Below are 144,179 nucleotides of genomic sequence, written 5' to 3'. Positions count from 1 at the left end.
ATAAGGCATTGATGCTCCAGGTGAGAAGATCAACTAATCAGCGTGTCACTATGAATTCCCCTTGACTTAGGCTCCTGCAGGTCTGGAGATCACCTGGGTGGTCTTTAATGAAGAATGTCTAGGCTTGGTCCATTAGGCCAAGTGTCACCTGAGGATCCCTGATTCTTACCCACATATGCCCAAACCCCATTTTATGAGAGTCAAGAAAACAACAACATATATAATATAAATGGTAAAGTGACTTAGATTTAGCTGTACTATGTAGGTTCTGTGCTGAACATTTCACCTATCATATTTCATCTAAACCCCACCATAACTCTGTGAAGTAGAAATTAGCACCATGTCACCTGGCTGAACTGGGTATGTCTGAGCTAGGTCTTTCAGACGTATCTCTGAAACTGAGGTTTTCCCACTTTTATCCACAGCCCCTCGAACTGGGGAACGGCACCTCTGGCTCCTTAAAGCCTCAGATCACCCACAAGTTCCAGCCCCTGGGATTGATGCCTGAGGCCCTGCTGCCATATCTCCCTGTTGCCAATGTCCTCTTTGGCCTTCTTCCAATCACCTGCCATGGCCTGCCCCACCCCAGCTCGGGCTGACTCTCAGATTCTACAGGGACTTGGCTTATAAAAGTGAGAGTCCATCTGTCTTTTCCCCTTAGGCTTATCTTTTCGTCTTGGCATTTTCTCCAAAGCCTATGACCTTAGCCATGCACCTATACTGAGGTCAGTGGCCTCTGCCTGTTCCCACTGGTACGCCTGATTTCTGGCTTATCCCGTGGTAGATTACAAAAGAGGTGTTTTATGAAAGAGATGACTTTTTTAGACTCCAGGCACATGATTGGGTATTTAAGCAGTGGTTATACATGTTTTCATGCTTATAAGTGCTGTAGCAAATGCTTCTTCTCCAAAAAATGTAAATTGTGGAGCCCTGTCTTTTGAGAGGGTTAGAGGCTTCTGTATGAAAAATATAAATGTGGTGTTATAAGTGTTTTAAAAAATAACTTTTGTGTTTTTCTAATTACAAACATAATATTTTAGTTTTTTATAGAAAATTTTAAAATACCAATAAATATAATGAAACAAAATCACCCAAAGTCCAATGACCCAAAGATGGATAATCACTGTGAACAGTTTGGTGTATTTGGTAAATTTTCTTTAAGCTTTTCACACATATAAACCCACATATATACAAAATCAGGATTATACCTAATACAGTTTCATATTTCATTTAATATTATCCTGCTAGCATTTACACGTGTCATTAAAATGATTTTTCCTAGATTTATTGAGGGATATAACAAATAAAATTATAATATATTTAAAATGTAGGACTTCCCTGGTGGTGCAGTGGTTAAGAATCTGCCTGCCAATGCAGGGGACATGAATTTGAGCCCTGGTCCGGGAAGATCCCACATGCCGTGGAGCAACTAAGCCCATGCGTCACAACAACTGAGCCTGCACTCTAGAGCCCGAGAGCCACAACTACTGAGCCCGTGTGCCACAACTACTGAAGCCGATGCACCTAGAGCCTGTGCTCTGCAACAAAAGAAGCCACCACAGTCAGAAGCCTGAGTACCACAATGAAGAGTAGCCCCCACTCGCCATAACTAGAGAAAGCCCGCATGCAGCAATGAAGGCCCAATGCAGCCAAAAAAATAATAAATTAATTAAAAAAATAAAATGTGCGATGTGGGCTTCCCTGGTGGGCAGTGGTTGAGAGTCTGCCTGCCGATGCAGGGGACATGGGTTTGTGCCTCGGTCCGGGAAGACCCCACGTGCCACGGAGCGGCTGGGCCCGTGAGCCATGGCCGCTGAGCCAGCGCATCTGGAGCCTGTGCTCCGCAATGGGAGAGGCCACAACAGTGAGAGGCCCGCGTACTGCAGAAAAAAAAAAAAAAAGTGCAATGTGATGATTTCATATAGATATGCATTGTGAAATTATTACTACAATCAAGTTCGTTTACACATCCATCACTTCACAGTTACCTTTTTGTATGTGTGTGAGAATGCTTAAGATCTACTGTCTTAGCAAATTTCAAGAGTACAAATATTATTAATTATAGTCACTGTGCTGTGCATTAGATCTTCAGAATGTATCCATCTTACAACTGAAATTTGTACCCCGCTCCTTCTTTTTTGGCCACACGACACGGCTTGAGGAATCTTAGTTCCTGGACCAGGGATTGAACCCATGCCCCCTGCAGTGGAAGCACAGAGTACTAACCACTGCATTGCCAGGGAATTCCCTCAAATTTGTACCCTTTGACCAACATCTCCCTGTTGTCCCAATTCCCCCAACTCCTGGCAACTAGCATTCTACCCTGTTTCTATGAGTTCAACCCTTTTTTTTAAGGTTCCATATATAAATGATACCGTACAGTATTTGTCTTTCTCTATCTGGCTTATTTCACTAAGCCTAATATCCTCCAGTTTCATCCATGTTGTTGCAAATAGCAGGATTTCCTTCTTTTCTACGTCTATATAATACTTTATTATAGGTAGATAGATAGATAGATAGAAAACACATCCTCTTTATCCACCCATCTGTTGATGGACATTTGTTTTCATATCTTGGCTATTGGAAATAATGCTGTAATGAACATGGGAGTACAGATATCTCTTCAAGACAGTGATTTCATTTCCTTTGGATAAACACAGAAGTGGAATTGCTAGATCATACGGTAGTTTTATTTTTAATTTTTTGAGGAACTTCCACACTGGTTTCAATAGGGGCTGTACCAGTTTACATTCCTACCAACAGTGTACAAGGGTTCCCTTTTCTCTACATCCCCACCAGCATCTATCTCTTGTCTTTTCGATAATAGACTTCCTAACCGGTGTGAGCAGATATCTCTTTGCAGTTTTGATTTGCATTTCCCTATTTAGTGATATTGAGCATCTTTTCAGGTGCCCACTGGTCATCTGTATATCTTCTCGGGAAAAATGTCTGTTCAGGTTCTCTGCCCAATTTTCAGTCTAATCGCTTATTTTTTAAATTTTGAGTTGTATGAGTTCTTTGAATGTTTTGGATATTAACCCCGTGTATCATTTGCAAATATTATTTTCCCATTCAGTAGGCTGCCTTTGCATTTTGTTGATGGTGTCCTTTGCTGTGCAAAAGCTTTTTAGTTTGATGTAGTCCCACTTGTTTATTTTTGCTTTTGTTGCCCTTGCCTGAGGAGACAGATCTAAAAGGATATTGCTAAGAGTGACGTCAAAGAGTTTACTGCCTGTGTTTTCTTCTAGGAGTTTTATGGTTTCAGGTCTTAAGTTTAAGTCTTTAATCCATTTTGTGTTGATTTTCATGTACAGTGTAAGATGAGGATCCAATTTCATTCCTTTGCATGTGGATATCCAGTTTTTCCAACACCACTTATTGAAGAGACAGCCCTTTTCCCATTGTATCTTCTTGGCACCTTTGTTGAAAATTAGTTATTTGTATCATTAAAATTCTTTGAAAGTATGTTCACTAGCTATTTAATATTCTACCTTATAAATGTACTATGAATTATTTAACTAATCATATTCAGAGACCTAGACTGATTCCACTGATCAATGAGCTGCAATGAACATACTCTGCATTAATTTTTATGTGCAATTCTATGTCCTTGGAATGGAATCCTAGATATAGAATCATTGGATGGGACAAATGGTAAGATTATCTAAAGCAGTGGTTAATCGGTTTTTAGTCTCAGGACATCTTTGTTCCCTGAACTATTGTTGAAGACCTAAAGAGATTTTGTTTATATTGGTTGTATCAATATTTACTATATTAGAAATTAGAAATGAGAAATTTAAAAAATATTTATTACTTCATTTAAAAATAACAATAAGAAACCCATTCTTTTCGGACAAATGGGTGAATCAGTGAGAGGTACAACTCAAGCATTCAACTTTCCTGCAGGGGACTAAAGAAATTCTCATTTCTAGTGACCCTGTTCACAAAGATGGAAGATGGAGGTGCAGAGGTGTGAGGACGAAGCAGCCTTCCTGGAGGCAGAGGTGGGAAAGTTGGGGAGTCTGAGGGAGAGTCAGCCTGTCTCCCCATGGGACACATGGAAAATTTTCAAGACTCCAGCCCACTGGGTGAAACTTCAAAGGCTTAAGCCACAATCTTCCCTCTCAAACTTGTAAAATGCCTTATAAAATCCCTCCTTTATAGAGTTTTAAATACCTGCTTTATAGGGTTCTTTTTACAAACATGAAGCCACTTATTCTCAAAACCCAACGATGAGACAGACTCCACAGAAAGGAATTCTCCGCCTTTTCACGAGGAAACTGAAGCCCTGGGAGGTTGTGACTCGTCTCAGGCCCCTGGGGCATTTTGCGGGGACGACTAGAGTCACCACTCGCCCAGCGGTAGTGCCCATCTGTCCGTCCGGATTGCTTGCCCAGCGGTAGTGCCCAATGATTCCGCAGAGTGAAATTGTTGGTTCATCTGCCGCTTCAAAAACTGATTAAAAGGTACAAAAAGTCCAAGTTATTCCCTAGGCTACCAGGCAGGTGCCAAGTTTTGTTCTGGGGTGGTCGGACCCCTCTCACCTTTTTATTTTCCACTGAGAGATTGAGTGTACAAACAGACAACGCCAAACCATATATGACAGTAGAACTCTGACTCCCAGTCCTGCCGCAACCAGCTGGGGAAGTCAGACCACTGGGCTTCCAACTCAGGAGCCCCTTTCCAGCCAGGATCAACCTGAGAAAGCCAAACATGCCCCCCCAAACCACAGAGGACGCCCCGATTCTTGGTAGCCCGCCTCCACCTTCCCCATGCCAACGACCGCCGACCCGGGCACACCCCAAGCCTTCCCTTTTTTTCATTATGAAGCTTCCTCACTCCCCTCTCGGGGCTGAGTCTCTGCCCGATGCAAGTGACGGTGGCTGCCGCCCTCACCGCAGCGAGCTCCGAATAAACAGGCTCTGTGCTCATTTGACTCCTCCGCGTTTGTTTCCACACCACCGCATGAATAATGAAGGATGTTACAAAGCCCCGTTATGAAAAAAGCATCAGTTATTAAACATTTGTAAAGTGCTTGAAAATCATTTTAGTGTGCCTTGGAAACCCCTTGTGAAGTCCTGCTATCCCCATTTTAGAGCTAAGAAAATTGAGAAGGAACCAGGAGATTAAGCCATTTGCCCGATCTGCCCGGAGCTGGGATGAGAACAGAAACCCCCGTGTTGTCTGAGGTCTGTTGTTTATCCACGGAGCTCCGGCCTTCACTTTGGAATCATTACCATTTTAAAGCATTTTACTCTGGGTTGAGTGAATATTAAGAAGTAGATCACATTTCAGCCTGGCAGGCGCTATTGTTTTTAGTTTGTTTTTCTAAGTTTTAGTAGACGCCATATGGGCTCCATCAACTTTACTATGTAGCACAATTTTGAAGATCGTTTCTTTTCCAAAATATTTTTCACCGTCATTTAGCATTTTAAAGTTCAGCACACACACATCAACCCTTGATACTTGTTTTTCTCAAAACTGTGGCCTTTTTCTCTCCCCCGGCAAGGGGGGGAGAGGGGGAGGTCATAAATCCAGCCAGGGGTATGTTGTGTTACTGCGGCTGGGTGGGGTGACGTGGTGGGGACAGGGTAACCTGCCCACGCTGGACAAAGTCCTCCTAAGGCAAGGGCTTTCCTTTTTTTTTAAAGAGAGCAGATTTTGGTCTCCACCCTGCTTCAAGTCTGAAGATTGCTGGTGATGCTGACTGAAGGGGATGAGAAGAAAGCCAAGATGCACAGAACCTGACTTGAGTTACAAGAAGCCCCGTCTGGAAGGCAGAGGCAGGAGGGACTGGATGACTCTCTGCAGCTCCTTGCTGGCTGCAAAAATGCAGCTGCCCCTGTTGTTCTCCATCCCAGGGCATTCAAAAAGCAGGCTGTGTGGCAGCAGCGTTTGGCCTGTGTGCCACTGAACCTGGTCCGCCCAGTGAGGAACACCCTAGTGATTTGTTAGGGACACTGGCTGAGGGTGCACCTACGCACCCTCACTCCCTCTCCCTCACTTCTAACCTTATATGCTGCCTCCAAATTCTATTTCTTTTACGTTATCCTTTCAGATTTCTTCAGTTTGGGTTTTTTTTTTTCCAGGATATTATGTACAAACATGCATAAAGGGACTTCCCTGGTGGTCCAGTGGTTAAGACTCCATGCTTCCACTGCAGGGGGCAGGGGTTCGATCTCTGGTCGGGGAACTGAGATCCCACATGCTGCGAGGTGCGGCCAAAAATAATAAATAAACAAACAAACAAACAAACATGCATAAAAGGTCTGCACATGTGTGTGATCAGGTATGTGTTGTGATGTCTGGTAAGGGTTTTCTTTTTCCTCTGAGGATGGGAGTGAGCTTTCAGTGATGTGAGAACAGGCCAAGTCTCTGAGGAGACAGGCAGCTTATCAGAGGCTGCCCATTCTGTGTTTCTCCCCATGTCTCACTGGAGCCAAGTCTCCGAAGGCAGAGGGGAGGCTGGAGGGGAACGCAGGTCTCAGGGCCTGAGGGGCTGAGGGTGGTGTTGGAAAGAGAGGGGAGAGGAAGAACCGGAGGGATGACACGCAGCACGTGCTGCACCCACATGAGGGCCCACCACTCCTAGCTTTTGTAATTCTTGCCTGGCTCGTTCGGGCTTCCTTTCATCCCATGAAACAAAGGCCCCAAACCTTAGAGTTTAGAAGTCTAGAAAATGTTCCAACTAACATGTTTACTGATAACGTATTCAATGCAGGGCCAGCAGGAGTTGTCACAGACACAAAGCAAGGATGGAGAGGCAGAGCTCGAGGCTGGGCCAGAATTTCCGTGCTCTGAGCTGTATCTTTCATATCCTTCCTGCACTGTAATTAGGACTAGTTGAGAAAAAAATTAGGCATGAGTGCCAGCCACATGTGGCAAACAATAAATGATGCTAGGGCTTCCCTGGTGGCGCAGTGGTTGAGAGTCCGCCTGCCGATGCAGGGGACACAGGTTCGTGCCCCGGTCCGGGAAGATCCCACATGCCGCGGAGCGGCTGGGCCCGTGAGCCATGGCCGCTGAGCCTGCGCGTCCGGAGCCTGCGCTCCGCAACGGAAGAGGCCACAACAGTGAGAGGCCCGCGTACCGCAAAAAAAAAAATAATAATAATAAAATAAATGATGCTAGCAGATAAAAAGAAGTATAAGATGGAGTGAGGATCTTCCAGGCACTTTCAATATTTCTGGGAAGACAAATTGTCCATATGAAAAAGTGGACACAAATATAATGTTACAGAGTAATGCTGTTGGCCCTTGATAAAGACAGTATTTGCATATAGTCATCGAAACAGAATTTAGCCTTTAATCAGTCCTATGTGTCCTCATTTTCAAATATTTAAATGTAAATGTATGTCTCTCATGGAGAACAGATGAAAAACAAATGTTTACTAAAGATATTATAAATTACGTAATATACAATGAGATTGAAACTCAAAATTAAACACCTCCCACACCATGTCTGGGTGTGTATGTTATTAGATGCGTTATTTCCATAGAGACACAGCCCTGCTCACAGTAGGATGGCTTGGTGGAAAGAATATTGAATCAGAAGGTTTCAGTTTTGACTCTTTTGCTAACCAACATCATAATCTGGGGACAGATAACTTAGATTCTGGGCCTTATTTTGGCAATAAAAGTGCTCTAAAAGTTGCCTTAACATTAACCAAAAATGCAGTCACTATGGAAAACAGTATGGAGGTTGCTTAAAAAGCTAAAAATAGAGCTGCCATATGATCCAACAATCCCACCCCTGGGCATGTATCTGTAGAAAACTCTAATTCAAAAATATACATACACCCTTACGTTCAGAGCAGCATTAATCACAATAGCCACGACATGGAAGCATCCTAAATGTCCATCAACAGATGAATGGATAAAGAAGATGTGGTACATGTACATATACTACTCAGCCATAAAAAAGAATGAAATGGTGCCATTTGCAGCAACATGGATGGACCTGGACATTACCATACTAAGTGAAGTAAGTCAGAGAGAGAAAGACAAATACCGTATGATAGCGCTTATATGTGAAATCTAAAATAGGACACAAATGAACTTATCTATGAGACAGAAAGACTCATAGACACAGAACAGACTCGTGGTTTCCACAACATTGTAAATCAACTATACTTGAATAAAATAATTTTTAAAAATTAACCGAAAATGTAAGAGCACCAACAAAAACCCGTTCTGTCAGCCCCTCTTCCCATAGGCTAAGTAAACGGTACTACTTTAACTCTAAGAAGAGAAACAAAAAAAATCAAATTGCTTATCTACTGATTCCTCAGCACATGGTCTTCATTAAAATAAGAGTATACACTTCATCATTGTGCACCTGGATTATATTCCATTTTCCTAAAAAAATGTATATAAGTGGGGTCTTGCCTGGATTTTCTCTTCATGATATAGAAGCTGTTACACATCCAGCTGATCACATTACTGCCTGTTGCTGAAAGGCATGAACTTCAACAAACAGGTTTTAAAATTCACTCATGATCATTTATCGAGTGTACTATGGCCAGGCACACACTGAGTATGGGAGAATCAGAGGAGCATTGCTCTCAAACACAGCGGTGTAATATATAAACTGACACAGGCAAAGAGACCATGGAAATGTCCTGCTGATGGTATAAATCAAGAGCCGTGCCAGAAGTCCAGGAGGAAGAATACCTCTCCTGGGAGACCCTGGGAAGACTGCAGTGGAGGTGATGTTTGAGCTGAGTCTTGAAAGATGAGTGGAAGTTTGCCAGGTGAAGGAGGGCAATTTACAAGCAGATGGAATAGGATGGCTCATGAAAGCGCCTGGCACGTTTGAGAAAGAGTGCAAAGGAGTGTTTAGCTGCAGCCCAGGTTTTGTGGGAGGGAAGGAAGCTGGGAGGACAGTTAGGTCAGGGCTACAACACGGGAACCTTGTTAGCCTACACTCGGGGTGATCACCCCTGCAGGTAATGGGGGGCACAGAGGTGTACTGCATGAGGTATTGTGTGTGTTGTGTTTTTAAGGGGAGTGGAGGTCATACGGAACTTGGGAGTAGAGTAAGCAGAAACGGGTTAGGGAGACCAAAAGGGAGGTGGCGGTGGGAAGGGTTAACTTTGAGAAGCAGGGACTTCCCTGGTTGGTCCAGTGGTAAAGAATCCGCCTTCCAATACAGGGGATGCGGGTTTGATCCCTGGTCAGGGAACTAAGATCCCACGTGCCACAGGCTAACTAAGCCTGCATGCCACAACCACTGAGCTCATGAGCCTCAACTAGAGAGCCCGCGTGCCGCAAACTACAGAGCCTACAGGCCCTGGAGCCCACGCATCACAACTAGAGAGAGAAAACTCGCACGCCACAACTAGAGAGAAGCCCATGCACCACAATGAAGAGCCCACATGCCTCAACAAAGAGCCTGTGCGCCACAAGACCCGACGTAGCCAAAAAATAATAATAATAAATAAAACTTTGAGAAGCATTATTGAAAGAGAATAGATAACACGTGGTGAACCCTGGCTGTGGAGGTGGAAGGAAAGGGTAAAGCAGAGTATGACTTTGAAGTTGCTCAGTACAGGGGAGACTGGGTGGCTGGTGACACTATTAATCCAGGTGCAAGAACATGATGGGCTCTCTACTCGGGTGCGCCCCAACTAAAGGATGACCATTCACTTTGGCACAGGTGGCCAGTGACCGAACAAGAAGGCTGGATGACAGCGGCTGAGGAGCCTGCCCCAGAATGAGACCTCTCATCTCTTCATTTCCATGCCTCTGGCTCATGGTATCCATCGTTCGGTTCAATACCATTTGAAAGCTGTTATCTAGAAGATACCTGATCTACTGAAAACCTCTTTTTTGGGTTACTTCTTTTTTTTTTTTTTTGCGGTACGCGGGCCTCTCACCGCTGTGGCCTCTCCCGCCGCGGAGCACAGGCTCCAGACGCGCAGGCTCAGCGGCCGTGGCTCACGGGCCCAGCCACTCCGCGGCATGTGGGATCTTCCCGGACCGGGGCACGAACCCGCGTCCCCTGCGTCGGCAGGTGGACTCTCAACCACTGCGCCACCAGGGAAGCCCTGGGTTACTTCTTATCTGTTCTAAGAGTGTAAGTGTGGGAAGTCTGGAGCCAGATCATTCAGGCAAGTGACCTCCAGCAAGTCAGTTAAACCTTTCTGTGCCTCAGTTTTCTCATCTGCGAAATAAGGATAAAAATTCTTCATGAGGTTGTTACAGGAATGAAATGAGTTAGTCTACGTAAAAGGGTGCCTGGCACACAGTGTAAGTACCTTGTGAGTGTTTGCTAGCATTATTAATAAGTAATGGAATACTTGAGTAAAAGTGGTACAAATTATTAGAGATTTATTATCAAAGAACAAGCTTGGAAGTGGGCAGTTCCAGGTTGGTACGAGGACCAGACCCTTCCCATATCCCGCTCTGCCATCTTCGGTGTGTTAGTGATTTCTCCCCTCATGGTGGCAGAAAGGCTTCAGTAGTCCCAAATATCAAGTCCTCACGTGACCGGCATTTCAAGCAGGAAATAAGTCTTTCTTCCTTGTGTAGCCCTCACTTATCAAGGAGGAGACTCTTTGCTAGAAGCCCCAGTTGGTTTCCTTTCAGCTAGAACCGGGTCACAGGCCCATCCCTCACTGCAAGAGGAGCTGGGAAAGAATCTCGCACTTCCAATCTAGAAACACATGAAGCAAAAGTGGAGCTGGGCTGGCTGTTGCATGGAGAATCCGCAGTGTCCATCACAGTCTGGGAGCCAAAGATTTCAAGACTGCCTCACTCAGGCCAGGGATAATTGAGAAACAAGGACATCGCACTATTCTTCCAGCGTGAGTGAGCCACAGACGTCATCCTTCAGGGTCATTAGCTTCTTTAGGGATAGCTTTTAACTCAGGTGAGTAACTTGTTGGTGAAATACAGAGAGAGGATACTTTTGAGCCCAGGCACCTTCCTAGTCTTCTCACCTGTTCTAGGCTGTCACCTTCCCTTCCCACAAACCAAAGGAGGAAGTTCATAATTCAGTTCACCTTGTCTAGAAGGTTGGCTAGGCCAGTCACGCTTAAAGATACTTAAAAGGAGGTGGATGCAGGCTTCACCCCCTTTTACTGCCCCATGCAGCATCTCACCCATGGTGATGGGGTAATATGCAGAGAGCTGTGTGAGAAGAGCTACTCTTTCCCCTTGAGAAGGACGCCGCAAATCAGCAGTTCCCCTACAATTTACATCCCCACAGTCATGGCCAGAGTTTGGGCCCATAGCATCTCTCATCTGGGCTCCCAGTCAAATTTGTCCGTCGCAAGAAAGACTGCAGACGGCAAGGTGGATGGAGAGCTCCAGAAGAACACCTTTATAAACATCCACAGAAAGCCCTATTTCCAATATCCAATTCTGTTAACAAAGGGAGGAGAAATTTTAAAATTCCAAGGTACTTAGTTACTAATCTGATTCTGGCCTACATGTGGATATTCAATAAATACTTGTTAAATTAAACTGAGTCAAGGTTTTATTTATTCAACCTACTTAAAGCTTATGTAAACCCCTTGGAGATTTGTGTCAAGCTGTTAAGTTGGAAAACATATGAAAAGTAGTATTTTCAATAGACCAGCTTTCCTCTTAATGAGCTTTATGAGCTTAGGGTAAACCAGGGGGGAGGGGGAGTGGTTCCAGGCGAGGGGACGGGAAGGAGGAGGAAAGGAGCAAAGCCTGTTTCTGTCTCCTCTACATTTGCCTTCGTTGCTCTACTTATTAACCAGTTACTGCCCTCTAGCGTTCCCTGTATAAATTCTCACCTGAATCCCATTTTTGTCTTTAAAAACCCTGATGACACCAGGGACCAAACCTCTTGATTTGCAAATAAGCAAACTGAAGTCCAGAGAGATGAGATGTCGAACTGACCCAGGCGGTCTCCTGGATTCCCAGTTACCCCACTGTAACTTGTAAAGCAAACCGCCGTTACTCAAAACATTTCTCGGACACTGTAATAACTAATCAATAAAAATTACAGTATGCTACTCACTTAATAATACAGGCAGACCTCGGAGATATTGCGGGTTCGGTTCCAGACCACTGCAGTAAAGTGAATACGACAAGAAAGCGAGTCTCACGAATATTTTTGTTTCCCAGTACATATAAAAGTCATGTTTACACTGTACTGTAGTATTAAGTGCAATAGCATTGCCTAAACAAAGTATATACCTTCATTTTAAAATATTGCTAAAAAAGGCTAACCATCATCTGCGCCTTCAGCAATTCCTAGTGGTAACATCAAAGACCATTGATTACAGATCCCCGGAACAATCAGAATAATGAAAAAGTTTGAAATACCGCAAGAATTACCAAAATGTGACACAGAGACATGAAGTGAGAAAATGCTGTAGAAAAATGGCGCCGATAGACCTGCTTGAGGCAGGGCTGCCACAAACCTTCAGTCTGTGAAAAATGCAGTATCTGTGAAGCATGATAAAGTGAAGCACAATAAAATGAGGTGCGCCTGTAACTTTAAGTGCTATCTATTATTTCCAATGTTATTCCAAACAAAGCCAAAATTGACTATTGGTCAAGTTTAGATAAGGACTTATAAATAATACTGTTACATTCTAAATTTACTTAAGTTTGGAAAATGCCTATATTACTTTTTTTTTTTTGAAAAAATAGTTAACTAGAGCAGACCCAAAGTAGATGTGGCCATTTATCAGAACTTATCATCATCTCCATGCAGGCTAATACTCTGCTAGAATTCTCCCAAAGGAACCTCTTTTGCTCATTGATGGGATAAGGGGGGTTTGTCATTTTAACTTAGAACACATATTTTCATCATTTAATCATTTTGCTGGTGGGAATAAATTTAAAGTCATCCAGCTGGACGTGTCACTTGCAAAGAACATTAACTGAGTACCAAGAGATTTATTCAGATAGTTAATTGGAAGGAAATACATCTGGAATAAGTTTTATTGGAATTCATATAAAAAGGAAAGTAAATCCATTAGAATTAATACCATAAACAGTCGACTTTATCTGGAACCAGAAATATTAATGAATTGGAGCCTAGGAGTCCTAACCCTTTTTCCTTGTAAAAAGCCAGTCGTTTTCCAATTGATGTGGCAATTATTCTTTATTGCTTTAGGTAGAGCTTTGTTTTCAGCTAATATTTTAGAGACAGATCCTTCAAATCACCCAGTTTGTTTCTTTCCCCCGCTTCTTTTCGCAGAACAAGCAAAAAGAGAGCGGTAGGAGGCATCTCTGCCTGTCTTCAAAATACTTGAAAAATCCTGCGAAGGTGAGCAAATCAGCAGAACCTCGCTGTATAGGGGCTATGCGTAACTACATGAATAAAGAGACATCTAGGGACCTCCCTGGCATCCCAGTGGTTAAGGCTCCCCACTTCCACTGTAGGGGGCACGGGTTCGATCCCTGGTCCTGGTCGGGGAACTAAGATCCCACATCCCACAGCCAAAAAAAAAAAAAAAGATGTCCTCCTTAGATGTCAACATAGATGCCATTGATCAAATAATCAAGCCTCGAGTAACGTTTCCTGTGGAGGGATTCTAAGAGCGTTCTGCCCAAGAGACCCAGGCCTATGGCGAGGAACAGGACCCCAAAGAGCACGGTCCCGACCAGGAGCCACTGTTCAAATGCGAGGCCCGGCTGCCTTTCTGGAGCACCGCTCAGGGAGGGCCCACCAGAGCTGGCCTTCCCATCTTCCTGGGAAGCTGTTGTATTTGTAGTGGGAGAATTCACATTTGACAAAGGAAATGTAGCAGGGTCCCGGGCAGCCTCTGTGTTCCAAGTCAAGCTGGAAACGTCTCTAAAGGGCACCGTGTCTGGTGGGCCTTTCGAGTGTGTCGATGCCCTAAAGATGGAAGTCGGAACCTCAGTTGTGGTCGTGTTAGTGACTGCGGCTACAGGTGGGGCAGAGGTGGCCCCCGGAGGCTGAGGAGTCACAGAAGGTATCCCTGCAGCGTTGGCGGCAGGGAGAGATGCAGGCTTTGGAGTGGCCAGGACGGCGGGCAGAGCGGCAACTGCCACTGTACTGGGGAACACTGTCACATATTCAGGCAGCAGATGAGCTACTGTTTGTTCTGAGGAAGATGGTGACTTCTGAGACTGGTCATTTTCTTTATGAACAGTCCACTGTGGACTCGCCAGGTCAATCTTGAGTAGTTTCTCCGAGTGATCTGAGGATCCAAACTTCTGAGAAGATGAATCTCTCCATAAGACCGTGGGCTCTGAATCACCTGTGGGAGGAGGGGGCGTGGGAGTGATGGTGTGTGAAGACCTGCTGCGGAACAGAGACTCTTCCTGGGCTACCTCCCGGCTTGGCACATCAGTTCCCGCCAAAGATGGAAAATCTGAAGACGGAAAGAAAATTTAAAAAAGACTTCCATATTTCCACGCGAAGGGAGGTTAACAAGTACAAACGTTATCAGCTTGTTCAATAAGACCTCAAACTGTTGATTCTTGACATTTCATGGTGCAAAATGGAAAAATACGAATTGCTAAATCAGATCCTGATGACCCTGCCTCTCCCCCAGATGCTGTGGTTTATTTCTAGAGTGTTGGCCCAGAGGAGAAGAGAAATGTGCGGAGGAGCATCGGGCAAACGAAGGAAGAGGTGGGAGGGGACCAGCAGAGATGCTAAGAGGAGCTCAGCATGGGCAGCAAGAGGTTTAGGAAGATGGGGACCCTTCAGGGGCCAAGGCCAGGGAAGGCAGCTGGGCTGGGATGATGTGGCAGGAAGAGGACTGGCAGAGAAAATGCTGGTGTGAGGCACAAGCTGTGTGAGCTGGGACTGCAGTGACAACTGGGAAGCAAGCAATCCCTAGGGGAGATATCACGGTGGGGCGGGGGGGGGGGTAGCCCACAGGACAATGAGGAGAGGAGACAAAATCCCAGTGACTTGCCTTCCACAAGGAGGAGGAGGAGGAAGCTGGAGGGTCCCTGAAGCCAAGGCGGCAGCACAAAGCTGATGACGTTTTTCAATGAAAAAAATGGGTTTCAGGGACTTCCCTGGTGGTCCAGCAGTTAAGACTGCGTGCTCCCAATGCAGGGGGCCCAGGGAACTAGATCCTGCATGCTGCAACTAAGAGCCTGTATTTTTATATTTTTAATAGTTATTTATTTATTTGGTTGCATCAGGCCTTCGTTGTGGCACGCGGGATCTTCCTTGCGGCATGTGGAATCTTTCGTTGTGGCACACAGGCTTCTTTCTAGCTGCAGCGCATGGGCTCGAGAGCGCATGGGCTCAGGAGCTGTGGCACGCGGGCTCGGTAGTTGTGGCACGTGGGCTCTAGAGCCCTGCAGCACGTGGGATCTTAGTTCCCTGACCGAGGATCGAACCCGCATCCCCTGCATTGGAAGGTGGATTCTTTTTTTATTTATTTATTTTTTTGCGGTACGCGGGCCTCTCACTGTCGTGGCCTCTCCCGTTGCGGAGCACAGGCTCCAGACGCGCAGGCTCAGCGGCCATGGCTCACGGGCCCAGCTGCTCCGCGGCATGTGGGATCCTCCCGGACCGGGGCATTAACTTGTGTCCCCTGCATCGGCAGGCGGACTCTCAACCACTGCGCCACCAGGGAAGCCCATGGAAGGTGGATTCTTAACCACTGGACCACCAGGGAAGTCCCAATAAATAAATATTAAACAAAAAAACAAAAAAAAACCAGCTTTCAGCTGGTTGAAGATTAAAATTTTAGAGCCAACATCTTAGGTTCTGAGGACCATGGACCAGTATTTGAAATCATTATGGCCACGTGGCTAGCATAAAGAGCAGAAAATCACAGTCCCAACTCCTGCTGAGGAGGAACCAGCCTCAGATCCTCCTCCTGTGTGAGAAAGTTTAGAGTTTTGCTCTTTGTCACACATGCCGTTTATCACAGCTCGAACTGAAAAGGCTGGTTAAAGCAATCCGGGACAGAGAAAGACCCCTTGAATTGCTATCACTCTGCTACTTGGCTAATCATTTCACTTAAATTAGAACGGCAGAAACACAAGGAAGGAAGCAACGGTGATTCTCTCCTCTTCTCTTTTCTGTCTTCTATTTCAACTCCCCTCAATACCAGTTTCTAAACTAGACCTCACTCTCCGCTCTGCTAATAAAGAGATCCAGAGGCAACTTCAGATTTGTGACATCTTTGACTCCTCTCTAAGCTTCACAGTACTCAGAGGTCCTTTAGAACTGTCACTTAGTAATCCGTCTAGGACAGGGGTCAGCAAATGATGGCCACTTATCTTCATATGGCTTGCGAGCTAAGAATGGTTTCTACATTCTTAAATGATTGAAAAAAATCAAGAAGGATAATATTTTGTAACACGTGAAAATTATATGAAATTCACATTTCAGCGTCCATAAATAAAGTTTAATTGGCATACAAGCATGCCCATTTGTTTACATACTGTCTGTGGCTGCTTCTACTACAAGGACAGAAGTGAGGAGGTCCGACAGATTGCATATGGCCCACTAAGTCTAACAGACTTGCCTGAAAAGCCTAAAATACTTATTATTTGGCCCTCGACAGAAAAAGTGTGTGGATACCTGCTCTAGGACACTCTAAAATAGAATTTGGATGCCTGAAATTCCTCCAACAATGCTGAAGAAAAGAGTTTCTGCTGCAGGTGATATCACATTCATAGGCATAGTGTCACCACGAGATAAACAGCACCTGTATTTTTAGGTCGTGCCAGATATTTTTAAAAAGAGCAGGACTCATCATACTTCACTTCAAAGTTTAAAAAGAAGGCTAAATAAATGCTCTGTGATATGTGTGAACTCAAAACTTAAAATAAGGCCATTGACAAGAATGACCAAAACAGCTGTTTTCTTTCTCAAGAATACAAGGTCATAAATAAAGCAAAGCTAGGGCTATTCCCATTTCTTGATAAGATTCATCTGTTGGCAAAGATCCTAGAACCACACAGGGATTCTCCACACCTGCTCCATTCACCTCATCCACTGATGTTTGCCTTTGGGGTGTGGTGTTTTCTCTCAGTCAGGTAGCCATGAGCTACAGAAGGAGCTGGGAAATGTGTCCTCAACTGCTCTTTTGACTTTCATTGTCAAGTGACTTCACTAGATAAAAAAAGGTAGGGACTGACTATTAACTTGGCAACCAGCTGAGCAAATCGACTTTCAATTTATTCTATTTCTGAATTCCCCTATTCTAGTCCTTGGAGGAATGACAGACCACCAAGCTCCAAAAACAAACAAACATTAAATAATGCCAAGCTGCAATGGTTTTACAGAATGAAGAGAGCACACTGTTATCTTTCAAACTTTCAGTCTGTAAATATTCGTCAGTTACAGGAAATAGAGTTCATCTGAAAACAAACCACCAATCTTATATCTACTGAATTTCACTCTGACCAGGAGGCAGATATTTATTTTTATGGGGCAATCTCAATCCATCAACACGGGCAGATTCATAAATAGAATTACAAACACAATTTGTAAACATCTGTAGATACAGACAGCCTGCTGCACACCAAGTCCGGGGTTGGTGCCACTTTGCCCCTAGATAGCCACCGGCTCTGGGCTGATGGTGCCACCTGGTGGCTGACACAGGAATTGTTCGATTCTAATTCCACTTCATTCACTACCTTCACACTTGCCCTTAAAAGGTTTAGGCTCAAGCCAAGTTCACTTTTCTCCCACTTCCACTGGAGAAAATGGAATCTTTACCACATACTCCCTCTTTATACATGCATTATAAAATCAGTAACATGACAGAAGTATTATGAAAGTTATAAAACAAATTCAACGATAATTTCTATCATGTCCCAGCAACTATTAACATTTATGCATACCTTAAAATTAAATTTTTTTCATGTAATTTAAAAACTGGGTGTTTTTCACCTGAAATTTAGGTGACATTTTATTTCTACATCTCAAACTTATTTTTTAACATCTGCATTGTATTCCCTCAGGGGGATCCATTATACTTTATACCCAACCATTCCCTAGCATTTGGACATTTAAGCTGTAGAAACTTTTAAACTAATTTCCTTTAAACTAATTCAAAAAGTGCTGTTTTCACTTTTTAAGCTAATTACGTGATAAACAGTTTCACAACAACAGCTTTTTCTTTGGTATAGATTTTTATGGAAGTCGAATGACTAGATTCAATTACCTATAATTTCTTTAATATTCTGCTTTAATTGTGAAATAGCTGATAGACATAGGGAATACACACTGACAGTGGAAGAAAGGACACAATGAAGAAGAGGCAGTGAGAAGGGATCAGAAAGGCAGATGTGATGGTCCAACTTCCACCTGATGGGAGCTCTTGAAGGAGAAAAATAAACATTCCAATTAGTGTCTTGAGCCCTGACCTCACTGGAAACTCAGGCTGCTGGATACCATCCCTGGGTGTCCAACAGGCTCTGCCACGTTCCAGGTGATGAAATAAAAAGAGGACAGGCTTCCCTGGTGGCGCAGTGGTTGAGAGTCCGCCTGCCGATGCAGGGGACAGGGGTTCGTGCCCCGGTCCGGGAAGATCCCACATGCCGCGGAGCGGCTGGGCCCGTGAGCCACGGCCGCTGAGTCTGCGCGTCTGGAGCCTGTGCTCCGCAATGGGAGAGGCCACAACAGTGAGAGGCCCGCGTACCGCAAAAAAAAAAAAAAAAAAAAAAGAGGACAAGCAAGAAGCCATATCCGCACAACACTGTAGGTCCCGGTGTTTTTAGCCAAGATTATATATAGACGTAAAGGAGGCGAACAGTCAGGGGCAACTGCCCTGGCCAGTGTGAAGCCCAGAAGGGGCAGGGAGACAAGATACTTTCCACCCAAGGTAAGATCCTGGCTGCTCTGAGGGACCTAATTTGTTCTGTGCCATAGTCTTTCTAAAAAAATTATTCTTTTTAACAACTGTGGTAAAATATACTACATACAATGTACAACTTTAACCCGTTTTTAAGAGTATAGTTCCGTGGCATTGAGTTTGTGCAACCCTCACCATCAACCACCTCCAGAATTTTTCATCAGGCAAAAGTGAAACTTTGTACCTTATCTGCCAATCTGTTTAGACTTGAGCTTCTACCACTATGTAGGAAGAATTTACACAAGCAATCTGTGCTTTACGCTGTTTAAGGGAATGTTTGACACATCAGGTTTTCCTGCTTCATGAACGAAACTCAGACACAGCCTCACTCAGGGGACAAAGCAGAGTCAGTGTCCGGATGCCCTGGGCAGCATCCTTCCCCAGAGAACCCTGACTGCACTCTCCCTCCCAACCGCAATTCCACTTCCCCGGCTCAGTAGACGGCACCGCCACCCATCCAGACGCTCGAGCCCAGGACTAGGACTCCGTTTCACTCTTCGCTCTTCCTCATTCCCCACATCCACACCACCAGCAAGCCCTGTCAATGCTATCGCTGAAATGGCTCGTGTGTTTACTTCCCTCCATCTCTTCCACCGTCTCCCTGGTCCCCAAGGCCATGGCCTTTCACTCGGATCTCGTCCCAGCCTCCTACCCAGTTTTCCCACATGCCCTCTTGCTGCTGCGCCATTGTCCATTCCCAATAGAGCGGTCACAGTGAGCTTTGAGATATCACCTTTAAAACAGCTCGTTATACATGCCTGCTGAAAACCTTCCAATGGCTTTCCATCATGCACCGAAAATAAAAACTCCCTACACTACAGAGCTTGACGTGATGGCCCCACCTTCCTTCCTTCTTGCATATCACTCCTTCCATGGTTCACTATGAGTCAGCTGCTGAGACTGGAGCGTTTGAACAAACACTCCCAAACCATTCTGCCTTAGGATATTAGAATAGGCTGTTTCCTCTGCCTGGAAGGTCTTTCTACAATCTTCTCACATCCGGCTCCTCCGTTTTCAGATCTCAGCTTAGGGGTTACATCTTCACAGACGCTTCCCCTGATCGCCTAATCCAGCCGGTCTACTCAGTGACTATCTTTTTTTTTTTTTTTGGCTCTGCTGTATGGCATGCAGGATCTTAGCTCCCCGAACAGGGATCGAATCTGCATGCCCTGCAATGGAAGCGAGGAGTCTTAACCACTGGACCGCTAGGGAAGTCCCTCTGTGATTATCTATTATGTTGTCTTAGCTCAATTATCTGCATAGCTCTTATGACTATTTTTTAAATGGGAATTTTATGTTTTAATTTTCTCTGCTTTGAAAATATATTCTTATATAAAGGCCATGTTTCATTTTATTATGATCACTGTTATTTTTTTATTTAAATTTTTTTATTGAAGTATAGTTGATTTACAATGCTGTGTTAATTTCTGCTGTACGGCAAAGTGATTCAGTTTATATACATACTTTCTTTTGTTAAGGGTAACCAACCACCTTTTTTTAAAAATAAATTTAATTAATTAATTAATTAATTTTTGGCTATGTTGGGTCTTTGTTGCTGCCCGCGGGCTTTCTCTAATTGCGGCGAGGGGGGGCTACTCTTCACTGTGGTGCGCAGGCTTCTCATTGGGGTGGCTTCTTGCTGCGGAGCACGGGCTCTAGGTGCACAGGCTTCAGTAGCTGTGGCACGTGGGCTCCAGTAGTTGTGGCTCACGGGATCTAGAGCGCAGACTCAGTAGTTGTGGCACACGGGCTTAGTTGCTCCGCGGCATGTGGGATCTTCCCGGACCAGGGCTCGTATCTGTGTCCCCTGCATTGGCAGGCAGATTCTTAACCACTGTGCCACCAGGAAGCCCTTTCATAGGATACTGAATATAGTTCCCTGTGCTATACACTAGGACCTTGTTGTTTATCCATTCTATATATAAAAGCTTACATCTGCTAACCCCAGCTTCCCACATTCCATTCCTCCTCAACCCCCTACCCCTGGGCAACCACAAGTCTGTTCTCTATGTCTGTTCTCTATGTCCATGGTGACTATTTTTCTTGATTATTTATTTATTAAGGTTATTGTCTCTCTCTCCTAAAATATTAGTTCCATAAATGAGAACCTTGTTTTTCATGTTTAGTGTCGTATCTTTCTATCCTTAAGGCGTAAAAAGTGCTTGGCACATGGAAGATGCTAAATAAAATTTGTTTCTTATTGAATAAATGCAGGGAATATTATTAATACCTAAGGGTGTAAGGACAAAAACTTTATAAAACTGAAATAAAAGTAAACTTCATACTTGAAAGCATTTCATCCTGAAAAATTAACAAGCCAAAATCTCACCAAGGCATATCCAAATAATTATATTATTTTTACTTGTTTATTTTCTGTATTCTGAGCAAATATGTCATTTCCAAATGTGGAGACTCTGTTTCCAATGCCTTGCACAGAATTTGGCATGTAGCTTTTTCTCAAAAACTTCTTTTTTTTTGCGGTACGCGGGCCTCTCACCATTGTGGCCTCTCCCGTTGCGGAGCACAGGCTCCAGATGCGCAGGCTCAGCGGCCATGGCTCACGGGCCCAGCCGCTCTGCAGCATGTGGGATCTTCCCGGACCGGGGCACGAACCCCTGTCCCCTGCATCGGGAGGCGGACTCCCAACCACTGCACCACCAGGGAAGCCCCTCAAAAACTTCTTAAATGAGCTTCCTTCCAGGTCTGGATAATAAAATCCAGTGAGTTTGATTTCAGAGAATGTGATTACAAAATAATTGGAACCTAATGTACCAGAATTTTATATACTGTATTTACATCGTCTTAACCCTTTCAAAATAGTCACCCCTGGAGACCTGTAGACTTATTCCAGTGTTGCTAACACGGTTCTAAAGACGTGTTTCAAAATGTTTACATGAAAGATCTGTGTGTCTTTTACCTTAAGAAGGTAAAAACAAAAACAAAACAAAATACTATCATTCATAGGTATTAAATACTTTAACTGGAAAAAGAAAGATGTTTGGTTGAATCAACTGAATTTTAAATCATGAGATTTTTTCTGATGTGCCTCTATATTTGTGATCCCTTTTGGCAGTTCTTCTTAAACGCTTGCAGAAAACCTTTCTACATGAATCATATCCTTAAATCATTCCAATCACAGAAGACAAAGAACAATGTTTTTATTACCTCTGATTATCCTGTAACTCATAAGTCCCTTTGCTGGTTTCAGGGGACAGGCTTCCTCACTGGGACAGAAGAACAGGTAGCAGTTGGGTAGTTTAGCTGTTTTTCGAGTGTCGAAGATCATCAAGTTACATGCTTTGTCCCCTGCAATGAAAGGTTTCATAAGCATTATTCTGAAATAGGATCTTCCAGAGAATACGGCGAGCAGGAAAACATTTATTCTAGTGGCCAACACAAAAACCTTTGTTCATTGCCTGCTGGCCGCTGAGTCATTTCCTTTTCCTTAGTTTAGGCACTGAAAGCAATTTTTAAAGACCCTGGGTTTAAAAATCAGAATGAAGGTAATTTTGGCAAAACGTTTTTAATAGTACATGTCATTCTTTAGAGAGAAGCCTTCCGTTTGCTAAAATATTTATCAAAACATACACAGAAATACTGAGTCTACAACTCACTACTGAGTCCGACCTCAGGAAATGGATCTAACCCTAATGACTGTAGGTACGTCTTGCATCCTGAAGGCATCTTAGATGCCTACGAAGCCATCAGTCTGGTTTTCTTGGTGTGGGGCGAGGGGAGGCTGGTGGGCAGGGAGGGTCAGTAAATTCAGCCTTGTACATATCATGCCTCCTTCCACAATGGAGCTGCACAGCATACGGAATGCAAAGTCTATTTTTTACTTTTATCAGTACCATTCTTCTTTGGGTTCTTCAAATTTCTGCTCTTATCATTTTTGTTTGTCTCCCAATCAGGCAGCGGTCAGGGATCACCCTTGACTCTCCCAGTGGGAAATAAGACTGAGTTCGTTTCTGCAGGGGTTTTATCCTATCATGTCTCCATTAGCCAGGTAACAAGAAAGGTACTCTGGTTACTTTGGCTTTTCCTTTCCCCACGATGTGATAATTCTACAAACCATTTTGGGGGGCACTTAGGTAAAGGGGAGGGTCCATAGGGTCCAAGTTGTACACAAAATTTTGTGTCCTTTGTATTTGTGGGTATTTTTCTAGAGTCTGTGGCTATAGGCAAATTATCGAAGTGCTTTTTTGGAAGCCTAAACAGTCAAAACCAACACCCAGTAAAAGAGGGAAGAGCCTGAGATCCATTAACTGAGACCCACAAGTATCTCTGCTTACAGTAAAGCAGTAACAGTACTTTTGCTTGTAGAATAAAGCCGCAAACCCTCATTTCTTACTAAACACCTATCACGGAACTGAAGAGAAATGCAAGGTTTCCTATGTTGCCAGGATACGCCCACATGGCATTCAGTCCTATTTGCAGGTGATGTTTCTATTCCACATATATGTTGATATCAACATTTAAAGAAAAACTAGAAATTTAAATGAGATCTCTATGACTTCCATAAATTACTTCTCTATGAAGAGTGTCCAAAAGCACACAGCTCAATTTGAGAAGATCATTGAAGTATTTGTTTCCTCATGACAGCAAATACCTGGTGTCATTTCTACCCAAATTCTCTAGTTCTCTGATTCTCTAACACCAACGGGGTGTCTTACAATTCAATTCGATTCTAATACTAACTGCCTGGAGTGAGTGTCAGACCCCACCGGTCTAGGGCTCAGTCCCATCAGACTGTCCCCACCCAGAGGCCAGTCACAGTATCAGGTCCCCAGGTCACTCACACATACGGCAAACTTGGCTATCACCCCCCCACCCCAGGTTCCATAACTTGCTAGAACGACTCGCAGAACTCAGGAAAATGCAATACTTACCGTTATAGTTTATTACAAAGGATACAAATGAACAGCCCGATGAAGAGGTACACAGGGCGAGGTCTGGAAGGGTCCCAAGTGCAAGAGCCTCCGTCCCTGTGGAGTTGGGGTGCCTCCTGGCACGTGGATGTGTTTACCAACTTGGAAGCTCCCTGAACCCATTGTTTAGGGGCTTTCATGGCAGTTTTATTACGTAGACATAATTGATTAAGTCATTGGCCGCTGGCAACGGAATTCAATCTCCACCCCCTTTCCCCCTACCTGGAGGTGGGTGGAGGAGACTGAAAGTTCCAAGCTTCTAAGCAAAGCTTGGTCTTTCTGGCAACTAGCAGCCATCCTGGCGCGATTGAGGGTCCCACCAAGAGTCACCTCGTGAGCATAAGCTCAGGTATGATTGAATGGGGCTCATTATGAATAACAGAAGAAGCTCCTATGCTCAGAAAATTCCCAGGGTTTTAGGACCTCTGTGCCAGGGAATGTGTAATTATCTTATTACGCCACAATCGTCATAGAATGAAATGGAAATAAAGATCTAAGAGAAAACATGTGATTTAGTCAGCTGATAAATCAAGTAAGGATCACGAGTCCAGTGTTCACTAGTTCTTCTAGGGTCCTTGATGACAAGGTCTTTTCCATCTTATTCACTGTTTTATCTCCAGCACGTACCAAGGCATTAGGTGCTCAATAAACTTATGTGGGTTTTTTTTTGTTTGTTTATTAGATATATACTTCTGTTTTCAGGTCATAGGTTTGGAGCCTGAAATATGCAAGGACATGGTTCAAACCTGCGGGGCTCAGTTTCCTTCTGTGTCATGGAATGGGTCATTCTAAACCCCTTCCCATGCCTCTTAGATTCCTAGAAGCTGCAATTAGTGGCCAGTGGCTTCCTGACCCACCTGTGCCACCAGCTCCAGGGAAGGGAGATAAAACAGAAATTTTGTGCTTCTACTTAAAACTCAAATGCTGATTCTCCTATGGGATGACTTTAGAATTTTATTTTTTGTCTCAACTCCCTTTCTGTTTAAACGTTCTTTCTAATATCACACTGTATTCCAATATTCCATGATGATGGAAGCCAAGCATTTAAATAGGACTTCTGTTTTCAATATCCCAGATGCCTGTTAGAACACAACACCAGTGGTTTTCAACCCTTTTTGTACCCACATATCTGAGTGATATATATACACTCATCAGTAACTTTGGCTCAGCTTAGGGGAGGGGAGAGCACACCATGGAACATTCCCTAGTGATGTTGCCACCCACTTTTCTACCCCATTGAGAATCACCAGTACAAACCATTCAGCCTCATCAACCAGCTACTTACATCACAAAACACATGGAATAAGAGTTGCCAGGGCATTACTACTTACCTGATATGTTTTTTGTTGAGCAGCAAGAATTAACGCAGTCTTCTTGAGTTAATGTGTGTATGGGCTCATTGCCTCTGATTCCCTTGGAAAGGGATGACTGGATGTCAATGACCATATCTTCTAGACTCTTGGTGGGGCAGTTCTGACTGGTGGACAGCCTTAGCGTCAGGAAACAAATTATTACACGAGTGTGAGTCAAGCTCCATCCCTCCCGGAAGAACATTTTAAATTTCAGGTTAGTCTTGGTCTCCAAAGGTCAGATAACTCTCCCTCTGGCCTGAGTTTGCTTCAAGAAGATTGGACAGATGACGGAATTTCTCTCTAGCACAAAAATAGACAATCATCAATGAGTTTTGTTTCTTTGAACAAACCTAGAGAAGATACATTTCATTTCCTTCAAGTCAATATACACAACTCACAATTCATAGAAGGACAGGAATAAACAAGTATTTTTTATCTGTTTCACTTTGACTAGATTTGAGACAACCTTTCATTAAAAACTTGGCAGAAAGCTAGGAAGCACACACACATACACTCTCCCATCAATGCTTAAAATCTGACAAGTATCTATGAAAGAAGAGGTCGTCTGCTTTTCAGTTTTAGAATCTTTCCTCTTCTTGGCTCTCCTAAGCAGGAGGGGAAAGGACACAAAATCTGTGGTCATTGGTCATTGATGAAGCAGTGATCATCGCTTTGGACGTATTTTCTTTCTCAGTAATAACAATTAGCATTTTTAAATGACCTACTGAGTGGTAGGCAATGCGCTAAGAAAATTACATACATTGTCCTTCTAGGAATTAGCCCATCAACAGGGGGAATATTCTGGCTCAGTTGAAGGAAACTGTAGGGGCAAGTGTTCTTTCTGACATCCCTAAAAACACAAAAGTCATAATACATATAATGCCAACTCCATTGGTGAGCTGGTTCTTCCAGAAAAAAAAATGTGAAACTGGCAAGGCTATACCAGAAAATATCCTCATTTCCAGAATACAAATTGTTCACTAAATGATAGCCTAGCTCAGAATTACCGCTTCTTTAATTTTTTTTTTTGGTTATGAACCCTTTGGTACTCTGGTGATGCTTAGGCTCTCTTCTGACATGTTTTAAAATATATAAAAGACATGTTGTTAAATGTATAAAATGAAATATATAGGATTACAAAGGAAGATAGTTATATTGAAATATAATTACTGAAAAGTTTTTTAAATGTGCCTGTAAGACTCTGATGAAAGATATCAAAGAAGATCTAAATAAATGGAGAGATACTCCGTGTTCCTCAATAGGACTACTCAATATTGCTAAGATGTCAGTTCTTCCCAACTTGATCTACAGATTCAATGCAATTCCGATCAAAATCTCAGCAAGTTATTTTATAGACCTCAACAAACCAATTTTTTTTTGCGGTACGCGGGCCTCTCACTGCTGTGGCCTCTCCCGCCGCGGAGCACAGGCTCTGGACGTGCAGGCGCAGCAGCCATGGCTCACGGGCGCAGCTGCCCCGCGGCACGTGGGATCCTCCCGGACCGGGGCACGGACCCGCGTCCCCTGCATCGGCAGGCGGACTCTCAACTACTGCACCACCAGGGAAGCCCTCAACAAACCAATTTTAAAGTTTACATGGAAATGCAAGAAGGCCCAGAATAGTCAACACAATACTGAAGAAGAACAAAGGTGGAGGACTGACACTACCTGACTTCAATACTTACCAGAAATCACTGCTAATCAAGACAATGTAGTACTGACAAAAGAACAAACAAATAGATCAATGGAACAGAATAAGGAGCCCAGAAATAGACCCACACAAATACAGCCAACTTATCTTTGACAAAGGAGCAATGGCAATTCAATGGAGAAAGGATATTCTTCTCAAAAATGGTGCTGGACAACTGGACGACCACATGCAAAAAAAATCTAGACACTGACCTTACATCTTTCACAAAAATTAAGTCATAATGGATCATAGACCTAAATGTAAAATGCACAACTATAAAACTCCTATGTAACATAGAATAAAGTCTCTGTGACCTTAGGTGAGTTTCTAGATAACAACACCAAAAGCACAATCCATGAAAGAAAAAATTGATAGGTTGGATTCCATTAAAATTAAAAACTTCTGCTCTGTGCAAGACACTGTTAAGAGAATGAAAAACCAAGCCACAGACTGGGAGAAGGCATTTGCAAAACACATATTTGGTAAATAACTGGTAGCTAAAATATACAAAGAACTCTTAAAACTTACCAAAAAGAAAGCAAACAATCCAATTTAAAGTGAGCAAAAGACCTGAACAGACACCTCACCAAAGAAGCATATGAAAAGGTGCTCAATATCATTGTCATTAGGAAATTGCAAATTAAAACAACAATGAGATGCCACTACACACCTATCAGAATGGCTAAAATCCAAAAAACTGACAATACTAAATCCTGACAAAAACCTGCATACAAATATTTATAGCACTTTATTCATAACTGCCAAATACTGGAAGCAACTAAGATGTCCCTCAATAGGTGAAGGGATAAACAAACTGATATATCCACACAATAGAATATTTTTCAGCAGTAAAAAGAAATGAGCTATCAAGCCACAGAAAGAGTAACCTTAATTGCATATCGCTAAGTGAAAGAAGCCGGTGTGAAAGGTATGATTCCAACTCTAGGACATTCTGGAAAAGGCAAAATCACATCGACAGTAAAACGTCTGTGGTTGTCTGGAGGAAAGGGAAGGGCTGAATAGGTGGAGCACAGGGGATTTTTAGGACAGTGAAGCTATTCTATATGATGCTGTAATGATGTATATGCCATTACATTTGTCAAAACCTATAGAGCTGTAGACATAAGAGTGCATCCTAATATAAATAGGTAGACTTTGGTCAGTAAAAAAAAAAAATCAAAACAGTTTTTTAGAAAAACAGTATATGGTAATACAGCACAAGTCTATACCTTCCTTGCTAACTGTTAGGTCCAACTTTCTAAAACAGTAAAATGAAAATAACATTTATGGTTCTCTATGCTAAGCACTTTACATATATTATGTCATTTAATCCTTACAAGAATCCTATAAGCTAGATCCCATTACCTCCATTTTCAGTTAAAATAAGAACAACCATGTGATAAATAACAGATGGTAGGTCTAATCATTGCCATAATTTTGAAGTAGTGTTGAATGTAATGATTTTGATATATATACAGTAAGTAACATGACATGGAAATATCTATGATTTCTACCGGTGGCAAATCAGAGCTACCCTACCACTAATACTACTGCGGCTTTTGCGTACATGCCTCTTAAAGGAAATACTACACTACATTTAAAGGTTAGTAAAATAAACTTTTCCACTCAAGTTCACAGACTTTCTGAATACTGTCCATGGACTCCCCAGGTTAAGAATCCTGGCACAAGTTACTTTTTATGCTGCCACACTTTACAAGTCACTGGAGAAAACAAATCAGGAACAAAAAAAGAAAAACCAGGCCAACACTTCACTTTGAATGGATTCTAAGAATCTCTCCTCAACCTGCTGCAAAGAAACCTGAACTGTGCCAGGGGATGTAGGGGAGGAGCTGTGCTTTCAGTACCAGCATCTTTATTGCTCCTGGATCACAAGCAATACTAAAGAGCTTATCTCATTAATGATACCAAACAATTATTAGGTAAATTAGTTCTTCTAATACATTATTATTTAGGCCTTAAAGCTCCAAAGATGAATAGATTTTTAAAACGTGGCAAATACATAAAATGGAATATTATTCAGCTACAAAAAGGAATGAAATTCTCATACATGCTACAATCTTGAAATCATTATGCTAAGTGAAATAAACTGGATACAAGAGAACAAATATCGTATGATTGCACTTATATCAAGTATCTAGAATAGGCAAATTCACAGAGATAAAAAGTAGAATTGAAGTTACTAGAGGTTGGTGGAGGAGGGAATGGGGAGTTACTGTTTAATGGGTACAGAGTTTTCCTATCTGGGATGCCAAAAATGTCCTGAAAATGGACAGTAGTGATGGTTACCCAATAATGTGAACGCACTTAATGACACTAAATTGTACACTTAAAATGATCAAAATAATACATTTTGTTACAGTATGTCTATTTTACCACAATAAAGAGATCAAAACAAGCTTACAATTAAAAAAAAAGGTTCAAAGTGAAGTTGAATCCTGTTGAAATAGAGTGGGAAAAGGATACAGGTGGGAAGGAGACGATGCACCTGTGCTTTCATGCCTGCTGACTAGAGTTACCGGATCGTACCGGCAATCAATCAAATATTGGAAATCATTTTTCTCACAGCATAATCTAACTTAATTGATCGAGGTGTTTATAACTGTGTATAAACACACACTCTACAGAGTATTAGACAATTAGCGGGTTCGATAAATACAGGATACAAATCATACAAAAAAATGGGAAATCTGCCCTTTGAGGAGAGGTACGTGGCTCACTAAACCATTCTTCTAACCCTGCTGCTGGCTTCCCTAAAGACCCTCTGCGGGATATGGGGGCCACCAGCATCCGGCTCAGCCAGTTCTCCGAGCTCCCGGAGGGGCGGAGGACGCTCGCCCCGGGAAAGGGCGGCGGGCGTCGCTGCCCCCGCAGGTGGCGATACTGCCCGCGGGGGCTGGAGGGGAGGATGGAGAGCCTTTACCTGGAGACCGGAGGACCGGGCCCTGCTGCCCTCCCGGTGCAGGGCAGCCCAGCGCGCTCGGGGAAGCAGCGGCGGATCCGCGAGGGGCTCGGTGAGGACGCCCAGCAGGCTCCGCAGCTCCCGCCCAGCCCTGGGTTTGCGATTCACGAGTTCCTGCTTCCGTTGCGGCGGCCGAAAGTTTGCCAGAGGTGGAAGGGCACGTTCCCGCCCTGCAACGCGGAGCTGCTTCCCAGCAACCTGGAGCAGGCCCCCTGGGCACCGGGGAGAGCCGGGAGCCCCTCCCCGGGTCCCCAGGCTCCCCACTCACCCACCCCCTCTCCCCAGGCTCCCCACTCACCCACCCCCGGCCCGCATAGCCGCTGTGCGCGCTGCCAGGGCGGGGGCGCCACCCTCGTGGGTGCCTGAGGGTCTGCAGCTGCGCCTTCTCGCTTCCTGGAGACCAGAGAACAGGCAAATACCCACGATGAAAGTCAAACAGTACACAAATGTACACTGTACAGGCATACCTCCGTTTGCACTTAGCAGAGACTGCTTTTTTTTGTTTTTTTTCCCCAACAAATTTAAGGTTTGTGGCAATCCTTCATGGAGCAAGTCTATTGGTACTGATTTCGGAGAGGCAGCAGTGAGTGGTGGCATGAAGCGAGATCTTAATTCCCTGCCCAGGAATTGAACCTGGGCAGCCTGGATGAAAACCAGGAATCCCAGCCACCACACCCCCTGGCTCTTGCCCCAGTGAAAAATGCATTTCTCATGGAGACAAAAACTGTAAAAACAGGTACAAAGCTTATTATTGGGGACACAGCACAACAAGTGGGAGAGCAGACAGAAACATTTGTTTAGTTGAGGTGGAAACAAGGCAGAGATGCACACCCGGAGAGAAAGGATGGAGGCGCCCTCCCTAGTGCGGAGGAGCACGAGAAAGGGGCTGTTAGGTCATTTATACAGGAGCACGAGAAAGAGGCTGTCAGGTCATTTATACAGGGCAGTTCTTCCGGGTCTTTGTTTACCTTTGGCCAATTATCTGGTTTCTTTTTCCGCCTGCCCTGCTCTAAGACCCTCCCCAACACGCATGCGCAACTTTTTCCAAGCTAGATTACAGCCCAGAGGCCTGTGGGACGGCCTTAGCATCACATATTATGGGGTGGCGCCCCCTCCTTTTTGACCCCCAAGGAGCCTTTCTGTGCATGTGCAATGTTTCCCTTGCCCCAAGGATGGGAGATGTATGACCTCTTGATCTTTTAACAGGGTTTAGTCCCACTCTGTCACTGCCATAAAAATGTCCAATGTCCGGTTATTTACTCTATTTCTGTTGCTGGTTTTTACATCGAGGTGCAGATCTCAAAATATAGACAGGAGTCCGGTTCATAAATATGTAGTCCGGGAGCCCATTTCTCTCTTGCTTCAGGAAATGTAAACAGGGGGTTGGTAATGAATGTCCAGCCTGGAGCCCATCTCCTTCTCACCCCAGGAAGTGTGAAGAGGATGCCAGTTATAAATGTCTAGCCTAGAGCCCATCTATCTCCTACCTCGGTGCCATGTCTCCAACAGCATTTGCTCATTTTTTCATTATTATTATATTTATTATGATGGTGATTTGTGATCAATGATCTTTGATGTTACTACTATGACTTGCTAAAGGTTAGGATGATAGCTAGCATTTTTTAGCAATATTTTAACATTAAGGTATGTACTTTGTTTTTTAGACATAACGCTATTGCACACTTAATAGACTACAGAACAGTGTAAGCATAACTTTTATATGCACTGGAAAACCAAAAAATTTGTGTGACTTTATTGCAATATTTGCTTTATCTGGAACTGAACCCTGCTATCTCCCAGATATGCCTGTACAATGAAAACCCTGCCTCTCACCCCTGTGTCCCAATCTAGTTCTCCTCCCCAGAGGCAACCACTGATCACAGTTTCTTCACATTCAAGAGTTTATAGTGCCTGGGCTTCCCTGGTGGTGCAGTGGTTAAGAATCCACCTGCCAATGCAGGGGACACGGGTTCGAGCCCTGGTCTGGGAAGATCCCACATGCCTCGGAGCAACTAAGCCCGTGAGCCACAACTACTGAGCCTGTGCTCTAGAGCCCGCAAGCCACAACTACTGAAGCCTGCTCGCCTAGAACCTGTGCTCCACAACAAGAGACGCCACCGCAACGAGCAGCCAGCGCACAGCAACAAAGAGTAGCCCCCGCTTGCCGCAACTAGAGAAAGCCCGCGTGCAGCAACAAAGTCCCAACACAGCCAAAAATAAATAAATAAAATTAAAAAAAAAAGTTTACAGTGTCTTCTATCAGGGGCATAGTTAAGAGAATCCTATTTCAATCGTCCAAGGCATGGCGGGTCCTTAAATAGGTTGGCAATTCTTGAATTAAATGTGCAAGTTAAGACTCCAGGAAGGCATTGGGATTCTGCATGATTTATTTTTAATAGGTATGGGTAATAATGATGAAAACAATGGTGTCTATTATTAAAATTTTATCCCTGATATTTAGCATAGTACCTGGTATGTAATAGGTATATAGTAAATATTTAACAAAAATATATTTGTTGATGGCATGGGTTTTACAAGTGTGTTTCTAAATTAGTGCTTGCTCCCCCCAGCCTCATATACAGGTGAACAAGTGCAACGTTACTAAGCCACTGACACAGCTTGCCAAGTGTTCTAACCTTTCACCGTATCTCTACCTTGGCCGGTGAGAAAGAGCTTTCAAAACTAAGGCACCATGCAGCTGTAGATTATTATTCTAGGCCTGAGAACCAACACCTGTGGTTTTAGCCAGTAGCTACTGGAGGCATATGTTGCCAGAGATGCCTGTGAACAATGGTCCATTGTGTGAAACTAACTCTACTAGTTGTGTCCAGAGGATGACCTGCTCTTGAAGTACAATAATGTTGCGAATATTTGTTTTGAAGAGTGACCAAAGTAAACTCCAGTGTGAATTCCCATTGGAGTAATTTTCCTGATGCAACCAGAGACTGAGGTGCTCAGTACATTTTATCTGTAGATGATATACACGAAGGTCCAGGGTATAGAGAGGTCACAATCTTTGAATCTCCTTTCATAGGTGGTCCATGCTAGGAGCTAAGTAGACCTCTCCCCACTTAGGAACTTCAGATTCAAGGTTTTGGTTTTTTAGGTCGGTTTTTTTTTTTTTTGGTGTTTTTTTGTTTGTTTGTTTTTTACATTTCACTGAAAACTTTTTATTGGACTTTTGGATTGAAACGGGAATTTATTTGCCAGGAAGGATGATCCCATCATACTTCTGCTGAAACCAGCACATGGCCTCCCCTTTGCTGATTAGGTGTTTGGCCCCAATGTAGCCTGTTCTGAGCTTCTTGTCTGTGATGCTGAAACCTGACCTACCCAGCACCACGTAGAAGTTTAGGCCGTAGATGCCAATGCTTGGGTCATATTTGATCCCCAGATCGATGTGTTCTCGGATCCCAAAACCAAAATTTCCATACCTGAGAAGTTACTTTTTCTTAATTCACACTGTCGCACCTTTAGACCTTCCTCCAGGATTTCTTCTGCATTTGGCCTCACAAACTTTGCAGCGGACGGCAATCTTTTTTCATTTCTCCTGACGCCAAAGGATCTGACAGTGTATCTAGCTTTGGAGAACACAGGGGTCTGGCCTGTGAGCTGCTCCAGCACCTTGGCTGCCTCGTCAGTCTGTCTCCACTCTCCCCCCGACACAGATGTTGAGGCAGAGCTTGCAGATGCGAAGTCCCCGCATGGGCTTCTCCTTTTCACCTTGATCCTGAACCATCATGGGAAACGGGAAGAGAGCCAGATTCAAGGTTTTGATACAATGAACCTGGTTATGGTTGAAGTAATATATTTTTCAGTTATGACAGTGAACAGAGGACACTGATGAAAATAATGATTAAAGGAAAATTTTCGGGCTTCCCCGGTGGCGCAGTGGTTGAGAGTCCGCCTGCCGATGCAGGGGACACGGGTTTGTGCCCCGGTCCGGGAAGATCCCACAGGCCGCGGAGCGGCTGGGCCCGTGAGCCATGGCCGCTGAGCCTGCGTGTCCGGAGCCTGTGCTCCACAACGGGAGAGGCCACAACAGTGAGAGGCCTGCGTACCGCAAAAACAAAAACAAAGAAAAAATTTCTATTTATATGAACTAGGAGTTTAAATCAGAAATTATATCCATTGTCCCCTTGTTGCCGAAGAGATTCTAAATCCTCTTCTAATACTTAGAAGTACCATTTATGTGGAGGCAGATTTTTTAAAGTATTTTATTCAGAAAGTATGCATTAAGCCTCTGCATGGGAAATTAAAGACTGATCAGACACGAATCCGTTATTGAACACAAGTTCACGTGCCCTACGCACAGTGAAGCCAAACAAACTAAAATGTCAAGAGTTTGGAGTTTGGAGCAGAGAAAGGTTTATTGCAAGGCCATGCTAGGAGAACGGGCGGCTAGTGCCCCCAAAACTCCGGAACTCCCCGAAGCGTTTCAGCAAAGCCTTTTTAAAGGCCAGGTGATGGAGCGTCCCAGCGTGTGGGATCAGCTCATGCATAATTCTCTGATTGGTCGATGGTGAGGTAACAGGGCAGTTAACATTATCAATCCTTAGGTGCCAGAAGGTCTGGGGGCTACTTGCTCATTATCATCAAATAGTTAATTTCTTCCATGTGGTGGTGGTTTTTAGCCTCTGAAAAACTCATGAAATATGCATGAGATACTGAGACCAGCTGGGACCAGGGAACCTTTGCTGCAGTGCTTGCACCTGGACAAACCTCTCCTCAAGCAACAAAATACAAAGAAACTATATGGGACTAAAAATAACTGCGTACATGAGTTGGGGCAAATTATGGACAAAAAGATACAAAAGACCAAAAAACTCAAAAGCCAGTTCTGAAGAGCCGGGACCCAAAAGCAGAGTGTTGGGAGAAAAGCAGGGTACTGAGCCTGCCCCCTGCACTCAACACTACCTAAGGGGTGGGCAAAACACCTAAGCCACCCGTCCGACCCCATATAAGGAAACAGCTTGTTCTCGCTCCCTCCTGCTGCAGCAGGGGCCCCAGTAAAGCCTTGCCTGAATTTCTTGTCGGGCCTCTAGTCAATTTCTACTGATTGGGGAAGGCCAAGAACCCTGGTCGGTATCAATACTATACCTGGGTACTCCAGAGAAGAGCTACAGCAGAGGATATGGTGGAGGGTCCGTCCTGGGAAGGCCCCATAGGGTCCTGCTTGGTTATAAATCTATCTTCAAGATGCTTATTGTTCAGTGGGAAAGACACACAGGTAAATCAATGATTATGTAAAGACTACATGTTATAATAGAAGATGCTAACTAAGGAAGCTCACAAAGGGGACCTCTAATCTGCACTTCTGGGAGGAGGTGCATAAGTTCAAATTTTTTTAAGACTTTATTTTTTTAGAGCACCTTTAGGTTCACAGCAAAATTGAGAAGGAGGTACAGAGATTTCCCATATGTCCCTGCCCCCACTCACGCACAGCTTCCTCATCATCAACATCCCACATAAGAGAGGTATATTTGTTACAACTGATGAACCTATATTGACCCATCAAAATCACTCAAAGTCCGTAGTTGACCTTACACTCATTCTTAGTGTTGTGCATTCCATGGGCTTGGACAAATGCGTAATGATATTATCCACCATTATAGTATCATCCAGAGTATTTTCACTGCCCTCCAAATCCTCTGTGTTCAGCCTAATCATCCCTCTCCCTTACCCCAAACCCTGGCAAACATGGGTCTTTTTACTATCTCCATAGTTTTGTCTTTTCCAGAATGTCATGTACGTGGAATCATACAGTATGCAGTCTTTTCAGATGGGCTTTTTTCACTTTGTAATATGCATTTGAGGTTCCTCTGTGTCTTTTCATTTTCCATTGTCTGGTCCAGAGTTTGTTTATACATCCACCGAAGGATACTTTTGTGGCTTCCAAGTTTTGGCAGTTATGAATAAAGCTGCTATAAACACCTGTGTGCAGGGTTTTGTGGGGACATAAGTTTCCAACCATAAGATACATCTTGAAGGATGAAGTTCAGTTAACTAGATGGAGAGAGAAAAGCTGAATATTCCAGACAGAGAAAACGGGACTTTTCAGGGAATTTCATCCTGACTGGCATGAACTTTGCCTGTATAAAAAGGGATAGGGACTTCCCTGGCAGTCAGTGGTTAAGAATCAGCGCTTCCACTGCAGGGTTGCGGGTTTAATCCTTGGTCTGGGAACTAAGATCCCAAATGCCATGCGGTGCAGCCAAAAAAAAAAAAAAGGGGGGGGGGGAGGTAGAGAGAGGCTGGGGTCAGAGCAAGAATGTTCTCATATGCTAAATTTTAAACTTTATCTTGAAGCCATGGGGAATTATTGAAGGTTTTTAGCAGGGCAGTGAAAGGTTCAGAGACCTGATTAATATTCTAGAAAATTCTCCGTGCCAGCCACATGAAGGATGCATTGAAGGAGGTGAGGCCAGAGGCTTCTGTTCTCCAAGGAATGAGAGAAGTGAGGAGGCCCTGAACTGTGCACGGAGACAAGAGAGAAATTAAGGAGAGAGGCTCTCCAGACGTGGTGGTGGGTTGGATATGGTGGTGAGGCTAACCACGTTTCTGGCTTGGGAGACCAGGTGGATGGGGTGCCCGGTAAAATAAAGACACAGGAGGAGGAGCTAGTCTGGAGTAGACAGAGGCATAATGAGTTTTAGAAAACTTGAATCCTGGTTTTACCACTTATTAGCTGTGTGATCAGGAGTAAACCCCCTAACCTCTATGTAAAATTAGGAAAGTGTTATCGACTTTGTAGGCAGGTCATACAGGGACAGTATATATGAAAGTGCTTTATAAACATGAAAAGGCTATTTAATTCTTACTTACTGTGTATATAAGCCACATAGGTTGCTATTCATGTGGAAGTGATTTTAGGGGTGTTACAGGCATCAGTCTCAAATGTATCCTACCTCTAAAGCCCCTCCAGCGGTGCCCTGAAAGGCTGGGGAAGCTGGGTCCTCACCCCACTCCTTCTTTCTAGCAAGGGGAACTCTTTCTTTTTAATTAACTTTTATTGGCATATAGTTGATTTACAATGTTGTGTTAGTTTCTGCTGTACAGCAAAGTGAATCAGTTATACATATTCATATATCCACTCTTTTTTAGCTTCTTTTCCCCTATAGGCCATTAAAGAGTATTGAGTAGAGTTCCCTGGGCTATACAGTAGGTCCTTATTAGCTATCCCTGGGCTATACAGTAGGTCCTTATTAGCTATCTATTTTATATATAATAGTGTGTATATGTCAATCCCAATCTCCCAATCTATCCCTTCCCCCCCTTTCCCCTTGGTAACCATAAGTTTGTTTTCTACATCTGTGACTCTATTTCTGTTTTGTAAATCAGTTCATTTGTATCATTGCAAGGGGAATTCTTTCTTGCTGGCAAGTTCCCTCTTTGTGCTGAGTAGTGCTGGCTGGTGGGCGTGGGACAGTGTGGACAAAATGAAGCTACCTTCCTTCTCCAGCAGAATCCTTGTGTTATAAACGCCCATTTAGGGACTTCCCGGGCAGTCCAGTGGTCAAGGCTCCGAGCTTCCACTGCAGGGGACACAGGTTTGATCCCTGGTTGGGGAACTAAGATCCTGCAACCTGCGGCCAGAAAAAAAAAATGTCCATTTAATTTTCTTGCCACCAGACTGTAAGCTTCCTAAGGATAGGGAGACGGAGTCTTGCTGGATCTTCCTTCCCTAGTGTCTAGCAAGTGCCTGGCAAATTATAGGCTTCCAATAAATTCTGAGTCAATGAATGAAGGCATTTTATCTTCCAATATCCTTTTTCTGAGTAACAGCTTTATTGAGATATAGTTCACGTACTATACAATTCGCCTGAAGTGTGCAATTCAGTGATTTTTAATATATTCACAGAGTTGTGCAACGATGATCACAATACATTTTAGCTTTCTTTTCTTTTCTTTTCTTTTTTTTCCTTTGGCTGCACCACGGGTCATGTGGGATCTTATTTCCCTGACCAGGGATCGAACCCGTGCCTCCTGCAGTGGAAGAACGGAGTCCTAACTACTGGACCACCAGGGAATTCCCACCACAATAAATTTTAGAACATTTTCAACACTCCCAGAAAGAAATCCCCACACCCATTAACAGTCACTCCCCATATCGCCTCCGCACCCGCCCTCCTTTTCAGCCTTAGACAACCACTTACTTATTTTTGTCTCTATAGTGCCCCTTGTGGACATTTCATGTAAATGGAATCTACAATCCGTGGTCTTTTGTGATGGGCTTGTTTCACATAACATAATGTTTTCAAGGTTTATCCATGTTGCAGCATGTATTTGTACTTCATTCCCCTTTTTTTCCCCTGCCAAATAATACCCTACGATACAGATATACCACGTTTTATTTATCCATTCATTGAAAACAAATGGCAACATAGGAAGCCCCAGCCTCTGTCCCCCCACAAAGATGAACAGTTAGACAGCTATCTACAAACAAAAACAGGTCTGGGAGAGCTCTGGAGTCCACTTAAGAAACTACAGCAACCCAGCAGAACAGAAACTTGAGAATAACTACACAAGGAAAGAAGGAAGGTAGCTTCATTTTGCCCACATCATCCCATCCCCCTAGCCAGCACTGCTCAGCACCAAGAGGGAATTTGCCAGCAAGAAAAATTCCCCTTGCTAGAAAGAAGGATCAGGGTGAGGACCCAGCTTCCCCATCCTTTTAGGGCACCGCACGATGGTCCACGTTTGGTTTCACCCCACCCAGACCTGCAAAGCTAAGACGTATAGAGATGACTAGGAACAAGGAAGAAAAGCAGGAACTTCTAACAGCAGTTATGCAGCAGAAGAGATCATGGTTCCAGTGACCTGCTCTGCAAACAAACCCAGCAGCTTTCACCACTGAAGAAACCAATGACCAGCACAGCTACCTCAGACCCCGCCCCCCATAGATTTCACCCTACAGGTATTCACACCCACTGATGGCAGCCGCCTGTGTCCCTCTCTGCTCCCTCCCCTGCCCCTATCCTCCCCTGGAGTCTGGAACAACACTGGCAGCCAGCCCAGGCCTCTGTGGTTGCATGAATGCAAGATGCCAGTCTGGACCCTCTGGTTGAACTCCGCCATCATGTGCACCATCTGGGCTAGCCCTTCCAGCTGCAACCTTGCATGCTAACCACCTGATGCCCGTCACTGGCCTCCACCGCAGTGCACGTGCCTGGGGCAAACTGTGCAGCCACAGAAGGGCGTGCCAACAGCCAGGGCCCCCGCAGCTGCCTGTGGGCCCAGATCAGGCCCTTCTGTCACTGGCCTGTACCACTGCGCTCACCTGCAGCCAGTCCCTCCAGATGTGCACCTGCATGCCCCTGGCCAGACCCCTGTCACTGGCCTCCACTGCCATGCACCCACGGTGAGACCTGGCAGCTAAAGGAGTGCTAGCCAACAGCCAGGACCCCTGCAGGTGCCAATGAGCATTTGGTTGGCACTGACCCTTTCTGCCTGCCCAGTCCCCCACTGCTATGTGTGTGTTGGCAACCAGCTCCTGCTTCTCTATAGGCACCTGCAGCTGCACCCCTGCAGCTGAGTGTGTGCACCACTACTGCAACAGCAACCACTGCTACCTGTCTGGTCTCTAGCCACTGGATCTGGAGGGGCTGCTGAGGACCCCAACAGCCCTTAGAGCCACTATAAACACACTGAAGTGCTTGCCAAGGGCCACAGTTGTTGATACTGTGGATTCCAATGGCCTGAGTTAAAAGATATCATGTAACCCTGAACCCTGTGCCACCACATACCCCTGCACTTGGCGTCCTGCACCACTAGACTTGGAGTCACAGCATGTTCCAGCACGTCCCCACCTGCAAGTGAAAATCTTCCTTTACCAAAGTCAGCTCATAAAGCCTGGAGGAGGTGACTGCTTCTTCAAATGAGCAGACACTTATGCAAGGTTACAGAGATCATGAAGAATCAGGGAACCATGAGGACACCAAAGGAATATAGTAAGCCTCCAGTAACTGGCCCCAAAGAAATGGAGATCCAAGAACTGCCCGATAAAGAATTCAAAATAATTGTTCTAAAGATGTTCAGAGAGCTAGAAAAGAACACAAACAATCTAGCGCTATCAGCAAAACAATACAAGAACAAAATGAGTTCGATGAAGAGACAGTACACATAAAAAAAGAACCAAACAGTAATTTTGAAGCAGAATATGACTGAACTGAAGAATTCAACAGGGAGCTTCAATGGCAGGTTTGACCAAGCAGAAGGAATCAGTGATCTAGAAGGCCACTAGATCAATTGAAATTACCCAAACAGAGGAGCAAAAAAAAAAGAATGAAGAGGACTTCCCTGGTAGTGCAATGGTTAAGAATCCTCCTGCCAATGCAGGGGACACGGGTTCGAGCCCTGGTCCAGGAAGATCCCACATGCCAGGGAGCAACGAAGCCTGTGAGCCACAACTACTGAGCCTGCGCTCTAGAGCCTGAGAGCCACAACTACTGAAGCCCGCGTGCCTAGAGCCCGTGCTCCACAATGAGAGAAGTTACTGCAATGAGAAGCCCGCGCACCACAATGAAGAGTAGCCCCCACTCGCTGCAACTGGAGAAAGCCTGTGCCCAGCAACAAAGACCCAATACAGCCAAAAATAAATAAATTAATTAATTAAAAAAAAAAAAGAAAAGAAAAGGAATGAAGAAAACCTATGGGACTTATAGGATACCACAAGGGAGACGATGTACGTATCACTGGAGTCTCAGAAGGAGAAGAGAAAGAGATAGGGTAAAAAGCTTATTTAAAGAAATTATAGCTGAGAACTTTCCAAACCTGGGGAGAGACTTGGACATACAACTTCATGAAGCTAATAGCTCACCCCAAAATCTCAATCCAAAACGTTCTTTTCCAAGACAAATTATAAAATTGTCTAAAATCAGAAACAAAGAGTGAATTTTAAAAGCATCAAGAGAAACAAAATCTCTCATACATAGAGTTGTCAGCAGATTTCTCAGCAGAGACCTTGCTGGCCAGTAGAGAATGGGGTGATATATTTATCTATTCATCAGTTGATGGACGGAATAATCCTTTTAGAATGAAACGTTTATCCTAAGGGAAGCATAAAAATCACCATCACATCAGTACAGATTAGGGTATGGAACACAAGATAAATATACTTTGGTGTGGAAGAGAGGGAACAAGAGTCAGAATATGACTTACTCTCCCCACTTTTACTTCTTCTCTCACCCATCCCCAAAGAGGGAATGTCTTGAGAGAGAGCCCCAAGAGGGAGTGGGCACATTGCTTAGTAAGGCCTTCCCAGGCCCATCAGCCTGGTGGTTTATGTAAACTTCAAGACTATAGTCTTTTAGGAGACTCTTTTGGTCTCTCAGGCAGTTTTTAGTTCTATCTTCACATTCCCACAAAATACTGAATTTACATTCATTTGCACTTTTCTCAAGGTACAGTGGGCCCTCCACACCCAAGTGTTCCTACCCTTTGAAATCGGAGAGGCCAACTGTAAGGGATTTGAGGATCCATGGATTTTGGTATCTGCTGGAGGTCCTGGAACCAATCCCCCGTGGATACCCAGGGACTGCAGATACCCAGGGACGACTGTATTGTAATGGTGAGCAGAGGAAAGAGCATGAGATTTGTAACCAGAGAGTCCTAAATCCTACTTTCACCACTTACCTAACCATGAGGAAGTTACCTGTTTATGGGCGTCAGGGTTGTTGTGAAAATCAAATGAGTGAAGACAGGAGAAATGTGTGTGATATGGTAGAGTAGAAGGGACTTGAAAATCATTTCATCAATTTGACACTCTCAGGGCATTTGCTGGAAATTTCGTGAAACAAACAATATAAAATGAGTTGCAAAGTTCTGAGAACCCCAGAGCCACTCAACTCCTTGGTGGGAATGCATTGTTAGGTGTAAGTCCTTGACCTGCCAAAGCTGGAAGTTTCTGTATTGCGTTAACTGTAGTACTTTTCTTGCCTTTGCTCGTTTCAGAATGCCTCGCGGATAATTGTCAAGGTGGCCAGAAAGTGACTAGACTTGGGGCATCCACTTTCCTTTGAAGATGCACAAACGCCCTAACACATGAATCAGCATTTTCTACTCATTTTTCTCTCATTTCCAGCTCCTTCTTTCACCATCTAGTATTTTTTGTACGGTCTTCCACTGCCAAACTTCCAGCTTTGGGAACTGAAACAGGAGCTTGGCATCCAGGCAGTTGTGGATTCCAATCCTAAATCTATCTGGCACCTCTCTTTCCCCATCTGTAAAACAGGGTTAAATTTTTTGCAATATATTACAAATATCGTATCATTATGTTGTACACCTGAAACTCATACAATATTATGTCAATTTAAAAAACCCAAAAATAAATACCAAAAAAACCACACACAAAAACAAAACAAACTCCCCAAAAGCCTATTAATAAAGTTTTAACGATGGGGATAAAGTGCCTAGTGTGTGGACGACACTTAAAGGTGACGCGCAACATTACAACAGGAAACGGGTAACCCTTTGGGGCGGTTCTGGCGTTGAGGTGATCGGGCCCTTTAAGGCTGCGCCCCGGGAGTCGCCGGCGCGAGTTTCCCCGCCCTCCCTCGGGCCCGGGGCGGTGGCCGGGTGGGGATGGGGGGGGTGGGCCTTCTAACCCGGAACTGACGGCTGCGCGCTGCCGGCGCTGCCAATCCGCGTCCGAGAAGGAACGAGCGTGAGGCGCCCGAGCGAGCGAGTGAGTGAAAGCGGTGCCGCCCGCCGGCTGCAGGCGCGGCGGGTGCCCGGCGTTTCCCCGCCTCCCTGGCTTGGGTTTCCCTAAATAAGGCAGGCGTGCAGTGTATAGCTCCGCCGCACCTCTTTGCACGTCCTTCCCCGAATAGGGCCTCCCCGTCCCCCGCTGCCCGCGCCCCCGCCTGGGCTGGGCGCGCCATCCCCACAGCGCAGCCTGTGTAGCCTCCGCATCCCGGTCCCCGGCCCCTTCCCTGTCGCACCGCCGCCCGAGCGGTCGCCGCCCGTTCCGCCGTTCCTCCGCTGCCACCGCTGCCAGCACCATGGGCAGTGAGCAGAGCTCCGAGGCCGAGAGCCGACCCAACGATCTGAACTCCTCAGGTCGGTGCCCTGATCTCCACCCTTCTCCAGCCAGCCCTGTTTGCTTGCGGGGCGGGCTGCCTTCCAGCCTGCTGGGGACTGGGACCGGCGGACAGTGAACGCACAGAAAGCCCTCACCATGCTTTTTTCTTAAAAAAGAAAAAGAAAAAAAAAATTACCATCTGCCCTAGCCTTGATTGCCCTGATGGAAGCCGGTACCTGTGATTGCAAGCTAAGCCAGCGTGGGCGCCCGAGCCCATTATTTTCAGAACAGCTGTTCCTCTCAGCTGCAGCCTACTCTTTGAAGGAGGACCTAATTAATATTGGGCTTTAGTATTCATGACTGATAGAGAGATTTGGGTCGCGCAATGGATGGGTCATAGGAACTGAAAGAACAGATTCTTTTTCAGAAGGGATGTGTGGCAGGTGAACAATCGCTGTGAACCGTTGGTGAGACAGAGTCCAGAAACTGCATCTTCCCATCGGAAGGTGTCTCGGCTCCCTTTCTAATATAGAAGTTGGCTAGGAAGGCAGGATCTGGTGTTTTTCCCTATTCTTCCCCCGCCCACGTTGTTTAGATTTCTCTCCGAGTTTGATATAGGAATGGGAGGATTATTGTTCCTGTAGTATAATGAGCACTGGGAACAGCTGATGCTTAATTGAGGCTCATTTGCTCCTTTTTGTTGTTGTTACCCACCAACCTCTAGGACCACTGGGACTGTCCCAGATAAGCTCTGGAGTTGCTAATCCAAATTGGCTTATATCTGGGGCCTAAAAAGAGCCCTGGTCATGGACTGCTCTGATCTTGGTAGGATATGTAGTTCAGAAATGTAGAAGCTAGCAGATCTATGGGTATTGCACACTGAAATGTAACCTTCAAAGCTAGTTCAGTCTACCATTCTGGGGGCTAGATTGAGATAGCTTTTAACGGTGAGCAGCATCTCCTGCTACGTTCATTCTTATTTATTTGAAAGATCCAGAATGTAGTATCAGTTGTAACAAATATAGTAATAATTGTTACCCCTTACCTTCTTGCCTCTGTGTCAGGCCAGAAGCGTATTTTGTGAGAAGCGTGTCATCTTTTTTTTTTGTTTGTTTGTTTTTGCGGTACGCGGGCCTCTCACCGCTGCGGCCTCTCCCGCCGCGGAGCACAGGCTCTGGACGCGCAGGCCCAGCGGCCACGGCCCATGGGCCCAGCCGCTCCGCGGCACGCGGGATCCTCCCGGACCGGGGCACGAACCCGCGTCCCCCGCATCGGCAGGTGGACTCCCAACCACTGCGCCACCAGGGAAGCCCTCGTGTCATCTTTTTAATAGGCTTGCTCACCTACCAACCAACAGCATGGGCTCTAACCAGTACTAGAGCATACTAACCAATACTACCGGATAGCATAGGTTAGAATTTACCTGGTTCCCTGTGCTAAGTGCTTCACATGTGTTCATGTTTAATCCTCACAGTAGCCCCATTTTACAAACAAGTAGTAGAGACTAGCTAGAATCTAGTAAACTCTGTTTTCCTCTGGTATCTGGGGAAGGAGGAATCACTGAATTTGTACTAGGAAAGATTTCGGGCTTGGGATTTGTAAAACATTAGGTAAATTACCAAAAGAGGCGAAGAGAGACTTCTTGAAGAGCAATGAAAGTAGCTGAGATTCTAAAAGAGTGAATGCCAAGCCTTAAGAGACATTAGCCTCCAGGAGGCAGGGCAGTTCTATGGCATACCTGGATCAACCTTTGAGACATGATTATGATGAGCCTGCAAATACTACCTTCTAGAGTGTAAAACAATAAAGAGTCCCTCTTGCCCCAACCGGAAGATGTTTGGGAGCAGAGGATGTCTTGGTCTGGGGAGTCCTTGATAGTTTGAATCACTTCCCTCTAAATGGATTACATTCTCCTGGGTACCTGAAGTTGACCTGCCTCTTTAGCGGTCCTTCAAGTTTCTTTATTTTGCCTCAGCCTACAGTGGACCTGCGGTTCTTTCTGCCCTGTGACTTTAAGGGTGAGGGGGCTCGTGCCATCATCTTGTGTTAAGAGCCAGGATTATTTTTCCTGTGACTAGGATCTATTTATCATGCTGGGCTTGCTGTGATAGGGTGGCTACACAGCTTTGCAACCCCAGCATCACTGGGATGGGTCATGTACACCAACAATCCATTTACCTCCAATTCCCTTCTTAACTCTGTTTCTAGCACTGGTGACTTTGGGCAAGCCACAGCTAAATTTTGTTTGCTTATTTCCTCATTGGGAAATAGGGACAAACGTCAGGAGGATCAAAGAAGTAAAAATTAAAAACAATCTGGTTATTATTTTGTGTTTTGAATAATAAACTTTTAATTACAAAAGCAGCCTCATAGATGGTATATGGTCCTATAAAGTTTGAAGGTTTTTTTTTTTAATACCGTGGGAAATAGAAGTCCTCTGTAATTCATCTCCCCTACCCAGCCCCCACTGCAGGATAACTGCGGTTAGCATCTTTTGTGTAAAAATTATCCTTTTTAATGACTACAGTGAAAACAGCTTTGGTGAGATGGAGGTCGCTAAATAAGATGCAATTCCTGAGCGGTGTAACTTTATTTTCAGTGGCCCCTTCTCCAGCTAAGCATAGAGCCAAGATGGATGATATTGTGGTTGTAGCTCAGGGCTCCCAGGCCTCACGGAATGTCAGCAATGATCCCGATGTCATCAAGTTGCAAGAGATTCCAACCTTCCAGCCACTTTTGAAAGGTAAGGGCTTGCATTTCTTAAAAAAAATTTATTGAAGTATAGTTGATTTACAATATTGTGTTAGTTTCAGGTGTACAGCAAAGTGATTTGGTTTTATATATATATATGTGTGTACACACACACACACACACACACATACATTCTTTTTCAGATTCTTTTCCATTAGAGGTTATTACAAGACACTGACTATAGTAGCATCTATACTGCCTATACTGACATCTATAGGCAGATCTTCCAGACAGAAAATCATTAAGGCAACAGAGATCCTAAATGACACAATAGAACCGTTGGACTTAATTGATACATACAGGACACTACATCCAAAAAAACAGAATATACATTCTTTTCAAGTGCACACAGAACATTCTCTAGGATAGACCACATACTATGAACCAAGCAAGCCTCAATACATTTAAGAGGATAGAAATTATTTCCAGGGACTGCATTTTATCTTATCTGGACTTGCTGGAAAGGTGTGCATAGCCCCACCATTCTCCCCTGATATCTCTGTGCCTTATGCATCTCCTTTAGGTCTTTGCTTTAGTGGCGTTTTCTTGGTGAAGCCTTCCTTGACTGCTGTATTTAGAATTGCAGCCCTTTTCCCTGCCTGTTTTTCTCTGGAGTACATAATCACCCTTGACTTACTGCATAGTTTACTCATTTGTTCACTGTCTGTATTTCCCTGCTAGAATGTAAAGCTCCATGATGGTAGGAACTTCCCATGTTTTGTTCACTGTTGAATCCTCAGCACTTGGAATAGAGCCTGGTGTAAAGTAGGGACTGAGTAAATGAATGAATGAATGATGATGAAGTTGGCTTACCTGTCATATTTCCCCAAAAAGATTTTCATTCTTATTTGTGATCTGGACTATGGGTTGACTAGTTTACCTCCATAGAGAAAATCTCCATGATTACTGATACACTTATAATTAATCCTGGCAACTGTTTTGTTTGACAGGGAGTTCGTTTTGAAAGGAGAGAATGTGTACAAACCGTCATCCCTCTTAATATATGATTAGCATATATTGAGGTAGTTACCTTTTAATATGAATTTTATTATTCATTTGATAATTTTATTTTATATTTTTATTAACTTGTTATTAATACATGCATTACTTTATTTTATTATTTTCATATCTTTATTAAGTAGTGGCAATGATTTTTTATTAACTGAATGGGGTTTCTGCTGTAAGAATCACTGTGTCCCCCTCTCACCACAAAAGATTAGGAAATGTAAATGATTTAGTTGACCTACCCTGGTTTACTTAACCTGGTACAGTATAATATGAAACATCTTACATTTATAGAGCTATTTGTATTAAAAGGTTCCCTCCCCTACACACACATATACATTATCCCTTTAGTTCTTACATCATTAAATATGTTTGAATGATTTGTGCCAGATTAGACAGCTGGCAGCTAGAGGTTGAACTTGAACCTTTATCACTGATGTCAAATCCTGTACTAGTTAAACCATTCCACACTGTACTTAAAAAACAAAAATAAAACCAAATGGTGCTTTATAGATGATCCATATACTTCTCATTCTTCCCGGTACTTCATCTGCTTTACAGATGAGGAAATACAAGCTTTCAATCTTCCCCCAGAGGCCTCAGTGTTAGACACTGGTAAACTCTTCTGATTCTTATGCAAAACAACACATTACATCCCGTTACCCATCTTCTCATTAGTTTCTGTTATTTTGAGGAATCATGTGATTCTCCAAAGAAGCCAACATTAATGAAATTTCCATTTTCATATATCCTTGTGCAATCAGATTTAAAACACACACCTTTATCTTTAGAAACTTAGAGGCTGACACTTGTATCCTGTCCTCCATCCCTTCTGGAGTTGCATGTATTGCTCACAGTCACGGTGTTCATGCCTCCACTTCCTGTTAACTATGTCCTCTTTCCTCCCAAAGTCATCTAGTCCTGGGTGAGGCCTGTGAGATCTAGTTTTGTCCCCACTTCTGGGAAATGCTGAAAACAAAAACTAAAAACTAAAAAAACAACCCCAGAACTTTGGGATGTATTTAATAATTTTCTGGAATTAGTGTTTCTTCTTTAAGCATTTGAAATAATTCATATTTTATGATAAGTTGACTAGTAGGGGAAACATCTGGGAGAAGGTTTGGGGTTAAGGGAAGCTAACCTCAGATTTAAAATCGTCACTGGGAACCCCAAGAGTGAATTATTAGTGTGGTGCAGTTAATGCGACACAGCTGGACTTGCTTGCATTACTACCTGGATTTTATTTATTTTTGATTGAAGCATATTTGATTTACAATATTGTGTAGTTTCAGGTGTATAGCATAGTGATTCAGTATTTTGCAGATTATATTCCATTGTAGGTTATTCTGAGATAATGGGTTTAATTCCCTATGCTTTGCAGTATATTCTTGTTGCTTATCTGTTTTATTGATATATTTGCAGTTTGTATCTGTTACTCCCATACCTCTGATTTGTTCCTACCCCTTTTCTCTCCCCTTTGGTAACCTCAGATTTGTTTTCTATATCTGTGACACTGTTTCTCTTTTTCATATACCTTCATTTGTATTATTTTTTAGATTCTGCATATACATGATATCATATAGTATTTGTCTTTTTCTCTGTCTGACTTATATCACTAAGCATAATATTCTCCAGGTCCATCCACATTGCTGCAGATGGCAGTATTTCATTCTTTTCTAAGGGTGACTCATATTCCATTGTATATATATTACCACATCTTTTTTTTTTTTTTTTTTTTTTGCGGTATGCGGGCCTCTCACTGTTGTGGCCTCTCCCGTTGTGGAGCACAGGCTCCGGACGCGCAGGCTCACCGGCCATGGCTCACGGGCCCAGCCGCCCTGCGGCATGTGGGATCTTCCCGGACCGGGGCACAAACCCGTGTCCCCTGCATCGGCAGGTGGACTCTCAACCACTGCGCCACCAGGGAAGCCCTATATTACCACATCTTAATCCAGTAATCTGTTGATGGGCACTTGGGTTGCATCCATATCTTGGCTATTGTAAATAGTGCTATTATGAACATTGGGGTGCACGTATCTTTTCAAATTAGTGTTTTTGTTTTTTCTGGATGTATGCACAGGAGTGGAATTGCTGGATCATATGGTAGTACTATTTTTAGTTTTTTAAGGAACCTCCATACTGTTTTTCACAGTGGCTGCACCAATTTATACTCCCACCAACAGTTTACAAGGGTTCTACTACCTGGATTTTAATTGTGACTTGGCTCCCAACTGGCTGTGTTGCCCTGACTTTGTTTTTCACCTCTCTGAACCTTGGTTGTTGAGTATGTTGAGAATAGGTGCAGGAGAGAGGAAAGCTCGCGAGAAGCAGCGTCTAGTTAAGAGGAGTCCTAGGATTTGGCTAAAGAGGGTAGAGAAATCACCTGAGGAGAGTGATGTGAAAATAGTAATGGTAACAAAGGGCAGTGGCCAGACTGCAGGGCACAAAATAAGCCCGTGAGCATTTAAGTTGATGCTCGCGTTTTACTTGTGAAGAAGAAACATCTTGGACAGTGATTAGACAAGGTAGGCAAAGGGGACAACTGGGTGGAAGTGATAAATATAATCATGATAGTAATAGTAGCTAATCCTCACCTCCCGTGCTCTGCATACCTATTATTCTTTCCATTTTCTACATTAAAACATTGAGGCTCAGAGAGCTTCAGTTCATTGCCTAGAGTCACATGGCTATAAGTGATAACCCATCTCCAGATGACATCAGGACATCGAGTTTTAACTATTTTGTGTGTAGAATAAGACTCAGTTTAAGACTCATAGATACAGAGAACAAACTTGTGGTTGCCAGAGGAGAGGGGAGTTGCAGATGAGGGAAATAGGTGAGGGAGATTAAGAGGTATAAACTTCCAGTTTTAAAATAGATAAATCATAGGGATGTAAGGTACAGCACCAGGAGTATAATCGGTAATATTGTAATAACTTTCTATGGTGACAGCTGGTAACTAGATTTATCATGGTGATCTTTTCGTGATGTATAAAAATATCGAATCACTATGTTGTACACCTGAAACGAATATAGTATGGTAAGTCAATTATACTTTGATTTTAAAAAGAAAGACTCAGTTTCCAATTCTAGCGAAGCCCATGGTAAAAATCATGAGGCTGTAATGGGAAATAGGGTGACGGGCGTGAGCTGGCTTGGATTTTCAGGTGCCGCGTTTGTTACAGAGCCTCCTGCTTTGACATTGTTCTGCCCGGTAATTTAAAGCCCTGCATCTGCTTGCTGGCCTGGGCAGGGATCACTCACCTCTGTTGCCTTTATACTCTAATCTCTTTCCCCCTTTACTGCTTTCAGGATGAGGCTGTTTCTCAAAGAAGTAAAAGGGCCACACAGTGAGGGCTACCCCCCAGGTTTGATTTCAGAAAGCTTTTATTCCAGTTAATGACAGTGTATTCTTTCAAAACAATACAAGTACTACACAGAGTTCATGATTGTTCCATAATGTCATATGATGTAATGCTAATGCTGGGGGGTGATCTGCAGAGGCAGTGGCTGGGCGAGTTTGGGGCTATTCCTATGACTGAGGTAACGTATGCATTTTTAATAAGCAAGCAGATTCTTTCTCTGGTCTTAACCCTTTTGGGTGACTATCCCAGGGTATAGTTTATGCTCCATACGAATGCCAAATAACATTACATTAGTTAAGTTCCTCTTTTATTTTAAGCCAAAAGAATTTCTTTTTTCCTAGCAGTCTCTGAAGTACCAACTTACTTGGAAATGTAACACACTTAAGGGAAAATGAGAAATTAAAAAATTAGAAGGTAGCAATAAATGGCCATGACAGAGCACAAAAGCAAAATGTAGATTTGATGCAAATTAGGTTCCCAGAGGTTAAACAAACCCTATAGATTTTTTACTTAAAATTCAACCATTCATATTTTTTAATTAATCCCACTCTCATGTCATTCTATAGAAATGAAATACTCACAAGTGAAATGCAATATTGATGTTTTATATATAAAAGTTATAAAATAATTATTCTTTTCACTCCTGGCAATGAATATATGTGCACGCATGAGAGGACATCGTGGTGCGTACATATATGACTTTCTTTGCAACTGACTGATCATTTTTGTTACTGACCCTGGGTACAACAAGACATAAGATTATAAGACTTCCCTGGTGGCACAGTGGTTAAGAATCCGCCTGCCAATGCAGGTGACACAGGTTCGAGCCCTGGTCCGGGAAGATCCCACATGGCAAGGAGCAACTAAGCCCATGCGCCACAACTACTGAGCCTGCGCTCTAGAGCCCGTGAGCCACAACTACTGAGCCTGCGAGCCACAACTACTGAAGCCCGCTCCGCAACAAGAGAAGCCACCATGATGAGAAGCCCACGCACTGCAATGAAGAGTAACCCTGGCTCGCTGCAACTAGAAAAAGCCCGCATGCAGCAACGAAGACCCAACGCAGCCAAAAATAAATTATTTAAATAATTTTTAAAAAAAAGATTGTATTGCTGCCTAAGGAGGGGACTGTCTTTGTTACCAACAAGGGAGATCAGACATACACAGTGTAAAAGCCTCAGTGATACTCAGCAGCTCTGTTGGGAGTTCTGTGCTTGGTTGTTAAGAATGTGCTGCATATGTCCAAGTATATTGTTTTATTGTAGTTTGCTGTTGACAGTTCTGACAGTTCCCAGAGGTAACGTTTGTGCAGATGCCAGTGGGATGGGTGCAGAGACAAGAAAGCCAGTCCCCATGCACTGCCCTCAGAGAGCAGGAGCCCCTCCTCTCTGCTGGGTCACAGCCACTGCTGCCCTGGCTGCTGCTTCTGCAGATCTGTATCCAGGTCCTGACTGGGTTTTACAGAGTCCCAAGAGTCCTGGACTGCCCCACACGTGCTAGTTATTGCCACGTATATTTTCTTTGCTTATAGACCCACTCCATTGTTCCATAGGACTTCACTTAGAGACACAGGTCCTAAGATAAAATTATTAAGAATTTCAGAAGGCAGCACAAGGGCATTGAACCAAATGTGGAGGACCCCTTTTGAGAACGGGACCCTGTGGGACTGCACAGTTGCACGGCTGTGAAGCAGTTGTAATCCCACAGGTAGTTCAGGTTTAGGTGCTGTTCGATCCAGAGGTTTATCATGGCAGGGTCTCATTTTACTTTTCTGTAATTTTCTCTGTCTTTTCACTGTGTCATCCTTCATGTATTGGTTCCATCCTTTGACTAGTTTTCTATATGGAAGCAAAATGGCTACAGGAGTTCCAGGTCTTTTATCCATATAATGCACACTCTGTAGCAAAAGAGATTCTCATTAGTCAGGCGTGGGTCACATGGTCATATGCCTAGGTGACAGGCTACCTGATTGGCTTAGTCTAGCTCACATACGTCACCACTAAAGTACAGTAAAGTTTTCTGGAACCATATGGCTCCTAGCGTGGAAACTGAGGACTGTTAGGCAGGAATTGCTGCTGTGGGAGAAATCACAAGTGTTCACTACAGACTGTTTCTTGAATTAATGACTGACTGACAGATTGGAGTACTTCATCCTGGCGAAGGATGTGTAAATATGCCTCTTGTTTCCAAAGTCTTAACTAAAATTGTAACTAATACTGTATAAACTGATATCTAGATAATTATAATGTGGCAATTGTTAAAAGAATTGTGATAAGAGAAAATCCTATTGCCTATTTAGAGATATTGAAAAAGAAGCACTTAGTGCCAAAAACGTTACCAGTGTTTTTCCAGCACTGCTGGAGGAAGATGCCTCAAGGCTTCCAGTGACCAATACTGATTATATTCTAGGTATATGTGTCTCTGAAGATATAAAGGATAAAACACTAACGTCATGGGACTACCTTTCAAGCAATAGCAAAATTTCTTCTTCTTCTGTAATTAACGGGCAGCTTCTATTATATACAGTAATTTGGTTGTTTTTTTTTAAAATATATATATTTATTTATTTATTTTTGGTTGCATTGGGTCTTCGTTGCTGTGCGCGGGCTTTCTCTAGTTGCAGTGAGTGGGGGCTACTCTTTGTTGCAGTGCGCGGGCTTCTCTTGTTGGGATCATGGGCACTAGGTGTGCGGGTTCAGTAGTTGTGGCATGCGGGCTCAGTAGTTGTGGCTCACAGGCTCTAGAGCACAGGCTCAGTATTTGTGGCGCACGAGCTTAGTTGCTCCGCAGCATGTGGGATCTTCCCGGACCAGGGCTCGAACCCGTGTCCCCTGCATTGGCAGGCGGATTCTCAACCACTGCGCCACCAGGGAAGCCCAGTAATTTGGTTTTTGTGATGAACCTACACACCAGGAGGAAATGTATACAAATGTATAGTAGCTACTAATAAATTATCAATGTAGCTTAAAAAAGAAACATGATGCATGTGAAGGAGATTTTGACAATTAAAAAGAGCCTGGGACTTTCCTTGGTGGAGTAAAATCTCACAAAACGGCAGTGAAGGCTCTCAAATCACATGGAACATTGAGAAGTAGCACTGGAGGTTGAAGCTGGGAAAGAATGAATCGATGGAAAAGGTGGATGTGAGGAACATGAAGGAGCTGGATTTCAAATGACCAGTGAATTCACATCTTTCTCACCAACCCACCTATCAGCCAGACAAATAATATAAGCGAAGAAGGTCCTGGCATTTATCAGACATCTGCCTGTGCCAGCTGTCAGGCCTTACCTCCGCATTGGAAAGTGGAGTGGCAAAGGAGGGGATGAGGGGGTGGGTCTTAATCAGAGCCACAGTCTTCTCTGAACCGCTGAGCGGTGACCTCCAGACCCACGGTTGATCCTCAGGGTGTATTTTCCCCCAGATACCATCTTTGAAAAGTTGATAATTCATTCCCGATTACCTTGTAGGTTTATTTGTGTGTGTAATAGCGCTTCAGTTAACCTTTCAAACGTGGCCGTTCACCGGCAAAGTGTGAGTCTTACTTAGAAGAGGGGGACGCACTAGGAGAATGGTCACTCGAAACCAATGGAGAATGTTTGCAAGAGCAGCCTCACTTTGTCCTGCACTCCAGCAAATCTCTGTGCCTGCATCCATTCTTGTTTCTTTCCATGCAGTCTCAGAGGAGGTGTGTCTGTGTCTTTTATTAAAGAATCATATATCTTCTAAAGAAATTAAGGGAAGAAAAAACTATATGTTGAATGTTTACTCCCATGTTTATCATTTCTGGAATTCTTAATCTCTTCCTGTGGATTCACGGTTCCATTTGATGTCATTTATTCTTAGTCTGAAGAACTTCTTGTAGCATTTCTCATAGTGCAGGTCAGCTGGAAACAAATGCTTTGTTTTTATTTATATAAAAATGTCAGTTTTGCCCAGTTTTGTTACAAAGTTTTTTCTTTTTTTGGTAACTACTATATTTTTGAGGAGATATTGTGAGACTTTATGTAATCTTGTTTTTCAGCACACTTTCTTTCACCAGTTATAATATCCATTGATATTTCTTGCTTGAATTAATTATACAGTGATGGTTACCAAACAGTGATTTTTCTAAGTTTATCATTCCTTCTACATTTATTAGTTTGCATTTTACTGTAAGGAAGACCTTTCTCTTATCCCCAGTTTTTATTCATTTATTTGTTTTAAGTCAGTGTGGAACAGTGAGTTCCTATTTTATTCAATGAGTTGTGATCTGTTAAAGTCATTATATTTGGCCCTCCGTATCAGTGGGTTCTGTATCCACAGATTCACCCAAAGGCGGATTGAAAATAGGAAAAAAAGTCCAGAAAGTTCCAAAAAACAAAACGCGAATTTGCTGAGCGCAACTATTTACATATCATTTACATCAATTTACATAGTATTTGCATTGTATTAGATATTATAAGTAATCTAGAGATGATTTAAAGTATACGGGAGGACGTGCGTAGGTTATATGTGAATACATTTTATATAAAGGACTTGAGCATCCAGGGACTTTGGTATCCACGGGGGTCCTGGAATCATTCCCCTCATGGACACCAAGGAGTGACTGTTTATTTTTAATTGCAAAATGCTCCATATTTGGCTAGTTGCAATACCATCAGTTTAGCTTCCTGTGTCCTTTTGACGTATTCTCATTATTCTTTGAACACATTTTTATTTTATGGCACAATATAACGTTCCAGACTTAACCTTGTTCTTCCCTGGCCTAAGCCCTAGAATCAAGCATTTCTCCAGGAGCCCCGGTTCTTTTAGTGGAGGGTGGTGTTTAGAAACCACTCCCAGACCCTCTTGGTGTGTTTAGCAAGGAATATATATATATGTGTATATTTATATATACAAACTCACACATTTATACCTGTATTTATTTTTATATTTAACCTATGTATATTGAAAAGGATGAGTTCACACTAATGTGTACCATATGTTCTTTGATCTGTAGGGTTATAGTTATTATCAAATACTTTGGCCATTATTTCTTCCAGTATTTTTCTGCCCCTCCCTTCCCAGTGTCTATGTTTGACCACGTGGTGTTTTCTCACAGGTCATTGATGCACCTTTTGGATTTTTTTTCCTTTCTGTCTTTTTCCTTTCTGACTGACTTTGGGTAATTTTTAATGCTATGTTTCCAGGTTGAGTGGTCTTTTTTTTTTCTGTCATGTCTGTGCTGCCATTAATCCCATCCAATGCATTTTTTTTAAACTTTTTATTTTATATTGGAGTATAGTTGATTAACAATGTGATAGTCTCAGGTGTACAGCAAAGTGATTCAGTTATACATATATGTGTATCTATTTTTCAAATTCTTTTCCCATTTAGGTTGTTACATAATATTGAGCAGAGTTCCCTGTGTTATACGGTAGGTCCTTGCTGGTTATCCATTTAAAATATAGCAGTGTACATGCCAATCCAAAACTCTCTAGCCATCTCTTCCCCCAACCCTTGTATTTTTAATTTCAAACAACTGTGTTTTTTACCTTTAGATATCCATTCCCCTCTTTTTTTTAAAAAAAAGTCATTTCTTTGCTTTATCATGCTTATGTTCTCCTCTACTTTTTGAACATATAGAGTATATTTATAATAACTCTTTTAACTCTTGTCTGCTAGTCCATCATTTCTGGATCTGTTTTTTTTTTTTTATTGAATGAGCTTTCTCAAGTCACATTTTCCTGCTTTTTTCATGCCTGGAAGTTTTTTTTTTGGGGGGGAGGAGGTAGGAGTTTATTAATTAATTAATTTATTTTTGCTATGTTGGGTCTTCGTTTCTGAGAGAGGGGTTTCTCTAGTTGTGGCAAGTGGGGGCCACTCTTCATCACGGTGCGTGGGCCTCTCACTATCGCGGCCTCTCTTGTTGCGGAGCACAGGCTCCAGACGCGCAGGCTCAGTAGTTGTGGCTCACGAGCCTAGTTGCTCCATGGCATGTGGGATCCTCCCAGACCAGGGCTCGAACCCGTGTCCCCTGCATTAGCAGGCAGATTCTCAACCACTGCGCCACCAGGGAAGCCCTGATGCCTGGAAGATTTTTACTGTATGCCAAAGATTGTATATTTTATGTTTTTGGGTGCTGGATTTTGTTTGATTCCTTTAAAGGAGATTGGACTTGGTTCTGGCAGAAGGTTAAGTTACTTGTAATCAGTTCTAGGCTTGCTTTTGAGTTTGGTTAGGGCTCATCCAGAGCAGCCTTACGTCTGGTTTAATTAAACCTCCCTACTAAGGCAATACCCTTCTGAGCATGCTACCCATTGCCCCATATATTATGAGGTTTTTCCACTCTGGCTGGTGGGAGCATGAACTGCCCTTAGCCTTAAGTGAGTTTCAGAAATTGTTTGGCTTACTGCTTTCCTGGTTCTTTCTCCAGACTTGTGGAATTTCGGCTCATAAATTCACAAGTTACTGTGCAAGGGTTCAAGAGTGCCCTGTGTGATTTCCACAGTGTGCTTGTGGAACGCCCTTCCCTCCCATCCTCTGTTGTGCAAGTTCTAGACACCTTAGTCTCTGCAAACTCCACTCTCTCTTCAACTCCGAGGCCACTGTGCCTCCCTGGTCTGCATCCTGAGACCTGCCTTTCAGCAGTAAGCTGGGGAAATGGTAGAACTCACTTGTTTTCCTTCTTGTGGGGCTCAAAGTCCTGCACTGCCTGTTACACAATATCTGAAAAGAGTGTTTCATATATTTTGTCTGGTTTTCTAGCTGTTTATGACTGTCAGGCATAACAGCAGATAATATTTCATGGGCAGAAGTGGAAATTCTCCCCCAAAGATGCTTTTTAATCCATATTCTTCTCTCAGTTACCACTTCTTCATTTTACTTTTGTGCCTCATGCCAACAGCTTTTGATAACTACATTGGGCATTCATTTCTGCAAAATATTGGTAAACTCCTGCCCAGGTCCTGGTGGTGCTCCAGATAGCAGAGATACAAAAGAATATAAGACACCGTTTCTGCCCTTTGGGAGCTTATAGTTTTGTGAGTGATTTAGACAGGTAAATAACTCGTAGTAATATAGTATGTGTAATACTGGCCACATGCCCAAAAGACTAGGTAGGCATGGAGGAGAGAACCATTAATTTGACCTGGGGATTTGAGATAGGCTTCACAGTGGAAGAAATATTTGAGCTGGGTTTTCAGGGATGAATGGAAGGTAGCCACATTGAGAAGACAGGATCGGGGGAGTGTTCATAGTTTAAAATTTTCCATATAAATAAAAAGATAAAAGTTGCCAAGAGAATTCTTGACCAGAATTACATCTGGGATGTACTGCTTTAATATTCTGTTCTTAGTCAATGTATGCAGGTTACCCAAATGTATGCAGGTTAAATTCTGATTTTAGTTTCAAGCCATATTAAATATCAACTTACTAGAATAATTAATTATCAGATAGTTTATGTACTGATTATTCATTCTTTTCTGTTTCTCTAAACTTTCAATTTGTGTTATATTATGACTTTAAATAAAATATACATGGTTTTCTTTAGCTAGAACCCAAGGATATATCTTTCTAAACAATATCATTTCCTGCGTGAGCTAGCCTTTTACCCCTGGAATATAACAGTAAAGGATGTACAGTGTATATTTCCTTTTAAGGTTCTGGTTTGTCAGCAGTTTCTGCTAAGTGATAGCCTAGAAACAGCCTAAGGCTGAATAGTATAAAATTTTGTTAGTCGTTTTCAATTTTTCTACATTTCCAAAATTCGCATATAAAAATTCTTCTATTTTAAAACACACTAGTGACCCACCACCAGTCCCTGCCATCAGGCACAAGCCTCTTAGATAGCCTCATCCACCAGAGGGCAGACAGCAGAAGGAAGAAGGACAGTCCTGCAGCCTGTAGAACAAAAACCACACTCACAGAAAGATAGACAAGATGAAAAGGCAGAGGGCTATGTACCAACTAAATGAAGTGGAGATAGGCAACCTTCCAGAAAAATAATTCAGAATAGTAAAGATGATCCAGGACCTTGGGAAAAGAAGGGAGGCAAAGATCGAGAAGATGCAAGAAATGTTTAACAAAGACCTAGAAGAATTAAAGAACAAACAGAGATGAACAATACAATAACCGAAATGAAAACTACACTAGAAGGAATCAATAGCAGAATAACTGAGGCAGAAGAACGGATAAGTGACGTGGAAGACAGAATGGTGGAATTCACTGCTGTGGAACAGAATAAAGAAAAAGAATGAAAAGAAATGAAGACAGCCTGAGAGACCTCTAGGACAACATTAAACGCAACAACATTCACGTTATAGGGGTCCCAGAAGGAGAGGAGAGAGAGAAAGGACCTGAGAAAATATTTGAAGAGATTATAGTCAAAAACTTCCCTAACATGGGAAAGGAAATAGCCACCCAAGTCCAGGAAGCACAGAGAGTCCCATACAGGATAAACCCAAGGAGAAACACACTGAGACACATAGTAATCAAACTGGCAAAAATTAAAGACAAAGAAAAATTATTGAAAGCAGCAAGGGAAAAATGACAAATAACATACAAGGGAATCTTCCATAAGGTTGACAGCTGATTTCTCAGCAGAAACTCTACAAGCCAGGAGGGAGTGGCATGATATACTTAAAGTGATGAAAGGGAAGGACCTACAACCAAGATTACTCTACCCAGCAAGGATCTCATTCAGATTTGATGGAGAAATCAAAAGCTTTACAGACAAGTAAAAGCTAAGAGAATTCAGCACCACCAAACCAGCTCTACAACAAATGCTAAAGGAACTTCTCTAAGTGGGAAACAAAAGGGAAGAAAAGGACCTACAAAAACAAACCCAAAACAATTAAGAAAATGGTCATAGGAACATACATATCGATAATTACCTTAAATGTGAGTGGATTAAATGCTCCAACCAAAACACACAGGCTTGCTGAATGGATACAAAAACAAGACCCATATATATGCTGTCTACAAGAGACCCACTTCAGACCTAGGGACACATACAGACTGAAAGTGAGGGGATGAAAAAGATATTCCATGCAAATGGAAATCAAAAGAAAGGTGGAATAGCAATACTCATATCAGATAAAATAGACTTTAAAATAAAGAATGTTACAAGAGACAAGGAAGGACACTACATAATGATCAAGGGATCAATCCAAAAGAAGATATAATAATTATAAATATGTATACACCCAACATAGGAGCACCTCAATACATAAGGCAACTGCTAACAGCTCTAAAAGAGGAAATCGACACTAACACAATAATAGTGGGGGACTTTAACACCTCACTTACACCAATGGACAGATCATCCAAAATGAAAATAAATAAGGAAACAGAAGCTTTAAATGACACAATAGACCAGATAGATTTAATTGATATTTATAGGACACTCCATGCAAAAACAGCAGATTACAGTTTCTTCTCAAGTGCACATGGAACATTCTCCAGGATAGATCACATCTTGGGTCACAAATCAAGCCTCAGTAAATTTAAGAAAATTGAAATCATATCAAGCATCTTTTCTGACCACAACGCTATGAGATTAGAAATGAATTACAGGGGAAAAAAACTTAAAAAACACAAACACATGAAGGCTAAACAATACACTACTTAATAGCCAAGAGATCACTGAAGAAATCAAAAAACACCTGGAGACAAATGACAACAAAAACACAACAATCCAAAACCAATGGGATGCAGCAAAAGCAGTTCTAAGAGGGAAGTTTATAGCTATACAAGCCTACCTCAAGAAACAAGAAAAATCTCAAACAATCTAACCTTACACCTAAAGGAACTAGAGAAAGAAAAACAAACAAAACCCAAAGTTAGCAGAAGGAAAGAAATCACAAAGATCAGAGCAGAAATAAATGAAATAGAAAGAAAGAAAACAGTAGCAAAGATCAATAAAAGTAAAATCTGCTTCTTTGAGAAGATAAACAAAATTGATAAACCATTAGCCAGACTCATCAAGAAAAGGAGGGAGAGGACTCAAATCAATAAAATTAGAAATGAAAAAGGAGAAGTTGCAACAGACACCGCAGAAATTCAAAGCATCCTAAGAGACTACTACAAGCAATTCTATGCCAATAAAATGGACAACCTGGAAGAAATGGACAAATTCTTAGAAAGGTATAACCTTCCAAGGCTGAACCAGGAAGAAATAGAAAATATGAACAGACCAATCACAAGGAATGATATTGAAACTGATTAAAAATCTTCCAACAAACAAAAGTCCAGGACCAGATGGCTTCACAGGTGAATTCTATCAAACATTTAGAGAGCCAACAACCATCCTTCTCAAACTCTTCCAAAAAATTGTGGAGGAAGGAACACTCCCAAACTCATTCTATGAGGCCACCATTACCCTGATACCAAAACCAGGCAGATACTACAAAAAAAGAAAATTACAGACCAATATCACTGATGAATATAGATGCAAAAATCCTCAACAAAATACTAGCAAACAGAATCCAACAACACAGTAAAAGGATCATGCACCATGATCAAGTGGGATTTATCCCAGGGATGCAAGGATTCTTCAATATACATAAATCAATCAGTGTGATACACCATATTAAATTGAAGAATAAAAACCATATGATCATCTCAATAGATGCAGAAAAAGCTTTTGACAAAATTCAACACCTATTTATGTTAAAAACTCTCCAGAAAGTGGGCATAGAGGGAACCTACCTCAACATAATAAAGGCCATGTACAACAAACCCACAGCAAACATCGTTCTCAATGGTGAAAAACTGAAAGCATTTCCTCTAAGATCAGGAACAAGACAAGGATGTCCACTCTCACCACTATTATTCAACATAGTTTTGGAAGTCCTAGCCACGGCAATCAGAGAAGAAAAAGAAATAAAAGGAATACAAATTGGAAAAGAAGAAGTAAAACTGTCACTGTTTGCAGATGACATGATACTCTACATAAAGAATCTTAAAGATACCACCAGAAAACTACTAGAGCTAATCAATGAATTTGGTAAAGTTGCAGGATACAAAATTAATGCACAGAAATGATGAAAAATCTGAAAGAGAAATTAAGGAAACACTCCCATTTACCACTGCAACAAAAAGAATAAAATACCTAGGAATAAACCTACCTAGGGAGACAAAAGGCCTATCTGCAGAAAACTATGACACTGATGAAAGAAATTAATGATGATACCAGCAGATGGAGAGCTATACCATGTTCTTGGATTGGAAGAATCAATATTGTGAAAATGACTATACTACCCAAAGCAATCTACAGATTCAATGCAATCCCTATCAAATTACCAATGGCATTTTTTGCAGAACTAGAAAAAAAAAACTCTTAAAGTTTGTATGGAGACACAAAAGACCCCAAATAGCCAAAGCAGTCTTGAGGGGAAAAAATGGAGCTGGAGGAATCAGACTCCCTGACTTCAGACTATACTACAAAGCTACGGTAATCAAGACAATATGGTACTGGCACAAAAACAGAAACATAGATCAATGAAACAAGATGGAAAGCCCAGAGGTAAACCCACGCACCTATGGTCAACTAATCTATGACAAAGGAGGCAAGGATATACAATGGAGAAAAGACATTCTCTTCAGTAAGTGGTGCTGGGAAAACTGGACCAGCTACATGTGAAAGAATGAAATTAGAACACTCCCTAACACCGTACACAAAAATAAACTCAAAATGGATTAGAGACCTAAAAATGTAAGATCAGACACTATAAAACTCTTAGAGGAAAACATAGGAAGAACAGTCTTTGACATAAATCACAGCAGGATCCTTTTTGATCCACCTCCCAGAGTAATGAAAATAAAAACAAAAATAAGAAAATGGGACGTAATGAAACGTCACAGCTTTTGCACAGCAAAGGAAACCATAAACAAGACGAAAAGACAACCCTCAGACTGGGAGAAAATATTTGCAAATGAATCAAAGGACAAAGGATCAATCTCCAAAATACATAAACAGCTCATGCAGCTCAATATTAAGAAAACAAACAATCCAATCCAGAAATGGGCAGAAGACCTAAACAGACATTTCTCCAAAGAAGACATACAGATGGCCAAGAAGCACATGAAAAGCTGCTCAACATCACTAATTATTAGAGAAATGCAAATCAAAACTACAACGAGGTATCACCTTACACCAGTTAGAATGGGCATCATCAGAAAATCTTCAAACAACAAATGCTGGAGAGGGTGTGGAGAAAAGGGAACCCTGTTGCACTGTTGGTGGGAATGTAAATTGATGCATCCACTTTGAAGAACAATATGGAGGTTCCTTAAAAAATCAAAAATAGAATTACCATATGATCCAGCAATCCCATTACTGGGCATGTACCCAGAGAAAACCATAATTCAAAAAGACACATACACCCCAATGTTCATTGCAGCACTATTTACAATAGCCAGGTCATGGAAGCAACCTAAATGCCCATTGACAGATGAATGGATAAAGAAGATGTGGTGCATATATATAATGGAATATTACTCAGCCATAAAAAGGAACGAAATTGGGTCATTTGTTGAGACGTGGATGGATCTAGAGGCTGTCATGCAGAGTGAAGTAAGTCAGAAAGAGAAAAACAAATATCTTATATTAACACATGTATGTGGAACCTAGAAAAATGGTACAGATGAATCAGTTTGCAGGGCAGAAATTGAGACACAGATGTAGAGAACAAACGTATGGACACCAAGGGGGGAAAACCGTGGTGGGGTGGGGATGGTGGTGTGCTTAACTGGGCGATTGGGATTGACATGTATACACTGATGTGTATAAAATTGATGACTAATAAGGACCTGCTGTATAAAAAAATAAATAAAATTCAAAAAAAAATATAAAAAACCAAAAAAACACACTAACATTTGAGACTGAAATGTTTATTTAGGAAAGCCAGTGTTATGAAGGTATTCTCACAACTTAAAAAATTCCCTTTCCCCCAGCCCCCGAAACTGAACTGATTATTAGACATTAATTTGATGCTAATTTAATCGTTTTTGGAACTGGTACCACATAATATTCCTCACTGTGAGCACAAGTGGAAGCCACATGCGTTTTTTTAGAACTGTGATATTTCATATATTTATTCATTCATTTAACCAAATTCATTAAGCTCGTGCTCTTCATCTGATATTGTTAGGCTGGAGACACAAAAGCAAAACACATTACTCCTTCCCATGAAGAGAGCTCACAGTCTAGTGAGGGAAACTATATTGTTAACAGATAAATTGTGACCCAATATGGTAAGTGCTGTAAATAAAGTGTAACCCATCAGAGAACAGCTTATTCTGTCTGAAAGAGGCAGGAAAGGTTGACTAGAATTAGAACAACTTAGAAGAATTTATATTTGTGGTCTTGATAGTAATTATTTCCAAAACCTTATTATGCATAATAAAGCCCCAAACTCAGAGAGTCTGATTCAATAGGTTCATTTGTAAGGTGTCATCTGTATGTGGAACTAGCATTCCAGGTGATTCTGAAATGGGTTCACGGACCACACTTTGGAAAATATCGAGCCAGAAGTTTATGAACTTGAATCTTACCTGAAATTACAGAACTGTTAGATCATTCAACTAAACGATTCTAGAAAATTTTTTAAAAGAGATGTGGTTATCAAAAGTGTATCTTGGAATATGTTATTAGGTTTCTACTATTTTTGGATAAACTCAGTTATTAAAACTATGATTCACAGTTAATGCCTATACATTAAATTTTAGACTCATTGGGAATTCATTATTTGTAGAAGAATGTTAAAAGTCACAGGTTTTTGATAATGTTTAAGTGTGTTTCCCACCAAAATCCAGTTTCACAAAAAGCCAATGAAATGCAAAGTGATATTTTAAAGAATAAGTTTCGATAGATAATTATTTGCATTATATGAGCAGATGAAAATCATTAACAAAAGTTTACTGACCTATGGAAGTGTCAGTAAACAAATATATGGAAACAAAAATACAGTTTCGATTTGCCAGATTTTTGGATCAGACATACTGCCATTGGGGGTTACTTGGTTCTTCATTCAGTCTTTTTAATTGAGGGCTTTTGTCTCACTTATAATTAAAATATTAGTACGTTTTATTTCAGTAAATCTTATATCAAGAATCATGTTTACCAGCTACAAGAGAAGGAAAAAATGACAAACCCCAGTGAGAGGGGTTAACAGTTATATAGGCCAAAGAGACAGTAAAACATCTTCTAATGCTAGTAAATACCATAGTTCTCTCTCATATTTTGCCACTTGTTTTCATAAGATGGCCTCCCTTTAACGTAGTTTAATTTATAGCAGTGCGGTTTTTAACCCTCTTGCCACTAGATGTCACTAGACTAAAACAGTTGGTAAGCTGGTTGAAACTTGCTACAACTTGTGGCAATATTTGCAAAAGCCTTTGGTTAATTAAGTTTACTCTGTACCATCTGGATTTCTCGTAAAACCAGGTCACAGCTTGCTTCAAGCACAAGCTGGCTGGAAAATATACATGTTCTGTGACACATTAGCAATCTATAATTAGTTATTTTAGTGTTTATCAGGACAGAAAAAGAAAAAATTTACTACCACAGGAAACTTGCAGTGACCTTAATTTTTTGAAGAGAAACTCTGTTTTCAGTGTATCACTGTGCTCAAATGTTTATCACATAAAAGATTTCTGAAGAATTGGGATTGTGTCTTAATTATCTCTAATTTCCCAGGGGCTACCACAAAGCTTGGCACTTGTAGGTATTCAGAAAATGTTATTAAGCATTAGGGTAGTATAGGAGATGTCAGAGGGAAAAAAGTCCACAAGTTCTCCTCTCAAAAAAGTCTCATTTGGGAGACAATCTACAAAAACATATGCCCACAGCTCAGGGTAGTGTGTATGTACCAAATGAGGACTGCAGTTGTTAAATTCTGTGGGATTCCAGAGGGTCAGTAGCTCTTGGGAGCTAGGGGCAGTGATTAAAGGTGTCTTCAAGAAAGGGTATTTAGAGATGAAAAGGGAGGGCAGGTACAAATGAAGAAAGCAATGGCCAAGGTTCAAGGGTAGGAAAATGTGGGCAGTAAAGATTCAGAAGGATTAACAACTCAAGGGCTCTGAATTTAAGGCTTAGTATTGGACTTAGTATTTTTTAGGGGGGACATTAAAGGATATTGGAGTGGGGGAATAATAATCTGTTTGGTAATGCTTTGTAATTTACAAAATACTAGCACTCGAAGAAAGGTGAGTTGGAGATGATTACTCTTTGATTTTAAAATGCTTCTGTTCTAAAGTCTATTAAAAACATTTCTATTTTAAAAGAGATGATCTAGATAGAGGGCTCAGCATTGTGCCTGGTACTTAGTAAACCCTCCATCAATGACCCTTGTTAATAGTAATATTATTAAATCAGAAAAAATGTCAGAGTCATTCTACAAAGTAATTGCCTACTGTTCTTCGTAAGAGTCAAAGTCATGAAGGACAAGGAGTGACTGAAGAATTGTCATAGATCGGAGGAGACTAAGGAGACCTGTAATGTGGAGTCCTGAAAGGGATCCTAGAACAGAAAAGAACAATAGCAAAAAAAAAAAAAAGGGAATTTGAGTAAGGTGTGTAGTTTAGTTGATTGCATTGTACCAATGTTAATTTCCTGGTTTTGATCCTTGTACTATGGTTGTATACTCTGTTAATTAGGGGAAGCTGGTGAAGAGCATATAGGAATCCTATACTTCGTGCAGTTTTTCTTAAAGTTATTTTAAAACTTAAAAGTTTAAAAATATAGTAATGGCTTAGAAAAGGTTGCAATTCGGTATTTGAACTGGATGTTCTACTGAGGTCAGATGTTAGAAGAAAAGTTTTACAATCTCCTACCTTGTGGAATCTTTAGGATGGACAACTACTAGGATGGCTTAAGGCAAGAGTGCGTTCCCTTGAAGACAAGGGAGTAGAACTTCTGAAGACCCTCAGTCCATTTTAACACCTCTAGACATATTGTAGCTAATACATAAAATTTTCCAGTGTCTTGGCCTTTAAGGCCACTTGAATTTTGGCTCTTCACACTGTCATTTAATACCCTCAGCCCCCTTTTCAGGATGTTCACAGTAATCTAATGAGGCTTCCCAGGGCTTTGCCATCAACCCATACACTGTATTTTAATAAGAAAGGATTTCTTACAGCATTCTACCTATGGGCCTTTCTATATATTTCATCATCTTTACTCAGATTACCTGTGGGCCAGAACAACAGTGGAGGAACATCTCGTGTTTGTAGAGGTGTTGGGTGTAATTAAGTTCTAAAATCAGTGCAAGAATTTTATATGTACTTATAACCTTGGAAAAAATTTTAAATTATCAATAAAGCATACTTTAAAATATTTATGCTCCTGTACTTTAAATGTTTAGGATGAAAGGAAAGTCTGCATGCACATATCTGGACATCAGACCTTTATGACTGATCATAAATAAGGGATTAGTTTGTAGGTTTTTTTCTTTTTCTTTTTTTTTCCCTGTTGTGATTTCTTTGGTATGAGGGCATACTGGATTCATGAAATCAATTGGGAAGTATTTTCTCCTTTCTTTTCTGTAAGAGTTTGTGAAGGATTGGTATTGTTTTATCTTTAAATATTTGGTATAATTCACAGTGAAGCCACTGGGCCTGAGATCTTCTTTCCTTGGTATAGGTCTATCCAGATTTCTATTTCTTCTTGAGTAAGTTTTAGTAATTCTTGTCTTTCTAGGAATTTATTTCACTTATCTAATTTATTGGCATAAAGTTTTTCTTAATCCCTTTTAATCCTCTAAATTTCTATACGGTCAATAGTGATGTTCCTCTTCCCTTCCTGATTTTGATCATTTGAGCCTTTTTTCCTTTTTCCTTGGTCATTCTGGCTACAGATTTGTCAGTTATGTTGATCTCTTCAGTGAACTAATTCTTGTGTTATTGATTTTCTCTATTGTTTTCCTGTTTTTAATTGCTTTCTGCTCTAATCTTTATTATTTTCTTCTGCTTGGTTTGGATTTCATTTGCACTTTCTAGTTTGTTGAGGTACAAGTTTAGTTTATTGATTTGCCATCTTTCTTTTTTTCTGAAATAGGCATTTAAAAGCCATAAAGTTTCCTCTGAGCACTGCTTTAGTCATCACTAAACACAACAAAACCTAGAATTTCTCTTGTTATTGTCTAGGAGTTTTATAGTTTTGTGTTTTACATTTAGGTCTTTGATCCATTTTGAGTTAATTTTTGTGAAAGGTGTAAACCATGTGTGCACTTCTAAAGAGTGTGTCCTCTGCAGTCATTGGCTGAAGTTATGTCAAGTTGGTTGATTGTGTTCAAGTCTTCTATAAACTTATTGATTTTCTGTTTAGTTTTAACCATTATTGAGAGTAAGGTACTAAATTAAACATGTTATTGTTGGATTGTCTGTTGCTCCTTTGAATTCTGTCAGTTTCTCCTTCATTTGTTTTGAGGCTACACTGTTAGGTGTGAATACATTTATAATTATATCTTACTGATGTAGTCACTCTATCATTATGAAATGTCCTTTTTCTCTAATAATACTTTTTGTCTTAAAGCCTATTTTTTTTTGGTTGCATTGGGTCTTTGTTGCTGCACGCGGGCTTTCTCTAGTTGCGGCGAGTGGGGGCTACTCTTCGTTGCGGTGTGCTGGCTTCTCATTGCAGTGGCTTCTCTCATTGTGGAGCATGGGCTCTAGGTGCTCAGGCTTCAATAGTTGTGGTGTCCGGGCTCAGTAGTTGTGACTTGTGGGCTCTAGAGCTCAGGCTCAGTAGTTGTGGCGCATGGGCTTAGTTGCTCCACGGGATGTGGAATCTTCCCAGACCAGGGCTTGAACCCATGTCCCCTGCATTAGCAGGTGTAATCTTAACCACTGTGCCACCAGGGAAGCCCTTAAAACCTATTTTATCAAGTATTAATATAGCCACATTCTCTTATAGTATACTCTCTCTGTAGTATATATCTTTTTTCATCCTCTTACTTTCAACTCATTTGTGTCTTTGAATCTAAGGTGTGTCTCTTATAGAAACCATGTAGTTGGATCTTGCTGTTTTATCTAGTCTGACACTCTTTGCCTTTTGGACTTTCATTTGCCTTTTTGCCATTTCTTTTCCGTACATTCTATTCTTGTCTATTTTGTCCCTTTGTTTCCTCCTTGACTGTCTTCTTTTCTATTAAATAAGTATTTTTAGTGTACTAGTATTTTAACTCTTCTGTTGATGTTTTTTAAACTGTATATTTTTTGGAGTTGTTTTCTTAGTGGTTGCTCTAGGGATTACAATATGTATCTTAGTTAATCAGACTCTACTTCAGATTAATACTAAGTTAATTCTGTTAAAATATATAAGCTTTGTTCCAGTATAGCTCCATTCTTTATTTCTCCTTTCTGCTATTATATATAATATCTATGATATAACATATTAAAACCATAAATATATCTTTATGTATATTATGAACCCCAAAATGCACTGTCATATTTATTACTTTTAAAATGTTTACATCTTTCAAGGAAGTTAGGAGAATAAATGAGTAAAAACATATTTATAGAATCTTTTATATTAAGCCACACATTTACTATTTTTGGTGTTCCTCATTTCTTGTGGCTTCAAGTCACCAACTGTTGTCATTTTTTTTCACCCTAAAGAGAGTTCCTTGGGTATTTCTTGTAATATAGGTCTACTAGCAATGAATTTTCTGTTTTTGTTTATCTGAGAATGTCTTTATTTTCATTTTTGAAAGATAAATTTGCTGGTTGACAAAAATTCTACCTCATTAAATTTGGGGGTTTTGTTTTTTTTTTGTATAATAGCTCCAAATTCATCTGTATTTGCCCCTCATCCACATTTGCTCTTCAGGTAGCACAGAGGATTCACTGTTGCATAATTTAGCATGGGTAGGTATGGCTCATTTTTAATGGTTCTTGGCCATTTTAATCCAAGAAGTGATCCAAGTAAGTCAATCACAGTAGCATCTTTTGCAAGCCTTGAATTTATATTTCTTATAATTAAAAAAAAAAAAATTGACAGAAATTTTTTTCCCCAGTACTCTGTGTGTGTCATTCAACTCTCTTCTAGCCTCCATTGTTTCAGATAAGTCACTTTTCTCTTGCTCTTTGACTCTGGCTTACAACAGTTTGTTATGTAACTATGTGTTGATCTCTTTGTATTTGTCCTATGTTGAGTTTATTAAGCTTCTTGAATGTGTGGATTAATATTTTTACCAAATTTGGTAACCTCCTCTCTCCTCTCCTTCTGGGATTTCCATTGTGTATGTGTTTGTATGCTTGATGTTGTTGCACATATCTCTGAAGCTCTGTTCATCTTTCTTCAATCTTCTTTTTCTGTTACTAAGATTGGATAATTTCTATTTTCAGGTTCACTGATTCTTTCTCCTGCCATCTCAAAACAGTTGTTGAACTGCTCTAGGGAATTTTTTATTTCAGCTATCATACTTTTCAACTGCAGGATTTCTGTCTCCTTACGGGCAATCTCTGTTTGCATATTCGTTGTTGCCATACTAATTTCCTTTAGTTTTGTGAACTTATGTATAGTAACTTCTTTGAAATATTTGTCTGCTGTATCCAGTATCTGGGATACTCAGAGACAGTTTGTTTTTTTTTTTTGTGGTACGTGGGCCTCTCACCGTTGTGGCCTCTCCCGTTGCGGAGCACAGGCTCCGGACGCACAGGCTCAGCGGCCATGGCTCACGGGCCCAGCCGCTCCGCGGCATGTGGGATCTTCCCGGACCGGGGCACGAACCCACGTCCCCTGCATCAGCAGGCGGACTCTCAACCACTTCACCACCAGGGAAGCCCAGAGACAGTTTTTATTGGCTGCTTCTTTTCTTGAGTATGAGTCACGCTTCCCTGTTTCTTCTGTCTTGTAATTTTTTGTGAGAACTGGACATTTTTGATAAAATATTACAGTAGCTCTGGATTCTGATCTCAAGATTTTTGGAGTATTTGACAATTAAATATTGTATATGTTTAAAGTGTACAATTTGATTTGATATACATATTCATTGTGAAATAACTCACCACATTCAACCTAATTAGCATGTCCTATTGTTACTTTTTGTTTGTTCGTTGTTTCTTTGCTTAGTAACATGCTTGCTAAACCTGTAAAATCTCTCTTCCCTGTGATTTGTGGTCGTTGATGTCTCTGCTCCTTTTTAAACTTGTTTTATTTTTAAGTCTGCTTTCCCAGGGGTTGTCCTTATGTTTCCCTGGCTTATTAGTCAGCCAGTGATTGAACGGGGATTATATTCAACCACCCTGATCCAGTAAGGTTTTTGTCATCTCTCAGTGGATCTGCGTGTGGGTAAGTAGCACATTCAAAGTTCAAGCCATTTTCCAGTCTCTCCCATCTTTTGAATTCCACTGGGTCCTTTCACCTCTCCTCTTGGCATGCGCACAGCCTCACTTTCATCCAGGAGTGTGTGACTGGCTGGACCCTCTCGGGTCTTCACTGTAAATGCACGCAGCCTCAGCCAGGAATAAACTTTCCCCAGCCATGACCACAGCCTTGCGCTAGTAGAGCTTTTAGCCCTTCCCACCTGCCATCTCTGAGATAGTCATTCCACCGACACTGTCGCTGGGCATGGATGTTACCCACTGCTCAAAATCATGTGAACCTCTTTCTACTGCAACAGAAAAGTTGCTTATTCTCACAGCCTGCCCCATTCTGGCACAACATCTGCTTCAACTGAGGCAGGAGAGGTAGGAGAAGCCCCAGGTTAGAATGCCGCAGATTACCACTGTTCTTATCCAAGTTCATCTATCTTTTAGGCGTAAGTGCTTTTTAGATTACTGTATGCCTTTGGTTGATTTCTCAAGCTTCAAAATGCTTGTGTTTTTAAAATGTGTCCATCTTTATAGTTGCTTTTTATGGAGAGGGTTTGTTGATCACCTCATTTAGCTATAGTAAGAAGTCATACCTGGCTCATTCATTTGCTGTTAATCTAACTCTGTGTTTATATTTAAAGTGGATTTCTTGTAACCAGAATACAGTTGAATCTTGCTTTTTTATTCATGTTGAAAAATCTCTGTCTTTCAAACAGTATCTTTAGCCTTCTTACATTCGATGTAATTTCAGCACTGTTGGATTCAACTCTTCCACCTTTTTGCCATTTTCTGTTTATTCCATTTGTTCTTCAGTCTTTTCTCCCTCTTTTTTCTGTCTGCTTTAGCATTAATCAAATCTTCTTATGATCCAATTTTTATCTCCCCTGTCGGCATATCATTTAAATGTTAAAAACTTTTTGTGTGGTTGCCCTAGGGTTTATAATGCACGTCTTTAATTAATCACCACTTCACATATAGTATAGAGTTTTTATCGCAGGAAGGTATTTATACTTCAGTTTCCTCTTCATATTTTGTGCTATTGTTGTTATATATTTTTCTTTTACATATGCTATAAACCCACAATACATTGCTATTTTTGTTTTAGATCAGGGTGGCAAACTTTTTCTGTAAAGGGCCTGATAGTAAGTATTTTAGGCGTTGTAGGCCATCTGGTCTTTGTCTCAACTACTCAACTCTGTCATGAAAGCAGCCATAGACAATACATAAAAGAATGGGTGTTACTGTGTTCCAATATAACTTTACTTACAAAAACAGGAAGTGGGTGCGATTTAGCCCTTGTGCCATACTTTATTGACCCCCTGCTTTAGACAATCATTATTGAGAGCTATTAAAATTAAGAAAAAAGGTATTTCATATTTACCTTCATTTTAGCCATTTCTGGAGATCTTCATTTCTTCATATTGATCCAAGTTTCTGTTTGATGTCATGTTCCTTTTGCCTGAAGAACTTCCTTTAGCATTTCTTGTAGTATGGATCTGTTGGAAATGTATTCTTTCAGTTTTTGTTTGGTCTGAAAAAGTCTTTACGCTTAATTTTTAAAAGATAATTCTTATCATTCCTCTGTATGTAATGTATTTCTTTTCTCTGGCTGCCTTCACGATTTTCTCTTTTTCTCTTTTTCTTACAAATTAAGATGTAATTTAAATTCAGTAAAATTTACCCATCTTAATATACAGTTCTGTGAGTGTTGATATATCTGTACAGTTGTGCAACCACCCTAACAATCAAGAGATAAAAATCTTTATCATTGTCCCAAACTCCTCCTGTGTCACTTTGCAGTCAGTTTCATTCTTCACCACAACCTCTGACTGCCGTTGATCTGTTACTGTAGTTTCGCCTTTTCCAGAATATTGTTTAAATGGAATCACATGGTATGTGGCCTTTTGAGTCTGGCTTCTTTCACTTAATAATAATGCTTCTGAGATTCACCCATCTGGTTATATCAGTAGTTTGTTCCTTTTTGTTGTTGATCAGTATTCCATTTTATGAATCTACCATAGTTTGCCTATAAAGCCACTAAAATAGCAGTTTCACAGCTGTCACAATGTATGGCAGGAGTGTTTTCCAAGAGATTTAATAAACCAATTTATAGTAAAACCAGCAGTGTCTGAACATGTTAGTTTCATAGTATCCTCTTTAACACGGGGCATTATTTACATAATTTTTTTTTTTTTTTTTGCGGTACGCGGGCCGCTCACTGTTGTGGCCTCTCCCGTCGCGGAGCACAGGCTCCGGACGCTCAGGCTCAGCGGCTATGGCTCACGGGCCCAGCTGCTCCGCGGCATGTGGGATCCTCCCAGACCAGGGCACTAACCCCTGTCCCCTGCATCGGCAGGCGGACTCTCAACCGCTGCACCACCAGGGAAGCCCCTATTTACATAATTTTTTATCCAAAATGGAAATGTCTTTTAATCTGATCATAAAAGTTATGTGTGCTCATTTAAAAATTGTGGAACAGGCTCTTCTGTAGACAAAACAATTTCAGTTCCTTGTATAAAATGATTTTGCCCCTCTCAGCCCTCTGAACTGAAACCCAAACATACTCTGTTTTGGCCCTTTTAAAGTGTGACCCCTAGCACTGATCAGAGTATTCCACGTGTGAGCTGGATCTTCTGCCCTGCTCTTCATGCTGTATTTCTTTTAAGACAGCCCAAGTTTGAAGTTGCGTTTTTGGCAGCCACATGCATTTGAGTCATATTGAATCATCTAAAACCTAAAGTCCTTTTCACATGTGCTGATGTTAAGCCACACCTCCCTCATTCTGTATTTCTCCAGAGAGTTTTTTGGACCTTCAGTGCAAGACTTTACAGTCATCTATAGTTCGGTGTCCTGTGGCCTGTGTCTCTAACTTCTTGAGGCTCTTTTTGGGCCCCCATGATTAACATACTTTGTCCTCATTCCAGTCATTGAAAAATGCTTGATAGGACCCAGATCAGAGAGCCAGAGAAGAGCTCAGGCCATGTTACAGTCAACAGACACAGAGCTCTTGCCATCTGTTTAGGATATTTTTTTTAATTTTCTAATTTCTGTTTAGTGTTCTTTGGGATAAGGAGATTGCCATCTTATATGTAATTAGTGAGAGGTAATGTTCAATATTGTTAACATTTATTGAGATTTATTTTGGTATCTTTTTATTAGCACCATGTTTTATTATATATGTCATTGATGGAGTATTTATTATGATATCCTATGTATAACCCTGTGTATATTATTATTATTACAGTACTTATTTAAAATGTTGAGGTGTTTTTCCTGAGACTTTAAAACACATTGTGGACCACACTTTCCAAACATATAGTGGGAGTCACCAGAGAGGTAAAAATCATACCACTGATGGGAGAAAAAAATCCTATTTTAAGACCTGCCCCAAACCTAAATAGGCTAGTAGTGTCATGGCTGATGCTAATTTAGTTTGCATGAAATCAACAAAGAGGAACTGCTAGCCAGGGATAGTTAATATTCAAAAGCAAAAGAAATATATCTGTAACTAAAGAAGTTAAAATAAATTTCATCATGACATCCACTGTTTTCTTTGGATGTGGTTATTGAGCAGTAGTAGATAAGCATATTAATAAAACCACTGTAACAGGCAGTGTTCCATAGTAATGCAATAAGGAAAAATAGGACAAGGCATGAGTAATTATGGAGAGGAAACCAGACTCATAGAGGGCGCATGTAAGAAAAGGTAAGAGTCATTTGGAAGTCTGGTCGGAGGACCAGAGGAAGGCTAACATTAACATTGTGGCCAGATGGGCTTTATCTTTCTGCTGTTCTTTCCATTTCCTGCCAATATACTAGAAGAGTTGGGAACACAATATCAAGGCAGCCCCACACATTGAAAGTGTGAGATGGAAATGAAAAAAATGTTCCCAGATATGAGCATAAAATAACTCCCTTTGGTTAGACAATTAAGCCATTCTTTTAGCAAGTTGAAGCCAGCCCTCCTCTGACTTGCAGTAAATCCTGGCAAGAAGCTGCAGTTCTGGGGCCTCTTTATTTTGGCCTTGTTTTATCCCTACTTTTGCTTTGGAGACATTCATTGACTCTTAACGGCTTCCAGCATGGGGACAGGACACAGGCTGCTGAGACGAATGTTACGGGTTCAAAGAGAAAGTATGCAGAAAGATACTAACTACCCCTGGCCAGGTTTTTTCCTAGGCCCATATGAATACACTTTAAATGAACATTTTTAATTCTTTCTAATTAATGAGGCACACTTCTGCCAGAATCTTTCTTAAGGCTAACTCAAGTTGTGTGATTCCTGCTTCGAGTGTTGGGTTGCCCCATACTGGCTGTCAGATTCAGGGCTGAGCTCCTGAGCTTCACGTGAAGATCTCAAGAAGTCATTATATCCCGTCAATGACTGCTTGCATGTGTCTTGAGCTCTAGGCCAAATTGGACTGCTTCCTTTGCTTTACCACCTCCAGGCCTTTGCTCATGCTGTTCTATCTGAAGGCTGTCTTCTCCATCGTGGCCTGCTCAAATCTGACCATCCTTTGAGATTCTTTTTAAATTAATTATTTATTTTTGGCTGCGTGGGGTCTTCATTGCTGCACGCAGGCTTTCTCTAGTGGCTATGAGCAGGGGCTACTCTTCGTTGTGGTGCGCAGGCTTCTCATTGCGTTGGCTTCTCTCGTTGCTGAGCGTGGGCTCTAGGTGCATGGGCTTCGGTAGTTGTGGCACATGGGCTTTGTAGTCGTGGCTCGCGGGCTCTAGAGCACAGGCTCAGTAGTTGTGGTGCACGGGCTTAGTTGCTCCACGGCATGTGGGATCTTCCCGGACCAGGGCTTGAACCCGTGTCCCCTGCATCGGCAGGCGGACTCTCAACCACTGCGCCACCAGGGAAGCCCAATGCCCTAATTTTTAAAGCTTGTGTCCTAAATGTAGAAAGAAGCAAATGTGACCAAAGACGTATACAAGAGTGATATAGGAACTAGGATGAATAGGGTGAGGATATACAAAAGTTAGGATGAACAGAGGCTTCTGAGGTGAGGGACATGAAGGATAAACAGAAATACAGAAAATTATGTTCAGAGCAAAAGCAGCTATAAGTAGATATAGGCAGCTTCTTGTGCCAGCTGAGGTCATATTAATGTATGACACAGCAGAGCTATTTATCTTTTGCTTCCATATTTTCTGTTGAGAAGAAAGATAATAAACTGAAAATGATAAAACAAAGGAGTAGCTAAAACCCCGGATGGAAGGAAGACATTGTAGGTACCATTAGCTGATCACAATGCATTGTTTTCTGGTGCTTGTCTCGTCACCCCTGCTCTATCCCTCCACTGCCTCCACACCCCTCCAGTCCAGGGAACTGAAAGAACTTGTAGATGAAATTACTGAACCCGCCGTCTTTAGTGAATTGTGGAGAACAGAAGAGGTGCCAGAAGCTTAGACGCAGAAAAAAGTATTTTCATTAAAATGGGAAGACATGAGGGAAGATGGGGCCATTGAAAGAGGGAAGATAATTCCAAAATGTGCATCACTGTAACATTCCATCCATTGGTGCCAACTCTGTACCTGCAGATCTTGCTGCCTTTTAAAACATAGACTATTGTGCCTTCATCAGCCTTGTCTTTTGCAAACTAAATATTTTAAAGGTAAGCACAAAAGAAGGTCACAAGTAAGATGCCGCAGAGTTATGACCTTGACTTCTTATTCAACATTGTATCAGTTACTTCGCTCCAACCAAAGGATCCTGGATACACTTTATAACTCATTAAAGATTTGTTGATTGACTTTAAATAAAGAGGTAGAGGCATATTAATCAAATTTGCAGATGATAAAATGTTAGGAGGAGTATCTAACATGATGCATGACAGATCCAGGGTTCAAAATGATCTCAACAGACTTGAAAGATGGGCTGAAACCACAGTAACATTTAAAAGCAATAAATGTCAAGTCCTGCATTTAGATTAAAAACAGTCAGTTACATAAGGACAGGGTGTGGGAAAACTGGCTCAGCAGCAGTTCACTGGGGGTTTTTAGTGACAGCAGGATCGGAACTGGAAGCAATAGTCTCAGGCACTGGTCCCTCTGTACCTGCAAGAGTGTTCCGGGTGTCATGTTGAAGAAGGTATTTATAAACTAGGGTGTATCCTGAATAAATGACCAGAAGGTCGTTGTTTGGAAACCATGTCATGTAAAGAAGTCTTGAAGCAGATAAGAGTTTTTAGGCTGGAGAAGAGATGACTTAGGGGAACACATCTCTCCTAGTATTTTTTTTAATTAAATTTAATTTTTTTAATGACTTAAAAATCTTTTCTTGAAGTATAGTTGCTGTACTCTCTCTTCTAATATTAAATGGCTGCTGAATGGATATAGCATTAGATCTACTTTTGTGACGTCCCAGTGATAAGAACTGGGGTCAATGGGGAGAAGTTATTGGGAGGTAGAGTTTGTTTTGATATAAAGAACTTTCTATAGTAATCACTTTAATGGTAATATGTATTGAGCAGTTGCGATATGTCAGGCAGTGAGCTAAGCACTTTTCATGCAGCCTCTCACATTTAATCCTCACAGCAACCTTGTCATATGGGTACGTTTTAGTCCCATTTTATAGGTAAGGAAACTGTTGTTCAGAGAAATAGATTTGTTGAATGTCGTGCAGCTAGGAAGTAGCGAAACAGCTGTTCATAACCTAGATTTGGCTGGTCTCAAAAGCCTGTGCTCATAACCACAAAGCTGTCTTGCAAAGTAATGAACTGTTCCATTTCTAGATATGTTTAAGCAGAACTGAAAGGACCCTCTTTCATAACTTAGAATCAGTTCTTGCAATTCACAAGAGTGTGCAGGGGCAGTGTGGCATGATGGGAAAAGAACGCAGACTTTGGAGTTAGTTCAGGAATGGAAAATGTCACACATGGGCCATATGATCTTGGGCAAGTCACAACTCTGCAGCATCTTACTTGTGACCTTCTTTTGGGCAAGTTAACCTCTCTGAGCCCCGTTTAATATCTCCCTTAGGGTAGGGGGCTAGTAGGCGGATTAATTTATTTGAGCAGCATGGCTTATGTGTAATATGTGTTTGGTACATAGTGGGGATTCAAAAAATAATTGCTTTAATCATGCAAAACGTTTTTCTTACTTTAACAATTATGATCATTGGACTTAGACCACCATCATTTTAACCTTGTATGTTCCTCTCTGTATTTTTTACCATTAGGACTGCTTTATCTCTGAAACAATACATGCTAAATACCCCAATTAGAACAGAAGCTTTGGTTGCTAGACTTGATTTTGTTTACAGTTTTGTGCAGGTCAGGCATGTATGTTTACTTTTTATAGTTTTTCTGTTGTCACCCTTGCTGATCACAAATAGCAGCTACCTCCTAATTGCTCCTGTCGGCTTGGAGACGAGAATAAAAATCAATAGGCCCTTAGGGGCCGTCTGAAGGGCTTCCTGTTAATAAAATACATAGGCGTTAGTGTATGGAATTTATAATAACTATTTGGGTGACCTGTAAGCCATTTTATTTGTTTTTCCTTGTTTCTTGGCTTTTTAGGGAGTTGAAATTATTAAATAAGTGAGATGCAATTGGATGTGACATGATTTTTGTTCCTGGGTAGTTTTACAACCTAGTAGACAAAACAAAACATCATGATTGACTTAAAGCCTAGACTCTTAGAAGCACAGCGCTCATATACTATCATATTATGTTATAATACCTACCATTTGTTGAGTGCCTGTTTACCATGTACCCAGCTGTACTAGTTGCTATCCGTGAGGAGTCTTTTTTTTTTCATCTGCAAAACAGTCTTATGAAGGAGGTATTAACGTCATCCTCATTTTGTAGGTAAGAAGGCTGAGCTATGAGAAAGAGAAATTAGACGACGTGTTCAGTTTCCACAGAGGTTTGAACTCGGGTGTGTCATCTTCCAAAGACCCAGTTCTCCTGATCACCCTGAGCGAGGTGGACCATAGTCATAGGAAACAGCCATGCAGAGTGGTTGTTAATTGAGCTGCACCTGAAAGAACAGGCAGGATTTTGGTGGGATGTGTTGGCTTGGGCTGGGAGGGGTGGAGGGAGGAATTCCTGCGTGGGAGGATAGTATGAGCACAGTGGGCCTGCATCTGTTGCTCTTAGGGAGCTGGGGTGGAGACCATGAGAGAACCGCTTGACCAAAGAGAAAGGTGCATGCATCTTGAGGAGCAGTAAGAAGTAAGGTCAGAAAGTTAAACAGTGGCCAGATCATGGGTGCCCTTGAAAGCCAGGGGAGGAAGGTATTTCGAGGTGATGCTCTAAGAAGCAACTGGAGTTTTATGTTTGTTTGTTTGTTTTAAAGAGTTTTTTGATGTGGACCAATTTTAAAGTCTCTATTGAATTTGTTACAATATCAATTCTGTTTTACATTTTGGTTTTTTGGCCGCGAGCCATGTGGGATCTTAGTTCCCTGACCAGGGAGCAAACCTGCACACCCTGCATTGGAAGGCGAAGTCTTAACCACTGGACCTCCACGGAAATCCCAGAGTTTTATGTTTGTTACAATAGGGAGCAGGGTGTTGACAGGTTGAGAGCTGTGTTTTTTGGAAGGTTGGTATGACAGTAGCCAGAAATGAACACACCAGTTAGGAGACTGTTGTATTTTTTTAGTTTTGATGAGCTGATGAAAGTCTGGACTGGGGTGGTGGGGACAGTGGAAGGAAGAACAAATTTGAGAGACATTTTCAAGGAAGCAATGACAGGACTTGACAGACTAGGTGTAGGAAATAAAGGGAAAACAGCTATAGGGTCGCTTGCTTGGGAGAGCAGAATGACGGCAGAATTGGGGAGGGAAATTAGATTTTTAAATTGGCCCTGCAAAACCACAGCTAGTAGGAGTCATTTCGGTGCTGCACGCAGAATGTTCCCTGGCTGAGAACCATTATAACACCCCCTCTGATCCCGGAGGAGAACACTTAAGAAGGTGGTGCTGGGATGGAGTGGGGTGAGGAGTGCAGGAGGGAATGAGAGGGCAGGTGTCTTTCAAAGTTTGCTCTGTTTTCCTGACTTGATTTGCTGTGGGTCCATTGACTGCAGTATTACAGTCATGGCAGATGCCTCCGTGCTGATGTGTGTAAACACAGATGGGATGTTTTATCAAGAGCGAGCTAAAAATCTGGGGTGGGAGTTGGGGGACTTATGACTCTTTGTGTTATTATTTTACTCTTCGTGCCAGGGACCAGTTCACCCTTCTGGGCCTGTATCTTCAAACAGAGTGAATGCTAATGTGAATTTACAGTACTCAGGTTGGAAATTGCTACCCTTATTTAGAAGCCATTAACCTTTATGTTGATAAAATAATGTTCTTCACCGAGCATTGAAATCTGTGCTGAACAGCTGCAGCTTTTCCGGAGCACTAACTTAAAAAGCACTCGTCATACTTTTTGAAAATGAAAAGCATGTGGGTGGGATGAAGTCACCTGAGCAATTTTCTATAATTACAACTTTCAAGGCCTTTTCCTTTGTTTTTTTTTTTTTTTTCAGGCTGACTTCACACGCGCACACACACAGCACAAACCTATGATTTTCTTTTTCTTTATAGACTTTTTGCACTTGTTTTTGTTAAATAGTTGCAGTTCTCCGGGAAGGTAAATGCTTTCCTGTTCCTCTCCTGTTTTATTTTCAACCTGGTATCTCTGAGGGCTTTGGAACCACCCCACACAGAGCTAGCTGTCTACCTAGACTTCTGAGCTATGAGCGACTCCTCTGAAAGTATGTGCGAGTGCTTTGGAACTAATGCCTTGATATCCTGGACAATGAACCAGGAAAATGAGAGCATCACCACACGTGTTGTGTGTGGCTTAGGCTCCTCAGCGCCATCCTAGTCAGCAAGTACTGGAATGCGACAGAATTGGCACTTGTGCCGGGACCCATCCGCATTGGGAACTCACTTCTCCATTCTGATAATGAAGTGAGGTTAGCTGCTAATATTCCCTGAAGGAAGGAGAAGGAGGGAATCATATTGTTTCCAGTTGTGCGTTTTAATTAACCGAGGGATGGAATGGAAAGGGTTTTAAAGAAGACTTCATGAGGGAGGATTAGTACCTGACATAGCTCAGTAGTTCCGTCATAGTTGGACACATATTATGAATACCAGCACCAATTTTTCCAGCAAACTAACTGAAAATAATTCTGAATTGTAGCTTATTTTATGTGTAGAATAAAATTGTTGGCTTTTCAAAATTCTGCATTAAGTAGTGCTTTGCCAGAGCGATGTTGAGCAGGAAGTAGTGTAATACAGCTGTCTTACTAGTTTAAAGATCTCCCATTTTTCTTCTTCTTTTCTTCCCCTAAGTAACAAAAATTCTTTACCTAGAATAGACTTCTGGGGCTTACATTTTCTTTAATATTGATAGTTCTTTCTTGTTACTGAAAGCAGAGGTATCGTTTTCAGGGAGATTAAAATGATCAGGTTACCTTATGTTATCTTTTGCCTTCTTAGTAACAGAGGCGATACTTTGTCTTCCTGAAACCATTTGAAAAGATCTCTGTATACAGGTATAGTGCCTCAGGTCATAGAAACGAGGTGTTAGGTCATTTGTTTCAGAAGCTACCTAATGCATCAAAAACAAGTGACAGGGAAAACAAAATGCAGTTAGTAATCTTGTTGCTTCAAAACGAGCAAACGTTTTGTGAGAGCGAGTTCTTGCTGGACATCACTAAATAAGAATGAGTTGATGTCACACTTGGCAAGAAGCAACTCCGAAAATTTTTTTTTTTTCCATACAAATAGTACAACATGGTGGGGAGGGAGGGGGGATTTCGGGCAAAGGGTAAAGGATTACAGGGAAAAAGTAAGCTGGAAAAGGAATAGGAGAATGAGTTGCTTGTTACAAAAGCATTACTATGATATAAAAGCCATGTTTGTTTTGTCAGGAGGTATCTGAGTTGGAACTCGAACTGATGAAGGAGAGAGATGTTTCCCGGGCTCCTCCCACGCTCCCTCCGAGCCTTGTGTGCTCGGATCCCTGTGGAGGGTTGTGTAACTGCCTTGACTCATTTTCAGGGAAGAATGGCCCCTGTAGCTGTTTTGGCTCGATAGAGGGCTGCAGCAAGTATGAGTCAAGAAGTCCCTAAAACCCAGTAATAGCAAACTCAAAACAAAATCATTTTCGTTAGGATTTCCAAGCACCAGTGGGTAATACTGCAGACTGTGTGGGGTATGTGACACCACCTGCCTCCCTCTTCCCAAAATTCTATGCAGCCTTGGGAATGGGGGGCAACCTGATGGCCAACTTCACATATTCCTAAAAGCCCCTATCAGGTACTGCTAACCAACCTTTGTGCTGCCTTGAATTCACGTGACACATCTTAAAGAAAGCACCAGACCCTGACTGGACCTTGCCTTTCCAGCAAGGTTGAAGAGAGTCTTTCTGGAGGTATCTTTGCCTGTAGACAAAATCTCCAGGTTATAAGGTGTGATGTTTATGGTCTTCATCTCCTGAGAGCATGCTGTGAAAAGATTGCTTCACCAAAGATGGTTATTTTTAATAGAAGCAGATAAACCTTTGCGATATTGAAGTATATCTCCTTTTATCAGACCCAGATCAAAAGAGGCAGGGGCCAGGTGCCTTGGATGCCCTGTGATTGTATCACACGGTGAGAGCTTATGAGTTCCAAAGGTGTGGACCTGAAATTTGGAAGGACCAGTAGCAATGCTTTTGGCCAAGGTATTTGGAGCGTGCCTACAGGTTTTGCCAGTTGAGTCTTAATAGTGCTATTAGAGCACTCGACTAACCCTGGAACCAAATGTAGTCCTTGTTCTGAGGTCCCGTGACTTAAATATTGAAACTGAGTTTGAGCAAACTGTAATTTTTCTTTGGAGACTTTATGTCCCCTCAAGGCCAAAAGTTTTAACAGGTGGATGCCATCTTCTTGTGAAGAGATTCGAGAAGGGGAGCAGAGAAGCGAATAATCTACCTATTGTAACAAAGTTGAGCCTGCAAAAAACTTTATATCGTCCAAATCAGCTTTCAAGATTTGTGAAAAGTAAGAGGGACTTTCTTTGAAACCCTGGGGCATAACCAGGTGTATTGCCTTTCTTCCCAAGTGAAAGCAAAAAGGTATTGGCTAGCCTTATCAACTGGAATACTAAAGAATGCACTGTGTAAATCGATTACAGTGAAAAGTTTGCTTTCAGTGGGAATGAATGTCAGTAGTGTGTTCAGGATAAGAGCAACAAGGTGTCAGGGGATAACCATGTTATTTATTGCTCGTAAGTTCTGGACAAACCTCCATCCTTGGCCACTGGGTTTTCTCACAGGTAAAGTAGGAGTGTTACAGGGACTAGAACTATTGTGGCCCTGGGCCTTGTCATCCTCTGTTATGGGCTTGACACATTGAAGAGCTTCTTTATTTATAGGATATTGATTAATACTTGGGCAAGGTTTTGAGGGATCTCTTTGAGACTTGATAGGAGGTGAACTGTGAATTCTGCCAATATCAGTTGAAGATTTTGCCCACAAGGAGGATAGTAGCTGATCCAGTAGGGACAGTCGATCTGTGTCCCCAGATTCAGCTATAGTGCCATGAGAAACGGAGCAAATAAAAGATGTCAAAGGGTCACTTAATTCACTTGGTTGACTGTTTTGACTGCTACTGTCAAATTCTAGAATTATTTCCCCCTTTTGGGTGAGAGTAATTTCAGCACGCTACTTTTCTAAGAAGTCTCAGCCTAATAAATGAATAGGTAGGGGTAGAGGAACTAAGGAGAACAGGGTATGTATCTCTTAAAGGGAATAGGTTCAGAGATAGGAACCTGTTGAGGTTTATTAGAGACCCCTACTACTTGAACTGTTTTAGTACTCCAAGGCAGGGGCTGCTTTACAGCAGTGGGGTTGAGCACCAAGGGAGTAGCTCTGGTGTCATTAAGGACAGAGAGAGATTCATTCCCAGTCTAGAGAGTGGTTTCTCTGAGTCGATTAAGAGGGAAGATTAGATAGAGCCCATGTAGTTCCTTAGAACCCCATCACTGGGAATTAGGAGAACATTGGAAAGACTGGCTAGAGGGATGGGAGCCTGGAACACTTAAGTTTGCAACAATCTTTTTTCCAGTATCCTGGCTCTTTGCAATAATAGCAGAAACGCGGGCGGGTGTGTGTGGGGGTGGGGAAGGGGTTGGCTTGGTTCAAGGGCCCTCATTTGCCTGAGTTGAAAATTAAGATTTTCTTTTTCTTTCACACGTCGAGGCTTGTGGGATCTTAGTTCCCTGACCAGGGATTGAACACAGGCCCTTGGCAGCGAGAGCTCAGAGTCCTAACCACTGGACCGCCAGGGAATTCCCCCAAATTAAGAATTTTAGTGATATTTCTTTTAGGTGGTTCATGTAGCACGCGAGCAAGCTGGTTGGCCAGATTAACGAATCTAGAGTGGACATAGTTTTCTATTCCACCCTGGTGCTTTTAAGTAAACGAGAAAGATCCCAGTTCAGCTCATTAATAAACATAGAGTTAAAGGCTACCTGAGTGGATTCAACATCAGAAGGAAGATTGGAATTTTCTTTGAAAACAGTCTGAAGTCGATTATAATAGTCATGAACAGGTTCATCAGATTTTTGTGTGCAAGCCTGAATTTTGTTCCAGTCAGTAGGCTTAGGAAAAGGTGCTGTTATTGCTTGGTGGAGGTTTTCAGCATTTTGTCAAGTTAGGGGTTTGTTTTTCTTAATTCTGTTCAGAATGTTCCCATCAGGCAAGTTTCATCCAATGTTTGACCCTCATCAACAAGCATGTGGACTAACTAATATAAATCTGAGAAACCAGGTTGGGGAATTTGAATAACTATGTTAAATTCTTCGGCAAACCTGTGGGGTCCTTGGTTACTTTAGGAAACTCTTTTAACTATGACTCGCAATTTGGCCTTACTCCAGGAAACATAAGAAATTTGGGGTTTATTTGGATCCTCAGAAGAGTTACCTTTAAAGGGGCAGGTTCTGATAGGTTCAGAGGGGAAGGGACTGGGGAGAGGTTCAGGGAAAGGGGGAAGTATAGTGAGAGCATTAGAATGGGAAACTGAGGGTATAGAGGAGGTGGCAGTGGTGTGGAAGGGGGTGGATGATGGCACTGGAGGTGGGAGTCAAAATGGGGCAGGGGAAAGAGACCTCAGAAGCCTTCTTTCCTTTTTTAGTTGTTTGTTTGCCTCAGTTAATTTGTAAATTGTATTTTGCAAAGAGGCAATTTTAGACTCTTGATAGCATTTGGAAGCCTCAAAATACCAGTCAAAATAGGCATCTCATTCAGTTTTAACAATTTTAGAGCCACGGCTGTCCAATTCTGTTTTAAGAAAAGTAATTTTGGGGAGTACGAAAGTTCCCTATAATGGTCATTGTTGTTCTCAATTACTTTTGGGTTAACTTGTTCCATTTGGTTAGAAATGGGCATGAGGAGGGACCTCAGTTTTTAAACATAAAACTGGCTGGGGTCCCAGAAGAGGAGGCACCCTCAAAGCATTTTGATGACTGGGATCCCATTTCTTAGAGGTTTTTCTATGGAGCAAAAAGAAAAATTCCTAAACACCTGTTTCAATAGGAACAGTCTGGTTCCCAGAGGAATTGGATCAAAGGCCAGTGCAATTCTAATAGGAACCACCTGGTTCCAAAAGGAATCAGACCAAAATCCAGCACAGTTCCAACAGGAACAGCCCAGTTCCAAAAGGAATTGAGACAAAAGCCAAGCAAGTAGTCTCAGAAAGGACAAAGCCTTTAAACAGATCCCTAATAAAGCCCAGAGAACTCAAAATGCAGAGAGCAGAGCTCAAAATCCAGGAGAGACTTGCCCTGAAACTCCAGGGTTGGTAAGAAAGCAGTGGGCCCATTTGGCTCAGTGGTTACCAACACTTGTTTGCTCACCAGCCTCAGAGAGTTGTTGGGGTGGGGAGGGTTCGTCTCTGGATCCCACTTCTGACACCAAGTAACGTTGACCTTAAAAATAAAAGTTGGACTTCCCTGGTGGCGCAGTGGTTAAGAATCTGCTTGCCAATGCATGCGACATGGGTTCGAGCCCTGGTCCGGGAAGATCCCACGTGCCATGGAGCAACTAAGCCCATGCGCCACAACTACTGAGCCTGCACTCTAGAGCCTGTGAGCCACAACTACTGAAGCCTGCGCACCTAGAGCCCATGCTCCATAACAAGAGAAGCCACCGCAGTGAGAAGCCTGCACACAGCAATGAAGACTCAACACAGCCAAAAATAAATAAATAAATAAATAAATTTATTTATTAAAAGATAAAAGTCAGTTATTTTACCAGCAAAAATGGGTTTATTCAGGAATACTAGAGAATTGCAATTCAGGATAAGCAAGCCACTGCAAAAACCATAAGCAAGTCCAATAAATAAAGGTGTGGAATGTTATTTTATAGAGAAAAAGGAGGAAGTTGGGAGGGGTTGTTTTGAAGGAAAGGCCCTTGGAGAAAAGTGAAAGTACAGGGTGATGATGATTTCTCACTGGCTGCCTTGCTGGGGTAGTCAATTTCTTGTAGGAGATGCAATGTACACCTTTTCCTGTTGGGTCCTGTAATAGATGATTCTTTTCTGTTGGTGATTCTTCTGTTGGGATCAGATGATTATTTTCTGTTGGTGATTTTTCTGTTGGGATCTGAAATTGACAATTCTTCCTGTAATTGACATCAAGTGGTACTGAATAACTCCCTCTTCTGGCCTCCCAACTCCATTTTAGTGAGGCTTCCGTTTATTAGTTTTCACACCCAAAAGAGTTTAAGAGTTATTGCTGTGGATAGAGAACCTCGCCCTCACTCAATAGGGATTGCCAGCTGCTACCTAAAATTTCTTTTTTCGTTTGAAATATCTTAGCATGTAGCAAAAATAGCAAACACCTGAGTCTTCATTTACCAATTTTGTCCAACTTTAGTATTTTGCCATATTTGCTTCCGATCTTTTTTTTTTTGCCCTCAGGAGAAAAATATTTCAAATAAAGTTAAGTCCCCCCCCAACCCCACCAACCTTCCCTAATATTCCTTCTCCCTTCATCTCTGAATGGAATCATTGATCTGACTAGTGTTCATCATGCCCATGCATTTTTTTTACGGCTTTACCTTTTTTCTTTTTTAATATTTATTTATTTATTTGGCTGCGCAGGGTCTTAGTTGTGATACGCGGGATCTTTGTCAATGAGTGCGGCATCTTTTAGTTTCTGCATATGGGAACTTTAGTTGTGGCACGTGGGATCTAGTTCCCTGACCAGGGATTGAACCTGGGCCCCCTACATTGGGAGCGTGGAGCCTTAGCCACTGGACCAGCAGGGAAGTCCCTCATGGCTTTACTTTTTCCTACATGTTTATGTGTCTCTAAACAATATCTAATATATTCTTTTATGTGTTTTGTCTTTATATGAATTGCATTCTACTAGATGTTTACTTCATATACTTTTATAACTTGCTTTTCTTTTTTTTGGTTTATATTTTTGAGATTTATCCATGTTGATATATGCCTCATTTTTTCACTGCTGTGCAGTATTCCATTGTATGAATATTTCACAGTTTGTTTATCCATTGTCCTGTTAATGTTGGAGTTGTTTCATATTTTTTCACTATTAAACAGTTTTGCAGAGGGCACCTTGTACATGTCTCCTTGTGCACATGTGTGAGAGTTTTCTGGATGGTATGTAGCTAGGAGTAAATTGCTGTCTAGTAGGGCACATGTATTTTCAGCTTTACTACATATAGTCAAATGACTCTTCAAAGTGATTGTGCTGATTTATATCCTTACTAGCTATGTATGAGAGTTCCTGTTCCACATCCTCAATCACACTAGATATTGTCCCAGCTGTTCCTTGTTTACTGATTAGTTTAAAGACAACACTGTGCTTAGCAACCACCTCAAACATAGGGTCAGATGCATACTTATTTTTTTATATCAGGCTTCCTCCTTTTAAAGGAATTATTTTCACTTTCAGAGTTATAGAACCAAGATAACTATTAGATAGGGTTTTTTGGCTCATATTTATTTTTAGAAATTAATGTTTCTTTTTTATGATCACAAAGTGAATATGTGATTATTTTGGATAATTTGGAAGAGTTACAAAAAAGAAAATTAAAAATTCCACCACCTATACATAACCACTGTTAACATTTTACTATGTATTTACTTCTAGTGTAAACATATATATGATATACATTTACTCTCCAATTAGAATCATGCTAAATTTGTCATTTTATATCACAATCTCACTTAAGATTATATTGTGGCATTTCCTGTCATTGACTATTATTTTATTTATTTATTTATTTATTATTATTTTTTTGCGGTACGCGGGCCTCTCACTGTTGTGCCCTCTCCCGTTGCGGAGCACAGGCTCCGGACGCGCAGGCTCAGCGGCCATGGCTCACGGGCCTAGCTGCTGAACCATGGCTCAGCGGCCATGGTTGACGGGCCCGCGGCATGTGGGATCTTCCCGGACCGGAGCACGAATCCGTGTCCCCTGCATCAGCAGGTGGACTCTCAACCACTGCGCCACCAGGGAAGCCTTTGACTATTATTTTAAAACTCAAATGTAATAGCTGCGTAACATTTCTTCGTATAAACGTTATAATTTAATCATTCTCCCCTTAGAGGACAGCTTTGATATTATTTTAGTACTGCAATAAACAGTCTTCGTATATAAATCTTCTTATGAGTTTCAGTTTGTTTCTTTGGGATAGATTTCTAGAAAAGATCAGTAAATATGTGTGGAATTAGTTTGAAGAGATTGTAAGGAAGGCATCCAGGGAGAAGAAAAAAGCAGTCAAGAGAGGAAAATAGAACATGGTTCGGGGGTCATGAGATCCATTAATTTAGCTTCTTTCATATTTGAGTGGAGTGGCAAATCTGTCCTTTAATTGAATTTGGACACCCTTCTCTTATTAGGGATGATATTAGAGGTGAACTTCACTCTACCATGGACACCAGAGAGTTGCTTGTATATTGTAGTGTTCAAGGATTATAGAATTTTAGGGCTTCCCTGGTGGCGCAGTGGTTGAGAGTCCGCCTGTCGATGCAGGGGACACGGGTTCGTGCCCCAGTCTGGGAAGATCCCACATGCCGTGGAGCGGCTGGGCCCGTGAGCCATGGCCGCTGAGCCTGCGCGTCCGGAGCCTGTGCTCCGCAACGGGAGAGGTCACAACAGTGAGAGGCCCGCGTACTGCAAAAAAAAAAAAAAAAAAGGATTATAGAACTTTAGAATTGGAAGGGACTTTTAAAATTTTATCATCCAATCTTCTACTTCGTGCAGAGTCCCCGAATTGAGTGTATTTTGTAGACTACCTCACTGAAGTAGACTTACAGGCTTGACTTGCTAAATATCTAATCCCAAACAGGTTATTGTGATAAAAGGCAGTCTGCTCCTTTATTGGACAGCTTTGATTAGTTGAGTGTGGTTCTGTCCCTTAAGCCCAAATTTGATTTTTTATAACTTTCACTTACCATTTCATTTTTTTAAATTGAAAAACTCCCTAAAAATAATGCTGGAAATACTTTACGTTTATGTATTTGTCTGTTAGCTTTTACTCTAATTAACATGAAAACAAACGTATGTTTAACCTGCTTTTTGTCTTTGTTTCCTTCCAAGGTATAATTTAGTTTTATCTTGCTTTGTAGTGAAAATTATATATGTGAACATAGGTAGTCTAGAAAAACCTTCCACATATTTTTATACTTGATAGAAAACTTCCAAAGTGCCTATAGGTACTACTCATTTTATCATTATTTCTTTCTGTGTGTCTCTTTTTTTTTTTTTCCCCCAAAGGTGTTATACATATTACCTCCTTTAAATCCTGAATAACCTCTTAGGGTAGGCGTTTCCCTCATCTGGCAGGCGAGGACGCTGAGGCTCAGAGAAGTTTAAAGACTTCTCCTGTCGCACAGCTATTAAAGGTAGAGCCAGGTTTAAACGCAGGTCTAATTGTAAAACCTATATATTTAACCAGTTTGCAAGTCTGTTCTCCTCACTTATTTATATTAATTTCATAATATAAGATCATAAAATCAGATGTACTTCTGTTAAAAAGTGTTCGTATGTTTGGGTTACTCAGTTAATATGTCATGTTGGTGGTGTGGTAAGATTGTTCCAGTGTATTGCTTCCACTTGCTTCTCTTTGGTAATCCCAGCCCCTCTCTGCTTGGTTGGGACACAGCAAGGATTTCCTTCCCATCTCTCCCTGGCACCCTATGGGGCTCCTTTCTGTCTCTGGGGAAACTGAAGCACAGGGTGAGAAAAGAGTAACAAATACTTACCTAATTTTTTCTTTCTGAATATTATCAACTGATATGTCCCATAAAGAAGGATGTTTTCACAGCTGTGTGCTTTACGGATAGTGGGGAAAGGTTGAATTTTTATAACTTGGGTATCCTCTACGACAAAGGCAGTGGCACCCATGCTCGATGGGCTTGGAATGTGGAAACCCGATCTCTCAGCCCTGTGAATCTTGCGTTTATGTCACATTGGGATCCAGATACGTTATCGCAGTGAACTTGAGACCAAGGGTCAGAGGACCAAGGAGGGGACTTGTTGAGTATATGATTTAATTACACTAGATCAATCAAGCTTTGACTTAGTGATGACGGGATATACTGTGTGTGTGTTCAGGTAGTTGCTAGGGGAAAAGAACAAAGTTTAATCCTTGGTTTTGTGGACCTTTGGTATCACTTTTAGCAGTAGTTCCATAGCACTGCCTTTGCCGAATTTTCAAAAGACTGCAGTCAAGTGATTTATAGATTAAGGCCTCATTTACTGCTTGCACAAGAAGAGCCTATATCTTTCAATACGGGTGACGTAAGTTTACTTTAGAGACAGGAATGAGTTCATTTCTTTGGAGAGATATGAACAGAATGTGTGTCTCTTGCTCTGGTGAGACATAAATTTAAATCGGAACTTTGCTTGAAGGAAATGGAATGGGGTGGCTGAGCACTCGAGCCTTCAGGATTAGGGAGCTTTAGCCAAGGCCCAAGGGGGCACTAATTGTGTGTTTGCAGAACTCATCCAACTATGAGCATTCAGTATATGAAACAGCAGACGTATACGGAGAACTACTTTGTATATGTCTGTAAGACACTTATGTGCCTTGGGTCTGAATTTCAGAGACAAAAATACATGATTCCTCCCTCAAGGACCTTACCAGGTAACTGCGAGAAAGCAAGATGGTCAATAATAATACACAAAAAGGATGCTAGGGTAACTGCCAAAAATGAACCTTCCACCAAGCGTATTCCAGAGATCCAGGGTGAAGAGTAAGATTGTCATAAATGAGCTATGTTGCTGCTGAAAACATTTTGATTCCAAAGTGTAATCAAGTCTCAACTAAGCAGAACTGTCTTAAGCATAAATTAAGAGGAAAATGGTATTTTAAATAAGTAAGTTGCCAAATTTTGGACCCTAGAATTTCAAGAACTGGCAACTCCAATTCTTGGTTTGGCTACTGTATTATCTCCCTTAAATTACAGTAATATTTCTGTCACCAAAACTCATTAATTTACAGTATTTCTTCGTTAATTCCATCACTGTGACTTGTTGTCATGATTATTATTACTATTTACTTACTTAGTACAGGCGAAACTAAAACCTGCCTCCTAAGGTTGTCCTGACAAGGAAGGGAAAACGTATAACACGTTCAGCACAGTGCTTGGCTAAGAGAATGCCATCATTAATGTTAGCTGTAGTTTTTCTCAAAAGTTAATGCTTCATCTAGTACCTGACATACAGTTAAATTTTAGTAAATGATGATAATATATGGCTTATTGTTTACAAAGGGCTTTAACATATCTTGTTTAATCCTCTCAGCTACCTTCAAGGTACGTCGTTTTACCCCTGATAGAGAAATCGAGGTTAAGTGTATCAGTCATATTTTCTGGCTGATTTAAGCCAAGAAAGAACTTACTGAAAGGACAACGGCTAGTTTACGGGATCTCCAGAAGAGCTCTAGAATCAGGTTTTGGACAACCTACCCAAGCATAATGGCCAAAATCAGGCCACGGAACTCACCCACGGAGGTCACTGCTTGCTGTCACGACCAAGCAGTTGACATGCCTTGTGCCACAAACGGTGCTAGCTGGCCGTAAAGACTGAACTTGGCCACTGGTTCTGCTTCTGTTGCTTCCTCAGAAGCACTGGTTCTCCAGAAACTGCTGTCACCAGAGAATGTACCTCTTGGAAGTCCCCTAGTTTGCAACACTTGCTCCCTATTTAGAGGCTGGGGCATGTGTATAGATTGGCGGAACGTCTGTTACGACCTTGTGTTCTGGCTGCAGGGCAGGTGGGAAAAAAGAGGCTCTTGGTTCTTCAGCTTTGGTATAATAGGTGACTGGGTTCTCGTATGTGACACTTTGCTTTATTGCCAGCTCCCTGGGTCTTAAGTCTCTCTGTTTATAGAAAAAATACTCTTTATTTCCTGTTAATTGTATATAAGCTGCATAGAAATCAAGATCGTTTTCCTTATTAGTAGACTTCATGTGTAGAAAAATCAGTTTTTTTTCCTAAAAATCCATCTTGTGCTTAGAAATTAGCTGTTATAAATGAACGATATTGCCTCAGCATTTTAAGCTACTAATAAATGAGAGCTTTCCATATGATCAGGGTGTTTTCTTCATTGTAGACAATCCTGTGTGTGTCATTATCCACGGGACAGGGTATGTAATCCTGCAAGGAAGCCATGAGTTAGCACCTACAAGAAGGGCAACCCCTCTGAGCAAGGAAGTCCGGTATTAATATTTCAGATGGCTTTTTTGTTGCATCCTTTTCTTAGTACTTCATTTGTTTTTGTGGAAAGTGAATCTGTGATTCATCTTTCTGAAAACATAAAAAAAAAAAAAAATTCAGGTTTCCAATGTGCTTGCTGTTGGCTCTAAAAAGATAGCCTCTCCTCTTTTAGAGTCGGTCTTAGTGTGCCTTGCAGAGCCTGTATTTCTAAGAAGCTGTGTACACAGTCTTCAAACTACTGTAAGTAGAATCATATGTTAAATGCCAATTTTTAAAAGACCACTTCGTTCCTTAAAGCAAACTCTTTTAGCAGGGGAAGAAGCCTTTGGTGCTGCAAGCAACCATCCTCACTTTGTCTGGAAAGCTGCAGTTTTGGGGTATTGACGTTTCAGCAAGTGGAGAACACCTGGGCGTGGTGAATCCTAGCTACCAAGTTGCAGGGAGGACCCAGGTGCCTCATTTTTACAGGCTGGCAGTCCTTCTTCCAGACAAGTGAGACAGAGTGGGCTTTCTGCGTTCATTCAGTGAGACGTGCTGAAAGGTTGTGGCATCCAAACTACGTATGTTTGTAGTAGACTGCTTTTTTTTTTGAGACGCACCATGTGGCATGTGGGGTCTTAGTCCCCCAACCAGGGATTGAACCTGTGCCCCCTGCAGTGGAAGTGCAAATTCTTAACCACTGGACCGCCAGGGAAGTCCCTAGACTGCATTTCTTTTATTTGCATACTCAGAGTAAGGGTCTTCTGAATTTGAATATGTTCCTTTCTGCAAATAATTCTAAATCAGTCTTTGTAAAAAAAAAAAAAGAAAAAAAGAAGCACGCATGGTATAGCAGTCTAGAATATTAGTTTGTCTCTCTCCTCATAGAAACATGGAATTTTCAAAGTGTAGACTTGGAAGAAAACATGGTTCAACTCAGTTTTCAGAGAAGGAAATGAGACTTATTTTTTTCCCCTTGGTTTATCCTTTTTTATATTGGTATATATAAATTGGTATATATAAATGTAAATATTGGTATATACATATTGGTATATCCTTTTTTATATCCTTGGTTTATATTTTTTCTTTTGTTCCCTATTGGCCACACATTTTTTGACCACTTTATTAGAGGGGTATTGTGAAATATTTTTGTTTAGCAAAAATTAAACTCAATCTACTTGACTTTTTTTGTTGTGTAAAACATACATAACAAAATTTACCATCTTAACCCTTTTTGAGCCTGAAACTCAGTGGCATTAAGTCCATTCACATTTTTGTGCAATATCACCACTGTCCATCTCTAGAACTTTTCCATCATCCGAAATTGAAATTCTGTACCCATTAAATAGTAACTTCTTATTTTCTCCTCCCCTCAGCCCCTGGCAACCGTTATTCTACTTTCTTTCTCTATGAATTTGACTGTTCTTTGTACCTCACGTAAGTGGAATCATACAATATTTTCCCTTTTGTGTCTGGCTTATTTCACTTAGCATAATGTTCTCAGGTTTCGTCCATGTTGTAGCGTATGTCAGAATTTCCTTCCTTTTTAGGCTGAATAATGTAACATTTAGGCTGAATAATGTAATAATTGTATGTATATACCACATTCTGCTTATCAATTTGTCCATTGGTGGATGCTTGGTTTGCTTCCACTTCTTAACTCTCATGAACAATGCTCCCATGAACGTGAGTGTACAAATATCACTTTGGGACCCTGCTTTCACTTCTTTTGGGTATATACCTGGAAGTGGAATTGCTGGTAATCATATGGTAATTCTATGTTTAGTTTTTTGAGGAACTACCATGCTGTTTTCCACAGTGACTGTACCATTTTACATTCCCATCAGCAGTGCACAGGGGTTCCAATTTCTCCGCATTCTCACCAACACTTGTTGTTTTCTGCTTTTTTGATAGTAGCCGTCCTAATGAGTGTGAGGTAGTATCTTACTGCAGTTGTGATTTGCATTTCCCATATGATTAGTGATTTTGAGCATCGTTTCATGTGTTTATTGGCTATTTGTGTATCTTCTTTGGAGAAATATCTATTCAAGTCTTTTGACCATTTTTGAATCAAGTTATTTGGTTTTTATGTTGAGTTTTAGGATTTTTTAAAATGTATTCTGAATATTAACCCTTTGGCTGTCTTTTTACTCTGTTGATAGTGCCGTTTGATGCATAAAAATTTTTAATTATCATGAAGTCCAGTTTGTCTGTTTTTTTTCTCTTGTTGCTTGTATCTTTAGTGTCATATACAAGAAATCATTGTCAAATCAAATGTCGTGAAGCATCTGCCATTTGTTTTCTTCAAAGAGTTCTATAGTTTAGGTCTCTGACCCATTTTGAGTTAATTTTTGTATGTGATGTTAGATAAGAGTTCAACTTCATTCTTTTGAGTGTGGATATCCAATTTTCTCAACACCATTTCTTGAAAAGACTGTTCTTTCCCCATTGAATGGTCTCGACACCCTTGTAGGAAATCATTTGACCATATATGTGAGGGTTTGTTTCTGGGCTCTCTCTTCTGTTCCGTTGATCTGTATGTCTGTGTTTATGCCAGTAGCACATTGTTTTGATTACTGTAGCTTTGTAGTAAGTTTTGAAATGACAAAGTATGAGTTTTGCAACTATGCTTTTCTTTTTCAGGATTGACTACTGAGGTTTCTTTGAGATTCCATATGAATTTTAGGATGTGGTTTTCTATTTCTGCAAAAAATGTTGGGACTTCCCTGGTGGCGCAGTGGTTGAGAGTCCGCCTGCCAATGCAGGGGGCATGGGTTTGTGCCCCGGTCCGGAAAGATATCACATGCCACGGAGCAGCTAGGCCTGTGAGCCATGGCCGCTGAGCCTGTGCGTCCGGAGCCTGTGCTCTGCAACGGGTGAGGCCACACAGTGAGAGGCCCGCATACTGAAAAAAAAAAAAAAAAAAAGTTGGAATTTTGGTAGGCATTGCATTGAATCTGTAGATCACTTTGGGTAGTATTGATATCTTAATAATATTATGTCTTTCAGTTCATGAAAGATGAGTTGTCTTTCCATTTAGTTATGTCTTCAACTTCTTTCAGCAGTGTTTTGGAGTGTTCATTGTACAAGTCTTTCATCTCCTTGGTTAATTCCTAAGTATTTTATTCTTTTTGATACTTCTGTAAATGTAATTGTTTTCTTAATATCTTTTTTGGATTGTTCATTGTTAGTGTATAGAAATGCAACTGATTTTTGTGTGTTGACTTTTTTTTTTTTTAACATTTTGGGTTTTTTAAATTTATTTTATTTATTTTTGGCTGTGTTGGGTCTTGGTTGCTGTGCACTGGCTTTCTCTAGTTGGAGCAAGCGGGGCTGCTCTTCGTTATGGTGCACACGCTTCTCATTGAGGTGGCTTCTCTTGTTGAGGAGCACAGGCTCTAGGTGCACGGACTTAAGTAGTTGTGGCACGTAGGCTCAGTAATTGTGGCTCGAGGGCTCTAGAGCGAAGGCTCAGTAGCTGTGGCACACAGGCTTAGTTGCTCTGCAGCATGTGGGATCTTCCTGGACCAGGGCTCGAACCTGTGTCCCCTGAATTGGCAGGCGGATTCCTAACCACTGCACCACCAGGGAAACCCTTGTGTGTTGAGTTTGTATCCTTCTACCTTACTAAATTCAGATATTAGTTCTAAAATTGTTTTTTAATCTGTAAGGTTTTCTATATTAGTTCTTATTATTCTAGTTCCTTAAGTTGTAATGTTAGGTTGTTGACTTGATATCTTTTTTTCCTTTTTAATGTAAGCTTTTGTAGCTATAAATGTCCCCCTTAACACTGCTTTGCTGCATCCCTTAAATTTTGGTATACTATGTTTTTGGTTTCTTTGTCTCTAAGTATTTAAAATTTTCCCTTGTGATTTCTTCTTTGATCCATTGGTTGTTTAATTTCCACAAGTTTGAATTTTTCAGTTTTCCTTCTGTTATTGATTTCTAACTTCATCCTGCTGTGATTAGAGAAAATACTTGGTATGATATCTGTAACTTGTAACTGTCCTGGGATATTCCCATGTGTACTTTAAAAGAATGTGTGTTCTATTGTTGTTGGGTAGAGTGTTCTGTATATATTAGATGTAAGTAACTTACTGTGTTGTTCAGGTCCTCTGTTTTCTTATCTTTTGTCTGATTGTTCTATCCATTATTGAGAATGGGGTATTGATATATCCAACTATTATTGCAGAACTGTCTATTTCTCACTTTAATTCTGTCAGTTTTTGCTTAATGTATTTCGATGGTCTGTTATTAGGTGCATAAATGTTTACAATTGTTATGTATTTTGCTGTATTGAACCTTTTATTAATATATAATGTCCTTCTTTGTCTCTTATAAACTTTTTTGATTTAAAGTATATTTTGTCTGAATTAGTATGACTACCCTTGCTCTCTTTTTGTTACTATATGCCTGGAATGTCTTTTATCATCCTTTCTCTTTCAACCTATTTGTGTCTTTTGATGTAAAGTGAGTCTTTTGTAGATAGCATATGGTTGGATTATCCTTTGTTTTTTAAATCCATAATGCCAATCTCTGTCTCTTGATGTGAGAGTTTATTCCATTTACATTTAATTAGTGATGAGGAGGGACTTCTGTCATTTTGCTCTGTTTTCTTTTATGCCTAATAGCTTTTTGTCCCTCATTTCCTGCATTACTGTCTTATTTTGTGTTTAGTTGATGTTTTTGTAGTGAAATCTTAAAATTCCTTTCTTACTTTCTTTTGTATATTCTGTATCTATTATGTTTATTGTTACTATGGGGATTATATTTAACATACTAAAATATTAACACTCTATATTGAATTTATATCAGACTAACTTCAATACCATGAAAACTCTGCTCCTTTACAACTCCATCTTCACTCCTTTCAGTTGTAGATGTCACAAAATTACATCTTTATACATTTCCCCAAAACATAAACTAATAATTTTTAAAAATATATGTCTCTTAAATCATGTAGAAAACAAAGTGGAGTTTCATACCATTGTTATAATAATGCTAGCTTTTATAATTTTCTGTGTATTTACCTTTACTGAGATATCTATTTATTCATATAGTTCCAAGTTACTGTTTAGTATCCTTTCATTTCAACCTGCAGGACTTCTTTTAGCATTGCTTGCAGGTAAGGTCTAGTGGTAATGAATTCCCTCAGCTTTTGTTTATCTGGGAATATCTTAATTTCTCCCTCACTTTTGAAAGATATCTTTGCTGCAAATAGGATTCTTGGTTGACAGTTTTGAACATAAAAGCACTTTAAATATATCAGCCCACTGCCTTCTAGCCTGTGAAGTTTCTGTTCAGAAATCTGCTGATAATCTTATAGAGGATTTCTTGAATGGAATGAGTTGCTTTTCCCTTGCTGCTTTCAAAATTCTCTCTTTGTCTTTGACTTTTGACAGTTTGATTATACAGATCTTACTCAATTTACAATGGGGTTATTTTCCTATAAACCTAGCGTAAGTTGAAAATATCACAAATTCATTTAATACACCCAACCTACCAAATACCATAGCTTAGCCTAGTATACCTTAAACATGCTCAGAACACTTACATTAGCCTACAGTTGGGCAAAGTCATCTAACCCAAAGCCTATTTTATAATAAAGTGTTGAATATTTCATGTAATTTATTGAATACTTTTCTGAAAGTGAAAAACAGAATGGCTGTATGGGTACAGAATGGATGTAAGTATACCATTTTGATCACATAGCTGACTTGGAGCTGTGGCTCACTGCTGGTGCCCAGCATCTTGAGAGAGTATCATACTGAATATCACTAGCCTGAGAAAAGATCAAAGTTCAAAATATGGTTTCTACTGAATGTGTATTGCTTCTGCACCACCGTAAAGTCAAAAAATCAAGTTGAACCATCATAAGTTGTGGACCATCTATAATGTGTCCTGGTATGGATCTCTTTAAGTTCATCCTACTTAGCGTTCGTTGGGCTTCTTGGATATATATATATTCATGCCTTTCATCAAATTTGGGAAGTTTTCAGCCAATATTTCTTCAAATATTTTCTCTGCCTTTTTCAAGAGAAAAGGCCTTTCGGGACTCCTGCAGTATGTTTGTTGTTCTGCTTGATGGTGTTCCACAGGTCCCTTAGGTTCTTTTTACTTTTCTTCAATCTTATTTCTTTCCGTTCCTCAGACTTGGCAGTTTCCATTGTCCTACTTCTAGTTCACTGATTCTTTTGCCTGCTCAAATCTGCCTTTGAATCCTTCTAGTGAAATTTTCATTTCAGTTATAGTTTTCAGCTCCAAAATTTTTTGTTTCTTTCTTTTTCGGTTTTCTGTCTCTTGAGATATCTCCATTTTGTTTATACCTCATTATTCTTGACTTTAATACTTTGAGCATCTTTAAGACAGTTTAAAAATCTTTGTGTAGTAGATCTGCCATCAGATCCTTTTCTGTTTCTGTTGTTTGGGACAGTACCTTGGAATGCTTTTCTGTTTCTTGTGGATTTTGTGATTTTTTGTTGAAAACTGGACATTGAATTTAACAGTGAGGTAACTCCAGAAATCAGCTTCTTCTTCTCCAGGGTTTACTGGCTTTTGTTTGATTGTTGTAGGCTATCTCTCTGCTGAGGATTAGGGCTTCCCAGATCTTTTCTGAGCCTGTACCTTTCCTGGGCATGCACAGTGACTTTCTGATTTCCCCCAAATATGTGGCTGCTTTTGAATGTTCTCATGTTCAATGTCTAGCTCCAAGAGGGGAAAAAGAGAAAAACGAAAGGGAAGGAAAAAAGTACCAGTCCTTTAAGTCCCCTGGAAGTCACTTTAGCTGGAGAGTGAGGGGCCTGCAATAATGGAGGATGTGCAACAACAGTGGCCACTGCCTCCGTGTCTGTACCATTGTGATCAGAAGAACCAATCAGTGGTCAGAATACAGACCCCTGATGTTTGAAGGATAGGGTCCTTTTTGCCCACCCTGGCTCCTGAAAGCTGTGTGTAAGTTGCTCACAGCTGCCTGCCACAGGGGTTGGGGGATGGATAGGTGCTGCTGTGCTAAGAGCTGAAAGTGACTGAAATTAACCACAGTTTACCATCCAGGCCTTCCCCTGGAAGTTGAAGCCTTCTATAGACTACAGAGCTCCAAAGTATAATAGTTACATCAGACAGAGTCTGCCTGTGCAATTGTTGTTTAGGTGAGGAGACAGATTCCTGGTGCTTCCCATTCTACCATTTTCCCTGAATGCTCTCTGTGTTTCGTTTTGAAAGGAACTACCATATTGCCTTCCGCAGTGGGTGCGCCATTTTACATTCTCACCAGCAATGCATAAAGGTTTCAGTTTCGCCACATCTCACCAGTACTTATTATTTTCTATTTGGGTAATAGCCACTTTGTTGGTTAAAAGTGGTATCTCGTGGTGTGTGTTTCTTTTGTTTGTTGTGGGATTTTTTTTGCATTCCCCTGAGGATTAGTGATGTTGAGCATCTTTAAGGTGTTTGTTGACTTCTTTGCATCTTTGGAGAAACATCTACTTAAGTCCTTTGCCCATTTTTGAATTGGGCTTCTGTTGTTCTATTTCATTTTAGTCCCTATTTATATCTGCGTTCTTTGTATTTAACTCCCGCTTCTTCTAGTAATCTGCTTGAGGTGTAGGATCACTTCTTTATTATTTTCTACAGTGCTGGTTTATAGAAGGAGGTGCTAGCAAATATTCATATATGGTAGGGTTGGCCAGTCATACAGCCAGATTTGAAACCCTGCTTATTTGATTGTGGCAAGAGTTGGTAGTTGGGGACCTGGGGACATTGAGAAAATTAACATGAGTTGAGTACCTACTCTGTGCCAGATACTCTGCCAGGCATAACTTGATATAATTCTCACAGTACTCCTTTAATGTGCATAGTATTTAATTTATTGATGAAGGGTTTGAGTTCAGGGAAGTTAAGTGACTACCCTCACATGACACAAGTGGTAAATGGCAATCCCTGGATTCAAATTCCCAGGTCTATTTGACTCCAGAGCTTGTACTTTTTTTCATTATGTCATGTTGCCTCCCTTCCCTGGCCTGAAAGTTCAACAGGAAAGCAAGGCTTTGAACCTGGGAACTACTGAGGGAAGATGATGAGTTGAACCTTTTGCTTAACTCTTTGGGAGGAGATTTTAAAAAGCTGAGTTCATAACGGTGGATAGGATTCCTTGAGGGTAGTGAGGTGTCTCATTTGTGGTTACTGATCATTTTTGTAAAAGCTGTATCTACTTTTGGTTGTTGACATCCGCTGTTCTTGTTTCTTTGGTACCATAAACCAGGGCCGTTGACCATGGACCAATGGGTGCCTGGACCTAGAGGGATGAAATGCTTTCTGTAACCTACCATAGATTCCCTCCAAGCCTGAGTGCCCCTTTACCTCCTGAGTCTTAAGAAAGGCAAGATTAAAGGGAACAGATATTTATCAGGATCCTGTATGCTAGGCAAACCCTAAAAGGGAGGTGATTATTATCCCAGTTTTACATGAGAAAACTGAGGCTCAGAGGTATAAGGTAAATTGTCCAAATTCACACAGCTCAAATAATAATGGGGCTCAAATCACATTTTCCCTTGTTCCCTGTCTTAGTCCATTTGGGCTTCTGTAACAAAATACCACAGATTGGATGTCTTCAAACAACGGAAATTTATTTCTCACAGTTGCGGAGGCTAAGAAGTCCAAGATCAAGGTGCTGGCAGATAGATTCAGTGTCTGGTGAGGGACCACTTCCTGATTCACAGACAGCAGTCTTTTTGCTGTGTCCTACATGGTGGACAGGCCAATTGAACCCTCTGGGGTTTCTTTTATAAGGACACTGATCCCATTCATGATGGCTCTACCCTCATGACCTAATCACCTCCCAAAGGCCCTGCCTCCTTATACTATCACATTAGGTTTCAGCATATGACTTCTGGGGGGGACACAGACATTCAGTCTTTAGCACTACCTCAGTGAGGAAGTTCTTCTTTCTTGGCCCTCTGGTAGGTATTGGAAACCGTTAGGAGGGACATCCTGGGAGCATTGTTTCTCTCCACACCAAACATTGTGATAGGTTGGTTGTTATTCTAGGGCTGTCTATACTTGCAGTCTCTTCTGCCACATAGATTAACCAAAACAATGATGGTAGCCATTCTGGGTGGCTGCTTCTCCTGGGTGAGATTGGTGTGCCTCTGAGGTGACTGAATGGAGATACAAGTTTCTAAGGGAACCAGCCATGGAGGGCACCCTTTTTCTGAATACCCCAAAGGAATTGATCACTAACACACATCATAAGGTCCTGTCCAGGTGGGTCAGGTGTTTTTAGACTTTTCCCTTCCTTTAAGGGAAGGTGAGAGAGTGCCTTTGAGAACTAGAGTTCATATTAGGTAAATAATACACATGGTTTATGTGCTTTTGACTTTGAAATATACTGTGACCAGCAGAGTCAAAAATCCCTTATTAGTTTGGGGGGAGATTTCTTTTTTAATTATCTGTTGCCTAATTGTACCTTCACAGTAACTTTTGTCAAAGTTACATACATTCTGCTTTCTGGATTCTGTAAGAGGAAATGGAGCTTGTTATACTGTTATGCAGATGTGAGCCCATTACTCACAGTACTCATTTCCAGTCCTGGAAGCAGCTAAACGTCTAAAAGTTAAGGAATTCAGTTTGATAATAGCAGAGGTTAATACCCATATGGCTCTGTACGATACTTTAGAAAAACTTTTTTTTTTCCTACCTGACATTTCAGAAAGAAAAAGATTGCTCAGCAAAATATTTTCCAAATTTCTAACCTGATGATTTTTCCACTCAACACTTTATACAAAGAGCTAGGTACAGATGGCAATTTGCTGGGTCTGTGTAATATTCAGGCCTGGTCCTCACCCATTCCCTAGAGCCCACTCCATTCCTGTATAAACAAAGTGGTTTCAACAAGGCCTTAGGAAATGTCTCCAGTGTTTACCATTTGCAAATATGGAATCTATTAAATCATGTTTTTAACTCAATAAACATCTACTTTGCATGCATCACTGTTTTAAGCTAAAGAAGAATTAGAAAACGGAGGGTAATGGCCCTGTTCCCTAGCACAATAAAGAAGACGTAATTTAGAAACTTTTATTTAGCATGAAAAACTAACCATAGATACGTAGAAGGACAGAGTATTAGGGATGAAGTGTCGTGATCTTTAATTTTTTTCATATTGCTCAGGAAAAGAAAAAAACAAAGACGAAGTAGATATGGTAAAATGTCAGTTGCTGATTCTAGATGGTGTCTGGGTATATATTTTTTTCTTACTTTTCTGTATGTTTGAAAATTTATGTAATGTAAAAAAAGAAAAAAAACTTAACCATAAAGACCATTTATAAAACTATACAAAAGATAATTTCAGGGGGATACAGGGTTCATTCTCTGTTACCTGAGCTAAGGGTTTAGGTTATTATTGGAGTTGGTAAGTAAGAATTGAAACCGAGGTGTAAGCCTAGAGGCCCTCAGAGGCCGGGCCGGTAATGGGAATGAGTGAAGCTGGCTGTCCATGTTCAGGTAGCGGTTGAGAGAGCAGGAGAACACACGCCTCATTTAAAGCATCTACAATTAAAAAAAAAAAAATTTTAATGTGCATTCAGAGTAAAAACAATTCGGAGGCCTGGCAGCACGTGGTCTTCTGAAAATGAAAATAATTACCACCTCTAAATTTACCCAGCTTTCTGTCCTCCCTCTTCCTTTTATCAGAAGATATAGGAGTGGGTCAGTCATCAAAATGGGGGAGACGGGTTCCTGACACTTGAGAGTGATGGGAAAACTTTGTACTCGTTGCCTGTAGGATTGGCCTGTCTTGCCATAGCTCTGTAGCTTCAGGAGTAGAAAAAGTGGCCCGTCTTTTTCTCTCTGTCTTGCTCCTTCTGTGTTCTAGAGCAGGATTTGTGGCAGATTTTCAGAGATTCCTGTGAGTCTAAGGAGCACATTCTGATGATAGACCCACGTCCCTGGGCTTTGTTTTTAGGTGATTTGGGGGAGGGTGCAATTGTGCTTTAAGAGGGTGATTGGAAGTGTAATTTCTTTGACTTTGGAGTTGGCTGGGCAGCTTGATTTGAACACCGTAGTGTGCCTTCTAGACTTGGCAACTTTCCCCCCACTTCCCCCACCTTTTTCTTTTTAAGAGGAAGAGTCAGGGTTTTGGTTTGAGAGCTAACGCTGGGCTTGGGGCCCTCTGCTTCAGGCCTCTGGTGACCTGGGCTGGCCCTGCAGCTTTCCGCCTTGCCGCTCTTCAGTGCAGCCTCTGGAAATCTTCCTCACTCACCTGGGAGGAGCAGATGCGGACTGAGACCACGCCTCCCTCCGAAGTATACGTGGAGAAGACAGAGTAGGGACCCCGAGAAGCCTTTTTTCCTCCTAAAGTCTCCCTCAGCTCACTCTTCCCTTGGAATTCCAGCAACAGAGCTGCATCCTCTTAGCCTAGTCGGAGAACCTTTTATGTACCAGGTGCTGTAATGCACGGGATAAAAAGTAAAACATGGTCCCTGTTCTCCAGCAGCTCACAGTTTGTTAGGCTTTTAATCACCTTGGAGAAGATACTGTTTGAAGGTACATCCAGCCATATAGGCCCTGGTGAGCATGAAAGATAGGGAACTGGTTTTGACGGACAGAGTTGGGGATATTTGGGGTGGGGAAGGGGAGAGAACACCCAAGAGGACATCACTGATAGATGAGAAGGACCTTGGCTGCTTTTTGTTAAAATGACTTTATTTATGTGAACATTTTAGAAAGGGAAAGACATTCATATGGTTTTAAAAATGTTAAAAGTATACTCTGAAATTCTCCCTCCCTACCCTTGTTCTCCAACTGTCTCGTTCTTGGAGTCATTCCAGAGTTTCTTTATGACAATGCAAGTAAATATGAATATATGTTTTTATTTATTTGTACCCCTCCCCAATTTTTACACAGTGGTAGCACACCCCATACACTATTCTATATACCTTTCTTTTATTTTTAATAAATTTATTTGTTTATTTTTGGCTGCATTGGGTCTTCGTTGCTGCACACAGGCTTTCTCTACTTGCGGCGAGCAGGGGCTACTCTTCGTTGTGGTACGCGGGCTTCTCATTGTGGTGGCTTCTGTTGTTGTGGAGCACGGGCTCTAGGCGTGCAGGCTTCAGTAGTTGTGGTGTGAGGGCTCAGAAGTTGTGGCTCGCGGGCTCTAGAGCGCAGGCTCAGTAGTTGTGGCGCATGGGCTTAGTTTCTCCGCGGCATGTGGGAACTTCCCGGACCAGGGCTCGAACCTGTGTCCCCTGCATTGGCAGGCAGATTCTTAACCACTGCGCGACCAGGGAAGTCTGTGCCTTCCTTTTATTACTTAATATCTTAGGGAGATTCTTCCATGTGAGTACGTACCTTCCTCATTCTTTTCTGTGGTCACATAATTCCATTTATGGATGTTCCTTGATTAATTATCAAGCTCCCTACTGATGGATACTGAGGCGTTTGCTTAGCTTCTACTATTACAGTCACTGCTACAGTGAATACTCTTATACATAAGTATATGTCATTTAGCATGTGTGCTAATGTATATATAAATTCCTAGTAGAGAAATTGCTGCATTAGAGACTTCATGCGTTTGTAATTTTGATACCTTTGCCAACTCACCCTCCGTGGCAGTAACAACTTACATAAAAATCAGCAATGCCTGTTTCCTTATAGTTCCACCTGGAGAGTTTTTATCACACTCTTGGATTTTTACCTATTTGATAGGTGTAATATGGGCTTGAGGTGAAGCTTTAATTTCTGTTTTTCTTATTATGAGTGAGGTTCTGCATCTTAGAGTTGAGGCCTTGGTATTTACTTCTCTGTGAAACGCCATTCACATCCTCTGTCTGTCTTTCTTTTGCTGAATTTCTTCTTGCCAATTTCTAGGAGCTCTTTATCCAATAGGAAGCTTACCCTTTGTGATATGAGTAGCAGTGGGTTTTTTTGTTTGTTTGTTGTTGTTGTTTTTAACTTATATTGTTTTTGCCATGAGGAATCTTGTTTTCTATCTTGCTGGATATATCAGTGTTTCCTTTATGGCCTTTGCGTTATCCTGGCCCACTGTTGGTGGCACAGAATCATTTGTTCCTCTCCCCACATTGCCTCCTCACTCTTTTTTTTTTTTTTTTTGTCTGTGCTGCACGGCTTGCAGGATCTCAGTTCCTGGACCAGGGGTTGAACCCGGGCCACAGCAGTGAAAGCACCAAATCCTAAGCACTAGACTAGCAGAGAACTCCCCGTTCTCACTCTTCTTCTACTTCAGTCCTCGATTGACAGCAAAAAGCTGTTCCTTTCTTCCGAAGGCTGCACTCCTGGAACTGTGTTCTTTGTCAGTAGTAGGGTAGCCCTTGATAATTTGGTTAGGAGATTTTGGTGGTCTGAAAAGCCCCCCATTTGCTAGGTTACGGGCACTCTAGAAAACAGTTTGACCGTTTCTCATAAAACTAAACACGCAGTTGTCATGCGACCCAGCAATTGCACTGTTGGGCATTTATCCCAGAGAAAGGAAAACTTACGTTTACGCAAAAACCTGTACGACAGCTGTATAGCAGCTTCGTTTGTCATGTCGCCAAACTGGAAACAACCCAAATGGCCTTCAGTGGGTGAATGGTTAACCAAACTCTGGGATGTACATACTGTGGGATACTACTTAGAAATAAAAGGAACAAACTACTGATACATGCAACAACTTAGAGGAATCTCTAAGGTATTGGGTAACATCTTACGGAAAAACCCGATGAACTTTTTGGCCAACCCAATATTATGTTGGGTGAAAAAAATCCCAAAAGGTTTACATGTTAGATTATTCCGTTTTTGAACATTTTTGAAATGACAAAATTTTATTGATTTATTTATTTAACTCTCTTTTATTCTTTTTTGTTTTTAATTAAATTTATTTATTTTATTTTTGGCTGCGTTGGGTCTTCATTGCTGCCCACGGGCTTTCTCTAGTTGCGGCGACCAGGGGCTACTCTTTGTTGTGGTATGCAGGCTTCTCATTGCGGTGGCTTCACTAGTTGTGGAGCACGGGCTCTAGGTGCGTGGGCTTCGGTAGCTGTGGCTCGTGGGCTCCAGAGCACAGGCTCAGTAGTTGTGGTGCACGGGCTTAGTTGCTTCGCGGCATGTGGGATCTTCCTGGACCAGGGCTTGAACCCGTGTCCCCTGCACTGGCAGGCGGATTCTTAACCACTGTGCCACCAGGGAAGCCCCTGAAATGACAAAATTTTAGAAATGGTGAACAGATTAGTGGAGGATTGGGGAAGGCATCCCAAGACAGACTTTGATGTGGGCGAGTTCATCCTGATGGTGTGCAGCGCACGTGCTGTCGTGTTTATTTCAGAGGACCTGTGTTGTGCCATTGGCTCTGGTGTGAGGTTACTGCTCTCAGCGGGGTGGGGAGTGCCTGAGAGCCCCAGGGCCCTGCTAGGGATTCTCTGAAGTCAGAACTATTTTCACAGTAATACTTAGACATTTGCTAATTACTCTCACTCTCTTACAAGTGTAAAGTGGAGTTTTTCAGAGGCTACATGATGTGAAATAGCAACAGATTAAATGCAGAAGCAAGTCTGAGAATCCAGCTGTTTTCTGTGAAGCCAAGACATTTAAAAGACTTACAAAAATGTAAACGAGTGCCACTCTTCTCACTTTTTTGTTTTGGGGAGTAGAGTTATTTTCTTTAAAATATGTTATTTATGTTAACATGTAATGGGATTATTAATTTTTAAAATGACTTAATAAATATTCAAGAATTTTCTGTTTTAATTTTTAACAGAAGAATATTGATTTAAACTACATACACAAGTGCTCTTTGGGGGTCCTCAGTAATTTCTGAGAGGGTAAAGGGGTCCTGACACCAGAAAGTTTGTGAACCTTCAGGGTGACAGTAAGCACTTGACCAGAAGTCAGGAGGCTTGAGTTCTAGTCAGGACTTTGCTGTGTGACCCTGAGCACGTCATTTAGCCTCTTCCATTGGTATTTCATCTTTTGTAAATGCTAATAATTATCCGGTTCTACACACCTTAAAGAAAGGGAAGATAATTCTGTGTGAAAGGCTCTGAAAATATAACGTCCTGTTCAAATTTAAGGGAATTTAATAGTTACACAACTAAACTGATGTTGAAAGAAAATGTAAAGGTTGAGGCTTATGGTGTGTTAGTGGACATCCTGTTCACCTTTTAAATGTTTTCCTTTTTGCATCTCCTCCTAACAGTTTCCATATATATATACACTCTTTCTGTTTCTCAGACAACCATTTTAATTAGTTAAAGGAATTAAGTAGGTGCATCTTCCAGATTTTTCAGTCAAGAGGGGGTTTATACTCCTGATGCTTTAAAGTAGTGCCGTAAGGTCAGGTGCTCTGTCTTGGAGAAATCACTTATTATGTGACTTTAGGAAAGTTACTTAACCTCGCGGCGTCTTGGGTTCCTCGCCTATAAAACGGGGCTAATAATAATTTACTTTCCTGAGCGATTATATGAAAAGTGATGCACAGGAGGCGCTGTGCCACGTGCTTGGCACATAAGATGCTCCGTAAATGGTAGTTGCTGTGATTGTCACAGGTATATGACAAAAGATGCAAGATTACATTTAAGCCTCTCACCCTACCTTCAGTGAACTTGTTATTAAGCTACTTTATTCACAAGCTTATTAGTAATTTCCATCTCATTTGGTTTTATTCTTTTTTTGCTTTCAAGGGCTGTTGAGTGGCCAGACTTCTCCAACCAACACCAGACTGGAGAAGTTGGATTCTCAGCAGGTGCTGCAGCTCTGCCTCCGTTATCAGGATCACCTCCGTCAGTGTGCAGAGGCTGTTGCTTTTGATCAGAACGCTTTGGTCAAACGAATCAAAGAGGTAACTTATTGTGAGAAAATATCATGGCTGACTCAATCTTGTGCCTCCCTGTGACTCCTGAGTCCTTTTCTCCTGGGGTGTAGAGCCAATGATCCCAACTTTCTGGGAAATAGTCATTTTCTATCTAAGTGTCTTGACATCTGTCCCCATTGCTTTGAGAAGATTGTCTTTCCCAGCAGTGGAATGTGATGGTGGAAAAGAGTGGTCCACGGAGTAGACTAATCTGGAGTTTGAATCCTGGTTCACCACTTATTTGCTTGGGAAAGTTACTTCACTTCTCTTGGTCTCAGTTTTCCTCATCTGAAAAATGGGTCTAACCGTAGTAATCGACCCGCAGGGTTGAGTGAATATTAAATTGCTTAGTGTTAACTGTTATTAGTATATGTGAAGTCCTGCCATACTGATTTGCTTTGGCTAACATTAATTGATTTCAACCCTTTCCTGCATGTAATTTATATTTTGTTTTCCAGTCGGGTATCAGTTCTTTGAGAGCAGGAGCCCTGACATCTCCCTCAATTATATTTTTCACTGTGTTAGCAGGAAAAGCTCAGTGATTCTTATTGGTTGGATAGAAACAATTATGCCTACTAAACCCACAGGGTTTTTGTGAGGAAAGACACAAGATAATTCATGTGAAAGTACTTAGTAAATGAAAGAGTGTGGTACACATGTTGAATAATTATGAATAGCAGAAAGTAGGTACTCTTTTAAGCATTTAAATATATCACTGATTGGGCCACTGCATGGCACAGCTCTGGGAGCACCAAGGTATAAGTAAATACGTTTTCCAAAGTTTTCAATCAAGAAGGGATTTCTGTTCTGTTACCTTGAAGTAATGTCATAAAAAGAAAAGGTCAGGAGCTGTATCGTGGAGAAACCACTTATGTGAATGGCACTGCCTGGAGTTTAACAAAATAGTCCTGATCATTGACTCTGGAAGAGAAGGTAGACATGAGGAAATACACGAGGAAAGGGTGGAGAATCACTGCAATTAATGATCAGTTTGTAATCTCAAGGATGTAGTATGTCTATAACTAAGTAGTCATTAGTTATACTGATAGATTTAAATTTGTCAACACCTCCAATATTTTACTACTTACCTTTCATAAAATGTTGTATGCATGTATGCTTCTCTCATGGACTAAATACTTTTATATGGAAAACTATTAAATATGACCTTTTATTTTGGTTGGCATCTATGTGGCCTTTCAGATACTATATTTATTTTACTACGTTATGATCTGAAGAGCTTAAGTCCCGAACATGACTATGCATTGGATTATATGAATTATTATTATTGGATTTTGTTTCTTTGAATACTGAATTCTCCTCTCCCCCAGTAGGTCTAGGACATGGTCTGCGAATCATTATTTTAATAAACTTACCAAATGATACTAACGCCATTCTCCGTTACCTGGGATTTGGGAACCACTGGTCTAGAGCATTGTTTTCCAAAATAAGTTCCATAAAACTAGTTCCATGTAAAGAAGGTCAGACTTTCTGCATATTTCATAACCACCCTTGGAAAGTCACAATGCATGTTATCTTATTTAAAAGTTCTTAGGAATCTTACAGTAAAGAAAATCAACACTTTTCAAACTCATTTGATTTCGGAACCCTTATCTTAGGTAACATCTATTAACATCTTATAGAAATAGTGCTTTTTAGAGCATCCTTTGGGAAAATGCTTTTGTGGATGTAAGACCTTATCATTTTTGACTCTGCTAGAAATTAATTATGATATTAACTTTCATAAGATTTTAGAATAAATCAGCTTTTTAATGCTTCCTGTCTTCTTTTTGAAAGGTCCTCTACTCCATTCCTGTCATTTCATAGTTAGGAAAGTGTGGTACAGAAAGATTAAGTGACTAATTCATTGCCAAGGAGCTGGGGAAAGTATTTCGTAGCTGGTAGTACCAGACAGAGCTCATTATACCACATTTTCAGGACTCCAGAGCAGTGTTTTTTGGCCCTGAATGAGTGTTAGAATCACCTGGGAATTCTCTCCTCCAATATATATGACGGAAAATTTTACACACACACTGAAGTAGACAGATACCCTTCCTGTCCTCATTGCCCAGCTACTACAGATATCAGCTTGTGAAGACTCCTGTTTCATCCACACCCGACTCCCTCCCTGCCATCTTCCTAACTGGTCTGTGTTGCAGGAAATCTCAGGCGTATCATTTCATTCATGAGTATTTAAGTATGCATCTTTAAAAATAAAGGACTCCTTTAAAAACCTTTTTAATTTGAATTCCTTTTAGACTTAGAGAAAAGTCACAAACATAATTCAGAGAGTTCCTGTATGCTTCTCACACAGCTTCCTCTGAAGTGAGCATCTTACAAAACCTTAGCCCAAAGACAAAACCAGGAAATTAACATTGGTACAATACCATTAACTAAACAGAGACCTTATTTGAATTTCACCAGTTTTTCCACTAACGAAAGACTCCTTCTCAAAAACACAGCCAGAGTGCCCTTATCGTACCTAAAAGATTACCTTAATTCATTCAGTATAGCTGAGATGCTTTGAAGAAAATACTGATGTGTAGATCTCACTCCATAGCAATTAAATGGAAATCTTGGAAGGCTGGGTTGGTGGGAAGGAAGCTGGGCATTGATTGGTGTTCATGAACGTGCTCTAGATCAGGGGTCCCCGACCCCCGGGCCCCTGTTGGGAATGGGGCCTCACAGCAGGAGATGAGCGGCAGGAAAGCGAGCGAAGCTTCCTCTGCCAACTCCGCATCGCTCCCCATCGCTCGCATTACGGCCTGAAACATAACCACCCCACCACGGGTCCATGGAAAAATTGTCTTCCACGAAACAGGTCCCTGGTGCCAAAAAGGTTGGGGACCACTGCTCTCGAGGATTCTCACGTGTGACCAGGGTTGAGCACCAGTGCTGTGGAGCATTCATTGAAAACAAAATGGTTGTTTTTTTTTTTTTTTTGCGGTACGCGGGCCTGTCACCGCTGTGGCCTCTCCTGCTGCGGAGCACAGGCTCCGGACGTGCAGGCTCAGCGGCCATGGCTCACGGGCCCAGCCACTCCGCGGCATGTGGGATCTTCCCGGACAGGGCCACGAACCTGTGTCCCCTGCATCGGAAGGCAGACTCTCAACCACTGCACCACCAGGGAAGCCCTGAAAACAAAATTTTAAACTGAGTTTAAAATTCTGCTTGAGGAAGCTTGGGATTCACTTTGAGCCATCAGTAGTGACCCAGGATTGTTACCAAACGGAGAACAGCACTCCCGGTATGGGCAGTACCTTGGTAGTTCTCTTAGGGCCGAGGAGGTGAACACTGCTTTAGATTCTTCACTGAAGACCTGTCTTCTCTGTTGGTGCAAACTCCTGAAACATACACAGCCATGTGCGCTCAACTTCAAACCTAAGGGTTGAAATTAGTCACTTCCAAGTGAATAAAGCAGAGGATGTAGTTTTGATCAAACACCAACTCTCTGATATTATTCCAGATGTTTCCTGGAAGTTGAGTTGCAAGTGTGCGGAAGTAACATAATGCTATATGTGTTGAAAAGTCAGGGAACTTAATAACCGTGGAGAATGTGTGTTAGTGGAAGTAGAACCCGGGTCAAACAGAGGCCCAGAAAGCTTCAGCACTTGCGATCACTTACATTTGGATCAAAGGGAAACGTGGCTGTTAACAGTTTCTGATTCAGAGAGAAGAAAATCAAGGAGTTAGCTGAGCTTTCCTATTGCTAAATTTGGATGATGCTTTTGAATAAAAAGTTGATGTTTTACAAATTTCTGTGTAAGAGAGGCGTGGAAGCTAGGGATGGTCTTCCTTCACACCAGAGTCTTGTACACGGACCACTAGTTTCCTCAGTGGCTTCAGGGTGACCCTCAGCCAACCAGCCAGCATGGCTGAGCAGCTACTGCTGACCAACGTAGTGTGAGGTCCTTTAAGGGTTACAGAGAAACGTGACTGGTCCCTGCTCGCTGAGAGCTTAGTCTGGGCGAGGGCATGAAGGTCCACAGAACAGTAAGGTGAAGGATACAGTGCCATCAGTGGAGAGTGCTCAGTTGTGGTTCCCAGCTGAAGTCCTAGGAGAGTTAAAGATCGGGATATCCTGGGATACAGCGGGTGAGGCTGAAGCCACGTCGTGAAGGACAACCGGGATTTGGAAAATGAATGGCGAGAAAGCGGAGAGCGCGGCTGGCTGCAGGAACAGCTGGGAGTCTCGGAAGAAAATTAAGTTCGGGGCTTCCGGGGACAGTGGAGAAGCTAAGTTTGTTCCAAGAAATTTCTCCATTAAGAGCCACAGATGTTGGAGCTGGAAGGACCTCAGAGACCTTCTGGTCCAGGACCCTCATGACACACAGATGCAGAAATCGAAGCCTGTTAGAGAAAGTAAGCAATTAATCCGTGGTCACAGAGGAAGATAGAGGCTGAAACTATAGAATTAAAAGTGGATGAAAGGGGCTTCCCTGGTGGCGCAGTAGTTGAGAGTCCGCCTGCTGATGCAGGGGACACGGGTTCATGCCCCGGTCCGGGAAGATCCCACATGCCGCAGAGCAGCTGGGCTCGTGAGCCATGGTCGCTGAGCCTGCGCGTCCGGAGCCTGTGCTCCGCAACGGGAGAGGCCACAACAGTGAGAGGCCCGCATAACGCGCAAAAAAAAAAAAAAAAAGTGGATGAAGGACTTCCCTGGTGGCGCAGTGGTTGAGAGTCTGCCTGCGGATGCAAGGACACGGGTTCGTGCCCTGGTCCGGGAAGATCCCACATGCCGCGGAGCGGCTGGGCCCGTGAGCCATGGCTGCTGAGCCTGCGCGTCCGGAGCCTGTTCTCCGCAACGGGAGAGGCCACAACAGTGAGAGGCCTGCGTACCGCAAAAAAAAAAAAAGTGGATGAAGATTGGGACTTCCCTGGTGGCACAGTGGTTAAGAATCCGCCTGCCAGTGCAGGGGACACGGGTTTGGGCCCTGGTCCGGGAAGATCCCACATGCCGTGGAGCAACTAAGCCTGTGTGCCACAACTACTGAGCCTGTGCTCTAGAGCCCATGAGCCACAACTACTGAGCCCGTGAGCCACAACTACTGAGCCTGCGAGCCACAACTACTGAAGTCCATGTGCCAAGAGCCTGTGCTCCACAACAGGAGAAGCCACCGCAATGAGAAGCCTGCTCAGTGCAACGAAGAGTAGCCCCCGCTCTCTGCACCTAGAGAAAGCCTGCGTACAGCAACAAATACCCAAGGCAGCCAAAAATAAAAATTAATAAATTAATTAATTATTTTTTAAGTGGATGAAGATCAAAGGAGGTTTAGGGTGTTTTTTGCAGGTGGTATATTTGAATGTGCTTCCGGGTTGAGGGGAAGAGATGGAAGAGAAGAGATGGAGGGTGAAGGATAGAAAGGGGATTCTGAGAGTGAGGTCTCTGAGGCAGCAGGAGAGGGGGGACTTAGAGCCCTGAGGGCATTTGTTTTGAGAGAACAGGGAAGCCCTAGGCAGGTTTTTAAGAGGATGCCTGCCACAGACCAGTCGCGGCTAGGAGCCTGTGTATTCTCTCTGAAGGAGAGGGGAGGTCACTTGTTGAGAGTGACTGTCGGGTAGGGGTACAGTTGTGAGTACCAGAGTCACTGAAGGCTCAGCTGAGGTGGGGGAACTTGGACCTTGATTTTGTGGGCACTTCTGCATAGTGGTTCTGAGTATGAACGCCAGAGCCTCACTGCCTGAGTTCAAACCCTGGCACTGCCTCTAGCTGTGTGACCTTGAGCAGGTTACTTGATTCTTCTAAGCTTCGGTTTCCTCTTCTGTTACATGGGGATAAGAATACTAGTCTACTGCAGAAAGGTTCTCGTGAGGGTTAAATGAGTTACTCTATGTAAAGTATGGGACCATGTCTGCCATGTAGTAAACACTATGGTGTTAGCGCTCGTTACTGTTTTAAATAAAAATGATGACTAATAGAAAAAAATAACAACAACAAAAAATAATGACTGATAGGGAAAAGCCTAACCTTATTGCTGTGAGCTGGCCTGTGTGAAGTTTCTTGATACCAGTAGCAGCCTAAATATTGGCTCCTTTTAAGCTCTACTCTCAACAGCCTGAGTGTCACGAAGGACTAACTGCAGGCAAGACCCATCGTTTACAGCCCAGGTTGCAAGCCCTGCGTGATTTCTTTCATGCCACAGATGTGTGCTTTCTGGCATTTCTGTAGTTAATTTAACTGTGTATTCTGCTATGTGAAGAGCAAAGTGGTGGCTGGGGACCGTGGATGGTGAGAAACGGGAAACTGGACGGCAGCACGTGGTGAGTCCTCGGCTTCTGGGCTGTGGATGCCTTGCCTCTTATCGTTCATGTGATTTCTGTGATGTCGCGTCATTTCTAGTTAAGGGTTCAAGTTGGCAGGCAGACACTTTCAGTTTTAGGTCACATCTGCCATTGAAATCCGGGTTACTGAAAGGTAAAGGAGAAAAGAACGTGCGTCTTTCAATTGTGCGGGCTTTTCACCAGCGCGGGGGCAGGAGGCAGGTGGCAAACGCACAGCCCGAGGAAGACATCGTTGATACGTCTGGACTGGCTCTGGTGGCTGACCTGGGTCTTGTTTCATCCTTACTCTGGTTGCTATCAATGGGTAAATATAGTCATGGTTTAGAATACCTTCCTAACTAACTAAGATGAAGCCGTGAGGTTAATTTTATTACAGTTGCTATGTGCTTGCTTAAAGGCCTTGAGACTAAACTCATGAGTGATTCTGGTAGCCTCTGTGTGTTTCATTGTTAGGTGTGCTGATAGCATGCTGTCGTAGCATTAACCAATGTGAAACCTTGAATTGGAGGTTCAGATGGACACATAAGAGTTGCAGTCCTTAGCAAGCCACGTGATTTCCTGGGATTATAAAGACACCCTCAAGTTTCTCTAATTCAGCCCTTTCATGGCACAAATGAAGAAAACAAGGGTTCCTGAGTTTATTTGGAATTTGTCCTAGGTTTTTCTCCTAGTTAATGACTAAGATGATAGAAGACAAATCTTCCTGATTGCTGTCCTGTCATCTACTCTACCATACTACTTATGTTCTACTTTTGTGGAATCTTAGCATTGCGTTTTTCTTCCTTTTTCATGCGTTAGGCTCTCAACTAGTGTTGGAAGGAGTGAGCTACCGTTCATGGGCCTGCACACAGAGCTGGGCAGGGATTTCTTTCAGTGGACAAAACTGTAATGTTTAAGACCCAGCTGGAGCCATTTTCCAAGTATTTGACCTGACTTCCTGTACCGTGTTTCCTCCCATGGGGCTGGGGGAGAGGCTGACCAAGGTTAAATGAGTTTCTCACAGTTTGCACAGAGAGTCAGTGTTTGAACTGACGTTAGCATTCACTCTGAGCCCCTTCAGTGAAAAGCCAGGTTCGTGAGCCGTTGGCCAGGTGAGGCTGTTACCCCGCCTGCCACCTTGAACCGAATCTCCTTTAAATGACAATGTTGTTAGACTCCTGTTGCTGCTTTTAAACATACCCTGGCATTGGTCACTGCTTGCTTGACTTCACATTGTAAAATGGGTTGGGAGTGTTTAAAACTACAAAGTTTGAACAAGAACACTGAGCTGTTGGGCTTTTTTTTGCCGAGATACTGAGGGCAAGGCATTTCAGGAACATTCGGGGTTTCCTTTCTATCTTACAAATTACTCTGGTGTGAATTTCAAGTTGAGTCCTTAGAACACAGAGTTGTCCCCCCTTCTTGTCCTTTGGGTAGCCTTTCTTTTTGGTAAGAAGTACAGCTGGTCCCTTGAGTGGCAGGAACTCCAGATGGGGGATTGGACTCAATTCTAGTTCGTCTGGCTGTAAGGTATGCTATGCTGTACAGCGCTTCCTCGGGCCTGGGCCCACACTTGCACCAGCGCTGTCCTGCCACAAGGCAGAAATCCTGGAGGAGGGCCCAGTCGAGTTTATTACTTGCCTGTTGGAAATGTAGGCTTGTATTTTTTGGCGAGGCATAAGCAAAACCCAATTATTCGACTGCCCTGAGATTTACCTCCATTCACGTTCTGGATACGGACATGAAACGTGTGAACAGCAGCCCCATTTCCCACCTGCCCTAGACATGCCCCTGGACAGCTGGCTCTGCCAGCTTTCCCAGTACTGGCTGCGTGTGCCAGGTACTTGAGCCCCTGTCCCCCTCCCTCCCCCGGCTCCTTTCCAGCCTGCGAGGGTAGCCCATGTTAGAGGCCCCTTCAGCTGAACTGCAATCTGTAAGCCAGCAGGTGAGCAGTATTAAGGGCACGTGGTTATAGAACTGGAAGTAGGGCCGGGAAAAGAGATTCCCTATCCTGTGTCTCTTTCAGTGAAGAAAAACAAGGAATTTTAGCACATCTGAGTGTTGCTGTAATGCTTAGAACAATGCCTGGCACATAGTAGACGTGTAATAAATGCTTGTTAAATTAAATGAACAACTTAATATATTCTTCAGTTCTGTCAATATCTTTGTCATAGTGACTGATAAGCTTTCTCAGTCTATTAGAGAAAGTATAGGTTATGAGAGTTTTATTAGGTACGAGGAGGCTAGACTGCAGCTATAAATAGACTCAAAAATGTGTAATAGCTCAAATGCAAGCAAAGTTCATTTCTTGCTCATGTTCAGGGTGGATGTTTCTGGTTAGCGGGTGATTCCTCCATTGAGTTCAGGGATTCAAGGCTTCTCCCATTTTGTAGCTCTGTCATATCCAGAGACCACATTGCTGATAGCATCCAGTTGGCAGAAGGGGAAAGAGAATGGAGTAGCATAGATGGGAGCTTCTCCGGGACCAAACCTATAAATGTCACACATCACTTAGGCTAGAACTCACATGGCCACAGCTAACTCCAGAGGAGGCTGGGAAATGTAGTCTATATGTGTGCCCAGGGTTGTACTAAATTTTGAGCTACATTTTGAACATCTGTGTCATCTGTGAACTTATGTTCCTAAAATGCATCTTTAGGTCAACTTTGAGATTCACAAGGGTTGGTGCAAGGTCCCAAGGTCCCATGGTAGATTTCACTTGATTTAGGTCCTGCTGTCAGTAAAAACCAAGTGATATTAAGCAAACACTTAAGCCATTAACACTAAGTGAAAAAGCTAGTACACAACATTATATAGTTAACATGATTTCAAATATGTTAAATATCTTCTTAAAAAGATTAGAAGGAAATATGACAATTAGCTGTGGTTGCCCTTGAGTGATGCGATGACCAGTGGTATTTGTTTTTAGACTAGTTCGTTCTGTTTTCCTGTATTTTACAAACCTCTGTCTTGGACATGCATTTTTTTCCAACTTGGAATAATTCTGTTCTCTTTTCCTCACAATATATGAGCCTTATTAGGGTTCTGTCTCCTTGGCTGCAGCTTTTTGACTCACTGAGATAAGAATATGCCTTTCAGAACATGTGCCTCTACAGGTCCACTTCATTTATGAATTCATTCAGCTCTGGGCCAGGCTCTGCTCTAGGTGCTAAGGATATATCACTGAACAAAACAGACAGAATCCCTTCCTCATAGGCCTTACATTCCACTGGGGAAATAGACAGATAATAAACAAGTACAGAGCAAGCCAGGAGACTCTTCCTCAAAACTCTGTCTATACCTAAAATTTATCAAAAATCTTTTGACGAATGACAATCATAGCACCCGAGATTCTATCCATTATTAACAGTCTGTTCCTTGTCACACTTATCTGGATGTTCTGAACTAGAGGCTCATTTGCTCTCTCTGTTGTTACTTGGGAGGACACTTACAGAGCCACCATACTCCTTTTAAAAACATCTCTCATTCTTTCAGGTCTCAAGGATTCCCACAGAATTTCTCTAGGAAGTGTCCTTAGAGCTTGAGGCAACAGTTAACTTTTTTCCACCCATGTTGACAGACCGTACTTTGGTATCGTGAGATTTTATTTTATTTATTTATTTTTAAAAATATTTATTTATTTAGGCTGCACTGGGTCTTAGTTGTGGCATGCGGGATCTTCATTGAGGCATGAGGGATCTTTAGTTGTGGCATGCGGACCTCTTAGTTGCGGCATGCAGACGTCTTGGTTGTGGCATGCAGACTCTTAGTTGCAGCATGCATGTAGGATCTAGTTCCCCGACCAGCTATCAAACCCGGGCCCTCTGCACTGGGAGCACGGAGTCTTACCCACTGGACCACCAGGGAAGTCCTGGTATCGTGAGATTTTAGATGCCGTCCTGGCCTCACTCCCCAGGGCTCGTTCTGCACATGAGTAGAGAGCATGTCGTTTGTCTAAGGTCATGTGAAACAATTACTAGAGCTGCTCTTGCAGAAAGTCAAGGCGGTAGCCAACCTGCAGCCCAGAGCAAATGGGACAGTGAAGGTGTGAGTCCTCTGCAGGACTCTGAGGGGCTGTGTAATAAAGGGTTCTTTTAGGGGGTAGAAGTCCTTTCTTTCAAATGCAGCAAGACCAACAATGGAGTGATTGCAAGATGTTATTGTAGAAGCATGAGCATTCGTGGCACAATGACAATATAGTTTAGAAGTGATTTCTTCCTGCATTCTAGCGCACCTCAGCCATTTTCTTTTTATTAAAGTATAGTTGATTGACAATGTTTTGTTAGTTTTAGGAGTACAGCAGAGTGATTCAGGTATACACACACACACACACACACACACACACACACACTTTTTCAGATTCTTTTCCCTTATAGGTTATTGCAAAATATTCAGTGTAGTTCCCTGTGCTATACAGTAGGTCCTTGTTGGTTATCTATTTTATATGTAGTAGTGTGTGTATGTTCATTGCAAACTCCTAATTTATCCCTCCCCCCTTTCCCGTTTGGTAACCATAAGTTTGTTTTCTGTGTCTGTGAGTCTGTTTCTGATTTGTAAGTCAGTTCATCTGTATCATTTTTTTTAGATTCCACATATAAGTGATAGCACATGATATTTGTCTTTCTCTGTCTGACTTACTTCACTTAGTATGATAATCTCCAGGTCCATTCATGTTGCTGCAGACGGCTTTATTTCACTCTCTTTTATCAGCCATTTTCTCTTTCACCCTTGCTGATACCAAGACTCTCTGTCAGCACGTACCTGCCTTGTCATCTTGTAATCGTCATAGTTGTGTTCCGCAGAATCCACCCACTTTAGGCGTCTCTCGGGTCCCCACTCCCTCCCCACGCCCCCCGTGTGCTCCCTCCTGCTGGACTCTGCCCACCCTCCATCTCCGCCTGGTGCGTCTCTATTCCCATCTGGGTATGCCAACAGCCTGTCCAAATGCACTCCTGCTCTCACCTGGTCAGAGGGGTCTCCTGCCTCATTCCTCTCCTCGTGCCCAGGACGTGTTCGCCGGGTAAATCTGGGTGGGGAAGTGGAGTTGTCACTTCAGCTGTCTGCACGGGTTAGTGACACAGGCCTCAGGACTCTAGGCCAGGTGCACACATGTCAGGAGAGGCCACCCGGCACAGTGTTGAAGAGCACGGCCTCTGGCGTACCCTGAGATCTACCAGATGATTATGTTAGTCTTATCTCCGTCATCAGCGTCATTGTCGTCTCTTCCTGGGTATCTCTGGTTCTTTCCTCAGGCATAGGGTACAGGATTCTAGCTGTAAAATACCTACCTCCACACCACCTCCGAAGTCTGTTCTCTACTCTGAGTCAAAAAAGGGGTTATATTCATGGATAGTTTGGGTGCGTAAAGGAGGGAATTACAGGACGCCTCATTAACCCAGTTTTACATTGTTTAGTAGTCACTTTAGCTCAGGTTTTAAAATCTTGAATGTGTGGCTTAGGTCATACAAACTTACATTTATTTCCCTTTAATCTGGACATTGGGAAGGGGAATCCAGGTTACTGATGGGGCTCCCAGATTTTATTCACATCCACCCACTCCGTCTGTTACCATGGTTCCTGCTGCTTCTCTCCTAATGTAGAAGTAAGAGTGGTAACCGTAAGACTGCTGTCGTTTTTCTACATGTTTGCTATGTGCCAGGTCTAGAATAGGCATTTCATATACATTATCATCTACTTCTGACAGTTACAGAAACCAAGGTTCAGAGACCTGAAAGGAAAACCATTTAAGGTCACATGGTTATTAAATGGTAGAGTCTGAGACTCAAATCCAGATCTGAAACCCACATGTAAGACTCCAGAGCCCATGCTTTTTCTACTGTTCTTTTTCCTTTACTTCTTTATCCAAAGGCTTTTTACTTCCCAGCTCCTCTCCTTGTTTGTACCTAATGTCCTCTTTCCCTATCACCATATTCCTTTACAAGATTCCCTCCGTGGTTTCACAGCATACTTTTATATTTCAAATGCAGTCCTTAATGGGAAGCAGCCACACTTAAGGAAATAACCCTGATCACCCGACATTTACATCTTGAAGATGCCAACTCTGCCTATTTGAGGCTAACTTTCCCACACTCCCAATCGGTCACTTTTTCGAGAAAGGGATTTTTACCAGTATCTCGGAGGACCATGGTAGCAGTGAAGGTGGACAGAGGGACACCATCAGGGAAGCCAGACAGTGGTCTCGTGCTGCCCACTCCCACTCAGGAGGCCTGCAGAGAGGGGGCTTTGAGAGAGAAAGCAGAACAGGGACTTCTCAGGGAAGCAGATCTTTTAGGGTGTCTGTGGCCCCTGAACTAGTATCAATATCTTTCGTAGAGTGCAGTGAAAGTCTCCCAGGGGAGGGAAGAGTGGAATTTCTGCCCTTGAGTTTTGATTTTTACCCTGATCTTTTTCTCCTCTTGTTTTACTGCCTCTCAAGTGTCACTCTAGCCCTTTTCCAGGGGGAGGGGGGATGGGCGGGGTGTGTGTGTGAGCTGCCTGACTTTTATGTTTTGAGCTTTGGGACCCGCTTAAATAAGGTTTTGAGATTTCTTTCCTCCCTTCCTGCCTGGACATAATGCCTCCGAGGGTAAGAAGGCACATGGGGAAGTTGGACAAGTCATAAAATAATTATTGGGGCACAGTGATGCAATTCAAACTCCTGAGATCCCAGTACCTCTTCATTCTCTTGAAGGCCCAAATAGAAGGTGTTCCTTTACTGAGACATTTAGATACATTGTTTGAACAAAGGAAACAGGGTCACTGCAAAATGTCCATTATGTGGTAATCAATGCCATTCAGTCTGTGGTGTAATTAATGAAAACACTGGCGACAGTCTACCCATTGTTTGTCCCTTGCGCAACAGGAAATGGCAGACTAATAAGGAGCTGGAGAAGGCTTACGTAATTCCAGAAGGACACAGAAACTGTGCACAATTGTGACTGACATCCTTCTAACTGCAGGTCTAGGCCCACCTGAGAGGTTCCTATTCCCAATGGACATGGGGACATTTGATTTGACCCTGTCATTTGATTTCTTTTAAATTTATTTTTAATTTTATGTATGTTTTGGCTGCATTGGGTCTTTGTTGCTGCGCATGGGCTTTCTCTAGTTGCAGCAAACTGGGGCTGCTCTTCATTGCAGTGCGCAGGCTTCTCTTGTTGCGGAGCACAGGCTCTAGGCGCGCGGGCTTCAGTAGATCTGGCTCACGGGCTCTAGAGCACGGGCTCTAGAGCACAGGCTCAGTAGTTGTGGCGCACAGGCTTAGTTGCCCCGTGGCACGTGGGATCTTCACGGACCAGGGGTAGAACCCATGTCCCCTGCATTGGCAGGCAGATTCTTAACCACTGTGCCACCAGGGAAGTCCCTGTCATTTGATTGTGACATCAGTTCACAGTAGATTTTTGTGTTCCTTATGGCCAGAAATGGTGTCTTGAGAAACTTTGTTTTATTCATTTATTTCTTTTTTTATTGAAGTTTAGTTGGTTTACAGTGTTGTGTTAATTTCTACTGTACAACAAAGTGATTCATATATATACATTTATATATATATATATTTTTTGGCTGCATTGGGTCTTCATTGCTGTGCGTGGGCTTTCTCTAGTGTGGCGAGCAGGGGCTCCTCTTCGTTGCGGTGCGTGGGCTTCTCTTTGTTGCGGAGCATGGACTCTAGGCGCACAGGCTTCAGTAGTTGTGGCACGTGGGCTCAGTAGTTGTGGCTCATGGCTGTAGAGCGCAGGCTCAGTAGTTGTGGCACACAGGCTTAGTTGCTCTGCGGCATGTGGGATCTTCCCCAACCAGGGCTTGAACCCGTGTTCCTGCCTTGGCAGGTGGATTCTTAACCACTGTGCCACCAGGGAAGTCCCTACATTCTATTTCACATTCTTTTCCATTATGGTTTATCACAGGATATTGAATATAGTTCCCTGTGCTGTACAGTAGGACCTTGTTGTTTATCCATTCTCTGTATACTAGTTCGCATCTGCTAACCCCGGACTCCCAATCCATCCCTCCCCCGCCCCTTTGGCAACGGAAGTCTGTTCTCTACGTCTGCAAGTCTGGGGAAATTTTGTTTTAGATCACAGTTGTGACACACAGTTAGAACTCATTTGACGAGGTAGAGCTAGCTATGGAAAAGTTGGCAGTAGTGTTGTGTGGTGGCCCTTCAGTCAGCAGATCTGGCGTCCAGCTCTGGCTCTGGCAGTACCTGCTGTGTGGACTGACCCACTCTGGGGTGGCCTCCCTCTGTAAAGTGAGGGGGGTGGGATTGAATGATCTCTAAGGACCCCTGCAGCGCTAAAATTCCATGTTCTGAGCCCCCTCTGTGAAGTCAAGGATTGTGAAATGCTTATACAAGTGAAAAATCAGAGTACAAAGTGTACAAACAGACTTTGCCAGTGAAAATGTCATTCAAGTTTATCTGCTAACAAGTAGTTTATTCCCTTTGGTTTCCTCTTAGTTTTTGTTTTGTGAATGTTCGTATTATATCTGGAAACTTGTTCTTTTTGTTATTAAAAAAAGAAATGGTGGTTAAATTAGAAACAAAAGTGTTCTTTCATTCTACTGGAAAACTGTAAAACTTGCCATTTACATTCATCTGTCAAGAATTTCAAAAAGGTCCTGAACACATTGCCCAACATGGTGTATATTTAATTGAAATGAATTGGTATTTGAGTTAATGAGCTCTGTAGAAAAGATAGGCGAAGGTTAGGCTAAAAAGCATGGGTTTGAATTCTGGCTTCACTGCTAGTACGAGCTGTGTTACCCTGGACACATTTTTATGATCTCTGACTCCCTGATTCTGCAGCTCTAGTAGGAGAAGGGAATTTTCCCTGTAAGCCTATTGCAAGGAATAAAGATAATGTATGTGTAGTACCTAGTACAGTGCCTGACATTTAATTGATACTCAGTGAATAGTAGTTGGAACTGTTATACATTATTTTATTACATTAATTAAAATATCTAGGGAATTAGTAAATATTATATACTGTGTTCCACCTTCCTGGTCATCCTAGTATGATATACATAGATTGCTAAAAGAAACAGTCCCGCTAGTATGGATTTCAGTTTTTGTTTTTGGTAGACCGTGTAGACTGAGGTTTGCCAGAGAGGGATTTCTCTTCTTGTCTGACTTACAGATCAGGGGTGTGATATGAGAATAAATGGCAAGCGTTTACTCTTATAAGCTGTCATTGTAAACTGTTGCCTTCAGAAACACAGTCACTTCAAAATGTCCAGTATGTGGCAATTGGTGTCATTTAGCCTGTGGCATAATTTTTGAAAACGTCTGCCCATTGTTTGTTCATTGTGCAAGAGAGAGGCACCCGGGAGAAGGTTCCCACAGAGCGCTCCTAATCCTCTGCGGGGATGGTCATCTGGAGGAAGGTCAGAAAGCCAGAAAACACAGATTTTCCTTGCGGCATGCGGGCTCTAGTTCCCTGACCAGGGATCGAACCCGGGCCGCCTGCATTGGGAGCGTGGAGTCCCACCTACTGGACCACCAGGGAAGTCTCTCTGCTTACAAGTTTTTGTGTGAACATATGTTTCAGTTCTCTTGAGTATATATCTAAGAGTGAGATTGCTGGGTCATATGGTAACTCTGTGTTTAGTTTTTGGCAAAACTAAACTGTTTTCCCAAGTGCTGCACCATTTATGTTCCCAGTAGCAGTGCACGGGGCTTCCATTTTCTCCACATCTTCAGCAACACTTGTTATTGCCTGGCTTTTTATTTCAGCCATACTAGTGAGCGTAAAGTAGTAGCTCTTTGTGGTTTAGGTTTTCATTTTCCTAATGACGTTGAATCCCTTTTCACGTGTCCAGTGGCCATTTTTACATCTTTGGAGAATTTCAAGCTCTATTTGCAACACCAGATTTTGCCCTTGGGACAGTACTAATTTATAGAGTACTAACTGCTAACTGCTCTCTAATCAGGAGAATTGGTAGTTCTGAGATTCAGAAGACATGAAAGAGTGAAGCTCTTATAAAACATTGAAGCAGTTTCTTTTGAATGTGATCGTGTAATTGGAGAATTTCTTAGCTTTATTTCAGTTCTATGAAAAACAAACCTCCAAACGTACTTGGCCATTCGGTGGAATTTTTTATAATCACATAACATTACATTTTCATACCTCTGATCTGTTTTTAGATCACTCTTATATATATCATCTCATTTGTAATCTTTATAGCATTACTGTAAAATTGGATGGATGGACAGATGGACAGGTATTATTATTCCCATTTTTAAAAAGTAGAAGCTCAGACTCAGTTTGTGATGTGTCCAAGGTCACATAACTAGTAGGATTTAAATTCAAGCCTTCTGACTTCTGTCTTTTTATGTTAGTGAATTATTAGCCATGTCAAGGATGGGGGGGGTGAGCCTACATTGCTAAAAATCAGTGATATACCCATCTCCAAAAAGACATTAGAGGCATGGCCACGTCCCCATAGATTGTTATTGACCTGAAAATTCATTTTTTGGATAGCTGTAAAACAGAATGAATTCTCAATTTTCCATTTAGCCCCTCTAGCTAGAAAAAAATTACAATAAAAGCAGAATTGTACATCACTATGTATTCATTACATTTGGGGACACAGAAGGATATCCATCGAAAGTACAAAGCTGGGGCTGGGTTTGGAGGGTTTTTTTTGTTTTTGTTTTTGTTTTGGCTGCCTGGGGTCTTCGTTGCTGCGTTCGATCTTTCTCTAGTTGTGGCGAGCGGGGGCTACTCTTTGTTGCGATGCGCGGGCTTCTTATTTTGGTGGCTTCTCTTGTTGCGGAGCATGGGCTCTAGACACACAGGCTTCAGTACTAGTGGCTCACGGGCTCTAGAGCGCAGGCTCAGTAGTTGTGGCACACGGACTTAGTTGCTCCTCGGCATGTGGGATCTTCCCAGACCAGGGCTCGAACCCGTGTCCCCTGCATTGGCAGGCAGATTCTTAACCACTGCACCACCAGGGAAGCCCTGCGTTTGGAGTTTGAGAAGATAGCAGCCCTTGGTTTGCTGGCCTCAGCCCATCGTGGCCTCCACCTCCCAACCCCCATGTTCCTAAATTGACCTCCTTGGGAAACTGTAATTTAAATGTAGAATGAGTGCAGAGAAAGTGAACTGTTTGAGACCAAATAAAAATTGACCTTGAGGCTTAAGTTAACATTAAGAGCTGAACATTTAAAGAAAGATGAGTAACTTTTTAAAATGTAGTCTCAATTAAGTCCTTAAGCAGTGTTTTTTGTTTTTAACATTTTTAAAAACCTTAAGTTACTGAGGGAGAGGAAAAGCAACAGTCTGTTGATCGTATAGACTTGAATTTTGTTAACTGTGAAACACAATTTACCTATTCATTTTCTTTTGATCTATGAAAAAGTTAAATTTGCTTTTGACCACCTTGAACCTATCTACAACTTAAGGTTTTAGAATTTAGAAGATGTACAGTCTTCTTTCTGAAGCTCTTACTGTTGTTCACGCATCTTTTTTCTAACTTAGAACTATAAGCCCTTGTAGTATGTATCCCTACTTTGACAAGGTTACCTTTACTTTGAAAAAGAAGTTACATCAAGCATTTAGACATCTTTCATAGGACAACCCACCTGTCCCAAACCAGCATCAAAGCTTATTCTATCAGGAATTTTGTATTTTTAATATTTATTTATTTATTTGGTTGCACTGGGTCTTAGTTGCGGCAGGCGGGCTCCTTAGTTGTGGCATGCGAACCCTTAGTTGCAGCATGCATGTGGGATCTAGTTCCCTACCGATGGATCGAACCCGGGCCCCCTGCATTGGGAGCATGGAGTCTTATCCACTGCGCCACCAGGAACGTCCCCAGGAAATTTTTAAAAATAATTTTTGAAGCAGTGTACTCTTGTTGGAGAAGATATCATTTATTAAAGCTCTTCTGCTTGTTTTCAAAGTATTTTTGAAAAATATATATATATCTGCAAGTACATGGGTATTTTTAAATTTTACTATGTTGGGTAGCAGCAAACAGTGGTAATAGTAACTCATTCTCATGGCTGAACATATAAATCAAAAACACATGGAAGGACTTGTAGGTGAATAATGATTTCAGTTATTAAGTAGTGTGAAATGTTTCTGTAAGGGAACTTTGGGGTGAGTAATGTGACTCTTTTGTAAGATTTTCAGTAGCAGAAGTTCAGAACAAAAATAAAACATGTCAGCAAAAAACACAATGGTAGATTGTCCTCTGAGTGATTGCATAAGCCTTGAAGATAGTGTAACAGGGATGAGGCATCGCAATAGCTCCCTGCCTTTACAACAGAGATACATGTGCCCGTTTGGATATCTTCAAATGTCATTTTTTCTGCCCTCATTTACTTAATCTTGCTTTCCATTTTTCATGTAAAAGAGGTTTCTAGACATAGTTTCTCTTTCAGTTCACATATATTTTATAATTTATTGAGCTCTGGGGGTTTATTTGGTTTTGTTTTTTGGTGGTTTTTTTTTTTTTTGGCCATGCTGTGCGGCTTGTAGGATCTTAGTTCCTCAACCAGGGATGGAACCTGTGTCTCCTGCAATGGAAGGGCCGAGTCCTAACCACTTGACTTCCCTGGAGCTCTGATCTGGGGCTGTTCTTTATCTCATTTATTCCTCACACTTAATCCCGTGAGATAAGACCAATCATTATCCCCAGTTTAAGGGTGAAGAAACTGAAGCTCAATGAGGTTCAGTAATTGGTTCAAGGTTACAAAGATAATCATATGCACAACCAAGACTTTGACCCAGTTCTGTCTGACACTGCTGTCTTCACCTGCCAGCTACATATAGTTGTCCGTAAGGCTTGGTGACTCAAGCCTCACAGTAATTCTTTGTTTATTTCGTTGTTTCTGTCGAAGCCCCCTCCCCTTCTGAGAGAAGCCCTCCCCTCTCAGAGGGATTCTGAGTCACTCACCTCCAGCTCAGGATGCCTCCAATGTGTAAACAGATTATTCCCAGGCTCTGGATAGTCATTTCACACCTGAGGTGAAAGCTCTGGTGAAACCTTGGGAGGTGAACTATTGAGAATTTAAGCCAGTGGGTCTGAAAACCAGAGTCGTTTTCTGCCACCGCAGCTCAGCCAGGACGGGAGCGTCCATGAAACAGGTCCCTCCCGAGGTGAAGTGCGCAACATCATGGACATTGGGGTCGTGAATAGCCACTTCTCGTCCGGTAGCAGTAACTGTCCAGAGACAGGGATGGCATCCAGGATAATCTTGGTCATGGACCTGAAGCCTCCAGAGTCCTCAAAGTGATGTGAAAATTGACCAGAATGTCTTCCCTTCCACACCGTGTCGGGCCTTCCCCAAATGAGTTCTGGGGACACTATTGTCTGGTTAACATCTAGCTATTCCCTTTTTCCTGGTCTGTAGCCCAACTTAACAGTGCCCGTGGGTTCAATCTTCAAGCAAGTTTTACTCTTTTACTTCCTTGGACCCTTTGTCCCAAGAGGACCAGATCCCACTTCAAGCTCATCTCTGGCAGGACTTTTCTGTAGGCTCCCAGCCCGTTTCCAGTGGCTCTTCACTGGCCTCCTCTCCCCTCCTTTTCTTTTTAATAAATTTAGTTGATATTCAGCTTATCAGTTGGAGACTCACTTTCCTGGAAGGGATCTAAATTCTCCTTTTAAGGATCTCAAAAGCTTGAGATTGTTGTTGTTTTTTTTGTTTTTTTTGTTTTTGCGGTACGCAGTCCTCTCACTGTTGTCGCCTCTCCCTTTGCGGAGCACAGGCTCCGGACGCACAGGCTCAGCGGCCATGGCTCATGGGCCCAGCTGCTCCGCGGCATGTGGGATCTTCCTGGACCGGGGCACGAACCCGTGTCCCCTGCATCGGCAGGTGGACTCTCAACCACTGTGCCACCAGGGAAGCCCAAAAGCAGATTTTTTAAAGAAACTCAATGAAGGTTTTGAGACAGAGGCCCAGGTCAGTTCTCCTGAAAAGATCCCAAATTTGGATTTTTTTCTTAATATTGAGTTGTAAGAGGTCTTTATATATTCTGAATATGTCTATTATCAGATGTTGATCAATAGATAATATTTCTTCTCTTAGTCTGTGGCTTGCCTTATCGTTTTCTTAATGGTATCTCTCAAGGAGAAGTTTTAAATTTTGATGAAGATCAATTTAACCATTTTTTTGTTTTATGGTTAATGTTTTTTGGACCTGTTTAAGAAATCTTTGCCTACCGCAAGGTAGCAAAGGTTTTTCTTCTAAAAGTTGTATAGTTTTAGCTTCTATGTTTAGGTCTGTGATCCATTTCATGCTAATTTTTGTGTATGGGGTGAGGTGTAGGGGTTCAGGTTTTATTGGGTTCTTCCAAAAATTGTTGAAAAACTTTCTTTTCCCCATTAAATTACCTTGAAAACTTTGTAAAAAAAAAAAAATCAATTGACCCATGTATGTTTAGATCTGTTTCTACACTCTGTTCAGTTTCATTGATCTATATATGTCTCTATGCCAATCCTGATTACTATAGCTTTTTTTGGAGTATAATTGGAGTATATAATTGGAGTATAATTAAGGAGATTAATCCTTTGTTGTTTCATAATTGTTTTATAATTGGAGTATATAATTGGAGTATATAATAGGAGTATAATTATTGGAGTACAATTGCTTCACAATATTTGTTAGTTTCTGTTGCACAACAAAGCGAATCAGCCATACGCATACACATGTCTGCATATTCCCTCCCTCTAGAGCCTCCCTCCCATCCTCCCTATCCCACCCCTCTAGGTCATCGCAAAGCACCAAGCCGATCTCCCTGTGCTATGCGGCTGCTTCCCACCAGCCAGCTATTTTACATTCGGTAGTGTATATATGTTGATGCTGCTCTCACTTCGCCCTCCCACCCCATGTCATCAAGTCCATTCTCTATGTCTACTTCTTTATTCCTGCCCTGCAACTAGGTTCATCAGTACCAATTTTTTTTTTTTTTAGATTCCATATATATGCATTAGCATACAGTATTTGTTTTTCCCTTTCTGACTTACTTCACTCTATATGACAGACTCTATGTCCATCCACCTCACTACAAATAACTCAATTTCGCTTCTTTTTATGGATGAGTAATATTACATTGTATATATGTGTCACATCTTCTTTATCCATTCCTCTGTCAATGGACGTTTAGGTTGGTTCCACATCTTGGCTATTGTAAATAGCACTGCAGTGAACATTGTGGTATATGCCTCTTTTTGAATTATGGTTTTCTCAGGGTATATGCCCAGTAGTGGGATTGCTGGGTCATATGATAATTCTATTTTTGATTTTTTAAGGAACCTCCATACTGTTTTCCATAGTGGTTGTATCAATTTACATCCCCACCAACAGTGCAGGAGGGTTCCCTTTCACCACACCCTTTCTAGCATTTATTGTTTCTAGCTTTTTTGATAATGGCCATTCTGACCACCGTGAGGTGATACCTCATTGTAGTTTTGATTTGCATTTCTCTAATAATTAGTGATGTTGAGCATCTTTCCATATGCCTCTGGGCCACCTGTATGTCTTCCTTGGTGAAATGTCTATTTAGGTCTTCTGCCCGTTTTTTAACTGGATTGTTTGTTTTTTTTTGATATTGAGCTCCATGAGCTCTTTGTATATTTTGGAGATTAATCCTTTGTCTGTTGTATCATTTGCAAATATTTTCTCCCATTCTGAGGGTTGTCTTTCTGTCTTGTTTATGGTTTCCTTTGCTATGCAAAAGATTTTAAGATTAATTAAGTCCCATTTGTTTATTTTTGTTTTTATTTCTGTTACTGTAGGAGGTGGGTCAAAAAGATCTTGCTGTGGTTTATGTCAAAGAATGTTTTTCCTATGTTTTCCTCTAAGAGTTTTATAGTATCTGGTCTTACATTTAAGTCTTAATCCATGTGGAGTTTATTTTTGTGTATGGTGTTAGGTAGTGTTCTAATTTCATTCTTTTACATGTAGCTGTCCAGTTTTCCCAGCACCACTTATTGAAGAGAGGGTCTTTTCTCCATTGTATGTTCTTGCCTCCTTTGTCCTAAATTAGGTGCCCATATGTGTGTGGGTTTATCTCTGGGCTTTCTGTCCTGTACCATTGATCTATATTCCTGTTTTTGAGCCAGTACCATACTGTTCTTGATTACTGTAGCTTTGTGGTATAGTTTGAAGTCGGGGAGCCTTGATTCCTCCGACTCCACTTTTCTTTCTCAAGATTGCTTTGGCTATTTGGGGTCTTTTGTGTTTCCATACAAATTGTAAAATTTATCCTAATTCTGTGAAGAATGCCATTGGTAGTTTATTAGGGATTGCATTGAATCTGTAGATTGCTTTGGGTAGTATAGTCATTTTCACAATATTGATTCTTCCAATCCAAGAACATGGTATATTTATCCATCTGTTTATGTCATCTTTGATTTCTTTCATCAGTGTTTTATAGTTTTCTGAGTACAAGTCTTTCACCTTTTTAGGCAGGTTTATTCCTAGGTGTTTTATTCTTTTTGTTGCAATGGTAAATGGGAGTGTTTCCTTAATTTCTTTTTCTGATTTTTTTGTTGTTGATGTATAGGAATGCCAGAGATTTCTTTGCATTAATTTTGTATCCTGCAACCTTACCAAATTCATTGATTAGTTCTAGTAGTTTTCTGGTGGCATCTTTAGGATTTTCTATGTATAGAATCATGTCATCAGCAAATAGTGACAGTTTTACGTCTTCTTTTCCAATTTGTATTCCTTTATTTCTTTTTCTTCTCTGATTGCTGTGGCTGGGTCTTCCAAAACTATGTTGAATAAGAGCAGCGGGAGTGGACATCCTTGTCTTGTTCCTGATCTTAGTGGAAATGCTTTCAGTTTTTCACCATTGAGTATGATGCTTGCTGTGGGTTTGTCATATATGGCCTTTATTATGTTGAGGTAGATTCCCTCTATGCCCATTTTCTGGAGAGTTTTTATCATAAATGGGTGTTGAATTTTGTCAAAAGCTTTTTCTGCATCTATTGAGATGATCATATGGTTTTTATTCCTTAATTTGTTAATGTGGTGTATCACATTGATTGATTTGCATATATTGAAGAATCCTTGCATCCCTGGGATAAATCCCACTTGATCATGGTGTATGATCCTTTTAATGTGCTGTTGCATTCTGTTTGCTAGCATTTTGTTGAGGATTTTTGCATCTATGTTCATCAGTGATATTGGTCTATAATTTTCTTTTTTTGTGATATCTTTTTCTGGTTTTGGTATCAGGGTGATGCTGGCTTCATAGAATGAATTTGGGAATGTTTCTCCTGCAATTTTTTGGAAGAGTTGGAGAAGGATTGGTGTTAGCTCTTCTCTAAATGTTTGATAGAATTCACCTGTGAAGCCATCTGGTCCTGGGCTTTTGTTTGTTGGAAGATTTTTAATTATGGTTTCAATTTCATTGCTTGTGATAGGTCTGTTTATATTTTCTAATTCTTCCTGGTTCACTCTTGGAAAATTGTACCTTTCCAAGAATTTGTCCATTTCTTCATGGTTGTCCATTTTATTGGCATATAGTTGTTTGTAGTAGTCTCTTATAATCCTTTGTATTTCTGCAGTGTCAGTTGTGATTTCTCCTTTTTCATTTCTAAATTTATTGATTTGTGTCCTCTCCCGTTTTTTTCTTGCTGAGTCTGGCTAAGGGTTTATCAATTTTGTTTATTTTCTCAAAGAACCAGGTTTTAGTTTTATAGGTCTTTGCTATTGTGTTTTTCATTTCTATTTCATTTATTTCTGCTTTGATATTTATTATTTCTTTCCTTCTACTGACTTTGGGTTTTCTTTGTTCTTCTTTCTCTACTTGTTTTAAGTGTAGGGTTAGATTGTTTATTTGAGATTTTTCTTGTTTCTTGAGGTGAGATTGTATTGCTCTAAACTTCCCTCTTAGAACTGCTTTTGCTGCATCCCATAGATTTTGGGTCGTTGTGTTTTCATTGTCATTTGTTTCTCTGTATTTTTTAATTTCTTCTTTGATTTCTTCAGTGATCTCTTGGCTATTTCGTAGCGCACTGTTTAGCCTCCATGTATTTGTGCTTTTTAGTTTTTTTTCCTGTAATTGATTTCCAACCTCATAACGTTGTGGTCAGAAAAGATGCTTGATACGATTTCAATTTTCTTAAATTTTCTGAGGCTTGATTTTTGACCCAAGATGTGATCTATCCTGGAGAATGTTCCATGTGCACTTGAGAAGAATGTATTCTGCCACTTTTGGGTGGAATGTTCTGTAAATATCACTTAGATCTATCTGGTCTATTGTGTCATTTAAAGCTTGTGTTCCCTTATTATTTTCTGTTTGAATGATCTGTCCATTGGTGTAAGTGGTGTGTTAGAGTCCTGTACTGTTATTGTGTTACTGTTGATTTCTCCTTTCATGGTTGTTAGCATTTGCCTTATGTATTGAGGTGCTCCTATGTTGGGTGCATAAACATTTATAATTGTTATATTTTCTTCTTGGATTGATCCTTTGATCATTATGTAGTGTCTCTCCTTATCTCTTCTAACAGTCTTTATTTTAAAGTCTATTTTATCTGATACGAGTATTGCTACTTCAACTTTCTTTTGATTTCCATTTGCATGGAATATCTTTTTCCAACCCTTTACTTTCAGTCTGTATGTGTCCCTAGGTCTGAAGTGGGTCTCTTGTAGACAGCATATATATGGGTCTTGTTTTTGTATCCATTCAGTCAGTCTGTGTCTTTTGCTTGGGGCATTTAATCCATTTACATTCAAGGTTATTATTGATATGTATGTTCCTATTACCATTTACTTAATTGTTTTGGGTTTGTTTTTGTGGGTCTTTTTCTTCTCTTGTGTTTCCTGCTTAGAGAAGTTTCTTTAGCATTTGTTGTAAAGCAGGTTTGGTGGTGCTGAATTCTCTTAGCTTTTGCTTGTCTGAAAAGCTTTTGACTTCTCCATCAAATCTGAATGAGATCCTTTCTGGGTAGAGTAATCTTGGTTGTAGGTTTTTCTCTTTCATCACTTTAAGTATATCCTGCCACTCCCTTCTGGCCTGCAGAGTTTCCACTGAAAAATCAGCTGATAACCTTATGGGGATTCCTTTGTATGTTATTTTTTGTTTTTCCCTTGCTGCTTTTAATATTTTTTCTTTGACCTTAATTTTTGTTTGTTGGATTAATATGTGTCTTGATGTGTTTTTCCTAGGGTTTATTCCTATATGGGACTGTCTGTGCTTCCTGGACTTGGGTGACTATTTCCTTTCCCATGTTAGGGGAGTTTTCAACTATAATCTCTTCAAGTATTTTCTCAGACCCTTTCTTTTTCTCTTCTTCTGGAACCCCTATAATTTGAATGTTGGTGCATTTAGTGTTATCCCAGAGGTCTCTGAGATTGTCTTCAATTCTTTTCATTCTTTTTCTTTATTCTGCTCCTCGGCAGTTACTTCCACCATTCTGTCTTCCAGCTCACTTATTCATTCTTCTGCCTCAGTTACTCTGTTATTGATTCCTTCTAGTGTATTTTTCATTTCAGCTATCATGTTGTTCATCTCTGTTTGTTTGTTCTTTAGTTCTTCTAGATCTTTGGTAAACATTTCTTGTATTTTCTCAGTCTGTGCCTCCATTCTATTTCCAAGATTCTGGATCACCTTTACTATCATTACTCTGAATTCTTTTTCAGGTAGATTGCCTATTTCCTCTTCATTTATTTGGTCTTGTAGGTTTTTTATCTTGCTCCTTCATCTGTGAAAAAGTTTTTTGCCATCTATGTTTTTTTTTTTTTTTATGAGTGGGATTGTGTTCCTGTCTTATTGGTTGTTTGGCCTGAGGCTTCCAACACTGGAGTTTATCGGCTGTTGGGTAGAGCTGGGTCTTGGTGCTGAGATGAGGAACTCTGTGAGACCTCACTCTGATGAATATTCCCTGGGGTCTGAGGTTCTCTGTTAGTCCAGTGGTTCGGACTCAGAGCTCCCACTGCAGGAGCTTCGGCTTGACCCTGGACTCATGATGCCTGGGGTGGCAAAAAAAAAAAAAAAAGAACAATAACAAAGTGAAAAATAAAATTAGACTAGGAAACTAACAGATATATTAGGAAGAATATAAAAATAAAACTGTAGAGGAATCAACAACCAGAAGGTACATCAGTACCACAATACTAAAAAAGAGGAGGAGGGGAAAAAAAAGGGAGGGGGGAAGAACTCGGCTCTGGAGGGTGGGGCCTAAGCAAGGGTGAGGTTTGGGTGGTGGGTGGGGCCAGTGCTCAGGACCCACAGGGCTGGAAAAGGCCCTGGGGGCTGTGGGGGGTGGGGCTTAGGCTCAAGGAACAGAAGGGGCCCAGGTGTGGGTCTCAGAGGGCAGGACATCTCACCTGGGAGCCTAGCAGGCTTCCTGGGCTTGAGTGAGTGGGACAAATGCCCTGCTCTCTTCTCCTGCTCCTGCAGTCTAGGAGGGCCTCTCCTGCCTGCCTCTCCCGATCTCCCTGGCCTCCTTCCTATGCCCCGAGGACCCACGTGGCCTGGATGGGGCTTTGTGGCAGGGGTACCGCCTTGGGAGCTCAGCAGCCTCCCCTGCCTGAGTGGGCCAGGCGATCGCCCTCTCTGCTCCTCTCCTGCTCTTCCTGGAGAGTCCCTCCCACCTGCCTCTCCTGATCTCCCTGGTCTCAGGGTCACTGATCCTGTCTGGCTTCCACTTCTCCTCCCTCCTCAGTCCCTCTATGTCCTACCGGTTCACTTTGGGGTTCCTCCCATCCCCTGGGCCTCAGAGTCCCTCACCAGTAGCTGACAGGTGCCCTAGTTGTGGGGAGACGCTAACTCTGCATCTTCCCACACCACCATCTTGACTCCGCCCTGTAGCTTTAAATTAAGTCTTGAAAGAATTACTATGTCTTCAGACTTTGTTCGTTTTCAAAATTCTTTTGACCATTCTGTTTACTTAGAATCAGCTTGTCAAATCCCTACCAAAAAAAGCCATCCAGAATTTTGATTCAGATCGCAAATGAATCTATAAATCGATTTGGCAAGAACTGACATCTTAATGATGTTGAATCTTCCAATCCATGAACATGGTATACCTCTCCATTTTCGAGATCTCTTTTAATTTTTCATTGCAGGGTTTTGTAATATCAGTGTGTAGGTCTTATACATATTTTGTGACATTTTCTCTAAGTTTTTTATGTTGATGCAATTGTAAATTTTGTATTTTTTATTCCATTGTCCAGTTGTTCATTGCAAATATATAGAAATACAATTGATTTTTGTATGTTGACCGTGTATCTTGCAACCCTGCTGAATTCACTTGATGGTTTTATTAGTTTTTGGTTCTAAGCTTCCTTAAGATTTTCTAGGTACACCATGTCATCTGCAGATTAAGACCCATTTATTTATTCCTCTCCAGTTCCTGTGCCTTTTATTTCCTTTGGTTGACTTATTGCAGTGGCTAGGACCTCTAGTACAACTTTGAATAGAAGTGGTGAGAATGGGCATCCTTGCCTTATTCCTGATCTTAGGGAGAAAAGTGTCTTTCACCACTAGCTGTGATGTTAGCTGTTGGGTTTTCACAGATGCCCTTTATCAGACTGAGGAAGTTTCCTTCTGTTCCTAATTTGCTGAAATTTTCATAATTTGTTGAATGCTTTTTCTATGTCTGTTAAAATGATTATATGATTTTTAACCTTTATTATACTGAAATGACAAATTACTTTGATTTTCAGATGCTGAAAAAGCTTACATCCTTGAGATAAACCCCACTTGGTAATGATATACTATCCTTTTTGTATATTTCTGGATTTGATTTGCTAATATTTTGGATCCATTGCTGGCAGTGGACCGACCAGGGGGGCAAATAGGATGCCCCATCCACATAAGGTATTTGGAACGACTTTGAGCCCCTTCTATAGATGTCTAATGTCATAGTAAAGCCTGCACTGACACCCACAAATAATCTCACCTCCTTTTTCACCTGCCCTTTGAAAGGTACTGCCACCAGAGACAGTATGTGCATATGTGGAGCAAGGTTTGAAGTATGAGTTTAAGAGTAAACAGTGAGCTCCTTAGGGCAGGGACTTTATCACATTCCTTCTAACAGTGTAAGATTAAATCGAACTGGTGTTACAGAGACCCAGAATTATGGTGGCTTATACAGAATGGAAATTTTTTTTTTACCTTTTTTTTTAAAAAATATTTATTTATTTAGTTAGTTAGTTGGTTGCACCGGGTCTTAGTTGTGGCAGGCGGGCTTCTTAATTGAGGCTCACGGGCTCCTTAGTTGAGGCATGCGAACTCTTAGTTGCAGCATGAATGTGGGATCTAGTTCCCTGACCAGGGATTGAACCCAGGCCCCCTGCATTGGGAGTGCGGAGTCTTAACCACTGCGCCACCAGGGGAAGTCTCTACCTTGTTTGTTTCTTTTAAATTAATTTTTATTGGAGTCTAGTTGATTTACGGTGTTGTGTTTCTGCTGTACAGCAAAGTGAATCAGTTATACATATACATATATTCACTCTTTTTTAGGTTCTTTTTCCATATAGGTCATTACAGAGTATTGAACAGAGTTTCCTGGGCCATACAGTCAAAATGGAAATTTGTTGTTCTCTCCCACACCCGGTACGACTCTCATGGGGAAAAAGCCTCATGGACCCAGACTTCTTCTCGTTCACTGCTCTGCCGACCCACAGATTATGAGCTTAGTTATTCTTGTGGTCCATGGGGGCTGCATCTGCATTTCAGCAGCAGCAGAGGGAGGGAAGGAACAAAGAAGGAGAGGAGGAGCATGCCAGCTAACTTTTAGGAAGGCACCCGGAAGCTCCGTGAGAGACTTCCTCATATACATGCCGCTGACTAGTACTTAGACATGTGGTCACAGCAAGGCCAGGGTTTTGAGGCAAGAGTCACGGGGAATAAATAGTCATTCTCTGTCTATTGGAAAATCTAATAGTTTTACATTTAAATGGCTCCTCTGGAAGTTCCTGAAACAAAGTTATTTGCAACATTCCTCCTTCTGGGCCTGAGTTTCCTGGAATAGTAAAGTCATGTTAACAAAGAGAGTGGAAAAGAAAAGTCATGTTAATGTACACAGTAAGCCGTGTGGGTGTAAATAGTTTTGGTTCTTAATATCTATATCGCTAGGACTTTGCATGGTGCATGGTACACGGTAGTACTCGATAAATGTCTGTTGACTCTGTATGTTGTATTTATGCTTCCTTGTTAGAGTCTACATGCCAAAATAGAAACAGGAAAGGTGAATATGTTCCCGATTGTCAAAATGCTAAGATTCAGAATTGCATTAGATGCTGACATTGCCTAAAGTCATGTCAGAAATGCTGGAGTAAGTGTGTACCTGGGGTTCACGGGCACATGCTTAGGTAGGGGTAGGGGTCAGGAGCGGTATTGTCTGAGCAAAGGGCGGGGCATGAGAAGCAGGCATTGCCCATTTTATTACACTCTTCCAGGTATTAAAGTCTTCGCTGCACCAAATTGAGACTTTACTTGCAGCAATCAGAAAGAATGGGAAAAGATTTAAAAGGCAATAACTTTTCCATCACGTGATTTGATGCTCTTTAATGCCATGCCATGTACCAACTAAAATCTCGTGTGCCCCTAATGGTACACTCTCTCAATTAAATACAGTAAAAGGAAGATGCTGGACTGAGGAAATCTGGGTTTTAGTCTTGGTTCTGTCACTGTGAGATCTTGGAGGTCGCTCAGCCCTAAGTTTCCTCTTCTGTGGTTTTTTCCCTCTGGGACTGTCATGGAATTGACTCTTGGAAGATGTACTCTAAACACGTTTGAACAGCGTGCTTGAATTCAGTGTGCTCACCTAAGCATTCAGCATGACATGGCTTCGGACAGAAGCTCTGGACACATTAAACGTGGCCTCAGCTGGATGTGGAAGTGTGTAAGGAAGTGTATGCCATTGAACAAGAACTCTGCTAAGATGGTTGTAAACGCTGTCTGGTCAGGTGTCAGTCCGGCCGTAGGGGAGGGGATGGGTTGATTGCCAAGGGCCTTAGGCACGATAAGGTAGAGCCTTGGAGGCCATTTCAGATAAACTCTGACTCGGGAGTCTGGTCTGGTAGAGTCGGGGGCTGGGGGCCGGGAGTGCCCCCGCCAAGCGAAACGTGATGACGCGAGAAGGTTCTGAATTCTGGTGCAGGGTGTTCCGTGGGCTGTGCTGGCCCACGAGTGGGTCCCAGCTGGCTCCCACAGTCTCGCAGAGGGCGGAGTGTTCTAGGTGCTGGACCGAACTGCCATCCTGAGAAGGCTGGCGCCGACTGTGAGGAAGACGATCGTTTCCTGCCTCCCCACCTCCGAAGTGCTGAGCGCCTGAACAGGCTTGCAGAGAGCCCTCGGAAGGTAGAAACCGTTTCCACCTTGTCTGGAGCTTCCCATGCAGATGGATTATTTTCCTCCCTGCGCACCCCAGCCCTTCACCAGCTGTCTTTCGTTGTCCCCTCGGCATTTCAAAACAAGTGACGGGAGAACCAACGGACAAAAATAAGCCCTGAGTTCCTGTAACAACCCCCCTGCTCCTCAGCACTGTCCCTCTCTCCCCACACGCACAGCGTCAAAATAGAATTGGTTATTTTGTTTTCGGGGGGTGCCCTGGCTTGGGGCTCTTATATGTTAGAGTGTTTGTTTTGTTTTTGTCTTTATCACGCCGTTTTCAGAGGCTCTGCGGTAACTCGCGTTGAGGGCCAGCGCTTGGCTGGCTGCCGGGGTTGGGAAGGGCCGCGCTCCTGGGAGGACAAGAAGGAAGGGTTGAGGTGCCACTTGAGCTTTGGGACAGAAGCATGAGTCTCGGGGGTGTGACTCTTTCCTCCCTGGTTGGGGAAGGAAACAAGTGGGGAGGGAGTGGATGCGGGTCCATGCAGAGGAGGGCTGCGGGCATCCGACACGCTGGCGGTTCCCTCCTCCTCCTGTTTTCATCCAGATGATAGGTACCAAAGAACCTCGCCAGGGGAGGAAAAGAGGCCACAAAAGGGGAGCCCAGAGCCTCCAGTTTGCTTGACTGGGGGGAGAGTGCCCAAAGCAGCCCTCCGTTTGCCCCGCATGGTATATAGACTTGACTTGGTTGGCGTCGGTGGTCCTGGCGGGGAGTGCCACCCCCTCCAGGCAGCTCTCCCGGAGTGACTGCGGTCTGCAGCCTCCAGGGAGGAGGGAGGACAAAGCCGAGTCCTGAGCACGTCGTCATCTCATTTCGTCCTCACAGCAACCCTGCAAGTCTGCCATCAGTCCCCTGATTTTTGCAGATGAAAGATCTGAGACAGAAAGCATACATATTAGCAGCTCAATGGCAGAGCCGGAGTCAAACCTTGGTCTGCCTGATTTCTGAGCCCAGGATTCTTTCCTATAGAGAGAAAGAGCTAGAAATCCCAGGGTCTCAAGAAGGACTAGATGGCTCACGTGTCCAGAAGGCAGAGCTGGAGGCCGTCATCCCAGTCTCCCTCTGCAGAGGGTTCTGGGGCAGCAGCCGGTCAGGTCGTGTCCTGGAAGGTTTTTATGCCCAGCGATTCCGCTTCCTGCAAAGCTGGTCGCCCCCCACGTGGCCTGTGGGCTCCACACCTCGTGCTCATCCCCCAGCCTTGTGACGGGACTTGTTTCCTCTGGGTTGAATGTGTCTCACTTCTCTCCCTCCTGCAGATGGATCTGTCTGTAGAAACCCTCTTTAGCTTCATGCAGGAGCGCCAGAAAAGATACGCCAAATACGCCGAGCAGATCCAGAAGGTCAACGAGATGTCGGCCATCCTGCGCCGTATCCAGATGGGCATCGACCAGACGGTGCCGCTGCTGGAGCGGCTCAACAGCCTGCTGCCCGAGGCCGAGCGCCTGGAGCCCTTCAGCATGAAGCCCGACCGCGAGCTCAGGCTGTAGCTGCCTCCCCCCACCGGCTGCGGTCGGGGGACCGCCAGGGCCCCAGGACGCTTGGAACCAAAGGCGTCGGAGGTGACCGAAGGCCACTGGGGGTGTTGACGCTCCCTGAGGGCACGGGAAGCAGTCCAGCCGCCCTGGAGACTGCGATGCCCCAGCCCTTCCCTTGACGCGCTCTCCCTCTGCAACCAGCAAACCTACTCTCAGTGGTCACCGAAGTTGGAATGTTTCAACTATTAGGGATTCTTTACAGAACTCTGCCTTGGGACTTATTTTTATTTTGCGTAGTTTTTTTCTTTTTAATTGACAGTGTATATTATCTAGTCTAGCTTGCAGACTGAAAATATGAAGAGAAGGGGAGAAATATTTTAAGAAGCTCTGTGTCCTTGACGCCTTCGTGAAATTTTTCTCAGTCGGCTGTCTTGTGGGTTGTAAACATAAAGAACTAATTTAATCCAGGTGTGTGTGTTGTGTTTCCATCGTAGCAAGTCTTTATCTGGCCTGGCACTGCTCCTGTGTCAGCTTAGGGTGCCCCTCCTGTGTCGTCATCGGAAACTGAAGACTCCCTTTCCACAGCCTGGTCGGGTTCATCTCCCACTGATAGCTGGTTTCCTTGATGCAGATACAGTTTAGGTTTCCTCTTATTACATCAGCGCCGGCAGGACTCCCGTTTTTGAGGCAGGTTGTAGCCCTCGTTTGCTTTACGAGCTTTGCAGACTCGTGGAGCAGAGCGGAGAGCGCTCGCCCAGCAGGCGTCCACGGAGCCCACTGGATGGGCCAGACATTGTGCCGGGGATACAAAAAAGGCTGAAGAGGAAAAACTCCAAGTGCTGCTGAATTTCTATGGGAGATTAGGAAATGAAGCAATTTGAGTAACCACAAAAGTACTCAGTGCAGTACTTGTTGCACATCATAAACGTTCTAATGGAAGAAAAGATTGCAGAAGCAAAGAAGTGGAACGTACGAACAGATCCAGGCAGGCAAACGGAGACCAGGAGCCGGGGATATAGGGAGGTCACTGAGGCCCACGGGGCTCCCTAGATTCCTCCAAGCCTCAGAGGGTGTTTTTTGTGTCCAAACAGCCTTAGGTATATTTGTAAGGTTAAAATTGATCCCACTTAGTTTAGCATCTCTCAGTTAAACTTTATCTGATTCTAACCTCGAATTTTTTTATTTTTTAAACCTCGAATTTTGATTGAACACTATCTTGTAAGGTTCTTAGAACCCGGGATAAAATGTAGGGCATAAAACAACTGGATGACAGCAGAAATATGAACATTCCAAGCTAAATGGAAAAAATAATTGAAAAAAAATGTAGACACAGGGAAAAAATCAATAGCTTCTAGCATTTTCTAAGGACCAAAAAATATCAAGATTGCTCATTCCCTGTGAACTGGAAAGACAACCTGGAAACCAGAGCCGGGGAAGAGGCCAAGGCAGCATCTGCCTCCTTCAGAGGGCAACCTTCTGGAACTGCTTCTTTACCCATCAGGAAGGAAGGCGGGTAGAGACGTCCAGCCAGAGGAGATAAAGGCGTCTGAGGGAGCCAGGGAGGCATTGGAAGCACTGAGCTGGGAGTGGGGAGCTAGACCTTTAGAGTTTGTTGGGCCACTCTGGTGAAAGAAGCTCAACTTTATAATGCCTTTGGTGGTCAGGATTTTAGTGGGGCTTTAAACCATTCCTAGAGCATTTCATTAGAGTACAATCAAGAAAGATGTTCTGTAATTTTAAAATCTGTTAAATAGCTAAGGTTATTCTAGGAAATGTCACGGAGGGGAAGGCAGCCACATTTATTGAATAATGCATTCCCCCACCCCCACCCCACTGTGTTCAGTGCTCCTTTCATGTATTAAATTTCCATGTAATCGAGGATCTGGTTCTGGACTGTATTCAGATCCATTGATCTTTCTGTCCATACTGTTTCATGCTGGGTTTTGTTCGTTTTTTCACACTGTTTTTTTTTGTTGTTTTGGCGGTATGCGGGCCTCTCACTGTTGTGGCCTCTCCCGTTGCGGAGCACAGGCTCTGGACGCGCAGGCTCAGCGGCCGTGGCTCATGGGCGCAGCCGCTCCGCGGCATGTGGGATCTTCCCGGACCGGGGCACGAACCCGTGTCCCCTGCATCGGCAGGCGGACTCTCAACCACTGCGCCACCAGGGAAGCCCACACACTGTTTTAACATTGTAATTTCACAATACATTTTAATATCTGATGTGGCCAGACTAGGTACCCACCTACTCTAATTACTATTTTTTCCTAACTTCACTTTTTTTTTTTAACTTCAAACGGGCAGAAAAGTTGAATAATAAAAGGCATTCTCATAGTCCCTTCCCCTAGACTGACAGAAAGTGGCATTTTTCAGCTCTCAACCATCATTGTCTTTTTTTGAGTTCCTGGAGTATACAGAACCTGGCTCTGAACACAGAGACGTGCTTGTAGCTTTCAAAGAAGGAAAGGCTGGTTGTCTACAAGCTGTCAAAATAGCTCAGAGATCACGTTGCATTATCCTCACTTAATACCATTTACAAATAAAAGCACATAACAAAGTGACATGCAGACTGAGCCTGCGAGGACAGAGCTTTCTCAACTGTGTCGCAGCAGCTGATGGTCTGGACGTGGCAGAAAGGTGGCCTCACACAACGCGCAGAACCCCTCTGCCGCCAGCGCTCCATCCAGTTCTTTTCTTACAAAGACACTAGACAAAACAGGGTATATGAACTTAGATTTGGGTCCAAAGTAGACAGACTGCTTATTCCTGGGTAGAGGCAGAGAAGAACAATAGGCAAATCTGATGTGTTTTGAAATAATTCTAGTTAATTTAATATTTGTGGTATGTGGTGGTTTTGCAACGTTATCAACTTTGGCTAAGTCGAGTTATGTTTCCTGGAATTCCCTTCCCTGTTCCTTTTTGGTTAGGGTTGGCCACAAGAGAAATTTGCAGGAGACTTGTCAGTGGAAGTGAAGCAACATCCACGTGTATTTGAGGACGTCGCTGTCAGTCAGGCCCTGGTGCACTTTTGGTGTGTGGGCAGCAGCTCCTCCGTCCGGCCCCACAGAACTCTGCCTTCAGCTTTTCCAGATCCTGGGCCAGGTATGAGTACTAACTTCTCCTTAGGTCTTCTGCAGCAGGGAGGATGAGGGCTTAGAGAAGGGAAGAGCCAACGTGGGTTCTGGTGGGAGACAGATGTGGTTCCAGCTTGTTGCTTGCAGGCTTCAGGTGTCTTCGCTCTCCGCCACTGCCCACCCATCCCCCACTGCCCACCCATCCCCCACTGCCCACCCATCCCCCACTGCACATCCAGCTGTTCTCTGGACCACCTGCCCAGCGACTCCTGGTGAAGAAGAAACAGCGCAACTGGGACTCTTATCAGCTCCTTTAATTGCTTAAGGTGAGTCTCTTGAACAGCCTCCTTATTCTACATCATTCCTGGTGGTTCTTCTCTGATTGAACCCTGACTGGTAACATTTTACTTTTCCCTCCTCAGTATTTTACTTTTTCCAATGGATTCTGGGAATCTGAGGGGTTTACTGTTTCAAGAGACAGTAATGCTGGATCTCTGTTGGTTAATGGCCAGTGACCTAGCTGGACGCTCTCGGACGTTTCAGGGATGGGGAGGCTGCCTGGGGTTGTCGGAGAGCCCTGGCTGGAAGTTCCCACCCCCGCTAGAGCACGAGGTGGTCTGGGTGGGGTCTCACGCCCCTTCCAGCTCTTAGATCCCATGTCTGCGGTTCTGATACATCACCCTCGAGAAGCAGTGAGGAGCGTCTTTGCCTGTTGTGTCTGAGCAGCGGCCCTGGGTCTTGTAGTGAGTTTAATTTCTGAGTTGCCAAGGGAGAGCTTCTTTCCTTCTTTTTCTTAACTATGAATTAGACAGGTGTCAAGTGGCTCGCTTCCTTTAAGGACCTGTTTTGCTTGTCAGTCTATTCACCTCTAGTTATGAACCCCATCCAACAGGCCGCTCTACTGCAGCCTCCTTGTTTCACTAGTTGAAGTGGAAGATCAGTAGAAAGGCCTTCACCCCTTGTATTATGTGCATATAAGTTTACAATAAATGAATTGTGGGGTTAAGAGCAAGAGATAGATTTCATGGGCAGCTTTATAATGATTTTATAGATTTCACATCTTTATTTCCCTCAAAGTTTTATCATTCTTAGTAACTTATGTTCTCTGCCAGTGAATATTCGATGGAATGAGTTTTTAAGGACTCCACGTTCCCAGTGCACTCAAGAAATTGGTTTGGTTGGTTTGTCTTTGGTAAAGTATTCTCTAGCTTATTTCTTTGCTTTCTTCTCCGACGCGTGAAAAAGGTACATTACAGGTATTATAGACATGCTGTTTCCAAGGCTACGTAAACTAATGGCCCTGGGGAACTACATGTGCCACTTACTCTTTCGGGTTTATTTGTAGAACTTATTTAGCTTTGGCATTTCCCTTAGCAAATCCCAAGGAAAACAAGGAATCTTCAGTAATGAG

General features: G+C 42.1%; 2 protein-coding genes and 1 pseudogene across 3 annotated transcripts; 1 reads left to right on the top strand and 2 right to left on the bottom strand.

The window, feature by feature from the left end:
• Positions 1-12,866: 12,866 nt before the first annotated feature.
• MANSC1 (MANSC domain containing 1) lies at positions 12,867-29,916 on the bottom strand. Its single transcript, XM_027129580.1, has 4 exons — positions 29,702-29,916; positions 25,050-25,370; positions 21,956-22,096; positions 12,867-14,326 (listed from the first exon to the last, which is right to left on the bottom strand). Exons 2-4 carry the CDS (start codon positions 25,270-25,272, stop codon positions 13,455-13,457), a joined length of 1,236 nt encoding a protein of 411 aa, XP_026985381.1. The 5' UTR covers positions 25,273-25,370; positions 29,702-29,916; the 3' UTR covers positions 12,867-13,454.
• Positions 29,917-32,850: 2,934 nt separating this feature from the next.
• Positions 32,851-33,531, bottom strand: LOC113632282 (60S ribosomal protein L11 pseudogene; annotated as a pseudogene).
• Positions 33,532-42,348: 8,817 nt separating this feature from the next.
• Positions 42,349-140,164, top strand: BORCS5 (BLOC-1 related complex subunit 5). Of its 2 annotated transcripts, none has more exons than XM_027129579.1 (4): positions 42,349-42,425; positions 45,361-45,504; positions 107,495-107,652; positions 139,479-140,164. In XM_027129579.1, coding segments are annotated over exons 1-4 (534 nt in total). In that variant the 5' UTR covers positions 42,349-42,424; the 3' UTR covers positions 139,710-140,164. The 2 variants fall into 2 exon arrangements, with proteins under 2 accessions (XP_026985380.1, XP_026985379.1); XM_027129578.1 differs by having other exon boundaries at positions 42,385-42,799.
• The last annotated feature ends 4,015 nt before the right edge of the window (positions 140,165-144,179 follow it).

This window comes from Aethalodelphis obliquidens, unplaced genomic scaffold, assembly GCF_003676395.1.
Source record: "Aethalodelphis obliquidens isolate GAN/ISIS:26980383/991018 unplaced genomic scaffold, ASM367639v1 scaffold36, whole genome shotgun sequence".
NCBI classification, from domain to species: Eukaryota; Metazoa; Chordata; class Mammalia; order Artiodactyla; family Delphinidae; genus Aethalodelphis; species Aethalodelphis obliquidens.
This window is presented reverse-complemented; position numbering and strand designations above follow the sequence as displayed.

Excerpts from the sequence above, each read along its gene's own strand:
- MANSC1 (XM_027129580.1), bottom strand. The coding sequence starts at position 25,272 with ATGTTCTTCCGGGAGGGATGGAGCTTGACTCACACTCGTGTAATAATT. Across the intron at positions 22,097-25,049 it reads CTCAACAAAAAACATATCAG|GGGACAAAGCATGTAACTTG; the intron begins GTAAGTAGTAAT and ends CTTTCATTGCAG. Across the intron at positions 14,327-21,955 it reads GAGTTACAGGATAATCAGAG|ATTTTCCATCTTTGGCGGGA; the intron begins GTAATAAAAACA and ends TTCCGTCTTCAG.
- BORCS5 (XM_027129578.1), top strand. The coding sequence starts at position 42,742 with ATGGGCAGTGAGCAGAGCTCCGAGGCCGAGAGCCGACCCAACGATCTG. Across the intron at positions 42,800-45,360 it reads CAACGATCTGAACTCCTCAG|TGGCCCCTTCTCCAGCTAAG; the intron begins GTCGGTGCCCTG and ends CTTTATTTTCAG. Across the intron at positions 107,653-139,478 it reads TGGTCAAACGAATCAAAGAG|ATGGATCTGTCTGTAGAAAC; the intron begins GTAACTTATTGT and ends TCCCTCCTGCAG.